The following is a 117,310-nucleotide window of genomic DNA, read 5'->3' as shown; positions in this document are numbered from 1 at the left end:
TTTCTTTACTCACAACAGTCCCCGCCAAGTGATCAGGACTGCTTAGAATAAATTGTAGAGTAACGGCCACTGTTACACACTTTTGTGCAGCAAAAGTTATCATTTCGGGTGCTTTCTCAATGTGTCTTGTTAGCAAACGCATGCCTTCACTTATTCTTCATAAAGTCTGCGATCAGATGTCAATCTGCTGCAGCTTCTCTGAAAGTATTTCAACACTCATAAGGCCCTCGTCTTGATTTATAGTCGGGACACAAGGCCAACCTGATGCTCACTTACGGTTGGCCTCATTTTACAGATGATACAAAGGCAACCACGTCTGGTAAAAGGTCTGTGACCTACCAGACGGCCACAAAGGCCTTCTCCTCCCTCCTGTCCCGTAAGCATGGGCTCCTTCTCCGGCCCTTCGTGGCGTCCCTGTCCCCCTTCCTTTATCAGTCCTACCAGGCCTGAATGGGCTCTGTGGTTGGTCAATAAATTCAGCGATTCAGGGGGTGGACAGATGCAGCCGTGTTAACGTTTGTTCACAGGCTTGTTGGAGGGACGGGCCCCACCCCGCAGCTCTTTGTCCCCCGTGGTCCCTCAACAGGTTAGAAGTCAATGGAGGGCCTTGTGTTGAGGTGGCAGGGGCATGGATGGAGCCGCCTCTCACATGGCGTTCACACAGGGGGAGGACCGGCCCGGATCACTGTGACACTTGTTAGTGTGGGGCCACACAACATTGCTGGGTTGCCTCTCTCGCTCTCCCTCGAGGGCCCGTGCGATATTCAGCACTTTAAACAAACTAATGGTTGAGGCTGCCGGGTTGCGTCGACGTAAGATGATCTGCACTCAGAGGCCTGGAGTGACCACACTGAAAAGAAGTGCACAAGTGTATCTTACAATCTCAGTTTACAGATCAGACTCGCAATAGAAATGAGGTCAGGCCTTCATTTGGTCCACAATCTGTAGTTTAAATTTAAACTATGCACTTTTGTGGCTCCTGAAAGTGTCACAATGTTGCTGAGTTATAGTCTGTTTCTCAGACTCGGCATGGGAACAGCCACACTGGGAGAAAAGAGACACAGAGAGCCATAGTTGGAGCAACACACAGACAGAGGACGGCTTTAGGAGACACAGAGCAGCGGACAGAAAAAGGCGTACAGAGACTGAAGAGGGACTTAGAGCCATGGCTCTAACTGTCATGAGAAGATGAGAGTTGCCATGGCCACCCAGGAGCCACCCAGCAAGCATGTGAGCAGGGGAGGCTCGGGGGCCTGGGCCCGGGCCTGTGGATCACATGCACTAACCAGGGATTATGTGCATAAGTGATGAGCACTAAGCCGGCAGGTGAAGAAGGGAGGCCCTGGGACAAGGAGCGCGCCATCCCTCAGGACAGCTCCCCCTGTAAAGAGCAGGGACTTTTTCCCAAGTGAGGCTGATCTCCCGTGTGAAGGGGACTCAGCCAGAGGTCCTCGAGTGCTGAAAGGGCATCCCCCGGGCTGCTTTCACAGCGTAAGTGGCCAAAAACGCTGGTCTTGTGAGTCATCTTGAGTGGCAAGAATGGGCCATCTTCACATTCATAAATCCTAATGCAAACACACTCATGGTTATGGACTAAGCTTGGATCAGGATAAGCACCACATGGCAGTGCATCAGCAGGGCTCTTGTTGAAGCTTTTCGGCTTGGCGCTGGTATAAAACAACCGATTTCTTCGGACTTTTATCCATCAGAAAGGAAAAAAGAATCTAATTTAAGCTGGAGCTAAGTTAAATTTACAGTATATTCATGGACAGGAGCTTCACTTTATAGCCAGGATCAACAGGTTGTTTTGATGCAAGGAATCGATGCTCATAATATGCATGGCCTTACAGGAATGTGTTTGAACCCTGATGGCACAAAGAAATCACATTCCCATGGTCCACAGAGGAAAAATACACAGTTAACCAACCTTCCCCCAACACCTTTTCAAGACGATAGTATCCCTGAACATATTAACATGTAAATACACTTAGATACTTTGACAATACACTGAAATGCATATAATCTACATGCTAACTAGTCCTTTAAAGACTTCTCCACTGCTGAATGTGGTTTGGGAACACTTTCATGTCTGGGTTTTAAAAATTAAATGTGAGGCCTCTCTTAGAATCTCAAAAAGCGTTTTTCAATTTGATGAGGGATAAGGCGATGACTGGGCTCCCTTTTCAAAGGGGGAGACCCAGAGTTCAATAAGACTTCAGTCTCATTGCCTTTGCCTCCAAGTTGAAGATCTAAATGCTGGCATCTTTTAGAGAAAGAACCCACCACGTTAAGGTGACAGATGGCAGGTTGTTGTGCTGAAATACCAGTTGCTATGGTCCCCTTTTCCTCCGCAGCTTCACTTGCCATATAGCTCAGCATCCTCTCTGCTGGTGTACTGACTTGGAATAAGCTGACTTGAAACTACTCAGGTTGTTGTTGACAAACATGAGCCTAGATGAGTCTCCTAATCTCCCGCTCCTTTATCCGCTCTTTATTGCCGTATAAACAGGGCTGAATGCGCTAAAAGAAACTAAACCTCTGTTTTCAGCCTTCTCTTATCTCACGCGGGGTTTAATCTAATGCCCTCTACCCTTTTTACATCTCTGTCTTCGCTAAATACGACCATATTTTTGATTCAGCGGGTCGCCATGACGACCAGTTATTTCCCATCCTTGAGCCCCCCCCCCCCCCCTTCAGCTTCTCTTCTCCATTGATACTGCTACCTCCCCCTTTCCCTTCTTTTTTTTTTTTGTCCAAATAAAACAAAGCTCGGAGTGAATGCGCTCTGAGGTAGGTAAATGTATTCAGTGACATCAGCCAGGACGAGTCTATTCTGCCGGATTCCTGTACCACTTGTTTCCAGCCTTGTCTGGGGGCCGGACACTCTGTTGGGCCCATTGTCCCACGTGTATTCCACACAGGCCCGCAATTAATGGAGGCCTTGTCTAAGGCTTCTGGAGCAGAAACTGCTGTTGGGGAGGGGGACAAAAGGCAGGCAGAGCCGGGGGGCTGGGAGTTGCTATGGGAGGGCCCCCCCCCCCCTTCCCCCTTTAAGGGGGAATTCAAAGGGAGAAGAAGGGACGGAGAGCGAGCGGAGCGCTGGATGAGATGTTTAAGTGATCCCCTCTGTCTGTGCCCTCCCCTCCTGGCCTGAGATGTTTTCATACCAGCAGTTGAAAGGAAAACCTTCGCAGTATTTGATGATGAGGATGGTCATTTCACTGCCCACATCGCGGTGGTGGCTTGGTGGAGGAGAAAGCATGCCGGGGGCCACAGCCTTCAGACCAGGTGAACATTGACAGGAGGTTGGCAACTGTGTAGAGACTGCAAAGAGGTTTATCCAATGCACTCTTTTTAAAAATATTTTACCTTGCAATCTGTGAAATTTGTCTCCACTACATGAGAAGTAATTCCCAGGTTTAAAGTCATTTGATCCACAATAAAATGACTGACATGAGAAAACTGCTCAAGCTCTGTTTGCAGACGATTCAGCTATCCTGTTGTCTCATAGGGATAATAAAAAAATACATCATTTATAGATATTAAAAATGACAACATCATATTAGTTGATTAGTTAAATAGAATAAGGACTTGGCTGTCTGAGAATAGGCTTCATTTTTCTGAGTCTGTCTTGTTTGGATCAAAGTCTAAGGAAGGACTCTGACCTGGTTATTCAGATTAAAACCAAAAATGATTTACATCTTTCGGCTCCTGTTTTCCTGAACTTGTGGCTATCACTCACCATGCTAGGCCTTGATATCTTCCTCACCCTTCCTTGGCTCCCTGGAGCCTCCCACCCTAGGGTTCCCACACTGATACACATCAGGTCTGCGCTATAAACTTCATGTCAACATCACCATCGGCACAATAAAAGGGTTGTTTGTGGCGGAGCAGCAGGCTCACTGAAAAACAGGACTGATAGGATGTGATTTATTGTTGTGTGGCCTCTTCTCCAGAAACCCTCTCATCTGCTGTGAGCAGGACCTCGGGCTATTTCAAAGGAGCATCTTGTTAAAACATCCAGCTAGGAGATTAACTTTACATAGATAGAATCACATTTCTCATTACATTTTGGCTCCTCTTTTCCTGCTAAAATCTTTACTTTGTTCATTCAATAAGCTGTTTTGTTTTGTGTCTTGTGAGTTCAACCTAAAAAACAGTCTGTCTTCATGTTCTATTGCAAATGAGAGCAACCGTCCTCGTATCCTGAATGAGTTATTTTAGCAAAGAAAACATCAACACTGATGGACATTTATCTTTTGATTTATAACGCATAAAACCCATTTCGACTGGGAGTTGATTTCATTTAACTTCATTTGATATTGACTCAGGTAAAGAAGCCAGTGGTGCTTGAAGTTGTCACGCTCGCACACAGAGAAGAAACTGTGGATGCAAACACTGACCTGGCTTTTGGGGTCATTTCACTTCTGAGGATTTAGGCGCTTTAAGGAGAGCGTTTGAAGTCTATCAGGGGGGATAGAGGCATCTGATGGTAAACCTGGTGAGACAGAGATGTCTGTCAATAAAAGTATCTGCCAACATGCAGCACATGTTCTGTTTTTACATTCAATTCTCCCACTACTACAGCTAATAATTATTATAGTGGATTTTATTCTTTACAAAAAAACAATGAGCTTCAAATAAGAATAAAACATTTTAAATTAGCAAGATAAATGATTTAAACAAGGAAAAGACTTGTTCCATAACCGTTATCTATAAAATCAGAGTAAAAAAACTGCATGAGCATCATTTGTTTTGTATAATTCCACTATCTTGCGAATGAACAGAAAGCAGCCTCATTTTAAGTTGTTTTTTTTCCTTCTACCTCAACAAATTCAGTGTTTGAAATAAATATTTTGAATGTTGATGAAAAAACCCCCATGAAAAGCATTTTCTATACATACATTTATTAGCTATTAAAATGGATTTATTAGTAACTTTACTTCGACAAAAGAGAAGGAATCTACATGAAAATTAAAATAAAGGTTTTATGTGCAAAACAACTGGGCTCTTGAAAATATCTGCTAGGATTTTGTACACATAACCTTCCATACAGTACAATAAAAAGTAGCTCATAAATGTATGTTTGACACATCTGGAGGCTGTTTTTGTAAAGTAACCAGTGATCAAAAAAAGAGCAATTAAAGTATAAAATCAGAGTTGAAATAGCGCCATCTAAAAATGAATAGATAATAATACTAATTTTATATTAGACACAGACAATATAATTTAGGCCCTAATTCTGAACTCTATCCCAGAGAATATGCACTGTAGATTTGTCTTTGTATCATAATCAATATGTCCTTTAAGTTTGAATTAAAGCAGTGACATTATTGATATAAAAACATAACAGTTTTAACTGCTTTTTTAAAAGTTAATGAGCAATTCAGTCATTTATGGACAAAAGAATAAACTTTACAAGCAAACGACAATTCAGGTTTTGATTTTTTTACAAAACAAATGCGGTCCTCTCAAGGTTTTTGGAAGTAAACACAAATATAATATATCACTAACTTAATTATTGTTATAAGTCTTCAGATGGTTTGAAATATACCTCTTTATCTTTCCTGCCCTTAACCTGTGATGAGAGACCGGAGGTGTCAGAGTTCCCGGCAGCGAGAGGACAGATGAGTGTGTCAGAGATTTTCTACTTCACTGGACATCAGGCCTGGAGTGTGTCAGAGGATGAGGTCTTCACCTCAAAGTCTGAAGCACTCAATGACCCCCGAAAAAGTGTGTGTGTGTGTGTTAGACATACACACGGATAAAGAACCTGTACAATTGGAAGTGGATAAGTAGCCTACTCTGGACAGTTAAAAAAAAAAAAAAAAAAAAGATGTCCTGTTGCAGAAGCTGCATAACTGAACTTTCAGACTGTTAAACCACATAATGTAATTGTTAACTTATGGTATTAGGTAACCAATAATGTACTCGATAAATAATTATCTTGTCCATCACAAGGTACAATAGCCCAAAGTGACCTGTCAAAGCAATGCAATCGGAAATAATATAAAGCTAAAACCAAGAATGTAATTCAAACAAGTAATGCATTAGCAAATGTATTATTAGAACAGGTTAAACCACCAAATCGACTAATGTATTTAACATTAATTACAGTTTAATCTGTTGTTGCAGCTGCTGAGCGACGTTTTATTTTAATTTTTTTATTCAAGCAAAACAGTTGTGCAAACACGCATATTTGTTTCAGCTAAGGCGTCATGATCAGATTAAATAAATCCACTTTGATAACATTTCTACAACAGTAACATGAGGCAGTAAACCCATTTAAGAGGAAACACACCTGACTCGCTGCAGGAGAAGCAGTTTTCCTCATAAACCTGCTTAAACAGAGTAACTCTTCTTTGTAAAACAGTCTCTCAGCATCCTGACAGGTAGCCAATGAGAGCGCCTTGTCGCACGAGCCCGCCGCCTCCCCGGCACCGTGTCCCGCGCGCCCATTGGACGGAATGATGAAACCCGGGGAACTCTCACACGAGCCGCTCGCGTGCAGGCTCGCGGGCTCTATAAATAAACCCCATGCGCTGGAAAGAGGAGCGGACTGGATGTCAGTTTGGCGAGGAGACAGAAGTCACTTGTGACATTTGTCATCAGTAAACTGCTCTGTGGTGCGCCACGAGAAAGCGGGACGCACTGCACGAGACTGACTTTTTATTGCTGCGCATCATTCTGTTAAAGATCAAATATTATTTTGGACGACTTTTATTTGTGAACCTGAAGATGCCAGCCGGTACTTTAGAGAGAACCTCTCCCAGCGCCGTGGCTGCCACACCGGCAAGTGGGGACCCCACACCCGAAAAACCCCGGAGTCTGTCAGAGAACAGAAAGGTAGGCTATCGGAACAGTTTGTTTTGTAAACATGCTTCTGTTTCACATCTATCGTTTTATTTTGAAACTGTCATATGAACTGTTTTTCTTTTCTATTTCAAGTCCTCCAAACCAATCATGGAAAAGCGGAGACGTGCGCGCATCAACGAGAGTCTGGGCCAGCTGAAGACTCTCATCCTGGACGCACTCAAGAAAGATGTAAGGATCTCCACACTAAATCTTTATTCCAAGATTAAGATGGATTGAAATTAGGAACCACATTCAGCATTTAATGGTCACTTTCGTCCGTTTAGAGCTCCAGACACTCCAAACTGGAGAAGGCGGATATCCTTGAGATGACTGTGAAGCACCTCAGGAACTTGCAGCGACTTCAGATGACTGGTATGTAGCTGCCGTTTCTGGATTTATGTTGATGTGTGCGCAATAATTCTTGGATGTCTAACTTTAGATGGTAAACATGTACCCAGGGTCGCCAAGATTTATTGCTCACACACAGCTGGTGTGCTTGCCCTTAAGGCTTGATTACACAAAGCCCCAACCAAGTGAATAAAATATTATTTTCATTATTCAAGTGAGCCAATTTGCCAATTATTTAATGATATTCTTTTTATTCATAATATCTTAATTTCTTATTATTCCCTTTAAAGTATAGAACACAATCTTATCTATTTGTGTATTCATTTGTATATATTTGTATTTCGTCTCCAGCTGCTGTGAACACAGACCCATCCGTCCTGGGTAAATACAGAGCCGGGTTCAGCGAGTGTGTAGGAGAGGTCACCCGTTTCCTCTCTACATGTGAAGGGGTGAACACAGATGTGAGGACTCGTCTCCTCAGCCACCTGGCATCCTGCGTGACCCAGATCAACACCGTGAACTTCTACACACCTCACCCGGTTGCCCTGAGCCTCGGACAGACAGGTACACAGATTCCAGCGGCCTCCGCTCCACAGATGCCGTCCAAAAGTGGCTCATCAATGCACACTTCCCCAGAAGCGATAAAACTGTACGGTGGCTTCCAGGTGGTGCCAACACCGGATGGACAGTTTGCTTTTCTTGTTCCCAGCGCAGCTCTTATGCCTCTCGGAGCACAAAACAATCATCACATGTCACCTGTCGCACCTCGGGTCACCTTAGACTCAGATGTGTGGAGACCATGGTAGGATATCAGCTCAACTGATTTTTTGAGGAAAAGGACTATCACACACTAGAACGTATTTTTGTACATTTTGTAAATGTTTTAAAAACCTACTTGAGAGGGATGTTTACACACACATTTGTGTTTTTTATATGGACATTAGGAGATATTCCTGGCCTCTTGCTTGCTGTGATTTTCCCTGTTTTTGATACGACACATTTGCCCCAGCAGGTCAGGAACATTTTTGAAAAGCACTGTATTTTTTGAGATCAATAAAAATATTTCTATGATAGAATACTTGCTGCTATGGCGTCTTTGTCATCTCTCCTCCCTCAAAAACCCCATCAGGTTGTCATGCTGATGTCTACTCATTTAGAGGCAGATGAGCCTGTGCTACTTTTGAAAAATGCTATATAGGTTACACTTTGACTTTATCTCAAAGCTGTACAAATCTTTTCAATTACCATCCCGTGTACAGCAGCCCTTTAATTATAGCCCCCCTCCTAGGTGCCTGGTCCACACCTGACCGTCCCCTTTGCAGTGACAGTGACACCTGCTTTCTGGCTGAAAGTAAATACCTCTCTAATGAGGTAAGGAAACTGAGAGGAAACGAGAGGCGTGCTTTCAGTGCTGGGAGGAGGGTGGGGCAGGGTCTGTTGCATGCAGGTCTGTCTGAGCTCCTGCCAGATTGGAAATCCCGCTGAAATAGATTAGGGCACGATCGTAAAGATAATGACGGGGCTAAATGAAGACCAGACTAAATCAATTCCCGGGATTACTCAGGGATTAAGTGTATGTTGTTACTTTTTGAGGTGTCTTCCCTGCATTATCAGAAGAGCGATATTTAGAGAATGATTCAAACTTTTGATAAAGCCGACAAGGAATCTGATTTGATTTGATGTTAAATGTGTTTGCGTGCACACTAGTTTATCAGCAGCAGACCTGCAGAGCCCGTCCGATCATTGCCCATTTAGTGGACGGTTGAAGAGCTGACAGTCCCAGCGTGTGTCCTGAGCGTGGTGCTCACTCAGCGGGCCACAAGCAGAGCGTGAACCAGAGGTCACAGGTGCCCCTCATTCACACTCCAAAGACGACGCAGCTCCATCAGCATGTTGTCCTAAATCTCGCAACCCATCAACAGACATGGCAGCCCATCACCAGAAGACAGGGCCTCCCTTTGACAGCATCAAAAGGTGGCACCTCCGGAGGCAAACACGCACACAATCCATGACCATTGGGTTGTTCCTGATTTAATATTCTGGGAATTTAAGGGTCATAACAGAAATAAATGCAGGAGTAACCACTTCGTTTCTCTGTCGTTCTTGTTTCTCAAAGAACTGAGAAACGGGTGCACAATATTCTGCACTCATGAGTAAATGTTAATCTGTGGCTAGGAGCAAATATTAAAAATAATTTTGAATTCTGCATTTCAACATAAGGAGCCATGTAAATGTGAAAGAAATCATCAATCGGACACTCAAACAGTTGTTAAAACTCCTCACTTTGTGCAAATGATACAGTCAATTAAGTTTACATCTTTGTTTTGGCACAGCTGAGAGAAGACTGGCAGTAAGGAGCTCTAAAAGACAAAAATAAGAGCTCCCCCTCCTATCAGAGTATCCTTTGAGAAGACCCTGAACACAAAAACAAAGACGGGCCCCTCAGTGGCTCAATGGCTCCTCTCTTTGTGAGCCTCTCCATCTTCATAAAGGGCCTTCCCCTTGTTTATCCAGGAAGAGGTTTAATGGCTGTGAGGGGGGAGAGGACCATGCTGTCACTTTCACCGTGATAAAGAAGGCTTATTGTTGGCCGCTCTCAAAGGTCCTGGTCTTAAAGGCTTTTTGAGAACTCGTCAGGCCAGGCTGTTCAGATAACAGGAGCAGTGAAGTGCTGACAGGTCGCTCCTATCCATACCATATATGATGCAGAACCTGGAGTGGTTTTGATGGAGGAGCTTCAATAGATGACAGCCACTCTTGAAGAAATGTGCGCTGTTTACTGGTGTTGGTCCCCTACTTCCATCCTTTGTCTAATTGTTTCTTATCCCCTCTCCCTGCCCCCCCCCTCCCCCCCCCAATCAAAACCCCACTTTGATGCAGTATTTTCCCAAACGTTGTAACGCAGGGACTAGTTAATGTGAAGCAGGGTTCGCTGTGGTCCATGATTGATGGCCTCCCCTCACAAACAAAGTGACAACAGTGACAGGTTCCCTGCTTGTAGAGACGGTCTCCCCCTGACACTCACCGGAAACCCTCACTGCCTCCGCCTCTGTGCGTGAATCGGGGTAGTATTGTTCTTAGCGTTGTTATGGTGTTTGATGGGGGTCGAAGTATTCAGCGATGGTTCACATCAATGCTAATGAATAGATTATGCAGTCGATATAAATAGTGAATGAACAATGCTCTTTGTCCCTTCACTCCAATTCATCCCTTTTTGATTTAGCTGGTTGTTTTTGAAAATCTCAACAACATACTGATGGAAGTGGAGCTTCCGGGGGGGAATTCTAGTATCAGCGTGACACAATAAGTGGAACATTTATCACTTTGGACCCACACAGAGTGATAATGGTGTGACTATTGAAAACCAAGTAACTCTGCATCACAACAAGTCATTACATCTTCAAAGGAGATGTTGTGTTGAATGTCGGGGTGAGGGAGTGGAGGTCTTGTTTTCTTCGCCAACGAAGACCGATGAAGAAGACCGTGAAGATACATTGTCACTGCAGGTGTCCTTTTGAAGTGAGAACTTCCCATAGTGCAAATGCTCCAAGTTCAGCCTTAACCTTTGGGCCTGGCTACCCTGACACACAATGTGTGAGGCATGAGCCAACCTGACAGAGTTTATAAGAAATAAAGGGAAGCCGACAAAATGCATGGACGAATGATAGAAATGAAAAAAGGTGTGTGGGATCATCGTTTATAGGTAATTTTTGGTAGTATCATCATCTTCACAGTAGAGATTTGATCCATGATGGATAGTGGTAACGTCATCCAGCGGATTAAGTCATCTTCTCTTGTTTCTACAAACAACATTTTAAAGGTTTCATTGAGAAATGTCCAGTTTACTCTATTGAACGTCCTTTCTGCATCTGCAGACGGGATAAGTGTTTTGGTTTTGTTACAATAGGATGTGTTCCTCAAATTAAAAAGGCGGCGTGTATTATTGGAGGAATGATTGAATAAATCCTGTCTGATCTGGATGAATAAGAGATGAAATTATTGATTTGATTTGATTGTTGATACGTTACTAAAGATTTTGTAATCTGAATCGATTAATGATAGGGGCGATAGCTTGCGCAGAGAGTTGTGTTTTTTTAGGCTTAAGTTGCACTGAGATGAGTGCTGTATTCATACGTTATGGGATGGATTTTGATCATTTTATCTTGTTTACCATTTGAGAGAAAAGTGTTCAGAATTCAGAAGGAAACCGTTCATTCAGGTATTTTATGGTTTGACTTTTTCTTTGAGTGTGTTTTCATATTCTGTTAGTGGAGTGTCCAAGATGTCAGCCGGGTGTCCGTTGAGTATAACGTGATTTTATAAAAAACAAACCTATATTTCGGATTTTTTCTTCTTAATTTTTATAAATTTTACAGTATATTTTGAACCAAAATGCAATGTTTCAGATAATGGTTTTGAGGAGTACTGGAGAGGATGCCTAGTTTTGACACTTAAACAAGTCAAGGCTTTTCTCTTCAAACTTAGAACCAAAACATGACAAGCTTTAGACCTGATGGTACTGTATTCATGATATGTTAAATCAAGGATGCTTAGCAGGGCTTTTGCTAAACCATAATTTGTCAAGAGCACTCAAGCAACATTTTAGTATGTCGTTCCATTGTGGAATTACTCTGGATTACTTCTGCTGCTGGTAGTTGGAGTGTGGGAGGTATTTTTTCAATTGTTTTGCAGCAACAAACTGCTAGGTTTGGCAGTGACCCTGCAATACAGGCTGCATGCATGCATAATAAAACATCTCTAACTGAGGGGCTGAAGACAAAACAAGTGTAGGCGTATAAGAGCAGGGTTTCGCAGGGCCATAGTTCCTGATTCCTCCTCCATAATTGTAATGGGATGATAAGGAGCTTATAGCCTCTTGTTGTCCTCCAATAAGGACGGACAAGACAAAAGCCAGCGTATCATGCAAAAGATTACCATTCTGGTTAACACCTCCACATCCACTTAACACCCACATCAGGTCAGCTGTTCTTAATTTGGTCAGCAAAACCAATTTAGCCTTCACCCAGGGGCCTGGGTGCACTGAGGGGTAAATATTGACCCTTGTTTGTAAGCAAGGCTCCCATTTTGAGTGTGCAAAATGGCCTATTTGTGTCCTTGAGATGTTTAGGTCATCGTGTCATGGAGGATGTGTATCACAATCTCATAGGCTGAGAGAGAGAATCTAATAGACACCTGCCCTCATAATAGCAACTGGTGATGGTTATCATTTCACGGATGACTGAGCTCATTTAAGAGAAGCTGAAACCCTTCCAAAACAATGAGCATCATGATCAAAGTAGAGATAAATGTACTATTAGCGTCTATAATTGTTGTCCTCCAGACATATGCACAGCTCTTAATACAGTATGATATCATCAATGATAATATTGATGATACACCTGATCTGAAATTAGTTTACATTTTCAGATCAAAAACTCTCCTCTTGGATTCTTGCCCCAGGCATTGAGTCTGAGATGACCTCTACTCTTTGTCCCGAAGACTCTGCCCAGCCCTTGCCACCTCCCTCCTCACAGACCGGTCTAAACTCTGTGGGAAACCCCCCCAGCGCTTTGTGTTTTTTCGGACATTGTGCGTCTCACCAGATAATGTCTCCACCCCTCTGTTTCTTTCCTTTCCCATCTAAAGAGGTGCTGTATGCAGCGTGGTGTCCGGCACTAACTGCCCACTAAGCAGGACAGAGAGATGGGATCTAACCATGGGGGTCAGTGCTGCTTTTCATCGGGCCTCAGGACGGCACTCAGACCCCGCTGCTGTGAGTTTGCAAGGCCAATGAGAGTAATTGTCAGTGACGGATGCTGACAGGTGTTCTGGTTTTGAAGACAACTCTATCAACCTCTAAATCTATGCTGTACCGAACAGTAGTTTAATCTGTACAAATATGTTGTGCGACAAGTCGTTGCTCAAACCCACAGAACTTTTAAATTCTACTGGCGATGGCAAATTTATCAAAAAAGCAAAATATATCAACCACAGTTTGTGTGGTAAAATGTAACTTAAGATACAGAATATCCTGAATGCAATATTATCATAAATTCCAGAAAAGCTTGTCGCTGAGCTTTGTCACCTTGTCGCCGTTTGGCGCTTGGCAGGTGACGTACAGTGGGTTTGTCAGAGCCTTTCAAAAACATGTTTTTAATGAAAGCAGTGCTGTGCCTGACTGTGATTACTCTTCTTTAAGCTGTTCTATATTATCAATACAAACCCCGGCACCCTCACTGAATAAAGATATGCATTTAAAGACTTGCACATGTCTTGTTGCTCATTAGCTAACAACCCAGTGCTTTACATGTTAAATGTCCTGTTTAGGCCATAGTTTTGCTCAAGTGTAGATTACCTCCAATTTCATGCCATCACTCCAAACTTTGGAAGTAAGACAGTCACCTCTTTTTGTCATGTGAATTGTGATGTCATTCAACTCGGACCGAGGACCCAATCGACCCCTGGCCTTTGACCCTTATTAACCCCGGGTTAGAGTGCTGTATTCAAGGTGAAGCCATCTGTGAGCCTTGCTGTGCCGGGGCATCCCTCCTCCCTCACTCGTTATCGTCCCTCCTATTGTTCAGGAGCAGTGGAGTGATCAGAGGGTCTCGATCAACTTTTGAAAGCCCTAGATGACGGGATGGTTCACGTCTACAATCCTGTAAAAAATATAAAATAATATATAAATTAGCTTCACCTTGGCCAACTACAACATTAAAATGCTGCATACACATTATTGCATCGGTAATAATAATGAAATCACATAATATACAATAATATATATATATCACAACAAGGACAAGAGCTATTCTACTTTTAATTACATTTTGATGATGGCACTTCCACACTTTTACTCAAATAACATTTTGACTTGAATTTGAGTATTTTTACATTGTAGTATGGAAACATTCAGTTAAAGGAGATATATCATGCTCTTTTCCCGGTTCTTACTTGTATTCAGGGTTTCTACCAGAACATATTTACATGCTTGAATATTAAAAAAAAACATACTTTTTGTCTTACTGGCCTAAATATACCTGTATTCACCCTCCGTCTGAAACGCTCAGTTTTAGCACCTGTCTCTTTAAGCCTTGTTTGGGAAAAAACCCAGTCTGCTCTGCTTGGTCAGCGTTTTCAGTCTTCCTCATCTGCGTTTTTGTTGTCTCCACGTACTCACAGACTTTAGGGTGCACTCCTATAAAGTCCGTGAGGGTTTAGGACTGCCCCACTGTCAAATCATCGAGTGTTTGAGGCTCTTTTGCAGACATTTTGAGCCCTTTATGATCCCTTTCCGTAAGTCCGCACTTCTGCAGACTTTGCGCAAGGGAATTACCCACAATTCATAGCAATTTGAAGTTAAACACGGGGTTACCAGTGGAAGCATGGAGACAAATTACATTTACCCAGAAACATTAATGATTAAAGATGGAACATAAAAACACATGAAATCAGAGGAATTGAAGCAGAGATTATATTACACAGATTTATTCATCAAACATTTAATTTAGTCGCTGTTTTGACAAAAACGAGTAAATAGATTATTTGAATATTAACTCTCATCTTGTGAGAAAAGAGCCTGAAAGAATCAAGGAATAAAAAGTATAAAATAAATACCCACAATTGTAAATAATATTAATATTGTTTAACGTTGTCGTGTTGCAGCAAAGTGCTGTAACATTCATATTTACACCATTTTAAGCCCTTACAGTCTCTCACACTCAACCATTTACCAGGTGACGTCAGTAAATCCCTGAGGGTTCAGGGTTCAAGGCCTTAGGAGGGACATTGGGATTGGGCCTCATTGTGTGGGTCAACCATGGATGTATAAAGTGAACTGGATGGAGCGTCGGAGGCGGCGGCCCATTCATTCCTATGATATTGCTCAGTGGTGCGTGAAGCAAAAAAAGTTTTCTAAAAAAAATCGCAGTATAAAATTCAGATGAAATGATCTGGATCTTCAGGCGAGCAAGCACACGAACATCTCCTTTAACCCCGCCTCCAAACCCCTGGTCCATCCTCGTCCTCGGGATCATTCACATGAAAGGAGGAAGGAAAATAACTCTGAACTCAGCTACTAGTGCACTTTCCTACTTTTAGGACTATTCAAGTGTTCCAACTGGGAAGTTGATTCACCTAAAAAAAAAAGAAAGAAAGACATCTCTTGTAAGTCTTTGGTCTTTGGTCATAGTTTGGCCACCATGTATAAAATTAGCTGCTCTTCCTGGGGGCTTGTTGTCAACTACCGGTGACTGTATTGTGACATCACAACCTTATGCAAGTCCTGATTAGTTTAAAAGCACAGTTCCTGAATGTGGGCAGTGTGCATCTCTCAGTGGATTGAGCGTCTCAATACTTGATACAGTATTTATAGCACATAGACCTGCTTTATAATGAAAGAAGACATGGAAATCTCCCTTTCTACAACTTGGGATCTTTAGGTGAAGGATCTGAATACTGAATACTTCCTCTGACACTGCCTTAAGGACAGCCTATGTTTCCTGCCTTTTCAAAGTGTTGTACATTTTCAATTCAAACAAATCCTTTTAAGAAGCAAATAATCCATTTTATTGACCTTGTACATTGGCATCTGTTCCAAAACATTCCTAAGTATTCTGTACTTGTTGTTCTGATGATGTTCCGTTTGACAATGCCAGTGTACATAAACAAGGGAGGCAGAAGCATCTACTGAGATTCAACATGTTAGCAGATGTTTACTCAAAGTTCCTTTTAGCAGTGATCTTAAAAAGCAGCGGGTTGAACTTTGAACTTCACAAGAAAAGGGTTCATCCACCCCTCTTATCATTCAGCAGCATGCTTATCAAACAGTGAGTTAGAGGTTTGTTTAGAGTATTGACTGTGACAGTCAGAACATATGATGCGACCCTTTGTATGAAGAAAGGCTGAATGCATGACAATGTATTTGCACAGAGAACAAGTCTGAATAAGAAGAAAAGCTACTGAACAGGGATCTCGATTATTGTCTCATTGCTACATTGACGCTCACTTTTCAAAATATGCTCCATAATGCTGCCGTCATCCTCCTGAAACTGTACCTTCACTGTCAGTGGAGAGCATTTATCCACTTTACATTTGATAATTACAGTGTCACCGGTAGCTTGAAGGCTACAGCTCCTGAGATCAGGCATGTCATCTTTAGACACCGGACACACCAGCTGGTCCTTTTCGATGGAGACGACTGGCCGTCTTCTCAAATAATCGGGGCTCGCGCAGAGCATTCTGTCCAGCATCTCTATATCACTGCTGTTTTCCAGCATCCAGTCGTGCAGATATGACATGTGGCAGTCACATTTCCAGGGGTTCCCGTGCAGTCTCACTGTGTACTGGATGACAAAAGGGTCGAAAAGGCCCAGTGGGAGAGTTTCCAGCTGGTTGTCAGACAGGTAGAGCTGCTGAAGGAGAATCTGGTCCTCAAACAGTTTACTGTCCACCTTGCTCAGGTTGTTCTTGTGAAGATATATTCCATTGATGCTAAATAGATGATGAAAAATCATTTCAGGCAGCAGGGTGAGCTGGTTTTCAGACAGATCAAGGTTCTCAAGGGCTGTAACATTTCTAAAAATGTCCTCAGGAAGGTCAGAGAGCTGGTTAGAGGACAAGATGAGGTCAGTAAGAGACGTCAAACTGCCCAGAGAGGACAGCTCAGTCAATCTGTTCCCTTTTAGATTCAGCTCCTTCAAATTTGTTGTCTCGAATCCAAACACTGTATCGCTGAAAATTGTAAGTAGGTTTCCGCGGAGGTTCAGCACCTTCAGTTTGGTTAACACAAAGAAGATATCGTCAGCGAGTTCTGATATCTTATTCCCCTCAAAGTGCAGCTCTATCAGCTGAGACATATTGTGGAACATGTCAGATGTCAGATTGCTGATGAGGTTGTTGTTCATTCTCAGGATCTCCAGTCTTGCCAGACCAGAAAAGGTTTCCCTTTTTACGTCTTTAAGCATATTTTGGGACAAATCCAGGACACGCAGATTATGGAGGTTCAGGAAAGGGAATGGAGGCAGATCTGATATGATGTTGCCCTTCATCTGCAGAGTTTCGAGCTGTCTAAGAGAGTCAAACGTGCCAGGAAGCAAGGTCTTGAACCGGTTGAAGTTAAGCAACAGTTTAGTCAAGTTTCCCTGCTTTGAGAAAGTCCCCAAATATAAATGCTCCAGCCAGGGGTTCCCACTGATTTCCAGCTCCTGCAGCTCAGTCAGATACTCAAAAGCCTGAGAGTGAACACTTCGTAGTCCATTACTTAGGAAGATAAGCTTGGTGAGTTGGGGGCTCTCCTCTAAAGTGTGGGAGAACAGGTACGATACGGCTGAATTGATCAGGATAAAGCCTTTGACCTGCCTGGACATGTTCCTGGGTAAAGAGGTCATCTGTTCATGAGAACACAGTATTTGGACTGAAGTGAAACACTGGCAATTGTATGGACAAGAGGGTTGTGACTGTGTGTGGCCTCTGTGGCAGAGAAGCAGTGCCAGGAACAGAATCAGGCCCAATTCTTTGTCCATTTTTCACTGTCAAAACATGAAGAAAGTTTCTATAAATTAACAGGAAACTAAAGTCGACTTTACTTTGATATGAGAGTAGAATAAAGGTACTGAAGCTGTTTGTTCCAATGAGAGAAGAATGAGTATTTTTCTATTTAAAAAAAGAAAAGAAATCCAACATACCTGTGTGTTACAGGGATCCCGTAGCATTGAAACAAATCCCCCTGTCAATCCGCAGGCCAGCTGACACAAAGTGCAAACGACACGTTTGAATTAGGCAAGACAAAAACCTTTGGTCAGCGGCCAGCTCCTGCTATGCTTTCATTTGCTCACAAAAAAAAGGGGACATTCCTTTTGTCCAGCAATTCAACTCACAGAGCAGAAAATAGGAAACTTTTATTTGATACTTTAATATTAATATACAACATGTCAAAAAAATACGGTCTTCTGGGTGACTGAGGCTTCTGTCTTTTTTATTAGTATTAGTTTCAGCAGAAGTCTGTCAGAGATGTGTCACTATTTACCAAAACAAAGCAAATAGATACGAGCGGGAATGTGCTGTCACGAGAAAAGTTACTCTTTCCAGTAATTATTTTTGTCCACCAGAAATAATTCTACAACCAGTGCGACTTCTACTTCTATTTATTTAACCTGGAGGTCTTTGAAGACACATCATTTCTTTAATGAGAGACCCTGGCTAAAAACAGCCAGGGTCTCATATAGAGTAATAACACAGAGAGGCATCAATTGGAGAGCTTGAGCATTGTAAATGATCCATTCAAATTAGTTTCAATTGCTTTTGAAAGCACAACCTCAGCTGTAGTGTAAATACAAAATGTGAATTGTGTTTGAGTCCTGTGAGGTTTCAGTCGTCGAAGGAGACCATCTCCTCCACTAGGTGTCAGCCTGCTCCTCCTAACTTTGAAGTCAGAGTTGATGACATTCTTGGATCCTCCCTCTCCTCTGGGATGTTCCTTGAGGATGCACAGGTAATTTTACACTGTTTTGGATCAGCTCCACCACCCCAAGCCTCCGGGAACTACATCAAGACAAATTTAGGATCCTTTTTATCTTTTTGAACTTTTTCCACTTTCATCATTTACATTTTCTGAAATCAAACGATGGCCAATGCAGGTATACAGCTCCTTGGGTTCACGTTGGCCTTCCTGGGCTTCATTGGCTCAATAGCATCCACAATCATGGTGGAATGGAAAGCTTCGTCGTACGCGGGAGACAACATCATCACGGCTCAGGCGATGTATGAAGGGCTGTGGAAGAGCTGTGTATCACAGAGCACTGGTCAGGTTCAGTGTAAAGTGTATGATTCACTTCTGCAACTACCAGGTAATGTTGTTATACATATCATGTTTTCATTATACTGTACTACTGATCATATCATCAGGCCCAGCACAGTGAGCGTATAACAATCACAGTATATTGTGTCCTAAATCATTTCCCTTCATCATCATTTCTTCTTCTACAGAAATATGGATGTGGGAAGAAAATGAGAAATGGGATAGTGAAACATTGTTAGATTTTTTTCAATATTTTATGAATTCAGGAAATGTATAAATTTTAAAAGAAAGATTTGTGGGCCTGTATGCTGTAAAAGAGGAATGTGTGGATCTCTCTGGGCATTCAAACCTTCCTAAAAATGGTTTGCAAGCTGAGACATGTCCGTCAAATACCAGCAGCTGGCTGAAAAACACCTATTCTTTTTTTAAATCAATTTAAGAGAGATAGAAGTTATGGATTGTGTTGGATTTCAAATGTAAATGTAGCCTTTGTAAATAGATTTTTAACTTCTATATGATAAAAGGTTGATATGTGCTTCATCAGATAGGAATGCTTCGAGTACACATCAGCTGGATGTGACTCATGTCCTCTGCACTCCCCCCTGTTTTGTGCCTGTTGTAAACAAGAAGAACAATGAGATTTAATAAAGAACTTTCTTAAGCTTAGGTTTTGTTTAAGCTATCATTTAAGATACATTAGAAATAGGGGCAAGTAGTCACAAGTAATCACTGTTTGCAATTAATATGTATTTGAAGTCAGAACAGGAATGACCCAGACGGAAATTAATAAAAAAATTAGAAAGCTGGGAAATTGCATGAAACCTGCTCCAATCTCTGATTCTGTGCCGTGTCTTTGTTTCTAGGGATTGTACAGGGCACACGTGGGCTGATGCTGAGCTCCATCATGCTGTGCTTTATTTCTATCTTGGTGGACATGGTGGGCATGAGGTGCACCACCTGTATGGCAGATCAACCGGAGCAGAAGGACAAAGTGGCTCTAGCTGGAGGGGTTATCTTCATTATCGCTGGTCAGAGTCCATTCACTTCACACATGCAGGATGTTGCACCACACCACTGTGTGTTTTGTTTTGACCACTGTATTGCAACACATCTTTGACATGATTTGGCTTGAGGTGAATTCATGGGTTCATAGAAATGTTGGTACATGACAGATGACACAGTCTTGCATTTTTTTAACCTGCAAATCTATAAAATGTTTTTCCGTTCATGGTTTTCAGGTGTGCTTGCTCTGGCGGGAACATCTTGGTATGGCCACAGAATAGCCACGGACTTCTACGACCCATTCACTCCGACTAATTCTAGGTGAGGTCGTCCTTCTCTGCACATTCGGTCAGGAATCCACACTAATTATCACTGTGTCTGTGTGTAATGACACAGAGGATAGACTCATGCCAACTAAACTATCTTTTGTACTGTACTGTTGTAATCAGGTAGTATTACACACCTAAAGAAAAGGTTTGATATTTTCAGTGGCGTAGAAGTTTTTACTTAAGTACAAGTATCAATACCATTCTGTAAAGATTTATACAAGTAAAAGTCCTTCCCTCAAGGTATTTCTCAAGTAAAAGTACAAAAGTAATATCAGTAAAATGTACTTTAAGTATCAAAAGTGGAATCCCTTGCTGGCCAGGAACTATTTTCTACACTATATTTTGTAAATGGATCGTATATATTGTTTGGCAAATCTTGATCTGCAAACTAACTGGTAATTATGTGTCACATAAATGTAGTGGAGTAAAAAGTACAAAAGTAAGCATGTAAAGTACAATAAAATTGAAACACTCAACATAAAGTAGGCTACAAGTACCTCAGAATTGTAGCCGAGTCAAGTAAAGTACTCGACTAAATATACATGGTGACTGGATAATTTGGAAAATACTAGTAAATATGAAGCTTAGCATAAAAACTGAAAAAAGGGGAAACAGTTGACCTGGAGCCGTGTTGTGATCTTTGAATTGTACTGCTGTAAATCAGATCCAGCACAATTAAATATAATACATTCAGCTTGTATTTAGACTTGATGACTTGTAATGCTTGCCCTTTCCAAATGCAAGCATAAGTATCAATGTGATGTGTGAATAATTCGCAGGTATGAATTCGGAAGTGCCTTGTTTGTTGGATGGGGAGCGGCCAGTCTCATCATCATAGGAGGGAGCTTCCTCTGCTGCAACTGCTCCAGCAAGGACTCTGGGAAATCTCCCCGCTACCCAGCGTCCCGCTCTGCAGGCCAGCCAGGCAAGGACTACGTCTGAGGGAGAACGTGGTCTTTGCAGGCAATTGTCTTCTGTTACTCAGATTTCTGTTTCTTAATATTTTACAATGTGTATATTTGCAGGTGTTGTTTTTGGTGTATGTTTATATTTGTTTGGAAATACACTCCATTCTTTGGTAGTGTATATAGCTCATAGACAGCAAAAATTTGAAAAAATGAAAAACATATTGTACTGCAGGGAACTTCCACATATTCACAATGGAAATCAATATTACAGATGACCACAACTATAACCCATTTAATATAAATCTGCTCAGTGTGTGCGTTTTACTTTTGTTAATTGCTTTGTTTGGATTCTTACCACTATTCTATCAAATCATGTAAAATAAAATCCTCATTGTTTTTGTAGTATTGTATGTTTTTATAGCATTCAGGTTTGGTTTGATGTGTAACATATGGCTGGTGTTCAAATCCTATATAAACCCCTGCAAGCCAACAATGTTCTTGCATCTCTCAGTACTTTTGAATTTTCTTAACTCTGTGTGTGTCACTCATCCACATGCCCACTCGTTCTTTTCATGCTGTTGGAATGGCCACTTAGCGGCCGGACTTCAAGAGCAGCATGCTTGACACAGAGGTTAGGTGCAAACCAACCAGATATTTATTTCACCAACAATTATCACAAAACATGACAGTCATCTTAAGCGTGGTCCTGGCAGCGACAGCACTTGATTGAATCTGGCAGCTTTACTGGCGAGGACTTCGAACCCCACTACAGTATAGGTCACCTGACAACACAATGACTGACACCACAACAAATACATTCAAATACATTAGTATCAGCCTAATAGTATACCAATCATCTGCATGATCTCTATTAGTGTTACACATCCCAACAGAGATCACATAAAGCCCGAACAGGAAATTCAACTTCCCTAACGCCCTCTACTCATTAATACGTGGTACCTCCCGGAACTAAAAATTGGTGCTCAGGTACTCTTTTAACCCGAGCACCCTGCAGAGGAAACACAACAGAGGTAAGTCACTTGAACATAATATACACTACATGCTATTTGATTGCATAAACAAACAACAGATTGTACCCTCAATCATCATTTTGGCAAAGACAGCCAAATGAATCATATGGTTGTCTTTACAGGCCCAGCCTTCAAACAATTCTACCGGAGGCTACTACATCTACCAGAACGATTGAATGATCAACACAGTTCAATAACACATTCAACCCTTTGAGTGTGTGTCTTATTCCTTGAAGCAGTCCATACAAAGTGCTACAAATGCTTGTAATGGAGATGTCCTTCATTACACATGCTGTATCTTTAAAACAGGGTTACAGATATTTCAAGGGAATTATGATTTCAAAGGTGTGTGTGTGTGTGTGTGTGTGTGCGTGCGTGCGTGCGTGCGTGCGAGCGAGTGATACTCCTAACCAAGGTTCGGTACCTTTGTCGTCGCCATCTTGTTTTTTTGGCCGCAACCAGAATTGACACAAAAGAATGAAATTATAAGACGTCTGAACGCTGAGTACATTTGTAGACATTTGTAGTCGACCAGTGTTCATTTTAACGTAAAGTTGTCAAACAAAAACACGGACAACTTACAGACTAGACTACGCAGTGGTTGCAACATGTCAATCACAAGGTAGCCACGCCCTAAAGCGTACCTTGCTTTATCGTCTATTTTACACCCTGTTGGCTATTACAAAGAATGCAAGTTTAAGGCACTTTTGCATTGGCTTCATTTATCAGAACGAGAGGTTGCTGCCTGAGTGTACACTAATGAGCACTAATGCACTTTGCTTCAGTATGGTACCGTTCCATTCCATCTGAGAAGGATGTTAATCATGACATGATTTTTATATTTGAATGATAATGTCTCTGTAATGTGTTTTTTTGCACCTCTAATTTATGTCAAAAAGGTCCTGAATAAGTAATGTTATAGTATGTTGAAAGAAATTAAAAACAGTAATAATATAAAAAAACAGTCTAGAATTTCAGAAAAAGTGTAGTATAGTATAGTACTCGAAAAGTACAAAATAGTCTTAATTTAGTACTAGTAGTGACATGACTTTTTATGACTTTTTTCAACATGCTATACAATGAGTTTTTTCGACATGTCGTACTATGACGTTTTTATGACTTTTTTTCGACAAAGTCTGTGCAAGAATGTGCGTGTGTGTGTGTGTGTGTGTGTGTGTGTGTGTGCGTGTGTGTGTGTGTGTGTGTCTCCCAAAGTGATGCATTACAGCACATCCCTCCAATGCAATGGCCAAGATATACCGTGCATCTTCTAAGAAAGATAGGGATCTATAAATAAAATGTAGGCCTATCTATAGACTAATGTTTCGGAGTAACTAAAAGAAATACTAGCAAACAAATAAACACTGTAGAAAAGTGACAGTAACATTCAACCTAACCATTTAACATAACTTTAAAGCAAAATAAAGACTTTAGAGTGAGCAATATTATGTTTAAGATAATTAAATGAGTCACAATAATCGGTAAAACGTTTTTAAAAAGGAGAGTTTTCATTGTCCAACATGTGGCGGCAACTGCTGCAGAAATGTGTTGCCTCAGGGACAACAAAACCAATCCAGTCAAAGAGAAAGGAGGCTGGGGAGCGACTCCTGACAAGCATACCTCAAGCCAATGGCTCTTGTCCCAACATGCCTTTTCACAGCGAAAGGCATCACAGTTTATGAAAACCTGATTCCAAATAATTTACACCCATCTATGTGTTGTACATAATCTCACACTGTGTGATCCTCTATATGGAGGGGTGATGTAGAATTGCAACCCCCCCCCCCCCCCTCATCCAACCAGCACGCTCACAACAATACTGTATATGTTTTAGTATACTGTATGAACAGAGAGTTGTCTTCATTGTACCTCGCACAACACACAGTGTGCAATGATTCTGCAGCAGCAAGCGCCACCATCTGGTAACCCGTGAGTCTGCTGCTCAAATAACAGAAATAACAGAAATCAAAAACAGAGAGAAAATGCAATGGTTTAAGTATTGTTTGAAATGCTGGATGTCTGACAATAAAGTTCAAATTGATGTTGAACTCGTTTATCCAAAAGAAAAAACAGCCTACACAAAATACACAAAGAAGAAGAGGGACGACATGCAACAAAGGTCCCCATCTGGACTCAAACCAGGTTTTGTAACATCAGCATCTTAAAAGCCCGGACCACCAGGAGGATGACCCTCCATATCACATTCTTTGCAAAACACTATTTCAAATTAAAATAGGTTATTAGAAAAAAAAGATTGTATTCCTTCATAAGCAACAAGCAGACGGTGGTCATTATATATGGCTCCCTCTCCAGAGACACAACTACTGCAATAGAAACTCACTGTGCAGCAAACAGCAAGAGGAAGTTGATAAGATCCAAATGGAGAAAACTAAAGTATTTCTTTAAGATATGAGTAGTCTTCATCATAACATTCCTTCATTAATTCATAATTCCTTCATTAATGATATCTGAAGATGTCATTCAATCATGGCTTGAAAACATCAATGCCATAACTGACTCATCATTTTGTTAAGAATTCCTGTTGTTGGGGTGCCCTCATATTTTAGGGGTTGCGATGCTGACCATTAACTGCATCGTAAAGAAGCTGAAAAAAAAAATCGTTAAAGTACACAGAAACAACTTTTTCTGCGTTTTCATCATTTATTTTTGTGGTATTTTAGCTCATGCAGCTGATCCCAATGACGCTCTATTGACACATTAATGAATCTTCAATGTCGCTTCCCGAGAAGTCACAGAAAAATACAGAATGAATCATGAAGACCCTTCTACTCAAATGTCACGGACGTCCTTTTCAAGTTCCTGAATTTGAAACAGCGAAAGTGCACTCAAAGTTCAGGTCCAGCGGTTGTGGTGTGGTGATGGGAAGATGATCATTTATTCTTCCCTCCTTACTTCCAGGAACTAAACTGGGCTCATGTTACTGTCAGTGACACTGCTTTGTATTGTGATGTACAACCAAAGTAAAAGTTAAAGATATACTGACGGGACATATTAATAAAAGGTATCCATAAACAGCAAACTCTGGATGCATTTAAAAGCCGTGAAAGAAGAATCACAATACTTGAAATTGCAAACTACAAAAACATTAAGATATGATTCAAAGGGCAATTTTAAACAATGTTATGCTGATATAGATTTTATCTTTCCATTCTATTAACGTTTGAGAAAATTACAAGATGAAAGTATAAAGTATCTGTTGTTAATTTAGTCAATAAGTGCATTGTGAAAATATTCTGTAGAAAATGTGTGAAAAGTGATCATGTGTGGCCACTAGAGGGCAACAGAGGCAGAGTTTTGGATCAATTTCCCAAAACCTGACACACATGAGAGGTATACACATAAAAACTGTAAACGCCATTGATCGTTAGTAAGGTTTAAAAAAATAAAGACGAATAGATAATAAGATTATGAGGTTTATTCTGATATGTTTGTATAACGGTTGTATTATTTACCACCATTTTGACCTTACACAAATCAACAAAGAGAATCGTTTGATGGGGAATGAACTAAACAATGCAATATCACAACTACCAAATATTTTCAAATCATAGAAAAATATTATCAATCAACATAAATCATGGATACTACTAGTTTGATAATAATCACAGAAGACACAAAGGAGGACAAACAGGAACGCACGTCTAGTGATCTTATAAGCACCATGACTTTAAAAGGTAAACGTATCATTAGCATCGTTAGCAAATAAACTAAAGTTGTATTCTTATTTTTCTTAACTATTACCCTCCTACTTTGTTAATCATTTGACTTTTCATGACACTGTTTGCACTTCTCTATGGCTCTGACTCTCACTCTAGTTAACATTAATATCTTTAGAAGTGGTATAAAATCAATAATCCTATTTCCCCAAAGTTACGATGTGCACAGCTGCTATGCAGAAGTTACTAAAGGCATGTTTGTATCCTAATCCACAGCACCAATTATTAATTTTTTTTTCTATCAGCAAATGATCCATAAAGTATGAAAGAACGCTGCAGTAAAGGTCATTCAGAGTGACATTTTTATGATCTTTCTAAAACAACTGCACACTCAGACTGAGGAAGTGCATCAACAGAGCAGCACTTCCAGTAACTCCAGGGCTTTTCCCCTCTTTAGCCTGGTATTGGATCTGGATCTGGACCAAACTCTAACTCAAACTGCTGTAATCAGCAGAGAGCAGCAGCCAGACATCACAGAAAAATCATCGAACGGATACAAAATCAAACAGCAAACTAAGCTGCTGTTGCTAAAAATCATTTCTTTCTTCTGTGGCCTCTTGAACATTACAGAACGATCCTGAAAGTACAGAATGAGGGGATGTACTTGTCTTAAAATAGTGTGTCAGCTACTGTCAACGCTAGCTACAGATCAGCTTTATCTCACGGTGCAGAAATCCAAACCTGAATTTTATGGGATGTGTAACTGACTAAAGTTACACTGACGCCCACTTAAGATACATAATTACTACTATATATAGAGCGTATATAGAAATAGCTCTGCCTGTTACCAGAGAGTGAATACGAGTGAATCAAATAATCACAAAACAGTCTTTAGAAAAGAATATAATGACTTCTTAAAGTCGTTATACAGACGGTGACGGTGAAAGAAGTGTCCCTGAAATGTAATTGACTTTTCTTTTTCTTTGCTTGCTTGCGTCATCGTTTTGTCCTCTAATTTTCGATTCTCTCTGAAAGATAGTGACCCTATCTTAATATATTCAATATATTAATGGTATATTGTCTTCTCTGCCTTTTAGGGTTTCAAATGACTGCATGAAAGCTCTTTATATTCTAACATGCTGTACATTTATGGTTCAGGCTCTGATAGAAACACTGGAAATCTATCTCCTTTAATGCCCTTTACAGTATGAATCATCAGTTAGATCCATTTTTTGCTCAGTTGTTATATAGTCTTATTAGCAGGTGGTGAAGGTATCGCAGTACATACACTCAAGAACTGAGGTACATTTTTGAGTTTAACTTGAGGGCATCCATTCACATTCTAGACCACTATATATATATATATATATATATATATATATATGTATATATGTATATATGTATATATATATATATATATATATACATATATATATATGTATATATGTATATATATATATATACAGTATATATACATGTATAAATTATATTTGCTGTTAGACATGACTCTGACCTCCCTGTGAAGGTGCATTTATGTGCATTTATTGTCCTGATCCGCCTCCTGTTCTCATTGTTGCATTTGTATTTAAATGGTACTTCATAGGAATAAAAGCACTCATTGAAATTAATTGAGAAGATGCACATAAAAGCACACACACACACACACACACACACACACACACACACACACACACACACACACACACACACACAGAGGCAGTGCAAACAACGACGCAGGCAGATAATCCTTGAAGCTTACAATGAGATCACCTTGAGTTAGAGAGAAATCTTTCATATTTGTGTTTCTGTGGTTGTGTGTAGCCGTGTGTGAGTGTGTGTGTGTGCATCATATTGACTTAATCAGCTCTCATTGCGTCTCATAGCAGTGCAGCTCGCAACTCATCAACACTTATTCAACCTCCGCTGACCTCCTCAAACACCTGGATCACTTTCTGTACGAAACAGACGACCGTCTCCATGGGAACCAGGGTCTCCTCCTCCATCTTTGTCGTGAGTAAACACGAGCGGTGCTTTTTATGTAACGTCTCCATCCGCTATACCACATAGAACAGAGGGAGACGGATACATGTGTATGCGACGCATGCCTGTGATGCACATATGTGGTTGAAATTCAGCTTTTTGGAGTAATATAAAATTTAACATTTTAAATAATTTGAATCCCATCTTATGTTGAGAAGGTGGTAATACACAAAGACGGTTATAAGCTCGTAAGCAGTAGTTAACAATATGGTAAAATAAAGTACAACCTCAACGGAGATACTCACTTGCAATCGTATAACCTTCACCAGAAAGCAACAACATGAATACAAACAATTATACCAGCTGCAGTGCAATTCTCTCTGCAATTCTCTCTGCATTGAAGCTTATCAGAGTATAACATATATACAAATCTTCACCTTTTCAGCAGTCGACCCTCACTCGACTTTCACCTGCAAGATAAAACATTTTGCATGGTTCCCTCTGCTTGTATCTTAGGAATATTTCCACATTCTCTCTTGCTCTAGCAGGTGCATATTTTGGATCCCTAGCAGGAGTCTCCAAAATATCCAGAGCAGCATGACCAAGATGTGGACACGAGTGATTTAAACACGGAGACATTGCCAGGTGTTGCTGCTGTGGCTCCCTGCCTCCTCCCACCTGAAGGAGAGCGGGAGCCAATTGAATTCAAGACCCGTCACCTCTGCTTTCCTGAGTGATGCCACAGCCGACGTCAAGACACGTATTCAAGGTAGGCCGAGGGTCCCTGGAGTCATAATTTCTCAAGATATACAATGTATGAGAAAATTGGATTTATCAATTTTGTGCCTGAAAGGAAAAGACAGCACAGGATTTCTCCTTCAATGGCCCCAAACTATCTGAATATGCAATTATTTTATTTTTCACTGCTCTGTTTTTAAATACAGTTTGATTCAAACCTTCAAAACATGTAAACAGTTAAAACGTTCTCAAAAACGTGATAGGGGAGAAATAAAATGTTTCAATGGACAATTTTCCCTTTTTGAGCAGGGGACCATGATGGAAGTATAATTAAAATATCAACCAACATTATTTTTCCTGGTCTAATAAAAGCTTTGGTTTTAAGTAAACACTCACTGCCATTCATTTATCTGAATCAAGTTTTTTCTTTTACTTTAAATTTTTCTTTGCTTTTCATCCAAACTGTGTCATTAATAAAACTCCAGACGTTGACATAATCACATCCACACATCCGGTATTTCTTAAACAGTTAGGTAAATATGGTTGTACATGTGGTATCATATGAACTCATTTTGTCCTCAAAAGGCCGTGGAAATGTTTCTCCTTGAGCCTTAAACTAACACAGCACTCCACGTGGCGGACACATGGTTCTGATCACGAAACATGGAAAGCCAGAAATTATATCTCTTTTCCAAACACACACAGACTTTACCGCTGAGCTGCTGGCTTGTGGATTTATAACAATTTTTTTTTGTATTTAGTATTTGTTCAATTACAAAACTGCTTCATTACATACATTGAAGTTATTAGTCATTAAGTGTTCTAAATGTCCCTATTGGTCTGAATTTCTAAATATTGCTGTTATGCTTGGCATGAAGGAAGAAGTCAAATGATGGTGCCCAAATGTAACTTCAAACTGTCAGTTAAAAGCCCTGCCCACCATGTTCCGTTACTTTGGCTGATTACAACTCTCCAGGTTGATTTCGGGTGGTGCTTTGCTGAGAGTTGAGTAATTTGATCTGCTCTAACAGGGGCAATAAGACAAAGAGTGCCACCATGCAGGACCATGTTGTCAATCCAAATGCATCTTACTTCCATGTTAGGGGTTCACAAGGGAAATATATTAGAACGGGTGCGTGAATATCGTGCATTTTAACAACAGGCTGCAATTTCATTTACATTTACTCCGTGTCTCGCTCCTGCTGCTCTGGACAACCACGTTTCCATCAGCAACATGCAAAGGTTTTCAGCATATTGATGTTTCCTAAAATACCAGAGGGGGTTGGGAGAGAGAGGGGCCACTGAGAACACGAGGAACTAACGGAGACTTTAAGTGAGTAAAAGACACTCAAAGCTCTCTGTGAAAGGTGCCTGGCTATTGTGTGCAGAGGAGTTTTATTCCCTAACTGCTGTATGCCAACAGAGGGAGATAATAGTGACATGGATGATAGTAATCCATCATCCTAAAAATAAAATTCAGGGGAAATACATTTCTTTTCCCTATTCATCTCTTGTAGTGTTTCAAATTAAAAGGAAAAAATAAGACATTTCAAAATGATCAGTCGCAGTTCTCCAAAAAAGGCAAATGATTAGAATTATTTTTGTCTTATGCCGTCATATGAAATTTATCCATTCATCCAATTAAGTAATTTGGTCTGCGTGGGAAGCTAACTGGAAACACTAAGATAGAAGTTAACTCAGTAAGTCTCTTCATCACTGAAGGACTATTTTAGTTCTTGCCAATATTTAGTTTAATTTTCATTATTCTGTGAATGAAAAATACACATAATTTATTTGTGGGAAATCACATATTAAATATGAATGTTAAACATACGTTCATTTTGTAAGTACTGTAATTTTTCCCTTTGAATCAGCTGCAATCAGCTGACAAGTAAAGCCTAAAGTGAGATTAAGTACTGGAATGTATGTTATATGAAATATGATGATATGATAGCATGGTATTTTACATGTGTAAGTGTAGTTTATGTCAATTAATAAGCATTAAAGTGCCCTTTATTTCCCACCATAAGGATATGGCAGCCCTCCACTGAGGTTTTGAAACAGAAAAATATTAAAAAACAATTATTCCAACATCTTGGTTGTATAAAATATATTCTAATCAAAATATCTCAAAAGGTAACATATTAAGATGTATGAAAATAAATTTGACAATACTTCATTTCGTCCTGTTCAGCCAGAGCACAATCTTGACAATAAAATGATTTGTTTTTTAAATCAACAAAAACAATCTGAGAGCCATGAAATGATGACAGTTGAGGTGGTTTGACCTTTAAAAACGTGCTTTTGCATATCGGCAACCAAACACTGAAGTATATGGTGTGTGTAAGGCCTGATCAACATCGCTACCCTCTGCTATCTGACAGTCATGCAGGCAGACCCAGTAATAAACATGTGCTGAGGCATTCTGACGTTCTCACATTGAAAAGACACTACATCATTGTGTTGCATCCCGATTTAAAGGATTCCTTTGAAGTCTGAATAAAATCATTTCAGTCCTGTCAAAGAGCTGGATATCTACCCTTTGTTGAGTTTTAATTTCAACAGTTTGTGAAGGGCTTTTGCTCTGCTTTTGGCAATTTCAATTGTCATTATGCACTGAGATATGAAGGGACTGTTGAGAGAAAAAGATGAGGGTGATAGTTCATCATCAGTGGTACAATTATCTAACTGAACATTGGTGGCAAGGTGGCATAAGTAAGTGTATACATCAATCCCACTTATAGTGTCATGCATCAAAAAATGTATTATTGGTCGCCTTTGAAGGCGCAGGCTCTAACAGGGCTGCTGCTAGTGAAAAGAACATATAGACAAAACTACATCTATTGCAATTTGTTCTAAAGAGGTCATGGGAAGATCAGAGCATCCAGATTCAAGCCGGACACGGTGTGTATGTAGTGTTCCCGTCTGATTAAATTTACAAAGAACATGTGAGTGTCACTCAGAGGACAGACAGAAAATTACAGGAAGATGACAACAGGAAACTGTGAGCGCACTGCTGCTGTTATTTCAGTCTGAAAATTGGCCAAAATGTTCAATCTGTATCTGACGATTTGATTTGATTAGACTCCATCCACCCCCAGAAAGAGATGTTCAGAAGTTAGAGTTTGATATTTAAAGGAAACGTTCAACATTTTGGGAAATACTCTTATTTACTTTATTGTTATTTCCGTCTTTATTACTGGAGCACTTATGGCATTTGACATGATACACTCATCAACATCGGAGAAGGAATCGAGGGGTTTGGATGAATTAGTGGGGAGAGGACCCTGAGACGTTTCCCGACCATGGACGACCACTCAGTCAGACCTGCCGGACCAAACGACCACTTAAAGAGGAGTCGAGAGGGAGGAAAGCTGAGATGGAAGCTAAACTAATCCAGCTAAAACCTAGGGCTATTCCACCACTCAGTCAGCTCCTGGCTAATGTGGGGTCGCAGGGAAATTCAAGCTAATGCAGCAGCAGCGGTAGGGCAGTGACTGTTGTGTCTACATCTTCACAGAGACCAGGCTCCATCGTGGCGTCCTAAATCAAGCTGCACTTGAAGGGCGGGCCGACAGAGCGCAGGACTCAGGTGGGACCAGCTTGTTGACATCAATTAAGCTTGGTGCTCAAACATAGTCAAAGTCGGTGGACAGTAGTGTTTCCCTGATGTCAAATTCTTTATCTCAAGATGGCGTCCATATTTGTTTCTGCTGTTTGTATTCCTCCTGATTCCAAAAATGCACAACAGGAATGCACAACTGTTTTTGTTTTGTCTTTTTGTCTTGTTTGTCTTCGCTGTGCAACCCTGTGTTGCACAATCACAGTAAATTGTCCTTGAATCCTTGAATTATGCTACGCAAGCTAAGACGCAGCTGGTTTTAGCTTCATGTTTAGAAGAAATGAAAGCGTGTATCGATCTTCTCATCCAACTATCAACAAGAAAGAAAAATAAGCGTATTTTTCTTTTTCCCAAAATGTTGGGTTATTCCTTTAATGTCCCTTATTCGTGAGCACATCTGATTTTCCAAGTTTGTTTTGTTTACTGGTTTCTTCTTCTGTGCTGAGACTAGGACATGACGAACCAGGGGAGAGAGCTCGGGTAAACATCAGGGTGTTCAGTCCCCAGCATCGATTATGGACCCCAGACACTGTCGGTTGCTAAGGCCGATCTTGGCCTTTAAAGCCACGGGTCACTAAGTGTTCATTTAAAAGTGATTCATCCATCTATGAAAAAATCAAAGTGGCTGCTTCTCTGCACAGCCAGTGGAGATATCACATCAAGAGACCACACACATGCAGCATGACACACTGACTGGTCGGGGATTGAACTTGTGTAAATCAATACCCGCAATCATTTGGGGATACGAAGCCAATGAGGGGAGATTAATGTAAATCTGTGAGCCTGTTGAGATGTGATGGTGCTAGTGAGACTTGACACCAACACTCTACATACTAGAGCTCCTCTGACATCCAAATGCTGTCTGGATAGCTCTGTGGAAACACACATGCATAACTGCTTTGCTGATAAATGCTCACAATTTGTGGAGTCTACTTCAGTTCAATAACTTTTCATGAGTGAGGTCGTCTATGGTTAATGTTCCCCCCAAATATTTTATTTATCACCTTTTAGGGAACAGAATTAGGGATAAGAAGTTTCATGCACATTAATAATTCTAAATTTGCAGACACTACATTTTGGCTGAGTACACAAAAATACTGTTGAAAAACAATTTTTTTCCGATGTGCTGCCTCTGCAGTTAAAGCTGGTATAATTAAAAATGATATATTAAAACGGATCCACTTACTATATGTAACGTGAAAGGTGTTACTTAGACACACAATTATCACACAAATCTGCAGCTCCCCTCTGCACAATGAAGCGTTTTAACTTCTTTTTAATTGTTTTGGTTACACAGACAACAACTTTTAATGTTTTGGTTCATTCTTAATGCTCTCATCAGTGTTGCTTCCAGACGCAGCAGGCAGCTGTCTTCAGCAAGAAAGCTCTGATAAACCCACTGCACTCTACCTGCTTACCACTAAACAGCTGACAGACACCGTTAACGACTGGCTGTGAACATAGTTTAGCATTGTGCAGCTAAAGAGCAGGATATTTCCCTCAGGAGTTGGTGGAGACGAAAAAAACCGAGCAAACCACTTTAATTGAATACTAATGTTGCTCCATGTCTGCTGGATGTAAACAATCAGCTATTTGCTGACACGTATACCAATGTGATAATATATCAGTGCAGCACTCAAGTTGTCTAAGATTAGGAAAATATCATCGGAAACAACAGTGACTGCATCCAACACATCCAAGCTGCAGTCTCCAACGACTTTGCAGCCTAAAAGTGTATTTTGGTCAATTTCCTTTGTAAAAGTTTATTTTTCCCCCAAACACCTCATGTCATGTTTACTCCTTTTTGCCTTTCCTCGCCCTATCTCTCTCTATTTACCTCTCTGGTTTCACATTCTAAACTGGCAGAATTAATGGCAGTATAATAAAAGTGTGTTTTTCAACCCATCGGTCAAACGAAGCAGTGCTATTTGTGATGGTTTCCATCCTCTCCTGTGTGGAATGTGATCTCTCAATCCACCCGGATCTCCTGTGGCAGACTGACAACTTTGTGTGAACTGTTTGACCCGGACGGGGACTATCGAGCTCTGACAGGTCATGGATCAAGACTGGACCCTTAAATATAAGTTTTTGTGTACCTGTTTAGACGTACGCAAGAGATTCAAAGACTGTATTTCATCCACACCTGTTGAAAATATATATAATTAGTTTTATATATATATATATATTTATATAGCATGCAGCATTGCTGTAGGAAAATAATGTTTGCAGTTAGGAAATCATGGATTAACACTTCAGTTTCCCCAATGCCTTCTTTCCAACACATACAGTATAGTGAACAGTGTTGATTACAGCCAGGGGCTGCTGTCTCTAGCAGACGTGCAACGTTATTATGTTTCCTCCCTCTCGTTCCTTGTCCGTTGCTGCACCTCGTTGCAAACTGATCCAGGCAGCGAACACCAACTAGCCCTGGAAATCTGTCACCTGCAGGTGTCAAATGCAGAGACAGAGGGCCCACCTACAACATGGCCAGTACCCAAATAACCCCTGATGATTAGTCTCATGTACAGCGCTGGCCTCTTTCACACCTCCCTGTCACTCCCGTGTGGAGCAGTTGTTTACCTCTAGCTCGGGTTACACTTGTGGTTGTGCCTTGGCTAGTCTTTTGAAACCAAAGCGATAACCTGGAATTCTATCCTTTGACCCCTGTGTGAAAGGTGCACTTGTGACCAAGCTGTACTCACATGATTGGGTTCTTTCTTTCTTTTTTTCTTAACCCTAACCACCCCCCCCCCCCCCCCCCCCTCAAAACCATTTATGGGCAAGAAAGACTAAATCAACACAGCCTAAAAAATGAAACCATACCTAATACCTTATATGAAATACTATTAGATATTAGATACCCTCCATTCAACACTTCAGGGCAAAATACTGCTATATCATGTTTCAGGTCATACTCCTCAAACTGGATTTACCATCTCTGTGTATAGCCCAACCTTGAATGGCCAACAGAGTGCATAGCTTTCAAAAACATTGTGGCCTCTGAACAAAGGATTGTTTCGGCTACAAGAAAAGCCTGTTTACAGCATCATAAACAATCTGCGACATTACAATAAGAGAAGAGCAGAGGTATAGCAACAGGTGAAACATTTTTAGATTCTTATGACCACAACGGGAAATGTGACAAATATAGCACGTTGCTGTTACTTCACAGAGGAATAGAAATAGACTCATCACTTTCTTTGTATCCGTGTGTGCTGGAGCCACTCTGGACAGAGTGAACTGAACAAAACGTTAAAGGACACAAGGTTACGCTCCCTCACTGCCAGACAGTATTGATGCAACGATACATATTTGTTAATAATTGATAATTACACAACTCTTCAACTACAAGTACATTTTTTTGTCAGACTAAACAATAACGTAATGGGACTTGCTTCATAATCCACTACATTGGACAACAGCCTGCATGCTGCACAAGTCAAATGTTTTTGGTCAAGTTTTGCTTTGTTGAGGTTTTTGGTTCCTCAAAGTGCTGTGTTTGTTATCCATGACTTTTCAGATTTCCATGAATCTTATGGACCTCACCTACTAAATGCTGACATTGTTATTTTGTTTTTTTTTAGCAACAGTGGAATCATCACAGCAAGAGTGTTGAGTTTAAGTGCACTTCATTATACGACACGTTTGAAAATTTCAGGAAACTCACTTGTTCGCTTTCTTGTCCACATTGAGATGAGAAGATTGATACTCTTGTCGTTGGCTATTGAATATGAAGCTACAGTCAGTGCCGGCTATAGCTTAGCTTAGCTTAGCATAAAGACTTGAAATAGGGGGAAACAGCATGGGTCTATGCCAAATGTAACAAAGTCTGCCTACCAGCACATGTAAACCTCACTAATTAACTAACATTGGAGAGACACATGTAAAGAGACATAGCAACAGTAATAACAATTCATAAAAAAATGTTTAACAAATTTCTAAAAATCATAATTTTATTCAAATATTTCATTTAAGATTAAGAAGAGAATATGTACATGAAACTTGGGTTTATTCAAAAAATATATAGATACATATATAAGCAAAGCTTCAATTTCATTGATGAATCTCAGTTTGCTCTCCATTTCTTAAAAACAAGTTGGACATTGAAAACACAATGGTATTTGGTGACGAGGAAGGTTCCAAGTAAAACATCAAAAGCTTCAGCAATATGAATGATTAAAAGCACACCATCTGCTCTGCGTGTGACACTCCCCTTTTTTCCATGTTCCACCAGCATTCCTGAAACTAACAGCACATATATTTTAACTGTCAGACAAAAAACAAGCCACGTGTATCTTCCACACAACCCTGCAGAGAGGGGGAGAAGTCCACTGCTGGGGAACGTCATATTTTCTGAGCTGCAGTTAAAAAGATTAACATACCCATCTGCCCGACATTAACGCGGGTTATGCATTAACCCGCTTCTTAAATACCTCCACTGCAGAAGCAGCATAACTCTCTGTTTGTGTGTTTCTCGAGGGCAGGTGTTTCCCGTTTAGAATGTGTAATAAATCATAAGTTGTTGGATTGACTGAACAGGTTGAAACCAAACCGGATTTTGTGAGAGGATAAAGCGTCGTCTCAGGTGCTGGCACTGCAAACTGAGAGGGAGAAACAAGGACTCTAGAACCATGCAGTCAGAACCTGTGGACGTATTTGTATTAAAGTTGCCGTGAAGAAAAGGATTTACGTTTTAGGGAAGAATTCATTTCGCCCCATCACGATAGCAATGGCTCATTTTAGACCAGCTGGACTCAATGAATCACATCAGTGCCCGACACTCAGGTTACACAGTAATGACCACCATTAGCATGATCTCCTGGAGACATCCAATGACAGTCACTGCATAGCTTACATATGTAGCATGCAGGGATGTTCTGTGGTTCACGCTTCAAATGCAACCCCTGCTTTAAGGTCGAGGGCGGATCTGTGCCCTGAACATGCATGTCAGAAAAGGGGGAGGGGGACCTATGTATTTTTTTATTTTTACTGAAGGGAGGGTTGTCTAAGTTTTTTGTGGAGAGAGAAGGTTATCTCTCGAGGCAGCATGTCATTTGTTTTTCTAGTACAGCAGCTCCTTCATTTTTTCCTGCATCTTAACAGAAAGCTGAGCCACTATGTCGTAAAATATGTTTCAAACTGTAATTATGTCACATAAAGAGATAATGAAAGGACTATGGTTACACTGTTCATTGAACAGGATTCATCACTTGTTTGCCTTGATTTTGGCATTTACTTATTCCACTTCTACTGGACATCGAGACAGTTTTAAAAGAGGTCCCTGAAAAAAGACTAACATGAAGAAAACTATCTGATTGCCATTGAAAACACAATAAAAAATGCTAGAAAATATCAAAAATAATTATGATTATAAATAATGATAATAAGATTGTAAGTGCATGGTCCAAAAAAGAACAAGTGTGTTGCAGTCATTCTTTATTGGAAGCTTGGATTATTTTGAATACCAGTGTTTCTTCTTTCAGTTCAGGTTTTGCCAAATGTAAAGCCACTGTCCTGGCAATGTGACAATGATGGTACACCATCTTACATTCTTTGCACAGCTTTAGTTATGAATGCAAACAAAAGTGTTATTTTACCTGAAGATATAGGAGTGTTTCTCTTATTCACCCCAATAGCTTTCATTCAGTCCCTCAGCTTAAACTGCCTGTGGTAACATGAGCCCTTGACTGACATGAACAGCAAAAGTATCTGTTGTATAACCTTGGCAAATCTAGAATGAATGTTTGTCCTCAGAGCTCCGTGTTCCCTCTTTCCCTGCAATGTCAGTCAAATCTTCCTGCAGCCAACTCTGTTTACACCGTCTGCTTTTTCTCACGGGCTCACCAGCATGGGACGAAATGAACCTCTGGCTTCTTCACAGGTCACCGAGAATTCACACATCACATCCGGATTAGCATGCTAATCGGTGTGTTTTCTTATGACAATTCTTATGACGGCAGCTGACTAATATCGTTAGCTCTGTGCTCTCTTGTCCTAATCTTGTCCTAATCTTGTCCTAATCTCAAAGGAAAAATCAGGAACAATCAGCAATTTATTCGCCTCTTGCTAGTTTGAGTGTGTCCACTTTTGATACAAGGGATTTCAGACAAATAATGTAGCATAAAAATGGATAATAATAAAAATGTTGTCAACATAATTACTTACTATTGCATACAGTTACTCCAGATACAGCAGATAAAAATCTGGGGGGTATTTTAAAAGTGAATGTGTGCAATTACTGTCAGTTTCAAAGGAGGGCACCTGGCTACAGTTCATCTGCACTGTGCTGAACTGTTTAGAGAGCAGGCACAATAAAAACATGTCCACAACATCATGCAGGGAATACACACAATCCTCCGTGTGAAGCTTCTAACGTCTACTTTTCTGTTCTATCAGAGAGGAGCTGACTCAGCGCTTTGGGAGTTTTTGATACGATTGTTTGGTTATTGCTCAATCTGGATCACATCATATTATTAAAGTAATTCTTGTTTGCACTTAAAATATAATAAAATCCAATATAACATTACAAACTATGGCCTCATGTTATGCAGTGCCTAAAGAGTGCTAAATTAAATTATTAATTTATATTTATATTGAATTAAAGCTGCATTAACTAATGAGATTAGTTGATGTGTTCAATATCAAAATAAATCAATAACTTCATCTAGACAATGAAATTAGAACACAAATATATTTTTTGTTTTTAAGTGACCTTGATGTTTTATTTCCCACAGTCCCACGTTAGTGTTTCTCCTGCATTGTTTCCAAAATGTTGAGCAAACATGCACAAAAACAACCAGGCTGCCTTTCAACATCACCCAGAGCCATTGTTTATATTTCACTGACATTCACACAACTGCCCTCTTTGGTTTGTGTTGTGTTTTTACAGCATCTCTGGTAAGAACAGGACAAACCAAACAGGTTTTTGCCAGGTCAATGAGCAACACAACACATTGTTAGGCAAACAACTGACTGCGATGAGACATGACAGAGGGTTCTCGTTAGAAATATGAAAGTGAAATTCAGCTTTTAAAATATTGTTTTAGATGGTAAAAAAAGATGGTGATCGTTGACTGTGCGTGTGATTGGTTGTTTGACTGATGGAACTTCCTTGTTGCTACAGTATGTAGCAGATAAGGACGGTGTATACGGCTACGCTATACATACAACACAGATACACACACAGACACAAAGATGCTGCCGGCACTGTTTTTGTTACATCTTTAACATGTGAGCAAACTTTATGAAAAGAAGATGACTATAGGAGAATTATTAAATCTTAGAACGATAACAAATAACAAGCTATAGTTAAGTGGGACAACCTGATCTCCATGTTTATTTTAGAAAACACATGTCATTTTTAATTGCATCTTAATAAATGTACTGCAATGTGTGCTTATTTGTGAAGAAACCATATTTAGAGTTTTCTCAACTTAAATATTGACTCGATAAAGAATAATTAATAAAACTGGAAAATGTTGTCATTGTTACTTAAAAATGCTGAGTTGAAGAGTCAAGCGATACGTTGATTTTACTGCAAACTTTAATTAAGTACAAACAATTTGGCTTTCATTTTAGTTTCTCTCAATCTATTAGATGTTGAGGTGAAAGATGTCATTCCTCATGCAGTTTTCTCATTGAAATATTCCCAGCTGTTCTATTGTGGAGGTAAATTTCCATCCACAATCACATCAATAACTTTCTTGACTCTCTCTCTCTCTCTCTCTCTCTCTCTCTCTCACACTCACACACTCACACACACACACACACAAACCTCTTGTGTCTGTGCAGCCCCCCCCCATCGTCCTCCCTGGGGTTTAGCTGTAAAACAACAGGGGAATCAGCCGTGTTGACGCGGCGTCCCCTGGTACTTTTCCACAGATAACATGAAGTGAGAGGTAGAGTGTTGCAATATGTGTTTATATTGACTTTGCACATGTATTGCCTCACATTCCCCATATCCAAGGTAAACCATGCTCAAGTATTCCTTCAGGGCTTTAAAAGTGGGCCGGGTTAGGCCACTTCTGTCGGACGATGCTTATGGTGACACGTGTTTGTCTGTCCATTAACCTATTTTCAATAAACTCTGATTGTGAACTGTGTGTTGTCCAGACAAGCCACAGGCAGACACATGGCACCTTACATATGTCTTGTCTGCATGTATAATCCAACTGAGGATGCTTTCTTTGAAGAGCAACAAAGCCACCATTCATGTATCCTCTCTGAACATTATATTTGAGATTAGACCACGAGGACGAGTTTCCGTCCCCAAGCGACCTAAAACCAACAGGATGATCCAAATAATGTGATTTATTTTTTGGTCTGTGTTGATTAACACTGCAAACTGGCCTGTTGTTGATTCCAGAAGACACTCTAAGGAACTCATTGTACAGTGGAATGGTTGAATCTAAAAGAGTGTTTTAAATGTTATATAATTGTCACTGTTATTAAGCATGCTTGATGTAAAATGATTCAACTTTAACTCTTGTTCATTTATTGCTGCTATGATCTCAAGGAAACAGCAATGCCCTGGATTCCTTCCTATGCAAAAGGAATCTGCGCCTTAACAACAAAACAGCTTTGACAAAAATAAAATGTGTGGACCCTTTTAGCAATAAAAAAAAGTAGGAATATTAAATACAGAATTTATATACAAATTTTACAAATTTCCCCCTGGGGATGAATAAAGTATATATCTATCTATCTATATTATTTGTATCATAAGTACTAAGAGGAAACTCAATGGCCAAATATGAAACTTAGCAGAAGATAGACCCGGATGTTAGCAGATAAAATGTGCTCAGAAATATTGATAGATAGCAACCCAGTCACCATAACAAATTTTTATAATACGTTGAATGTCGACATTTCTAAAAAATCTTAAATACATTTCATCGTATCACGGTTTTAGAAACGTACAATGCCACGAGGTTAAAGATGTGAAACGATTTATTAGGTTCAGGCAACAAAACTACTTGAAGTTGACGTTGAAGTTGAACAAAACGTAACAACGTAACTAACATAATAAATACATAACAACCGCCCTTTGCAGACTTTCTTGCGAACAAGCGTCAAAGTCAAAGTTTAGTTTTGGTTTTCGTTATACTCATTATTTTATCACGTAACTTTCAGTTGCTCAATATATTATGTCACTTGCTCTGTGTGTTGCCTGTTGTACTGCATCTAAATTTAATGTATCTGTGTTTTTGTAAAAAACAACATTTGTTTCTTGTGACAAAGCGTGAACCATGTTTCACTTGACAAAAGTGTCTTAGAGGCAGCAAGTAACATTATTTTTTAATGACCCAATTATTTCCTTAATTCATCAATCAATTTTTGGTTGTCGAAATATCAGGAAGTATTTAAAACGACAATTTCACAATTTTACATGTTCGCACAGTTGATGTTTTCACATTTTGGCTTATTTTAATTTAAGGGAATTTTGTTTGAAAAATACTTCAACTATTAATCCATGATTAAAACTCTTGCCAATTAATTTTCTGTAGATCGACTTATTCTTTCTACGGTCTTGTGTTTCCCGTCTGGTTAATTACAATATAGATTACAACACTTCAGGTTATTCACACTTATGGTAACATATCATCTCAGCACTTTAGTAGCAGTTTCACACCACAGTATTTGATGCATCCAGTCACCCGAAGTTCAACGGTTATATTGTAAAAACTGCATACCACCAGAAATTAAAATATGTACTTCTAACTACGTCCCGTGCAAGCGGCATGAAGGCAGTTCAAAGTTCACTTTGTTTAGCTCACATGGACGTTCCATATTCAATGTTTCAAGGGTTGTGTGCAGTGTTGATAAACAGCCGCTGAAAAATGACACTGAACTTTGTGCTATAAATAAGTGAGTCAGGTATTTCCATGCATCTTCTTTTAACTTTATACATGTTGATCACAAACAAGCTTCACATTTTTGTTATTCATTTTGTTCTGTGGAACCTTTGTGCCATGCAAATCTACTGACTCATTATGTTGCAAATTAGTTTTTCTCTCATCCATGCTGCTCTCCAAATTCAAGTGCACAGTCCTGCTTCAACAGACCTCCCTCTATCCCCCCTTTGGCTATGTGTCTGTGAAGACTGAGCTAGTTTTAGAGTCATATTTTACTGATATGACCTTTGATCCCTGTCAGACAACCATGTACCTGGGTCATGTTTTGGGACAGGCACGTTGATATCCGTCTGCGTCTAGGTCCCGGGTCAGCGGAGTTCATGAGAGGGGGGGGGGGGGGGGGGGGGAGTGGGGGAGCGCTCGTTAACACATAGCACAGCCTCTTTCACTTGCCGAGAAGGAGACGGGAATGGCAACAAATTCGTTCCAGAGCTGGCTGGAAAAATCCCATGCCGTGTTGTTTTCACGACATGCATTCTTCAGATGGGCCCCGCGGAAAATGAAAAAAGACGGCTGTTGATGTATGACACGCAGGCACAAATGTTTAGAAAGGAATTACAAGTTTTTTTCTGTTGATCTTTAGTGTTTTTAAAAAGTAATTTTAAAGTGGCACTCCATTTCACTGATATCAGTTTACTTATCATGGCTACTGCTTGTCAGTCGGTAAAAACAATAAAACAATATGTAAAATATCTTCTGTCTTTGGAGGAGCCTTCTAACGAAAATGACCCTGAAGATGTCATCGTGATGTCATCAGGGTTATTTTCAAGTGGGGTCAGAGACACGACACATTTGGAAGAAAAGTTTGGATTTTGAAAGAAGTGAGACTTTACACTATTGAGTATCTTTGATAACTTGATTAAAAATCTGAATACATCAGATTCTGCAGCATTGACTTTTAATTTGTCTTTTGTAAGCCTCACAACATCAAACACATTGTGGAGGTGCAACAATAAATCACTGCAGTGCCCCTTGACCCTTTAACCCATCTCTGTGTCCAACAGCAAAAGCAGACAGACTTTTTACATTTTCAGCAGATGAGGGGAAATATTTATTTTTGTGGTGCAGAAAGAATCAGAACCTGTAAGAAATTTATTCTGCAAATCAAACCAGAAGGAGCATGTTTGTGTGATTATGGACTCTTAAATGAACGACACACAGCAGTTTGTATGTTTAACATTTGCTCTTATCTGCTATTGCACTGCAGCTAACTACTAATGTGACGTTAAAGATGCTGCAGCGATATGAGCAAGAAAAAGGCTGACTGACCAAATCTATGCATTATTGTCTGCAAATAAACAACTTTTAACCAGGAAATCAGATGTATATTTCCAGCCAAGGCTCTCACTGAACAAGTTGTGCCTCATCTCATTCAGACCAGAAAGTATTACTTCTTTCAAAGGATGTGAAGATGATCAACCCACAGGAACTTGGGCCACTAAAGATAACCGCAGGGGAAAAACATCTCGAGTGAAAACATTAACTAGAAATAGACCTCTTCGTTGCCATAGCCACCTGAACAGCTGTAATTTAGATCTGTTGAGCTGCACTGTTCATGTATCTCAGGAAAATTCAGTCAGTTTTTCTTTTCTGCAACAGATAAGCACAAAGGAAGGTCTAAACGCTTATTTTGCACTGTTTTATGTGTGGTAATTCAAGCAGTGATATAATATTCATACAAGACTTCTCTGAGCAATTATTAAGTATCATTTTTACTGTTCCTTGTATTTAATGTTGCTAAATATGACCTACACATTTTAAAGTGTTACTAATGATGTTCCATGCAAGACTGAAATTTTCATTGACACTTATTGGAAGCTAGTTTATTACTGGTTAAAAACAAAGGTGTTTGCAATACTAATATGAGCATGTTGTAAGCATGCACACCACGGTTAATAATGGGCATAAGGTAATATTGACATAATGTACGCTAAATAAAACTGGATCAGTGAAGTCTAAATGTTTTACTTCAGTGACGAACATGGTCCTTGTTAAGTCTACAGTTAACTACTGGCTCTAGTTCTCAATTACTGTGGTTGTGTTCCCCCCACACTGAATCCTCCAACCTGCCTGAAGTGTTTGTTCAGCAAAGCCTCGCTGCAGCTCTCCATGTGAGAGTGCAAGGTGATGCCAACGGATGGTAACTCTATATATTCCAAAACACAGAAAACCCTTTTGTTCATCATTAGCTTTGACTAAATCAGGAAAGTGAAATAGGGAAAAGTTATCATGTTACAAGTGGTTCCTTATAATGTGTCATAATTCAACAAGAATGTAATTTAATTTACAGAATAGAATGTTGTCATTAAACAAAACTAATTTGAAAACGTGAGCTATACGTCATATTTTGTTAGTATGATCACCTGCAAAAGAAAAGAAGCCTGCCACTCGTATTCTCAGATAATGTTTAACATACTGTGCATATACTGTGCAGGGGAGCTGAGGTTATATACATATGAATAGGTTACAGATTAGAACACTTTGCACAAGGCAAACACAAATCTGCGCAGTTATCAAGGAACAAGTAGGAACACAGCCCTTGTCTTAAAGGGACACAAAATAGTAACAAAGATGTAAGAAGTACTTTAGAGTAGTAGAGTTAATCAGGAACGAGTCATTGAAAAGCGGTCGGATATCTAGAAAATGTGATTACACACTGGTTCTTTTACACAGTGTATGTAACAGTCTGGTTTTTATAATCTTATCATTATATACTTTTATTGACATTATTTATACATATTACATACAGTGGAGTTATTCGGGAACTTCTTGTAAAGAACAGTTAGTTCCTGATTTGTTGACTAATTCATTGGTAGCAGTTAGGATTTTATGTTACCCAGATGAATATACAGCTGTGACGGTGAGACAGGAAGTGGTGGGAACACAGACGAGCGCAAGTGAGCCTTTTGGAGAGTTGAAAACTTTACACAGTCACAAACGTTACTTTCTATACCCCACGTGTGACATTAAAAACCCCACGCAGTCGCAGCACACACTGCATGCAGGAAGGGCTGCACATACTCTAAGATGCCAGACCAATTATCAGTATTGCAGAATTCCCCAGGAAGCTAATCAAATGCTCAGTGCCAAGTTTTACAAAACATACTTTAAGAGGAAGTATTCATATACAAATATTGCCAGAAATCAAACACAAGACAGAAAACTCTGGTGGGGAGATGTTAGAGGAACAAAAACAAAACAAAAACGGGGGCATTTTATTGCTACGCTATTTATTGCTATTAGAAAATAAGACGACTGACTTTTCTCAACTCTCCGTGGCACCTCAGGCAGGTTAACTCACATGCTCTCATATTCCCCACGGTATTTATAACTCGGTCAGCTGACCTTGCACTCGGACCCGTCCACTACACAGGGAGCTAACCCCACTAGGAAACACAGCTATTAACTGCTGAAGCTACTCACACAATACTAACCCTACAAAAGTGATTAATAAAGACTTGTGACTGAGCGCAAATGTAATAGCGTACGGTATTGAGGGTAGAGGGTGGAAATGACGCAGATGGGGGTGAGCAGCTCCCCCGTCTCACAGATAATGGTACGGTCCTCTGTTGAAATTCCGAGAATTGAGCTGTTGTGTTTCTTAGAACTGGATTCTCAGAACTGGTGATGCACAGAGTTTCGAGGAAACTTTTACAAGGTGACTTTTTTTCCTTCCTATTCTCCCAGCATTAGGTCAGAAGTGTAGCGAAGTAACAGATGCTCATGTGACTGCTCCGGGGCTGGACTCTTTTCAATATTTTGAATATTTAAGTTATTCCGTTTAGCTACAAGTGAATTCACAGATTTGAAGTTTGATCGTTGACTTTGATGGCTGTACCGTCTTTGATTGTGTTCTTTAAAGTTCGACGGAAGTGCGACTTTCTAGGCTGTGTGCGGATTTAATTTGACCATCTGTACTTTTAACAGCTGCCTGAAAACAAGTAGATGTTTTTTTTTTTTTTTTTGCGGCGTTAACCTTTAGCTAAGGCAGCATTCTTTATTAATAGCGAGCTCAGTATGAGTTAGACCGTTTTGTAGTTGTATTTGTTGCAGCATCTGGCAAGTTACAGGCGCAAGAAGTGGCGCAACAGGACAAGTCGATCTGGTTCAGTCACCCGAATTTTCTCTGCGTATTTCTTATGTCGAGAAACAATCTTCACTTCACTAAACGTCTAGCAGAGCGGGTGACTTTCCTGTAGTTCGAATGAATAAAACAACACACAATTATTCTGCAGGACAATCCGCAGACTTGACAGTTCAACACCGTTTTCTGAACTTGAACCGACTTGTGCTGGCCTGCTCGCTCGTTCACAGACGAAGTTACGCAGCAACAACTCAACCACTCCTTGGAAATAAAATCCCACGAAATCATGCCGTCTCCGTGTAGCCGAATACGACTTGAGATAACTGGATATGTGTGTAGCAGGAGGCGAGTGGATGTTAATGTGCTAAATGAGATGAGTGAGTTCTACTTCGGGGGAACAGGAAACCTCTCTGTAACGTTTCTGGCAACTTAATCTGAGCAGCCAGGACGGAATGTGCTCAACGTCAAACACGTTTACAACCTCCAGGCTGCAGGCTGCCAGCGCTGTACTCTGCCCCGTTACACGCTGTGGAACTGCACGAGGGGAAACAAAAAGCATGCAACCTACAGCTACATCATGTGTCCTTAGAAATGCGATGTAGGATTGTGTTTGCGATACATGTCCTGTTCGCTGTACATTTACTCTCTGAACGTTGCGAAGATTTGTTGTCGCCTCGAGAAATAGTCTCAGCGTTGATCTATAACAACTGACAGAGATCACGATTTTCAAAAGTACCACGTTGAAATATCACAATATGTCATAATAACACCGTCATAACGGCCAAGTGAGAAGCAAGGCATGGCTGAGAGGGTTTAGTGAAACTCCCTTTTGACTTTTCTGCTTGCAATGGCGCCGCTCATTGATGAAACGCTGTCAAGACACTTGTCGGGTTCAATGTTTTGATCTCTGACGGCAGGTGGCTTGTGGTAGAGAAGGATGAGTCAGAGGTGATCAAATGAGAGTGTTTATTATCTTATAAGTCTTCGTTGATCTACAATTTACTCATTATAAATCATTACAAGTCCAACTGTTTGTCTTACAGTGTGATTTTGTTCGAAATTCAATTTTTAATGCCGCCATTGTTTATGTAGTGCACATATTATTATTATTATTGAGTAGTGAAGCAATATTTTTTTCTGAAAACTGCTTATGCTCATATTGGTGCCAATACATTTCCCCCAGCCTGCAGTGTGTCACTCCTGACTATCTCTTTGTTGCTTTTAGAGTCACCAATAATGATCAAAGTATTTGTTATTTCTTGCTCTTGCTCAGATTGCGACAGCATGGCCACGACTGCAGATGGCTGCATTCAATTCACACGCCACGCAGGCGACGTCCTGCTCAACTTCAACCGCCTCCGCAGCAGGAACATCCTGACTGATGTCACCATACAGGTGGACGGACAGCAATTTCATGCTCACAAAGCCATCTTGGTGGCCTGCAGGTATTCACCATCATGAGTTCATCAGCATGAGTACTTTGAAGTACTATTTCTGGGACCATATTTTATATGTTTTAGTTCTAATCGCTGCCCCCGACACGACCTCATCCCAAATCAACAATTTTCAATAACATCGTGTCTCCCTCTCTCTTGTTCTCTCGCAGTGGTTTCTTCTATTCTGTGTTCATGGACCCCAAGAATGCAAACCTTGGTGCCATCAGCTTAGACCCCAAAGTGGACCCCAAGGGTTTCTCCATCCTGCTGGACTTCATGTACACATCCTGTCTGGATCTTAAAGACTGTCTGGTCCTGGCCACCATGAACACAGCCATCTACCTCCAGATGGAACACGTGGCCGACACCTGTCACAGGTTCATCAAGTCCAGGTAAAGGGAAAAATAAAATGTTCACACTCTATTGTCTTGGTAAAAATGGATGAGATGTGAGTCGGAGTTAATAACCTCTCATTAATTATGTTTGTGCAGGAATCAGATTGAAGAGGGACAGATCAACTCCTCACATCTGGCTGAGGAGATCCCTGCTTTGATGCCTGTTGATAAGAAAGAGCCAGACTATAGAAACAACCACATTTTAACATCAGGCCCTCTCCAGGAGTGCAGAGGCGTCATCCCTAATGTTTTCAGGGGGATCAACACCTCTGGTTCCTATCACGTCTACGGGGACCTTCCCGTCCCTGCTGGGACGCTGGAAGGTAACCATAAGGTCAGCGACCTTCCCAGAGGAGGGGCGTTGTCCCAGAAACAATGCTTGCAGGTGCCCAGTGCCAACATGGCTCACAACGAGTCCACCACCACCTCCCACACTAGTTTCCCCACCCCTATCATCCGACCTGCAGGAGCCCACGGGAGCCTTCAAAGGCCCGTCTCTCCCGTGGAGGAAGACGGCATTCAGCATCCCCAAACCAGCTGCCTAAGATTGTCTCCAGGTTTTAGCAAAGGTGTGATTTGCAGCCCTCTAAGCCCCCTCAGATCTGACTGCCAGCCCAACTCGCCCACTGAGTCCAACAGCAGCAGAAACGCCACGCTGAGCCTCAGACAGACCCCAGACTGCCCCAAAGACGCCAAGGCCCGCAACTGGAAGAAGTATAAGTTGATCGTTATGAACCGATCTCCTGATGAGAACGAAAAGGAGGCTCAGGGAGGCAGTGCTGAAGCTGTAGCCACGTCCCCTACGCTGAGCCACTGTAGGAGCGGTGCATCTGGTGGACACAATGAGGTCCAGGCAGAAGACGGAGCCAGCAATCACAGAGAGGAAATCATCATGTCTCAGAGTGTGGACAGCTGCAGCAGCAGCACTTGTAGCAGCATTAGGTAAAACTCAGAATCATTGTGAGAACTTAGTAAGTTGGAACTTAATGCACATTTTTAAGAGAAGAACTCAACTTTATTTGAACTCTGTGGTCGTCTTCCTCTGTTCAGCTACCGCAGATGCTCCTCCTGTGGCTGTGACAGCCCCCAGTGCATGGAACTGGGTCACCTTTCTCCTGACTCATACAGCCGAGATGACGCCACCAAACTGCACTCCGAGTATTCCTCCTCCAGCTGTGGTAAGTGGACTCCACAGGTGCCAGACCATCAACACAATTATTTCAAACAAAACCACAGAGGTGTGTTGTATTCACATTGATTTTGTTGCTTCTTTGTACAGAAAGCAACGTCTACTTCTGCAACGGGTGTGACTCCAAGTTCACAGAAGAAGATTCCCTGAAAGAACACATGGCCCAGGTTCACAGTGACAAGCCATACAAGTGTGACTGCTGCCAGGCGGCCTTCCGCTACAAGGGCAACCTGGCCAGCCACAAGACCGTTCACAGCGGTAAGAATAACAATTCCTTTTTAAAGTACCATCAAGCTGACTTCATGGATGTGACAGCTTCATTCATTGCACAATCTGCTGATCTTTTCTTCCAGGTTCAAAGCCCTACCACTGCAACATCTGCGGCGCTCAGTTCAACCGGCCAGCCAACCTCAAGACCCATACCCGCATCCACTCTGGAGAAAAGCCATACAAGTGCGAGACATGCGGTTCCAGATTTGTCCAGGTGAGAGAATTTTTTTCTTTTTACTTCTTCTCATTTGCAGATATCAAACCACTGTCTTTAACTGTACGTATTTTAATGTATGTTTTATTGTCCTCCAGGTGGCCCATCTTCGCGCCCATGTGTTAATCCACACAGGGGAGAAGCCGTACCCCTGCGAGATCTGTGGGACTCACTTCCGCCACCTTCAGACGCTTAAGAGCCACATGCGCATTCATACTGGAGAGAAGCCTTACCATGTAAGCCTCCTCGTCAGTTCCTTCCTCCTTATCCAATGTGTCTGCTGGCTAAAAAGAGAGTAATCCTTTCTCCCCCATGATCCATGTGCCTATCAATAGTTATAAGTCCTGAGTGGTAATCCTAGAGAGCTATGAACTGTAGCTGTGGGGGTTGGGGGATGAAACTATCCTTTCTTTAAAAAAAAAGAGTGATTATAAATGATTTCTCTCTTTTCTTCAGTGTGAGAAATGTGACCTCCACTTCAGACACAAGAGTCAGCTGAGGCTTCATCTGCGACAGAAGCACGGCGCGGTCACTAACACCAAGGCTCAGTACCGCAGGACTCCGAGCAACATCATCACAGGCCGAGTGAAGTCCTGCTGAGCCCGCTACAGTCCCCATGTGTGTCATTTTTGTTTTCCTTTTGCATCGCCCGCCATGTTGTTAAATGTCTTTTATTTTTACAAACAGAACTATAAATATATATATATATTTGTCCTTTATGCATTTATAAATGATGCACATACTTAAGCTCTTTGGTATTTCAAAGATTGTAGAAGTTTATGCTTTCGTTGTGAATGTCTAACAACAGAATGTACATTTTGAGCGTAAATTTGAGCAAATCATTGAAGGACAGTCCTCTTTCTCATTCAGACAGAGAATCACTGTTACAGCTTTTCTGTAGATATTGGTATGAATTTGCCTGGTAATGTGGTCACAGTTCATGGAGTTATTTTCCATTAGGTTTATTTTTTGTAAATAAGATAATATATATTTTCAGATTGCCATCTGCTGGCAGAGTACAAATATATTTACGTTAAGTTTGTCGTTAACAAAAGGGCTTGTTACTTTTGCCATCTCTGTTTGTGGTACGTATTGTCATTGTATAAATTGCTATGTACATATTTCTTTTTTTCAATAATTTCTAGCCTGTTGGTATTTTGCACATACTGATAATGCTGTAATTCATATATTTTCATAAAAATATTTCTACTTAAAATGACAGGTTTGAATTGTTTCGACCCCGTGCCCAGCGCTTGCTTTTTTTCTTATTTATATTCAAAGTTTTATTTGATGTATTCTATTACATGTTGGTGCTGCAATGATCCATGTTCCTCAGCAGTATGATTTAAATCTGATTGTATTTCATCCGACGATATGTATTATAGTGCACTCGTACGAACCAGTTCAAATAGTGCCTTACATTCACACTTATATATTTGCTACCTACCCAGACTAACCATCAATGTGTTAAAACTTTGACTATAGAAAAGCCCCGGTAGTTGTAAACTGCTGTTGTGAAGCATTTTACATTTGGTACATTGTCCTGTTGTCATGTGTGTGCACGTCTGGTACTGTTGTTTTGTAAGTGTTATCTGTTGAGTGTTGCTCTTACAGATGCACCAGGCCTCAAGCTAAAAAACGCTCAGGAATATTCAATATATGTAAGCAAATTTCTTTGTAACTGCAGATTATATATATATATATATATGACATATGATACAAATAAAAATGTATTGTGTAGCACTTGTTGCAATAATTATGTTCATTATTTTCAAGTAAGTGGTTTGAGCAAAGATGTAATTAAACCTTTAAGTACTTAATACCATTTTCGAGTGTAGTTTTGTAGGTATAAGTAAAGTATACTTGTTTCTCTGTGGCTCACCCTGGTGTTCACTCTTAAGAACCATCATTTATTCTCCTACAGTTTAAAAAAAAAAAAAAAGAAAAAAAAAGAGACTTGCAGGGAGCATTTGGAGGAGCACAGATGGTTTAGTTAGCCAATCAATTAGCCTCTATTTGTGTTTGGGTAAAGTGGTGAAACCACAGAGGCCAAAAGATTACTTATCAATAACAACATGAATAAATGAACAGTGAAATTTGAAGAATTGCCCATTTTAATTAGTAAATAACTTTCTAAATATATGAATGAATGCTGAAATAAATCCAGAAATGCTTTACTATTATATATGTATATATGTAAATATTAAAATACTGATATTTACTCTTTAATGATGAATGAGTCTTTCTTCTTCCTTTGTAAAGATCCAACTGACAGTTAATTGAAAAAAATTAGCCTGGTCAAAATATACAGTGTGGTCTAGCGCCCCCTGCTGGCTAAAAGGGCTTGAAAGCTATTAAGTGCATTAGGTATTGTGAGTTTGTAAAACCTTATGCAGCAGTTAATAAGTTAAGTACTGGACTACAGCAAAATACACACATACACACACATATATATATACACACATATACGTATATATATATATACACAGAGAGAGAGAAAGCAAAACTACAACAAAAAAATCACTGCTGTATAAATGTACAACCCTCACTTAGTATTTGCTAAATAATCTAAATGAATTGAGCAAAACAAGGGAAAAAAGCAATTGTTTTTATAAAAAGTACTGTTTATAAAGTACAGATTTAACAAAAAGTTAATTTTCATCTTCACGTTTCCTCTATGATTAGACCCAAGCGTCATAGCTGTGATGAAGCACATCGAGGCGTTGTGGTACAAAGTCAAATATTCATTGAAGAATTGGCCATCTACCACAGAAACATCGACCGGATGCAATACTGCCCATTAAACACGAGACCGATGCTTCGCATATTTTATTTGGAGGCTGTTGGATGTTCGGTCAGTCTTAAATCAATCCCAGTCTGTCGTCATCAGGTCAAACTATTCGGTCTGAAGCGTTATCGCTGCTTCCAACAACATGATACTCTTGAGGATGACATGCTGGGAGAGAGTTTCACTACTAGATGCATCTTTGAAAGAGAAACATGTCTATCCAAGCTAATGATACACTTTGTTCCAATGCAAAGGCCTCAAACTATGATGAGCACGCTCTTCTGAGCAGGAACTAGTTGATCATAAGGAGCTGCTCGGCAACTCTACTCCTCATTCATACCAATACATATTGTACACACACTCACAAACAAACAGTGCAGCGTTTTACAAAACAGATGGCAATATGTAACCACAATTATGTTACTAAAAGTGGAAAAAGGGTAATATGAATGGACATATGAACTTATTATAGTGTACGTGTAATTGATTCAAAGAAAACTAAAAAAATAAAAGTAGATAAGTGAATGTTGTTGGCAGCTGGGGAAACTCAGCCCTCTTTGTCTAGGATGGCTTTCACATCAGCAAACACCTGAAAGAGAAGAAACAGGTGAGAGTTCCTACATAAAGAGACTGAACTGCTCAAGTCATTACGAAACACAAACTAACAAGAGTAGCCTGAAGTGCCGTCCGTATTCAGAACTCACACCACAAGTAAAACACAGAGGAAAGCATTTAAACATTTCAGATTTGGGGATGAGGTGACACGGCTTCAGTGGTCAGATCATCAGACAGGTTTTAACAAATTCCCTCAGAAGGATTTGATCTGATTTAGAGCTGCAACTAAGGATTATTTTTACAATTCATTATTGAGGTAGAGCAGTTTGTCTTAGAATCAGTTAGATTCAACAGCTCCCCCAGTCCATGTCGAAGCGTCCATGGGCAAGACACCTAACAAATTCAAATTCAGGTATTGAAAAATTCAAATACCCAAAATGTCCCAATCATCCATTATCATACATCCCATGTCACACCCCAATAAAGGTGTGTACGGTTAATGTTCAACCAGATTGTTTTTCTGCTAAATCTGATGGATGTTTACAACTATTCATTTGGGGAATCATTTTGGTTTTCACTTACAACAAAATTCAAATGTGGATTTGTTTCCCTCTTCAGCAGACAAATGTGAAAACAGCCTTCAGTGTCAGACTTAAGCATCCAAGTCATGAAAGAATAAGCAAAACATACTTTTGAGTGGAGGGGGACTTGTTGTTGTTTCCCACATTAGCCAGAGGCACTCAATCCCCAGATGTTAGCAATTAATGCCAAATTAAATAACACATAAACTAAACCAAACTGTTTCTATTGCCCCGTTGAGGTTATGCAACATCTTGGACTTGACATGATGTCAGCCTGTATGTGCAACAGTGACGCCCCTAAGCCTGAATTAAGTGTCAGTCCTCTGCTTCCCCTGAATCTTTCTCGAAAGCCTTTGCCGGACTTTTTTGACAAATAGAACAAACTACTTGACAACTATTTGGCCACTAATGTGAGACTGAACTCAATCTGGCAAATGCTGCTACCTGACATCTTATTTTTTGTATTATATTATTTGGTACAACCTCATAAACATGTCTAACACCGCGATGTGCAAGCTATTGTCGAACTCCCTTTAAGCTGAATTTCTTCAAATTACCACAACAAGCTGGAATTAAAAGAAATGCGTTAGACTGAGGATATTGGTGGGAAACCCCTCTCGTGTCTTTTTAAGGACTTCTTTGCACTGAGTGACACCTCCTCCTTGGCTCCACCCAGAAAATGTCTCTTCAGAAACAAATGGATGGCGCTCATGGATGCCTTTTACTCACCTTATCCAGAGAGTGAGAGGCGTCTACAGTGCGCACCTTGCCTTGTTTCTCATACAGTTCAATAATTGGTCGTGTAGACTGCAGGTAGGTTTGGATTCTGCATGAAAAATATGCCTGGTTATTGGGGCCAGATGACACAGGGGACTCAAAAGAGACACAAATTAGGTCAAAAACAGACATGCAGGTATCCGACACTCAGCTAAATGGGTCAGACAAATCTATACCAATCATATGCTTGATGTACTTTGTTACAGACAGAAAGAAATCTGTTCATGAAATCAATTAGTGGTTAAAGGCAGCAGTACAAACTTCTGGGGTTCCGTACTATTATAGTCTGAAGTGATGCATCTTGTTTATGTTGCACGATTATACCTTTTCTCCAAGCTTTCTCTGTTGTCGTCTGTGCGTCCACTGCTCTTCCCTCTTTCTAGACATCTGTCCATGCAAACCTGTGGACGAAACAGAAATAAATCTAGTGCTCAGTGTAAGAGGATTTCTGAGGATTTCACCTCAGTTCTCTGCATTTATCTGAAAAAAAAAAGCTGAAAGAGTTTTAGCTTTCAAGTTTCCATGACGCACCTCGTTGCTGCAGTCAAAGAAAAGCACAAATTTGACATCTGCTTCGTCAACCATAACGGTATTCCACCCCGTAAGGTTGTCCTCGTTGCGGGGGAAACCGTCTATGAGGAAACGGAACTGTTTATCGTCTTTGTGCATGGTCTCTTCCATTGCCTTAGAAAACAGAAAACAACAATGTGAATTCATTAAACAGCCGTTTATTCAACTGACCAATCAAAATAAACATTGACGCACAAATTCTACTCAATGTTCTCTGTATACGTCTACATTAAAAAAACAACTAGTCTTGGATTGGAAACCGTATTATTTTATCAGGAACAAAAATAGAGCTGCAACTACTGATCATTTTCTTTAATTATTCTTAATTTCATGTCAAAAATAATAACAGCAAATCACAATTTACCTTTTTTACCATTACCTTTTGCACTAGCCTCATTCCCACTAAACCAAAGTCTCTCAAGGACCATAGTATAGTGTGTATACAAGTAGCTATATATATTATTCTGTGTGTAGAGCATGAAGGGGCTACAACTTACATTTCATTGTGTCATTGTGTAAATGCCAAATACAGTAAATGAACCATGTAACATAAACAATGTCTTCAAATTATGCGTTATGTCTCACCAACAGACCAAAAACATAATCCTAATGATATGAAACCAGAAGAAACACTGAATCCTCACATTCCTGAGGATAGGAGAGGGAAATGTTTTGTGTATTTACTTACAGTCGCTATATATACGAGACTGGGAGTATCTTTTGCCTTGTAACAGCTCTCAACATGGCGACAGCTGAGCCGGCGGCTTGTTGCTAACGGTGCTAAGAATGAAACTACAGCAGAAGTACTGACAGAGCCAACAGTGTTTATCTGAGGGGGAACCGGAGGGCGGGAGCTATGCTGACACCATGGCGCTGTCAGTCGGCACGGCGTTATTAGCTGTAACCTGCATATGAGAGCAGTGCAGAGCGGGCTGCAGCTAACCAGCAGGGCTCGCTCACATGCACGAGCAGAGGTAGAGCTGCTTCCCCTGCTCAGGTAGACATTACTACACTATATCTTTAATAGCAAACTGTTGTTTGCTGTTATATTAATGCTCTGAATCCCGTATATTGCACCTTAAATAATTGACTACATGTATAAATGTAATCAATGTATCGATTGTCACTGTTAAACAGCCTATAAATTGAGTGATTGGCTTGGTTTCAGCACTAAATAAGATAAATTCTGCCCGGATACTGGCATGATTAGCCAAGAGAGTAGAATCAAATTAAAATATTTTTTTTGTATAAGTCTGTGTCAGAGTTCAGTTGAGTTGTGCTAAATTACAAACAGGTCCTAAATAAAAGTGTCTGCGCGCAGGCAGACTGGTTAGGATTTGTGTCTTGCTAGGCGAACACAAACCTGATCTACAGCATGTTTTTGGTGCATACCTTTCTGAGTAAATTGATGGTGATCTCCACAGGGACAATGCTGCCCTCCTTGATGTAGCTGTCAATGAGCTGTCCACACTCTGATCCCTCTCGGCCTTGCTCTGCCCGCAGCAAGTCCCCAGCCGACAAATGGGTGTAGCTGTAATTCTGGGAGAAAGTGGCAGATGGTCATTTAAAAAAAAAAAAAAAAAAGAAAGGTTTGTAGATTTCTATTAACACTAAAGATCTGTATTTGACAAGACGGCTTTTACTGACGGATTAAAGTCGTCTCACTCACAGGCCAGGAATACGTGTACTGAATGAAAGGAGCCTCTATGCATAGCTTCCATTCAGGCCTAACCACCATACATGAAGCACAACGGCCAACGCCCAATAACATCCGTGAGCAGAAATAGTTATACAGCCTCTTCAAGAAGCGCTCTCTCTCTCTCTCAGTCAAACACACACGTCAAATAATCCACAGTGGGCGGAGTGAGTGCATAACAACTTCAAAACAGACTAGATCAAATACAATTTTTCATGAATGGAAACTGTAATAATTTCTTGAATTTACAGTCCGCGTTGAGGTGGATTACATATGTTGAAGTATGACTCGTCATCCCTTACACCTGTATGGGTGTAAGTTACTGAGCCAGTAAATGTCTATGTCACCAACTGCTTCTGTTTGTTCAAAGTCGATGGTGGAGTGACCAAGCCCAGTCCAGACTCATACTGACCATGACATAACTTCATAGATGAGTCAATGTCAATAGAGTATCTCTCCGACTCTATCAGGTATGTGTGAAGCTCCTTAATTGAGCTTATTCATTAAGGCGTTTGACTGCACAACAGCGGGACACATTTTATTTTCACTGCTTTGACTCGCATATGAGAAATTAATACATGGAGTTTCCGAAGAATGAAGAATATTAAAACTGTACTTTGTAGCTCCTGTAATCCTGCACAGGGTTGTATATGGGCGCATAAACTGAAGGCTATAACCTGTGTGGCTAACTAGCTAGCTGGCTAACGCACTGGTTCATTTTAGAGGACAACCGGAAGTCAATGAAATCTAGATATTACCTTATTAAAAAGGCCCAACCACCCTGAAATCATCTTAATAACATTCTCGTCACGGCATGCTAAATATTAACCATCAAAGCAGGTAGTTCTTATTGTCCTTTCTCTCGCCAGCTCTCGTAAATTACCTCCACGATTTTGGAGCATTGGGTCCCTTTGCCGGCACCAGGCCCGCCCAGCACGAACACAACCTGCGGCTTCATCATCAGCGACACCCGGTACAACAAGCTGTGCGCCCTCTGAGACACGTTACCGAGCAAAGAGCTGATCATAAACCAGCGCCAGCAGCAACAGAAGTGAACCGGCTGGGGTGGGGACAAATATAACGAGCCAAGCTGACCGATGAATGCGTGTCAGTTTTGGTGAGTAGGAAGTCGACGGGCCAAACGACACCACTTCCGGTGTTGACTTCAGCGACCAATGGGGGTTTCACACAGGAGTGATGCAGCACTTTAGCCACGCCCACTTGCACTTGTTATTTTTTTTTTTCAATGCAGAGGTCGGGTGACGCCCCTCCCCTGCCTCTCTAGCATCAGCACCTCCAAATTGAACAAGACGGCTGGAAAAAGGATGCTCTCCGGTCCGCGATGCTCACCAGCTCGAGGAGACGTAACGATGAGGCGACACACCGCGAGACGCTCGAGCGGCTGGGTATAGTCACTGTTTCTGCACGTTTATGCTGCCTCGCTGCCCCCATTCATGATGCACCATTCATGCATCCCCAAGAATGGAAGCACACTGCGAGGAAAACATTAAAATAGCCTTTTACAGCCCTGTTTTCTCGCCTTTATAATACATATTATCGCTTCCTTTTTATGAAGCTTCTTTTCATGTAGGTCAAGGTGATGAAGAGCCCGATTTTGTATTTTGAGGGCGCCGCGCGAATGTAGGGCTAATACAGGAAAGCCAAGCAAACAAAAGGCATCCAGCCCCCCTCCTCTGACGCACCTGGCTGCCCCGTCGCCACTTGACATGACAGCGCAGAGCCGGGAGCAGAGCAGCAGGATCAAGGGGCACCGACGTGCAGCCGGACGTGTGGACTCGACGAGGAATAGAGGAGCATCCGGACGCACGGCGGAGAAGCAGCAGCTGCCCAGGGGAGGCCGGATTGCAGTTTCTGGGGACGAGCGCCAAGGGCAGTGCGGCAGTCAGCACGCAGGCCGGGGGGAGGAGGCTGCGGAGATCTGTGATACTTCCCCCCCAGGCCCCACCGCGCTCTCACCTCCGTATCATCCTGCAAATACGATGGTGGACGCTTTTATGTTTGATCTATGGTGACTCTGATACTCCCCGTAATTTTCTTTCCTTTTTTTCTTCTCCTCCTTCCCAACCAATCAGTGGTGATGGGCAATTAAAATATTTAGATCTGCTCTTCAGGCAAGGGTGGACCCCGGAGGGGACTGATGTGCATACTGGCCAGGTATCATTTGCTCCCCACTTCTCTGGTTTTACTCATTTTGCTAGTCGCCTGCACTATGGGCTGTATTCAGAGCATTGCATGCAAGCCCCGCATCAGACGGGAGAACATTGTGGTGTATGAGGTATCCGCCTCTATCGACCAGTGTCCCACCATCATTGAGGAGAACTCACCGATTGTGCTCCGTTACAAGACGCCTTACTTCAGGGCCTCAGCAGGGGTTGTGATGCCACCAGTGCCCCGCAATGAAACCTGGGTGGTTGGCTGGATCCAGGCTTGCACCCAGATGGAGTTCTACAACACCTATGGTGATATTGGCATGTAAGTGTAAAGCAGACCCTGATCAGACAAACCTTTTGCCACTGAATGTGCTCAGCGCATGTGTTTAGGTGTGTTTAGTGTTTGGATGTGCACACCTGTCTCCAGTAATATTACACACTCAGAACATCTAGACCACAACCCTGCACCTGCAAAACACTTTGTCCTCTTCCGTCCACTGCCGCAGGTCCAGCTGGGAGTTACCAGAGCTGCGAGAGTGTCGGGTCAAGGCCATCAGCGACTCAGATGGCGTCAGCTACCCCTGGTACGGCAACACCACAGAGACAGTCACCCTGACCGGACCCACGTCCAAACCGTCACGCCTGACGGTCAGCATGAACGACAACTTCTACCCCAGCGTGACCTGGGCTGTGCCCATCAGCAACAGCAACACGCCCATGCTGACCCACATCACCAGGGACCAGAGCTTCATCACCTGGCTGGTGGCCATGAACTCCATCACCAAGGTAGGACAAAAACATGGAGAGCAGCTCGACATTGGAGATATATCAGTTTGCTCCCACTTGCATCAAACTCGTATCTTCATAATGCTGCCTTATTTCTCCAGCGTTTTCACAGTTGTTTTGCAGATTTGTCCTGTGCAGTTTAAATGAAGAACGCTGGCTATGCATCTTCAGAGACTGCTCTTGCATTACACACACAGACTGACTGTGATGTAATCATCTCCCCCTGCACTTTCTCTTTCTGGTGTAAAGTTACAAAGTACCTCCTCATTGCCTTCAACTCTGCTGAACAAAGCCTCCGTAATGGCCCAATAGGAGACAGTCTAGCTTAAAGTGTGTATCAAAACACTTCCAGTATTCATGTATTGGCTTTGTGGAAGAGTTGTATTCTTTTTATGATGTTACAGAGAAGGTTGTCAGGCTTGTTTGCTTCATTGTTGGTCAATAAGTTAAGAGCAGAAGAAGAGTATGTATTCAGGGACAGAAAACTGGTGTTAAAATTCTGCATTTTAGCCAATTTTTCTTTTGTGTAATTTAAGATAAAATTATATTTAACAAAGCTGAAGTAATACATTAGGGTGTACAATAACTACATATCTATTAGCAGTAGAAGACATGATGCACAATCAACTTAAGCTTTAACAAAACACTTTTCATGTACTTAATATAGAATGTACCATGCACAAATAAATGTATACAGTACTGACCAATATAACATTCCCCTCCTCCAGGAGCGTATCGTGTTGCAGACGGTGCGTTGGCGGATGCGGGTGGACATTGCTGTGGACCCTGACATGCCTCTGGGCTCTCGGGCCTCGTTGGTGGGTCGTCCCTACCAGGAACAACCGCACATCCTCAACTACCAGGAGCCCATCCCTCCCAACGCGCTGGGGAGGCCGAATGCCAACGACGCCCAAGTGCTTATGTGGAGGCCACGGAGAGGAGCGCCACTAGTGGTCATACCGCCAAAATAAGAGGGTGAAATGGTTGCACAGACAAAAGAATAATTGTTCCCTCCTGCAGAAAAGCCGGCACGATGAAGGTGATGAAGTCATGAAGCCTATGTGAGAAGAGAGAAGTGACGGTTTCACTGCGCTCGAGATGCCAGTTGCTCATTGTCCCTGAAAGATTTAAGTGGGCCATTATAACAAGCCAGAGTGGATATTACATCGGCTTGGTGTCAGAATGGAAGTCTACAACAAACTAATGTCAAGGGCCTGGGGTTGCATCAAGGCTTTTTTGGCCCCCAACAAGTTTTGGACTGCATTAAAGAGTTCTGCCTGCTTTTTAGTGAAGAAGGAACGCTGTTTTTAGACGTACCACAAAGGTATTGCTACACAACGAGAACTGCACCCTGCATCCTTATGTAGATCGTATTGCATGAGAGAGTGAGCGTGACAAGAAAAACTGTCCTTGAGAAGTTTAAGAATAGCATTTGTTTTGTATAACTTGATACCTGAAGACATTTTGATTGAAAAGTCAGCCAAAAAAAAAAAACCCTGTGGGCTGGTTAAACCTCGTCAGTGCCAACAACGGCCTTCAGCACACTCAGCACAGAGTTAAAGGATGTATTCAGAGAATTTAAAAGAGACAAAGTATTATATGAATCTTTTTAGGTTAAGATTAACTCATGCATCAATCAGATTGTATTAAGAGCACCCACCTCGCATAAAAGTCTGGAAGAAAAACAAATATGCTGTAGTTTTCACTGGAGCTTTTCTAACACACCAAACTTATGCACCAATTTATCAACTCCCTCGCCTCTGTCCTGCAGCTGATATTTTATTCAGATGGGTGACAAACTATCAGAGAGGGGAGTTGGACCTCTTACCACACTAGATACATAATGTCAGCTATGCTTTCAATAAGTGCAGTGTAAATGACTTGGATTAGTGCCATACAACGAATTTAAAACAAGAGGGTGATAGCTGGAATGGGGCCGAATTGTACTCAGGCCTGAGGTAGATTTGATGTGGCACTAATCAAGCCATGTTGCACTACCAAGTTACATAACTCTTCCTATCAGGGAATCTAAATGTACTCTTAATAGTTTCCTTGGTGTTGAATTAAACCAGACTGAATTTTGAAAATGATTCATTTGAATTAGTGCCATTATTTAACATTGGTTTGTATGAGGTCATATCTCAGTTTCTCCTCACGTCATTTAATGAATATTATTTGCAGTAGTTCTGCAGATAATCCTAGACGAAGGTTTCCTGTGTCATGGAATGTCCAGTGGCTCATCCTGGGCTCAGTCCAAGTTCCTGCCTGCCACTCCACACAGGAGTCACATGACTCATCCTCCATCTGTGCTTCTCTCCAGGTTCACGCCTCACCTTCCCAGTTTGCCTGTTCGTTTTTTCTCCCGTCTGTCCACCTCACCACACTCACTATCTCCATCCAAATACACTCATTCGCTCTGAAATCCACAACTATGCAAAGATTATCTGTGTCTGTAAACAAAACCAGAAAGAGAAAGATGTGTATTTTTGTGCATCTGCCTCAATGTCTTTCTTATTTGTCAGGGTCATTGTTGAACAAAAATGGCTGTTGTAAATGTAAAATACTCAGATATTAAAATAGGTTATATTAAATCAGTGTGTCTACATGTGTCGCCGCGCCGCTGCTCATTCAGCCATCTGTTGCTATAGAGACTGGTTTGGTTTTGCAGAATGCACTGCAACTGGAACTGAAAGAACAACAGTTCAAAATATTCCTGGGTGTGCCCAGCTCTGTGTACGCATTCGTGTGTGTTGGAGAGAGTGTGCACACATACACACTCACAGCTCCAACGTATCCATTCATTTCACTTTGAAGTAAGAAAAAAGATCAAGGCAGAGCTGGTTGCTTGAACATGGAAATATGCCTTCATTTATTCATTTGTTCTCACACAAAGACCCCTTTTTTTTGCATTTAAATAACAGCAGAATGAGAGATTCTGATATGAATACTCAGACTGTGAGCAGCAAGGTCAAAGCAGTCATACCCCATCTCATCTCATATGAAAAAGGACATTCAGCATCTCTGACCAAATGTAACCCCTCCTCTTTGCAGCAAGTTTGCTCCTCATTCCACCACTAGATGGAAGCTCTGTCGAGGAGTTTCCTCTCTCTGAGGAAGCCGCTGTCAGCAACATCAATAGACTGCCCTTTTTGTTCAGTAAATACATTTCCCCATATCCCATCACACATAATTACACATACAGTATATTGAACTATAAAATAATGGCTTCCAAATATCCACTCGGCCATGGTTTCATCACAATCTCCTCCTGGTCCCTGTAAATTGCACTTGTAGAAAGCTACGTTTCCATGGGATCATTCTGTCATACAGTATGTGAGTTTTACTGCAACAGTCTCTGTTGGAATGGAAAGTTAGCTCCACTGTGAGAAGAAACTTAAATAAATACATCGACAAAGGACTAGTACATATTGTTGACCCCCATCTTTTGTGTGTAACAGCATTTCCCCAGGAGGGATGGGCAACCTTCAGCTGTAATTGTTTGGCAGTAACAGGTTTTTATCACTGACACTTTTCATATATTCTTAATTTCCGCGTGCCAAACTCTCTGTCACAGTGCATTGAGTCCTGCTCTGGGTTTCTGTCGTGTGTGTGTCGTCCCTTCTGTCGGGTAGCACGCTTCACAGAGCGTCTCTGTTTATACTTTGATGGCGCTGCCACTGGCCGGTTTGCGCTCTTTGCTGTAGAGAAATGTGGCAGCAATAACCAGCACTGCCCCAAGGAAAAATACACTGAGAAAGGCGGGAACAGGGAACAAAAGAGAGAAAATAAAGAGGCATTAAAAAGTGAATTCAGTAAACAAACAGCTGTGTACTCGGCTCATGTCATGTAAACAAGTCAACAGTTTGGACACTGAACTTAATGCTACTGACAGCATGCTAACATGTTCACAATGACAATGCTTACATGATGTACATTTCCTGATGTTTAGCAGGTGTTGTGTTTGCCATGTTGACCATCTTAGTTTGGCATGTTACCTAGCTGAGGCTAATTGGTTTAGCAGCGATCTAGCATAAACCAAAGTATTGGAAAACTTGAAACTTTGACCTCCTGTTGCATTAGATTAAAAGTCAGAGCATCATAAAGCCATGCAGCTCACTAGCATTGTAAAAAAAATAGTGAGCTAATTATTAGTCAGGAATTCATTTCAAACCGAAATTAAGCCTTGTGGGGGTGTTCGTGAGCATTTATATGTTTACCATGTAGGGTTAAAGTCCTCCAACAGGAAATATGAAATAAGTGAGGACATGATGATGGACAGAGAGGCGGCGAATCCCTTGAGGATGTTGTCTGCATATTTAATGACCACTGCTACGACCAACCCGCCCAGAGCCTGCAGACAGTTAGAAAGTAGTAGTAGTTTCAATGACAATTTGACAAATGTGAGATTGAAGAGAAACTTAATGATCAAACCTGCAAGGCAATGACTGTGCAGGTGACGGTGTTGTAGCCCTGAAACATTCCAAACTCTCTCACCATCTGGCCGTCATACACTATCATTCCTACCAAGCCAAACACAAAGCTGAATAAACCTGGAGGAGACAAGGATAGACACAGAGGTCAGGTTTGGGTTGAAACTGCAAGGTATAGTGATGTTTCAACTGATCTTAGACAGGAAACATTAATAAACCACTCATTAACTCTTAATAGGTCAGTAATAAAACATTGATAAGACCAACTTTTGGGATGCCAGGTTGCGCAAAATCCCTTTCCCCAGCCAAAACTTTTCAGTTGAAATTTGTTTCTTTCAGAAACTATTTTTATTTAGGATACAATTAAGAAATAATTTGGAAAATGATGACACCTTATTCCAGTTTATGTTTGTGACACACAGAATATAAATTTCTGTGAGTGTGAGATGAGGATGGGTTAGTTTAAACATCTTATTCTAGTTTATCTATATCTAACACACCATTATTGACTCAACACATATTGTCTCGAAGTCATCTAACCAAGCAAACGGAGGTCATAGTTACCCACCCAGCTGTATGTTACGGACCCACACACTCTGTTTAGTCCCCTTGAGGATTTTCTCAAAATAAACTCCAGCGAAGCCACTGGACACACAGGCCATCAGCACAGCCATCAGTCCCACAAACCGGGAGCCTGCCGACAGGATCTTCTGCTCAGTGTCACCTTCAGACTTTGTGGGCCACTGTGGAGGTTACAACACTGATCATAACATGCAGGGACAGGCTCAGACGGGAAATCTGTCAATTAGAGTAATACTCATTTCGGACTAAAACATCTGATGAGTCAATATAGTCATATTCCACATTCATGCAGCAGATAAAACGGTGCAGATGTAAATTGCTCAGGGACTTTGCAGGCTCAGTGTCAGCTGGTACCTGCACTAGAGTGACTCCTGCCATGAGGAAGAGCAGGGACAGCCACTGGTAGAAGCCCAACCTCTTCCCCAGCATGGAGATAGAAAACAGTGCTGTTGTGAGGATCTTCAGCTGGTATGTGACCTGTGTGGAGCACAACACAAACACACCACTAAGCAATAGTTGGGTATGTGAATATGACAGAACACTTATACATCATCCTGAGCAAACTTAGAAAAGTCAGCTGGTTAGCTTAGCTTCCAGTCAAGGTAAATGAACCAGCTGTTGGCCGTAACATTAATTGAAGACAGATATGAGAGTGGTATAAATCTTCTAACTTTCGCTTATTGCTACTTATAGAGTTATGAATATGGTACCAATCGTTGGGTCAGCCACTTTTCACCAAAAACTTTCTATGGTGTAAGTATTTGATTCTCAAAAGGGGATTTTGCATATATGTCTTTATGTTATTTGAGGTTACAAACTGATGGAACAAAAAAAGTATAATTAACACATTTAATGGAAATTTTAGGATATTATGCATTCTCTTTAAAGAGAGACTTTATGTCTCTCCAAACAGCAAGCTTTAGTGCCTTATGCAATGACCAAGGACAGAACATGATAAGATGGCCTTCATTGTTCTGTGAGATGCTGTTTTTATACCACGAAGGTAATGTGTACTCGACAGTCTCCAGTATATAAAACTCCTCTGTCCTTTGCTCATTTGCACATTTTTATTAATTTGACTGTACTGTGAATCCGACTGCAGGCGCTTGAATTACACTTACAGAAAGGCAAAAGTTGACTTTGTTCTTTATTCAACAGAAATTGCCACCATACACAAAAATAATGGAGAATATATTTTAAAGGATTTATGCAAAACTATAAAAATTATTTAAAAAAACATTTCCCCCTGACACATACCAAGCTCTGTAAATTCATGGCTACACAGTAAGGCAAATACCAAACCATATGGAAATCAATAACACACACACACACACAGTGAACTTCAACCAGTACATTCATGTGCTACCTGATAGGTGGCTGCGTCCAGGTTGGATAAGGCAACATAGAGCAAATTGTTCTGCAGAGTGTAGATCCCTGCAGGAATAGCCAACTTCATTGTCTCCACAGGCTTGTTAACAATCTCCTCCTTCAGCAGCCGCACGCTGAAATCTGGCAGAGACAGAGAGGGTGTTGTCAGTAATTTAATCAAGGGACCACCCAAGGACTGAAGAGGCATTGAGCAGAGACAGAGAGGATCTGACAGCCAGGAAGATTTGAGGACATTTATATGAGATATTGTGCCCTGTAGAGCCTTCAAATAGACTACTAAGAGAATGAAAAACAGAAACTGCTTACTGTCACCCTTCTAACTCACTGTTCTCCTTGAAGACGAGGAGGGTGCAGACGAGGATCTTGAGCAGCTCGGCCGACACCACGGCGGATGAGGCCAGGTAGCGGGGGCCGTCTTCCTTCAGGGTGCGGGAGTAGCGCATGGTGAGCACCAGCGAGGTGGTCTGCAACACCAGCACCCCCAGAGACAGATACTTCAGCCTGACGGAGTGTGGCGGTGACACCACCATCGTGGACGACTCTGTGCCAGCAGACAACTGAGGAGTCTTTGGGATGGACAAAAAAAAAGAGGAAGATTGAGTGAGCCTGGTTCAGTCAGAGAAATGAGGGATTCCCCTGCAGCTATATAATATAATAATATTAAGAAAAACCTATAGAGGGAGCATGAAAGTGAAAAGCAAAGGAGAACAGTGGAGGTCTCAGAAGAGTCTGAGAGAGGAGAGAGAGTAAGTGTGGAACAATCAGGAATGCTGGTCAGTAGTTAGACAGAAAGTGGAGCCTGGGGCTGTGCAGGGCATTCCTGCAGACCTGGAGCCCATTAAACAAGCATCAGACAAGAAATAAGAATTATGGGGTCAAGGGGAAAAATATGGTATTTTACAGTACAACTCAAAGTACAAAACAGCTGTTATCTTCTGTATACTTAGTAAAGAAGACTGTCCTCCACCAACAGAAACAAACTGCTTATTCAGGAAGGAGGGACTGGTGAATTATGAATGAAGCTTCAAGTGACCAGTTTGTTATCAAAAAACACAGCCTTCTTTTTCTTTTCACACCAAATTTTTATTAAACTTTTAAAATTAAAATGTGTCTGTTATATTCCATTTATCATCTGGTTGATGATATACCTACTGTGAGTTAGTTCTGCCTGTTATAATGTTCTGTTCTAAGAGAGGAAACGTTTTGTGTGCTTGTGTTTGTGATTCTGACATCCACAAGGCAAATGTGTCCTCTGAGGCAATACAGGTAAACTATATTTAAGTATCTCATAAAAATCAAATTAGAGCAAAAACTGTCTGTGATCAGTAGAAGTACTCTCCAGAGTATTCATACTGTTTTACATGGGTCTTCTTAATAACATTTGATAATGCTATCACTGGTGTAACAGTCAGGGGGTAGAATATGTACTCAGATCCTTTAGTTAAATACAATTACCAATACAGCAGTGTAAAATACTACAATACTCCAAGTCCTACATTAACAATCCTACCCAATAAAAGTACATAAGTATTATATAGCCTATATTTTAGATATAAAATAATCCAATATTATAATATAAAAAAAGCAAAGAGATAGATGAGATAAAAGTACAACAAACAAATAAAATTTTTTGTAGCAGAACACATTGTTACATCTGCATCAATAATCTAATAATATTAGTAATAATAGCTGATATCACTCACTTGGGCTACTTCTGCAGAACAAATGTGCTTTAAATACTTTTTACTGATAATACTTAAACCTTTTTACCTAAGTAGGATGATGAACGAGGGAATTTACACTGTTGTATTTGTACTTTTACTTAACTAAAGGGTCTGAATACTTCTTTTATCACTGACACACACACACACACGCACACACACACACGCACATGCTGTATCACAAGATGTCAGGCTTCGGTAGTCTACAAGTTTGATGTAATTTTCACTAAAACGTTTTGTTTCTCCACACAGCACGCTGTTCAGTCTAGTTGTTATTCATAACCTGTCATGCATTAAAGGTTAGGTTGAGAGAAATGAGGTAATTATTACCAGTCTTACTATGGTGTCCTGGAGGCTTGAAGACGGACATTCTTCACTCTTTTGCCTTACATGAAAACTTGACTGAAGCATCTTTTCATCATCCAAATGCTCCTAAATTAAAAAGAAATTGAAGGCAGAACATGAGGCAAACCATACTCAACTTCTGCAGCGATGTCACTTCTAGAGTAGGTCTGCTACAGCCCCCTTCAAGAGGTGAGAGGAACTGAGGGACCGTTGCTGGGTTTTCTGAGGTAAAACTGAAGCGTGTGAATGGCTCAGGCGGATTGTTCACTCTAGCTAATGTGTACCTGGATCTGACAGACCATAACACTGGTTGTTCCTTCCCGCAGTTAAATCATTATTTTCTTTTTTCAAGCACACAAACTGTAAAAGTTATTTGGTGAAAGTACCGCAGGAGGGACTGTGTAAATCTGTGTGCTCTTTTACTGAGAGATGAAGTCCACTGAGCCATGTCATAAAATGGTTGTATATATATTCTACTATGGTTTGTATCTTTTGGTAGAAAGAGGCTGTACAGCAAGCCACGAGGGCCAAAGAAGTGTTGACAGTACAAGAGGTGTGGTTCAGCACACTGACCTCCCTATGTAGCAGCTCTGCTTAGCTGAGGGCCACGGCTACACAATCCCTCTCTGTTGGTGTGTGTCAATGTGTGTGTGTCCTTCTACACACACCTAAAACAAACTCTCCTCTCTCTCTTTCTAAGAACATTTTCAGAACACTATCAGCTTTCATTTGCAGTTGCCACACTCTAAACAATTTCACCGTAAAATAACGGTAACTTACTGGCAGCAGGGACGACAGTAATTTACAGTTTTTTTACGGTGAAACTACCGTAATTTACTTTTACGGTATCTTACCGTATACTGGATTTCGTTATGTGACAGTAGGATAACTGGGTTTTACGGTGATTTTACGGCATATGCCAGAATGTTACCGTTTATTTACAAAGGGTAATACAACCCAATACTTTTGCATTTAATTCCCAACAAATAAAAGAATAACAATAAACATTCAACACATAATTATTGCAGTTTAATACATGTTCTCAAGACAAATAATAAAGGGACATTTGTATTTCATCACAAAACTCACAATGTACTGCATGTTTAGAAGAAAACAAATAAAACCATGAAATCTTTTAATGACCGGCTTAACTGAACTCATGAGGAACTCAGACAAGGAGCGCCGAGATCGAAAAGTGGCCGATGGTATGCTACTGTTGTTCAGCGGTAGGTACCTATCCCAAGAGTGGTATGCTATTGATCAGCGGTAGGTACCTATCCCGGGAGTGGAATGCTATTGATCAGTGGTAGGTACCTATCCCTGGAGTGGTATGCTATTGTTCAGTGGTAGGTACCTATCCCTGGAGTGGTATGCTATTGATCAGCGGTAGGTACCTATCCCTGGAGTGGTATGCTATTGATCAGCGGTAGGTACCTATCCCTGGAGTGGTATGCTATTGTTCAGCGGTAGGTACCCATCCCTGGAGTGGTAGTTCACTGTCAGACAGGCACACCAGTGCCATCTCTTGATGCATATGCACATTTAATGTAAATTGGTTTGATTCACGAACAGTGATGCCGTAAATGTATTTTTTTGACTTTATTGATAAAGTAGCGCAACATAGCGTCATAAATTAAGGAATGTATCTATTTTATCTCGTCCATTTTCTTGTTCGGATATATGAAATGACAATAAAGTGATTTAGTATTTACTGATATGCCCTGAAACTGATATTATAGCCAATTTATGTATGTATATACATATATGTATATATACATACCACTGATATAAATGGCATACCACTCTAGGGATAGGTACCTGTGGTGGCTGGGCGTGGTTGCGCGCAGCTGCAGAGGGGACAGAGTGGGGTGGAGTGGTTCAGGGAACGGTGCTGTGAAGAGGTTTGATTAGCCACAGCTGAAACTGGTCCTTGATTGTCTCTCTCCCTATATAAACAGTAGTAGGGACGGAGGAGTAAGCAGGAGACAAGAGCTGACAGGACGACGGGCAGGACGAGACACGATCCTGACAAACGCCTGTATGGCGGTGCGCTCGGGGGCACGGCAGGAGAGCGCACGGCCGAGACTATCCTGAACTGCATGAATAAATAAAGAACATTACGAAACGCTATTTGAGTGTGTGCTGACGTCTTTGTGCTGACAGGACCCACGGCGGAAACAAGAACCTGTTACAGTACCTAACCCTGAACAACAGTGGCACACCCCAGGGATAGGTACATACCTCTGAACAATAGTGGCATACCATCGGCCACTTTTCGATCTCGGCGTCACTCCCTCAGACACTGATTTAAAATAGCATTAGGAAATACTGTAAGATACCGTTTTGAATCCACTGTAAATTTACAGCAATTCATTACAGTGCAGCTATGCAAGGATCTTCACATTTTTTTATAAAATCGTTTGCTAAAGTTTACTTGTCAGCTGCAGGAATATTTAAACTCCTAATAAGCAGCACCCCATTGGTGGCTCGGTCATTACAAACTCATCCTGCGCAGCCTACAGAGTTTTTTAAGTTCTTGTGGAGATCCCAAAATCTCCAAAGATACCAAACATGTCAGGCTTCTTTTGTGAGACGACAATATTTACCTGCTGTTGGATGAGAAAAGAGTCCAGTTGTTGATCGCTGGACAACACACTCATATCTTTCAAAAGTCCTGCATCCATGTCATGTTGCCAAAGGAAGTTACTAAAGCTATAGTGTAAAGTAGATTTGAAGCAGGAGACGGTGTGCAGTGATATGAATTAAATGAAGTTGAAAAAAAGTTCTAAGCTCATCGTAGGAAGATGCAAATAGGCTCTGTGTCATACCTGTTGGCAGGTGAAACAGACGTTACGCAAAGATTTCTTCCGCATGTGTCAGCTGGCTTAGCTCAAATACGCTCTTCCTCTTCCCTTGGAGGACAACCGGTTATAAAATGACTCAACTGAGGTCATAATCATGAATGCCACGGTACAGTCATTTCCTGAAACAAGAGAACAATACAATCCTCTGATAGGCTGGAGCTTTGATCACATTGAAGCTCTGGCAGCCTCAGGACCAATCAGTTATTGTGAGCAGCTGAGCAGAGAGCATGGGAACCCCATCAGAAGAGAACTGATGGATGCTCTATAAGCAAGATGTCATTCGCTAAAAACCTTTGTTCTGATATATTGTGTCTGCCGTCACAAATTAATTGCATGGCATTGATATCTGAATATCCAAAGTGGTTTATTTGTATCGCTGCTTCTTCACAAACCAGGTTCCCTGTAAGTGTCAGTACATTATCCATTACATTACAGTCATTTAGCAGACGCTTTTATCCAAAGCGACTTACAATTCAGAGTCTATCACATTTCTACACCGTAGGCACAACTACGGGAGCAATTTTGTGGTTAAGTGTCTTGCTCAAGGACACATCGACATGCGACTAGCAGAGCCGGAGCAGGGGATTGAACCGCCGACGCTCTGATTGAAAGACAGCCCTGCTATCCACTTAGCCACAGTCGCCCAGCCACAGTCCCCTTTTTCAAAGCAGATGTGGCATCAGATAACATGGAAAACAGATACGTGGTGGACTCAGGTCAAAGAAAGCAGTGTCCCAGATGGCTCTGGGTGGGGCGTCCACCAAGGTGTGCTCCATCTTTGGGACATTTGAGACAACTACGAGCACAGCTCTTATTCTGATAATTCAGCCTGCAGGATATAAGGTAACACAACACTACTGAGATAAACAGGTCAAACTGCTGTAGATACAATAGGAGTGTATTGAGTCAAAAAGCCATCCCTGGCAAACAATCACTCATGTGTTTGACTTGAACAAATATTGAACATCACAGATTCATCAGGATGTGGATCCGGCAGAAGGAAAAGTGGTAAGGAGAGAAGTGAGTGAGTGAGTGAATGAATCCAAGCAACCTCTAATTAATTAAAGGCTCATCCTATGGCTATTATAAGTTGCTTTCTATTTCTGATGAGTAGCGTTTGATCAAACTGTCCCTGAAGGGATCTTGACAGATTGAAAGAGGCTAAACTAAAGACAAAAAGAGACCCCTCTCAAACTCTCCATCATACAATAATTTACCTGTTGGACTGGAGCTCAGCAAAGGACGTGGATGAAAGTGTCCGGACACTCACTCGCTGGATAGTCTTCTCCTTTTTGCTCCACTTATTCTAACACTCAAAACGTTAATCCGACCCCTATGTAGGGCAAACCATGGCCAAGACACAGACTATCTCACAGCTGTAAACTGGAAAATGTTGCGGTAAACGCTGAGTCCATACAGTCCCGACTAACTACAGTATATCCCTCTGTTCGCATGTAGGCTACTGACTATACACCAAACGTTTAGCGACTCCTGCTGGAGTAAAAACTTACTTTTTTATTTTTTTAAACCAAGTACAAAAAAAAAAAGTAAAACCATATAACAGCTAATTAAAGCAATCCTTATCGAAACAAAATGAAAATAGATCAAATATCATCACCGAAAATTAATATTTACACAAGCCAACCAGTAAATAAAAGTAGCAGTCTCGCGAAGTGTAACCTCAGAGGTTGTATCAACATACCAACAGGTTTCTGTGCGGGGGTACATTACTTTTTTTAGGTAACATTGAGCACTAACGTGCAGTTTGATGTGTTGGGAGTGATATCGTTGATGTTATCGAGGTTATGAGGTGAACAATTCATCATTTAATACAGCTGCAGATCAGTCTGGGGTTAATTACGCATCCACGAATCTATATGGACAGGCTCCCATTCATGCTGTCAAACTTTTATCGTCTGGCACCTTAATAACAATTTAAAATTTTTAAAAAGAGTAATGTGGCTTTATGAAATATTTGAACGTAAATGGACTTTGATTTGCTCCTATGCCTTTTTTGTTGTAGATAAAATAAGTGGATAAAGACTGAACACGCTGTGAATATGTAGCTGTATTGTTTTAATTAAAAGGAGAAACGTGTAGTTTAATATCAGGGTTTGAGATGTTAAATGTTGAGCCCTGTGGCTGAGCCGCGGTAGATGGCGCTGCAGCTCACGTGGACTCGACGCACGACGTTAAACGGTCGCCGAAGAAGAAGAAGAAGAAGAAGAACACGTGTTTCCTCTTCATGGGAGCGAGCATCTTGTAAATACATTATATTGAGCCAGAGAACGTTTTAAAAATGGTTCGTAAATTAAAGCACCATGAACAGAAGTTGCTGAAGAAGGTTGACTTCATCAACTGGGAAGTGGACAACAACCTGCACGAGGTCAAAGTGTTGCGGAGGTTTCACATCGAAAAGAGGGAGGACTACACCAAGTAAGACGTGTTATCTATAATAGTGCTGCTGGCTACTGTCAGTAAACATAATGCTGTGTGAAGACTGGAAAATCAAGCCAAGCTACCATAACAACACGATAAACGGTTTCATTTTGAGTTTAAGTAAAACAAAATGTAGCCGAAATAGCTAAATTGAAACTCAAAACACAAATATTCATCTTCTTATTTGACCTGATTAGCTACACCACGTGAAATACCAGATATCGGAGCTTATAACCCTCAGAGACTGTTTTAAACAGTGCGTCAATATTTCCAAACCTTTAATTGTGTAATTTGAGTGGAAACATTACATTTTTTTTTTAAGGGAAGCAGCTGACAAGTGAATAGTACAGACGTATAAACCCAAATTCATATTTATAGTAGTGTACAGTACCGGTGTTTATCTCTCCTGTGTCTCAGGTACAACAAGCTGAGTCGTAACATCAGGGATCTCGCCAAGAAAATCCGAGACCTGGATGAGAAAGATGGCTTCAGAGCTCAGAGCACACATCAACTACTGGAGAAACTGTGAGTGTCTCCGTGTGATGTTGTGTCTTATAACTGTCAGTTGGCACCTGAATCACAAAGACATAAAGTGGCCTTTGTTTTCCATTGCTGCTTTAGAGCAGTCTTGGTTCATCTGTTTTAAAATCACAATAACAAACTGATAATCTTCTTGTTTCTTCACACAAGGTACTGCATTGGTCTCTTGCCCACCAGACAGAATCTGGCCCTCACAGATAAAGTCACAGCTTCTTCATTCTGCAGGTAAATCGCAACACAAACATTTTAATCGAGTCCTTTTTGACGTGAACACTCAAAACGTTAATCCGACCCCTATGTAGGGCAAACCATGGCCAAGACACAGACTATCTCACAGCTGTAAACTGGAAAATGTTGCGGTAAACGCTGAGTCCATACAGTCCCGACTAACTACAGTATATCCCTCTGTTCGCATGTAGGCTACTGACTATACACCAAACGTTTAGCGACTCCTGCTGGAGTAAAAACTTACTTTTTTATTTTTTTAAACCAAGTACAAAAAAAAAAAGTAAAACCATATAACAGCTAATTATAGCAATCCTTATCGAAACAAAATGAAAATAGATCAAATATCATCACCGAAAATTAATATTTACACAAGCCAACCAGTAAATAAAAGTAGCAGTCTCGCGAAGTGTAACCTCAGAGGTTGTATCAACATACCAACAGGTTTCTGTGCGGGGGTACATTACTTTTTTTAGGTAACATTGAGCACTAACGTGAACACAAACATTTTAATCGAGTCCTTTTTGACGTGAACATGTATCACGGCTCTTGTTTTCCGTCATTCATTTCACCTTTGTGGCTCCTGCAGGAGGAGGCTGCCGAGCATCATGGTGAGCCTCCGTATGGCTCAGAACCTGAAGACCGCCATCACCTTCATCGAACAAGGACGTATCCTTCACTACTTCCTTATTGCAAGAGTTTATATTTTGGGAGTAAAGTTTTACGCCTTGAGTTTCCTTTGAGTGATTGGTTAGTTTTGTCTACGTCCAAGTGTAGGAACTGTTTAGACCTTGACTCAGTCTCAGATGTGCGTGTTGGCACAGACATCGTCAAAGACCCAGCGTTCCTCGTCACAAGGTTAGTGTTCACATTTTGTTTCGTCTTCTCATAAATTGTGTTGAACCACTTTATGCAGCCGGGTGTCTTTCGGACAAAACCGTCCGTTCTGCAGAAATGGCAGTATAGATGCATGTGAAAAAGCATCTCAAGTGATCAAATACTAACTCAACACGGCCACTTTCTCCAGAAATATGGAAGATTTTGTCACATGGGTGGACTCCTCCAAGATCAAGCAGCATGTCATGAATTATAATGATGAGGTGAGTTTGAAGTGAATCGTTTCATCGGCCATTTTTTCTGGACTAAAGCATGATGCTGATGTCATACAACCACTGTTTCTTTTGCAGAGGGACGACTTTGATCTGGTGGCATAAGCCTGTTGTCTATCATCCATTCATCACCCTGGATAATCACTCGACAAGAGGATGGACCATGTGTGCGCACATCCAGGGACAGATACTCGGGTGCAGGACCAAAAACTTAGCTGCAGGGCACAGAGGAGGTCTGCACACTGTCAGGCTCCAGGCTTTTTGGAGTTTTACAGTTTGAATAACTCAACAGTTCAAATTTTCTATCAACTGGGAAATTGTGAGAAGAAAATAAGTGTCAATAACTTAAGTTTCATCTGAGCAAGGGCAGAAGAAACACCCAGGCTTTACTTTGTGCACCAAACACCTAAAACCTGACTGACCTGATCTATTAACCATCCAAAATATGTGGATTCATCAGAGACTGTATTTGTGACTGACAATATTAACTGCACCTTCAGCTGCATAGATTCTCAGTTGTTTTTTTCCCCTCATGTCTCAATGTTTACTTGATTAGCAGTCATCACCCTGTGTCCAGAGCAGCTTTTAGCTTTGTGTAGGTCACACACACTCACTCTCTCGCTCTCTCTCTCTATTGTTCTTTGTGTGACTATGAGCTGGCTTAACAGGATATGTATGTGATCATGGAAATGCTGGTTTGTAGGTGTGTGTATACACCATAAAGAGGACTGTCGCTCTCTGTTCATGATATTAACATAGCATGTGTCATAAATACAGCTGTGAAATAGAAAATACAGTTTGATAAATATTTAATATTTTCAAAAAGACTTTGTTACAATGTAAACTCTGTGAACAATAAACATTCTTTTATCACAGTATTAAGACCTTTTCACAACACTTCTGCATATTCATACTATGTTTCTCCTCAATGCTGAAACCCCTATTTCCAGTTAGTTAATTTATCAACACCCTGCTCTTAATATTCCAGTAAACATAAACTCACCTCGCATTTGCTCCAATACATAAAGATGTCCTGTCACAGACCTATGGCTCAGTTTATACTCTATACATGGCATAAATCAAAGCTGGATAAAGCATAGCAATAGTTTTAACCTTCAATAAGGAAAGACTACGATCCCTTTAAGGCACCCGGGTATATAACAAATGTAACCGGATCAGTTAAAGTGCTTGTTTTTCCAAAATGAAGCACCCTCAGAGTCCTTGTTGTCCCATCAGAGCCACCAGAAACGCACATAGATGAGGAGTGTGATGAAGAACACAGACACAGCAGCCACCTTGGCATACGTGGAGCGGGTATTGAGATATTTGGCGTCGCTGCGGTACTTCTTCGACAGGCTGGACAGATTGCTGGCTTTTGTGTCAAGAGCTGAGGGAAATAAAGTATCGCCATGAGATGAACTGGATATTTACCAAGCAATCGATGAACATTACATCGAGTTGTGCAACAGTACTGACGTATTACTGCGAGAACATTCTTCCCAAAGGCAGAAGTAACAGCAAAATAGTGATTGATTTCTGTGTTCTTGGTCATTTGTGTTTTGTGCAGGTACTCTGTGCTTTTTATTACAGTACTCACCAGTAAGAGATTCTCCTCTTTGCAGAACTTCCTCAATATTTGCCACCATAATTCTCTGGACATCCTGCAGCTCTGTGTTGATACTGCCAAAGTTCCTCCTGGCCCTACTGTCAACGAATGATTTCTTGGTTTTCTGGATGTACGTGTCTGAAACAATGCATGTATGACATCAGCTTAGTTCAAGATGTTGTTCTTTTTGCATAAACATTTTCTTGAAAGTACCGGATCACGAATTCTCTTACCAAACTCGATGAAAGAGTACGGCCTTGTTACTGTGGGTACTTTCTTTCCGTACTGCTGATTGAACTCACTGTGGAGGTCTTCAAGGTATGCAAAGACCATCTTTTTGGGAAATGAAGCCTCACAGAGGAACAGGTAGCACACACCCTGCGCTATTAAGTAGCTGAGAACATAAAACAGTTCAGTCCGAATCAGTGGTTGTGTATCTACGGCAATACCAATGTATGCAATATCAGAAAAGCAACGTGGGTTTTCCCTTTGGGACTACAGGCAATGAACCAGAGTACTTTGAGCTTCTGGTGACTTACTGGAAGTTCATGTCCCCAGCCTCCAGGGTGCAGCGGTCCGGACTCTGAGCGTTCAGTTTACGGCACAGCTGCTTGGCTTGGCTCTGGTAATGCTGGAGGTCTCTTCCTGACTGACACAGATAAGCAACAAACATAGGTAAAGTTGTAAATGATGTTTTAAATCAGCCTGAAACATCTTTTCGGCATTCAAACCGACGACAAACATTCATATACATTTTATTTAGCTTACGTTTGAAATGGTTCTTTTTACTTCTACAGTTTTCAGTAAAATAACGTCCTGTTACATAGATGGGCAGTAGGAATGTTACTACGTCTGTTGTTAGCTGACCTTAACATAAACAAAATAGGTTATAGATTTATTATTGCGTCATCGATTACCAGGTTACATGCCAACTTTCCCAATATATTAACGTTACCAAGAATCACATCAAAGTCTTGATTCTTGTTTGGGTAGATCTAAATCTCAGCGGATAAGCTAGCAGTCGTCACACATGATATTTTTGAATGGAGTTAGTCGTAGTTCTCTTCACACAGAGAGGCTACATGGTGGGAATGCTAGCTTTCATTCAGACCTGTTCATCCTCCTGAATGGACGCAGTGAGCGGAAGTCCGTCCGTTAAACGAGTGATTATCGTCAGTGAAGTCATAACGACGCAGGTCAACGATCGGCCACGTCAACTGTCAGTTTTTTGTCTGAGACAGTTGAAACTTTAAAAAAAAAAACTTCTCGTCTGTTTTTGCTGTCAACTTTGATGACGCGTAGGAATGAGCTGGACGAAGTTCCTGGTGCGCCGGTAAATTAGGTCCGAGTGGCAACGGGGTGCAATTTCAACTTCGTAGTCGAATTTCCATCGCATGAAGAGGTAGGATGCTTCCAAAAAATCGTATGGAAATCGTGCTTAGCGATGAAAAATAATAGCAATTAAAAAAATATAAATATTTTGGAAATATTTGACTCGCTTCTTTATTTTCTAATAGGTCGCCACTATCTTATCACTTTAACAGAGTGTCGGGCCATGAGCTCCGACCAGACAGCTGGCAGACGTACTGACTGCATCTCGACTGCTGATGCCTGTATTGAGCCGAGAGGTGCGGATGCGGTCTGGGTCCTGCTTCAGGAGTGAAGCCTCTCTGAATTTAAACCAGAGGAACCATGGACAAACCGGAGAGGTAATACTGCCCCCATTGTTGTACCTTTATTTTGCTATTGTTCGTTTACTTGGTTTCCTTTTTGCCATGTCGCCTCGGCGTTTCCTGCTGGCCGTAGAATGGCTGCTCTTTTCGCACCTTCCTTTTGTTATTACTTGTTTAAGGAACCCTGATCGTTGTCCCCTCTCTCCGATGTTGTGAAACGAGACGATGGTTGAAATTGTGCAGCTCAAAGGGAATGCATTTCCCCCTCACCTCTTGTTTCTTATTGGCTTGCCTAGAATTGTACAAGATAGCCCAGCAATGCACCGCTCATAGGCTGCAGCTTTTAATCTATATACATGTACAAATGTGAGCTAATTGTGGGGAGGATAGCGATGTGTGCGGTTCAGCTGATCCTGCAGCTGAGGAGTAAGTGCGTTTAAGATCATTTATACCACAAGGATTTCAATCACTCTGCGTTTTCCTAGAGCTGACGCAAAACACTGGTCAAAGATAGCGTTATGTTAGCCATTGCTGCGGGTCTCCCAAGTCAATATGACGGTGGAGATGGGAGCACTTGTGCACGACCACACTTTAATCCTGTGAGCGCCACAGAAAAACCCCCCCATTCACTAATAGAAATGAGCCGGTGGCTCGCTTGGCACAGTGGTGTCCTCACAGCTTGAAAGGCCTTATTGTTGCGGTGCAGCTGGCACAACCACGCGCATGTTCTGATTGGTGTTTTCCCAGACCGGCGTGTGCATGATTCACACCAGGCTAGACCGTCTATTTTACGGTCTTTTCCAGAGTCGGTTGGGATACCCGCGTGTTTTAATGCTAGGGTGGGGCTCTTCATAACTAATTGATTGTGGAAAAAAAGAGTGATTCCCAAGCTGGAGTTCAGGGGAATCCTGCGAAAGGAAGACTAGTTTACTTCCTGTAATGATAATTACAGAGACCACACTCTCCACTGGATGTCTCTAATCATCTCCCCCCCCAGGGACCGAACCTTAATCAAGGGGCCTGTTTGTGTTCTGAGGCTTTTCTGCTCGTGGGGTCTTGCTTAAAAGAATACGTTTGTGAACTCCTGTATCCAACCATACTGCCCTCATACCTGCGCCCCCAGGTGTGGCTGTGATGCTCAGGGGTGAGAAGGAGAGCAGCTGAGGAGGAGGAGATGGGCTGCACCTCCACCAAGCAGGTGTCTGCGGTGCCCAACGGCGAAGAGGGCCAGAATAAAGCCTACAGCAACGGGGACCTGCTCTCTGGTCAGTCTGTTTACTTTTGATCACATTTCCAATGCGCCTCTATTATCAGGTGGCTTTCCACTTGCTTGATACTCTTGCTTTATATTTGGGGCCAGACTGACCTTTTGATAAATATGAGGTATATTTTTCTGATCATTTTTGGAGTATTAAATAATGTTGATGCTCTCAATATAATGAAGGAACCATTGATTAGTGCTTTATTAAAGGGTGTGGATTAAAGGTCAGTTAGAGCTATATGTCACTTTGTAACTGAATCTTGTCTGGGGCTGCAACCAACTATTTAATTCACTATCAATTCGTGCAGCAATATCATTTTGATATTTTTCTATTCTATGAAATGGTAAAAAAAAAATCCTGAGTCCAAGATGTCGTTTTACAATTTCTTGTTTAATCAAGTTTACAATTATGTTAAAAAGCTACAAATTCTCACATTGTAGAAGCTGGAACAGGTAATTGCGGTTTACACTTTCTGTTGGTTTTTAGTTTATTAAGCAAATCAAATTATTTCAGCTCTCTTTGTAATCATATTACTATATAAACACAGTATATATTTTGTATGTCTTGGTAAAACAGGTAGTTAAAAAAACTACATGTAGCTCACATTCTGCTCATTAACTCTAACCCATGAACAGAAAAGTTGTGATTTAAAAAATCAAATACTACAACTTATAATGCATATATCAATAATAATGGTAATAATAAAACACTTTAAGTTTAAAATGTTTAGCCATGATTCAAAGTGCTGGAATGAGCTTTTAAACTCAAGCTGTCTTTCTCTGAGCTAAAATAACAATGTGTTATCACTATCAGTCCATCAGGCCCTCATTACTATGCATCGTTACTGTATTTTCATTTCCTTCTTTCTGAATGCGTGGGAGTGAGATAGAGGAGGGGGCCGTGCATGTGTGACGGGAAAAGATGGAGAGGCAGAGAAAAGAGGAGAATCAGGCCGACAGCTCATGTGTTCGCAGATTGCCAACCATTGTTAAGAGAGGATTTAGTCTGGAGCGTGAGAACTCGAGCACATAATTACTTTGCCAAGTACTGAACTGTGAGAACTATTAGCCCGGAGGATTGTGCTGCGAGCGGCTCGTCCTCTGCTGTCGTGAATTAATAAGAGGAGATGTGCCCCTCTCTGTCACAGATGAATACAAGATGAAAGGAGTGGAGAAAGTCAAGTTCATCAGTGGAGAAGAGGGAGTCATGGACGGCCAGGACAGCACAGTGCGTGATTCTATTCTGTTCTTTTTTTGTCTTTTATCGAGTCTGTAGCGGGACATTCACGATATAGTATGATGGATTCTGTGCATCTGTAAAAATAGTCAATTTCATAATCAGACATTTGTTTTCAGGATTTTGGTGCTCCGTGCTGCATATATCTGCATGTTAATGAGGAAAAACTGAATGCTTTTTGTATTAATACCACACATTTGTTATGTTAATATTTTTTGATAGCTAATTTGGAAGTGTAATTAGTTCATTGTGTGCCGTGTCTCATGCTGTTTCCCATTCTGCTGAATGATGGGACATAAGACAACTTTTGGATCAGATGGTTGATTGTGTGTGTGTGTGTGTGTGTGTGTGTGTGTGCGTGTGCGTACGCTCGGATGTCCTGCAGGAGAAAAGTGCTCTCCTTGGTAAAGGTCAACACATGGATGAAACGGGGTCAAATGGAAAGATTCTGTAAGTGTCACCGACTGACGATGCTGTTTCAATATCATTTCAAATGTTTGTACGATGTGTATTAGTAGTGTGTTTGTCTGGGTTGTTCATCTAAACTCCTCGTCATGCCTTACGTAATACTGCAAGGCTCTAACCCGCTGTACCATTTTCCTTTTGCAGGAGCATCCACTCCTCAGAGAGTCAGCAAGAGTTCTTCAGGATGTTGGATGAGAAAATTGAAAAAGTAAGAAATGACAACCCATCATTGGAGTCACTGTTTCTTTCTATATTTTTGCAAAAAGCTCCTGCTAAGTGATATAATGGAGGTTAATCCTGTCACTGCATCAAATCTCTAGCAAGTGGGGTCACAGCAGATGCCATACTTAAAAAATAAAATAAAATAAAAAAAGCCTCAATCTGTCGTGTCCTGTGCTTTCCACTGTTGTGCTGAGTGCTGCAGTGCGATTGGATCTGATCAAGCAGAGGAGCGGTTTAGACAAACTGGGCCTCTTAATGAGTCGTAGGGCTTTGTGGCATAAAGGTCAAGTGATAAATGATATCATGTGTATCAGAGTATAAGGCCTCCACTGTTATTATTAACAGTTTGCTCACTGTAATTGTTTTGTAAGGTGTGTAAGCCTTAGGAATATGAAATACATATCATCAAATAAGACTAAAACTGTAACGTAGACTAACATCTCTGTTTTGTCTACAGGGCCAGGACTACAGCTCAGAGTAGGAAGATGTGATGTAGCACTGTGGTTGAGTATCCATCGGCCCCCGATATGAAAGACCCGTCATCGCAGTGTTACGGACGGATCGTACCATGTGTCACCATGAAGGAGGACTGTCCCTTGTATGTACACGCCTGAGAAAAATGGAGTACTGACTTGAATCAAGCACCTTTTTGCCCTCCTGCTTACAGCATTAGTTCCTGCTTCGTATATCAACCAAGAGGGAAAGGGCCACAAATATCAAAGATGGTTTAATATTTTTATGTTATTGAGGTTTTTCTTCCTTAACGAAGCCATTACAGGACGACGACATACATGGCTTTTACCGAGACTTCCTATAAACATTTGAAACGTTCAGACTGTTGCACATACACATTTCCAACAACAGAGGCACCCTGCGGACTCTCAAAGTGAAGATTATGTCTCCATCTGCATCATTTTGAACATTTCACTCTTGAATGCCTCCCTGAAAAGTCAACAGGTTGGACACTTCCTGCATTCCAAGACACAGTATGAACCTCTTTTCTACAGTACAGTGTCCGTCTGTCCATGTCTGTTTCTGCTACGATGTAGAGTATTTATGTTGAATAAGGCTCAGGGTTGAAGTGTTGTAATCTCTGTCTCATGTATTCAAGTCTCTCCTTTCATTAGGACACTGTTGCACCATTAACACTACACACTCATGCACTCAGACAGCAGGGTTATCGATGGCCACTGCTTCAGTATCTGTCCCGTGTTGAACCTACAGCGTGGACTCTGCTACGTCACATAATAAGTCTGACTATGTATTGCGCTCACCAGTGTTATGTTGTTGTGTTCGGTTTCTTTGTTGACTTTTTGGTTTTCTAGAAAAATAAAGTGTTTTCAGTAACTTATTCACACGGCTGACAACATCGTGTTCCTGTAAATAAGAGCCAACAGAACAACACACGTCGCATGAATCATTTGGTCGGCAAAATCGGCTACTTATTGAAGCTTGACTCAAATGAATACACCGTTGCTGCATTAACAAATGGGATTAAATATGCTGCACCATATCATACGAAGTTGTCTCACCATAAGGCACTGGAGCTCGTAAAAAATACCCATTAACACCCAATAATTTGGGTGATAAGATTATTATTGGACAGCTCAATGCGGTTGGTAATGAGAGCCCAGTTGATGGCTGATATCATGATATTAAGAAACAAGAATTTTAAGTACAGAAAATCATTCCGAATGTAGCATTTTCCGATTAAGATGTGAGATACGCTGACGACATTCTGGTTTCAAGAGAAATCTATGAACAAAAATGACATTCGAATATAAGTTACATCAGTTTGCGACACACACGGACTCTTGCCTGTTTACAGTCAGCTCTTTTGTAAACAAACTATGTACACAAACCAACATGAATCTAACCAGCCAAAAGTTTGCAAGGCTGGAGCAGAGATGCATGCTGAAGATAAAAGTCCACATTTCTGGTCGGAAGGGCAAACAAACATTATGAAAGGGCGTTTTAAATGCACCACTGCATGCAATCAGGAAAACTATAGTGGAATATTCATGTCCATGAGCATGTAAACTTAGTAGGAATATAGTCTTTTGTGCACGGGAACATAACGTTAGTCAGAGCGTCACCATTACATAGTGTGTCACTATAGCACTGTACCAAGAGCTAAAAAGAAGAGAACAAAACTTAACACATTAAAATAAACTTCTTTTGCAAACACATGAATTCATTCAACATACCTTGTTGACACTTTCGCCTGAAGCCTAAATTACACTCTTTTTGTTAGCTTTATTTATTGTTTACTTTTCCGGTGTCTGTAGATAACAATATTTCCGTTTTTCACATTGGTCAATGGTCCTTTCAAAATAAGATACTTCTGTTTTTGAGAAAGTAACTAAATAAAAACCAAAAAAAATGACACAAACGTTACATTAATTAGGCATAAAAAACCCTTTGTTTGTTGAATTGTATGTCTTTACAATAATAGGAAATATGTCTTGATAATTAATTCAACTTTAAAATATCAATATCTGTCAAATATCAGTCAGGCTCTAGTACTAATGTATCCGAAATGTTTTGTGGATCCCCCGGGATCCAACTCATCAGGTCCCGCAGGAATGTTTTGCGGAAGGCAGGTCACCTCATACTGTCAAGTGCAGGGTTGTGTGAACACATCCCTGACTGCATTGAGGGAGTACCTCCTCAACAAATCTCTCAAACATGGCAGGTTTGCGTCAAAAGATTGAACGAATCACAAGCCAAAAAAGTTGCAAACCCCTGAACTAGACTTCGCAGGTTGAATATAGCTAGTCCTTTCTCACCGACAGCACCTGTATGGGCCCTGTGGTTTGGTCCATTTGCACCTGCTGCCATGTTCTCTGTGCACCTTTAACTTTTTTTAGGAGCAGCTTAGACAGACAGACAGACAGACCAACCAACTGACCGACTGACTCTTCTATGTTTCACCAACAACACCAAGATGACGCCACACTCCAGCTGTGTCAGGGCTTCTGCCGTCTCTTCCGGTGCTGCCGACGTCCCAAATCCTGGAAGGGGCCAGCAGGAGGGTCCGGTGTCACCAACCCATCGGTCATCCTCTGGTAGACCAGGGTGGAGTCACAAGCCACGGCACACAACAGCATGGGGAAGCCTCTGTCCAGCACGTGACGTATGCTGCACAGCAGAGAGGAGGAAGCTGTAAGTTTGGCGAATACATTTTGTGATGGTAAAAAAAGTGTTTAAACCAAAAGAAGGAAGGGGCGGTACGTCTGAGAGCTGCAGCGTCTTATTACCTCTTGTGGCTCAGAGATCGGTGAACAGGCAGTGGAAGAACTGTCTGGACGGGTGCTCCTTCTTTCTCCCTCCCTTCCAGCAAAATCACCTGCAGCTCAGGACTCTTGACACAGGACACCTCTTTCCACTGACGCACTGCGGAGAACAAGAAACACAGAGTACAGTGAGAGCGGCAGCTACCATCAAAGACACCACGCTCATGTCCTCAGTACTGTTTTAGTGAAATGATGGACCTGAGGAGGAACTCACAATCTACTACACACAATCTACTACACACATTGAGGGATTGAAAGGCTGAATCTATTACTTCTTTCCCCTCAAGATATTTAACTTTGAAAATGTAAAGACAAAATAAATAAATTAAATGAAAATTGTATTAATGGATTTCTCATTTCTTCATCGTAATCATAGTTAGGGCTGAAGCAGCATTTTGACCATAATGGGGGGGGGGGATACAATTTACAGTAAACACAACTGATCCTTGTTAAAGCACAATTGATTCATGTGAAAATAAATAATATTCAAGAAATAATATCACCCTGTTAGATGACCCCCCCCCCCCCCCCCCCATATCTCTGCATGACACACAAAAAGACACAACAGTAATAGTTGAACAGGAATAATAATCCTGCTAAACTCTTCGTAAATCTTGTCAAACTGACCCTCAGTAAGATCCATGAACACGAGGAAAGCTGCGTGCACTTGCGCACTGTCCTCAATCTCCAGACTCTTCATTTGTTGATACTAAAAAGAAGAAAAAACATTTGTGTTTTTGTTGCACGGTTTAGCAACAGAACTCTGAATGCATCGCGGAGGTCCACCAACACTCACTGCAGGGTGGTGAAGGATCCAGTTCGGAGGTGGAGGTTTCTCTGCGCTGTTTGACGCGTCCGACATTTTATTTACTGAACGAAATGACTCAAACTACTCTCTTAAACGAGTGCTAATGCCAGGACACACCGCTGCTGTCACGAACATGTGAGAGTTGTGTTTTAAGGTTTGCCGGTGTGCTACAGTGTAAATCGTCCGGGTGGAAAATCGTAGTCATTCATTTCAGCAATGCAGCCTTACAGACTGAACAAAGGGCACAAAAACCCAGGCAGTTTCAATTTATGGTAAATTGATTCAAATTTACTCCTTTTTTTTGAATAATTTTATTTTAATATTATTATAGATTACTATATCATAGTGTGTATTGTGTGTGTGCTTGTACACAAAATAAAAGCAAGATTAAAAAATATGTAAATATAAATTGTGATTAGACATAAACAAATACAAAAGCAATTATATGATGAAATTATAAAAGATTATACATTGTTATATGTTTTACACTACATTTGAAATTAGAGAATATAATTTCTCTCTCTATCTCTCTCTCTCTATCTCTCTCTCTCTATCTCCTTCTCTCTCCCTGTGTGTGTGTGTGTGTGTGTGTGTGTGTGTGTGTGTGTGTGTGTGTGTGTGTGTGTGTGTCTGGTAAAAGAAACATTTTTTTATTGCATTTGATCAAAAAACTGTCACTTTGCCTTGTAGAAGTTTTTTTTGTTACCAATGAAAAGGTTTGATTTAGCAAACTGACACAAAAAAATAAGTAAGTGTTAATTTGTCTAAACTGACCAATTTTGGCAAGATTAACAGCAATGTGTAAATTTCATTCTTCACATTTTACAATAATGTTTATCCTTAAACTCAGACAAATGAAAAAAACAACACAAAGATGGGAAAGAAAAACAGAAAGAAAGAAAGAGAAACAGAAAGAAAGACAGCACAGAGAAGTGAAAACAAAGGGCTGAAGTCAGTAATGTCCCTTGTGATCTCAGGGCAGCCTCTGACCAGTGTGGACAACAGCACGGCCATGCTTCTGGAGTGGCACAAAGGAGTTCAACACTTTTACCACTCGGTGGAGTGGAGGCCCATGGAGCAACTGAGGTGAATCATCGGAGGCAGCAACTTCATTTATAATCCACCATCCTGATACTGTTTAATCGTAGATTTGATAGAGTGGCAGTAAACCTAAAATATCCATATCATTATTCTGTCCATCTTTCTTTCAGCTCTTATGCAGACGAGCAGGGTCCCTGACAATGGCCCAATTCTCGGTTCACCCACGTGACGACAACTTTGGACTGACGACATACTGGTGAGACAGAAAAATACCATGAGGCACAGAGAATTAAGTGTCCTATTGTTCAGAGGAATGATCCATTATCACAGTATCTGGTTAATCACTATCACCACTCTGTCATCTATTCATGTTTCTTCTCTGTCCCTCAGTTTGTGGACAGTGGAAACCTGCAAAAAAATCAAAAAGCCTTTATTTCAACTTCTGAGACGTGATCCGTCTGCTCTGCTGCAGGGGCTCAGATGTGTGTGTGCAACAAGGACCACTGTCGATATTTACCAGTGCCCCTCAAACAAGACCAGCCACTGGAAGGAGAAGAGGGAAGTTTACCCAAACAGTGACAGAGGCTCTCAGTAAGCACTTCCTCTAAATGTGCATATCATGTAGTTGACTATAAAATTGACAATTCGTAGTAACAGGAGGAATTTCGAGGCTCTTTTTCTTCAGTCTTTGCTCTCTTTGTTTCTTGTTCCTATATGAGCATTTGCTCCTTTTGGCTCTCACAGTCCTGACACATGCCTCACTCCTCTGTTAAAGCTCACTGCCTCTCATTTCCTGTTCTTCCCCTCTTATTTGACTGTTTCACATCAGTTAGATGTTGAGCTGATCTTACAAATCCCCTTGAAACCAACAGACTGTGCAAGAAAAGACAAATTTGCTAAACCTCATGTGAAATGAGTTGCCTAAACCCTGGAGTCTTCACAGTATAATGTATGCACACTATAAGCCTAAAGAACCAGGAAAGGTGGGATTTAACGAGGTACAAATGCAAGTGTTATAGCTAAAGAGACATCTTCCAGTTATTGCAAGTTATCAAAAATAGTGATATTACTTTGAAATAAGTTTTTTATATCATATTAATGGATTATATTAACACTGAAGGGTCTGTGTTGTAATTGAGGTGAATCTAACTTTAACCAGCACACAAAGCAACTGTAACTCAAGGCCCACTTACTTGCTTGCTCTGTAGCTTTTTGACCATATTAAATGGTCCTCATCTGCAGACTATAGGCCACGTTTTATATCAACTTGAATGATGAGTGCACAGAAACGTGGAACGTCCATGGCATTTCCACTCAATCTGCTGAGGAGGACCTGGTGGTATGGTTGAAAGCTCCAGAAGCAAGTGAGTTGACAGTAAGTTAAGATGGTTTTGCTGACTGCTGCTTCCACACGTGGTGAAGCTCTGATTTTGTTTACTTTATATGCTATTGGGTAGTATATATCACATTTTATATATTCATCTTATGTTTTACAGTGAGTGAGTAAACGTATATAGCCTAAAATGGATCTAGTAGTACCTCAAAATTGTCTTTTTAGCACAGTATTTTACCACTCATATAATGCTCTCTCTCTTTGATAAATAACTGCTCTTGTATACTGGGATATACAGATTTAATAGTAGCCTGAATTAGAAAACACACAAAAAGAATATTAAAAGTACCTTTAATGCTGACATTTGAATGGGTGTATTTAGGATTATTGTTGTAGAAATTGACAGTCGAAATGAACATTTTAAAGGTCTGATAGCTGACTGTGATTCTGAGGAAATGTGTTTCTTTGGGTTGTCCACAGAGCCTTGAACTCCTCCAGGCTGCAGGCCATGTGTATCGCCATGCTGCCCGGGTACAGAGACCCATATTCAGACCGCGTGCCGACTAGAGGGGAGATCGGCTGCTTCCTCAGCCACTACAACATCTGGAAACAGGTAGCTCTGTATAGATGTGTCAAGCAAGACTCAGCTACGTGCAGTGCAGCTGGTGTGGCAGTTTGATGAAGAGCGACAGTATGAAGAGGTTTAGGTCCTCCAGAGTTGACCGCTGTTACGTGTCTCCCCCTAGGTGGTGCAGCAGGAACTGCTGCAAGTGATTGTGCTGGAGGATGATGTGAGACTTGAGCCCAGGTTTTGCAGCATGCTGGTGACTATCATGGGAAATGTACAGAGGGTGGGCCTTGAATGGGACCCCATGTTAGTGACTTTGTGCAGTTTTATACACATTTTCCATCGCTTGTACCTTGCATACTCATATTCAAAGCACCACAGACCTGTCACTCACATTTCTGTGCTCATAAAGTTATGTAGGCCGTGAGCGGCTGCAGGTGAAGAAGCCAGAGCGCTGGGTGAAGGGAGTCAGTAACCTCGTGTACCCAGGTTACTCCTACTGGACCTTGGCTTACGTCCTGTCACTGAACGGGGGCCCAGAAGCTCCTGCAAGCGAAACCCCCTGAACAAAATGCTGCCTGTTGATGAGTTCCTATACCTCTACGTCAGAGACACAGACACCTCCACCATCGACGGCGAGCGAGGCCGTGGAAACAGACTGGAACAGAGACGGTGAAACCTGCGGCTCCTCTCTCTGTCAGTGGAAACAGAGATGAACTCTGAGGGGACGTATGTCATATTACCCAGCATGGCCAGTTTAACATCCTCAGGGGGGCCCAGGGGCACAAATTAGCAACTGGGCCCCTAAACGCTCCTGCTCCTCCTCCTCCTCCTCCTCCTCCTCCTCCTCGTCTCTATGCCATGTGAGCAGTTGTTCTAAGATGGAGCAGATTTTACGTGTATAAAAGTGAAATGACGATATAAAAACTACCTATTAGTTAAAGAAGACTTTCTCCAAGCCCTACACTAATCATCTCGGTTGATATTGGGCTCTGGTGGTTTATTATGTGGTGGCATATTTCAACCAATCTTCATTCAAATTGGTTTGGAGCTTTTGGGGCCCCTAGAGCTGTGCGGCCCCAGAGCAGCTGCTTCCACACATCAAGAACACGTCGAGATCAAGACTGGCACATTATAGTGCGTCCTTCCAAAAGTAAAATGTCTTCAGGGTGAATAGATTCCATGTAATAACTATTCAACATCAAACTCAGTTTAAAAGATACAAGCCCATAAATACACCTGTTTCTTAACTGCATTTTTGTATCTACAGTTTCTAGTTAAGAAAGTTTCTCATTTTAACTTTTCCACATGATGTTTTTCACGTTATTATGACATTCTCTTGCTGACATACTAACAAGATGGAAGTTGTCATAAAACATTATAATGAGAAATGTTTTATGTTTTAATAAGTCCACAGTATGAATACAAACTTTGGACTTGGATAAAATAGTACAACCCTGCTGCCACTAATATTGCCTTACATGCATTACTGGGACAAGATGTCACGTCTTTCAACGATGGTGACGCCACGTTTCCTTTATTTAGGAAATATGACCTTTCACTCATCAAATAAAGTCATTTCTGTTTAGATCTTATCTAGGCTGATTATTATTTGTAACTGCCTGTAAGTGCAACTTCAATGAGCCGAAGAAAAAGACAAAAATCAACTTAAATGTTTTACTTTTAATTCCTTAAAAAAAGCACAAACAGCAAACAATGGAACCATTGTATATTAGCACTGTTCCATATCACAAAATGAGTAATGAAAAGAATATTTAAACCACACTTTCTTGGAATAAATTAATCAGCACAACAAAAGAAGAAGAACATGCTTGTACTTAGGTGTTGCACAGGAGATATTGAAACTCCAATGCTCAAAATGTAAGACACCTGAGAATATAAATATCAAAACGACTTGCTGCAGCAGTTATTTAGTTCCACAGTTCCTCTTTACCTTAACTAAAGCGTTGACAAGAGTTTTCCAAAAATTACATTAATGTAAAAATTAGGCATCAATTTAAAAAACTTTTTGTACAATGTGCATATCTGAATTAGTGTGGTGACGAGCAAAATCATCGCATCTTCTTTCTCAGCAAGGCAGCAAATAATCGAATCCAAAGTGGACAACGCTCGTCTGCCATCAAGCCACATTCAGTGATATGAACCGAAGGATTTGGACTGAGCTCTTTCAATTGAAATCTGCAGTGAAGTGACAGTTTACAGATATTTGTTCTTTACATTTTTAATAACCCTTTTAAGCCTCTGCCCGAGGCAGCAGAGAGCCTCTCCCTCCACAACGAAGACTCCTGCTGGGCTTTAATGACAGGGGCTTGATTTATCCCAGAGATTCATTTGCTACTGACTATTAACAACAGAAGTTCATTGAGGCAGGAAGAATGAAATTCTGCTGCTATACAGGTAGTAGTGATGTTGCATATAAAGACAAGATAAGGGCAAGGGTACATAGCAGACCATCTAGCTGATTAAAAACTCATTTCTGAAATCCAAAGTTCGATGGCTATTGAGGACTTTCTGAAAGACAGTTTGGATGGATTTTGTAAAGAAAAAATAATCAGTGAGGTATGTTGTTATTGTGATATTATAGCTTTGAGACACAGACAGAGTCTGTGTGTGAAGACACTCATCTGTGAGAGGAGATGAGAGCAAATATTTCCATTTGAAGACGTAAAAAAACAACAACATTGTGTGTTCCTTAGTTATTAAACATTCCATGTGTTCGTGGTTACTGCCAGCAGCAACCAAGAACAGTCAACAGATCAAACTTCTGAAGAAGAAATGTGTACAAAATTTCAAAGCATCGCATTCACTCCAATGAGCACAACTCCCATGAAAATGAGATCAACAGTGAAGTGGTGACGGTGGTTTGACACATGGATGAGGAAGACGTCTGAAGTCTGAATGTGGAGGAGACAAAGCTGAAAGATCTATATAGAAAATAAAAATACATATTCCATAACGAGAGATGGTCTGGATGACTACGCCACACACACGCACACAAAAAAAACACGAACCAAAAAAAACTACCACCAACTTATTGTATCACGTTTTCTAAAGCACTTGGACAAAAAAGGCGTTTTTACAAACCATCGGTTAGCAACACATTAGTTCCACAGTGCAAGCCATCACACTATTCAGCCAAACACACCTGTGAGAAAAAGTGCCATATTGCATAATGAGCATCTGTGATGAGCCCACATGAGGGCATGTATACCTGTACAAGCATCCAACTGTAAACATGGTGCGAAGTAGTTATGACATAGTTTAAGGCTTTAAGTGTTGTTCACTGAGATAAAGGAATATGTCCATGCGCTGGACAAACAGTGTGGAAACATCGAAAACTAATTTAAAAAAAGATTCTCTCTATAATCAGACCTGCCAGGTCATTGAATAGATTTTAAATCTCTAAATTACTTGAGGTTTGCTGATGAATGTTGTTTTTCCTGAAATACATGGCTGATTATTGACTTGTGTATGGTATGTAGGAATATTTAGGTGTCAGTTTTCCTAGAATGGACTGAACAGGTTCTTCACACATCTTCATCTGTTTCGCCAACATGTCATTGGATATTTTGACATGTCAAACACAGGTGTAACCAATAATAACACTGTATCCTGTTCACACGTGCCTGCTGGTTCAATGACACGCCTTCATAGAATAGTCATCATTAACTTATTATTTATATTAGTTGCACCTGTGCTTTTGCGGCTTTGACAAGTCAAAATGTGCGCCTCACCAAATGGGAGCATAGTAGTAGTTTTTGAGCGTTTTTGTTTGTTTGTTTTCCCAACGCCATGTGTTAGACTTCTGGTTATTTTGCTGCTGAAACTCAAACCATACAGAAACACCTGGTACATCTGGCTTCACACCCCTGATGAGCGGGATGAAGACTTTTACTTTGAAGGCAGCAGGCTGAAAGTCAAGCTCAACTGGTGTCATCTTTTTTCCCCCCAAAAAATATTTTTGACATCATAGCATACACTTTTCCCAGTTCTGTCGCTAACAAAAATGTAAATAAAAACACACACACCGACGCTCACAGGCAATGCCATCCTATCAAGAGTATACCATTACCCCTAATATAAGGACTACAATTCATCACACGTATTAATTCTGCTGCTAGTAGCATTACCATTTATCTACATTAAAAGCTTAAAGCTTATATACATTTGCATCAGTATTAGACACAATACTACTGTGTATTATGTGCCAGCATTTCACGAGTGATAACTGATCTTAAGGATGGCGTGCAAACAGCTCCGATACAATTTGATCATTAGTTAAACTGGATGTAAAGAAAATATTACAAAATTGACTCAATGATGGTTACCAAAGCAATAAAAAAAATGAAGGAATATGTCACGACTAAAACTTTTATATGGAATGAGCAAAGCTAAAAACAAATACATCTAAAAGGCTTCTCGTCACCGCCTCGCTACCTAACATCACAAGGTTGTGTTACTCGTGGTAAATAAATGGTGCTGAAGAGCACAACAACAATCTACAAATGAACCACAAGAAAACAAGAGGTTTGGCTTCTGATGAATGCGAAGACTTTTACAGAAAATGTGAAAAATCCCTGCAAGTTGTGCGAGTTATTGTTAGGGTTGGGTTTATCGATTCAAATCTGCTTAATGATTCCTTTTCTAATCGAATCCTGAGTAAGAAAAGAGACCAAAGTATGTCGAAAGTAAAAAAACACATTTATTTTCATAAGGTTTAGGCTGCCATATACAAGTAATACATGACAACGTATTTAGCGATTTGTTTTTGGTTAAAACCAGAAAAATATATAAATAATCTCTGTTGGGCCAAGTTGAATGGTTTTGATTTTGCTCTCTGAGGCATTCATATTGTTGTTTTAGGCAACGTGAGGCAACCAATGAGCATGACTGCTTTATGGTATAATTAGTTTTACAATTTTGCATCAATGTGATGAAGTACCTTGATTTGCCCTGTATTAAATTGACTGGATTAAAAACAAAAAAAGTAACATTCTCATCTGGTCATGTGATCTATAAAAATGTTTCATTTGATTTAATTGTCATGATACAGGACATCTAAAATGTTTAATTCTTAAACCATTCTGTAGTAAATGTGTCGTCATATTAGGCACTTTGAGCCTTGCATGTATGTATTTTCATGCAGTGATTACATTTCAGTGCCTCACTGCGGTCTTGTCTGAAGCGCACTTTTAAAAGCGAGCTCCAGTCCGTCATATTGTAAACATTATACACTTACTTTGATACACGCGTAACCGGCAATGCAAATTAAGTGCATAGGTCCAAACTTAGATTTCAGGAAACGATACGTGGAATCGAAAAGCACATTTCTTAACGAATCCCCACCTCTTATGGATTTGGAGCATCCTAGATACCCAACCCTAGTTATGTTGATCCGGTGGATAGTGGTCACATGACTCGTCTATGTTGATGGAGGGATGAAGCTGCTTCAACCTCGCATCCAGCTCTGTGTCTGTGTGTGTGTTGTGTACGTGTGTTATGTGCATTTTTTGAGTCCAACACAGCAATGCTAAACCCTAATCAGTGGATCTGATTGTAGCTGGTTAACTTGAAACCACTGTGATCTTCTGTGCTCCTGCTAGGACACACCCCCCAAACCCAAACCATTCTAATGGTGCATGACTGGGCTGGGAGAGGAGGAGGCGCCCTTGTTGCGGCCCAACATGGAGGGCTGGAAGTCAGGATGGCGACGGGCGTGCTTGATCAGGTGGTCGCTGCGCATGAAGCGCTTGTCACATAGTGGGCACAGAAAGCGTTTTTCCCCCGTGTGGGTGCGGGTGTGGCGGGCGAGCTCGTCGGAGCGGGCAAACTTCTTTTCGCAGTCAGGCCAGGTGCACGGGAAAGGCCTCTCACCTGCAGCGCGGAGGCAGAGAAGAGAGGGGAGAACCATTTACCACCATGTACTTTATCACACCTTTGACTTTGCAAAACAAGCACGCATTACATTTTTTTTGACATTTTTGATGACTAAAATATGTTGCTGACACATGGGATGGGAGACAGTCACTTATTCCTCACTTATTCCCATTCTGCACGACTATTAAGAACTAACAAATGTTGCACCAATGCAGTACATCGGTGAACTAGCAGCCGGTATGTATGACTTCCATTATCGATAATCTGCAGAATACTAGAGACATTGATTAATCATTGGGTCTTTAGCACAAAGTGATGTCTTCAAATAGCTGATTTTACATTCAGTTCAAACCCTCAAATTATGTGATTTACTATCACAGAACACAAAGAAAAGCAACAAATTCTCACAATTGATACTAAAATTAGGGAAATATTGCAAATAATTGTAATTAAATAATTGTAATAACCAATTATCAAACTAAGATTTGATTCATTTTCTTCTCATTTTCATTTAATTTTTGATTAATTTATCGATTGTGCATTTATTTAGGTTTGTTTACTATGTTTTAATTGAACAAATGTCCTCCTGGATAAAATAATAGTAAGAAATGTCGTGTGATTACATCCCTGGAGCAAACATTGAATAGCAATTAGGGTCACAAATCTACTGCCTGCATTACTTCTATGAAATATAGTGTGTAGACAAATACTCTCTACATTGTTAAATACGTGACAAAACATATCTGGGTTTTGGATTCTCCAGATTAGTTTTGCTAAGCCACTACTAGCCTTAATCTCCTGCAGGCAACACGAGCAAAACCGGGATAAGCGAGTAGGATGCTCGGTGCCATTTTCAAGATCACAAAGCCAGACCACGTTGTTGTTGCAGAGTTCTTTGTGGGCGTTCCCATCACCGTTTCTTTGAGCCGTTTCCTGTCGTTAATCCGTTTGCGCCTGCTCACTGACCCTGAACACACCGATTTATTTTAGCGAACATTCACGTGCACGTTTCAGCTCCGTTTTCATTCTGACAGGTGAATCTACTCCCAACCACATCTGGCTCTTACATCGTGGCAATGCACGGTGGAAGAGGTGAGGTGCAGCTACACATTCGGTGATTTTCCTCAGCGAAACACACAAAAAATAAATGAAAACGTGTTCATTCGGAGCATCGGGGTAACGCATCCATTATCGGACGCACCCTCCGCAGCTCTCCCTCCAACGTTTTATCAATAATTTACACATCGCAGAGAATAAAATCGATTTAAACTCGTTAGCAGACGCCAACAAGGAGTTGATGCCCAGAGGGGGAAACAAAACTTCAGTCAAAACATCAAGCACTTGCTGCTTCTGCTGCCGTCAACAGGACCAACTTTGCCCGACAATAAACTCTCTGCTCTCGACGTTAAGGTTTCGTCTTACGTTCATTTCATATGCAAATGCAGGCAGGAGGAAGACCATCGTCACCGATTTTAACGTCCAGCCCAGTTCTTTTGTTAGTTTACTTCTTTGTCAGAGTCTCTGAGGGGAGAGTTTTTCTGTCTTTCCCTCTTTGTTTGGCCACGTTATTGGACCAAGCGGGGGGTAAATTGGGAAGCATTTTCCACCACCACACCACTATTAGACAATTCTAAAAAAAACACACAAAGAAGAGCACAACACTTCCCATATTCCCCATGATTAGTCCCGTAATAACAATACGGGTTTGCATGTCACCGACACAGCAGAAGTCGGGGACCATGTTTATATATTTGGGGGTTAGCTAAGCAGCTACGCAACATGTGAACCGCTGATGCAACCAAACTGTTATTGTGTCTCCGTACCTGTGTGTGTCCGGATGTGTGCCTTCAGGTGGGACGATTTCCCGTAAACTCTGTCGCATCCGTCAAAAGTGCACTGGTGTCGCTTCACCGGGGACCGCGGGGCCCCCACGCCTCCTCCCCCCCTAAACTGTCCGGGGACAGGGGTAGCAGAGGGGGTCATGGTAGGGGTGGTGGGGTCGGACAACGTGGTGTAACCGCTCTCTCCACCACACGAGGAGTTGCTGCTCTCCGAGTAGGCCGACATGGGGCGGAACTTGCCGTGTAGGTCGGTGAGGATACCGGCCACCGCCATCATGTTGGCCCCCTCCAGCCTCAGCGCCTCCCGCACTTCCCTGTCCTCGCACGACACCTCGGGCTCCCCGGGGAGCAGGCCCACGGTGGTCGGCAGACCGGCGGGGGCGACCGGGATGGGTCTGTGCAGGACGGGACCGCTGGATATCGACACGAGACACTCGGCAGCAAAATAATCAGACGAAGCAGTCAACGACATTGTTATCTGCTTTGTTTGGGTGGAGTTATCTTTAAAAAAAAGAAACTAAAAAGATTCCGCCAGGAGGGGCTAACGGTAGTCTGAGCCTGACCTCGTTTTCATCAAACTCGACGAACCAACCGTTTCCAGCTGAGCCTCGTTACAGCCATACAGCGTATCGGTAGTTTATAAAAAAGACTAAAGTTTATCAAAAAAATGATACAAATTACAATAATAATGTGCTAAAACCGTGCCAATGCCTCCGGGCCAACACGCGTGTCCCTCACCGTCTGACGGTTCATTGTGTCTGAGCCGCGGAGAAGCCGGTCAAACCTACGCCCCCTGGTCCGGACTGAAGATGCGTTCAAACCTGTCAGATAAAATAGGATGGAGATTTAATGAGATTACATTTATATAAATTCCGTACTGGTACGGCTATTTTATTATTTCACTACACTTGCTCCAATATCGATTTGATTTATACATTTACGTCACCGTCATATAGCAAATCACAAATCCCAACATTAAACTCAAACGGTGAATGTAACATCTAGTTGTGTTCTGGTTGCGTAATTTTATATATTACCTCTAAAATACGTGTGTAATTGTTTTAGTTTTAGCATAATACATAATATTTGGCATACTTACTGTAACTAATTGTCCTACTATTTCATGACCTACACGTTGGGGATGAAAGCACAGTATTTTAAGCGAAAGGTCTAAACTTCCATTTTTTCTAGGTTTTGAACGCAGCCTCAAGCAGCAGCACGCAGAGACTGACGTCGCAGCTCGGGCGTGGACCGCGGCGGTGGGTGCATCCTGGAAAGTAGGTGGCAGGCAGCTTGGGTAATGATGGGGGAAGGAGATGGGGTTTGAAGGGGAGGCGTGATGGGTTATTTAGTTTGAGCCCAACTACGTGGCTGAGCGGCGCATGGCTTTTATAATTCATATTTCTGGCAAATAAAGTTATATGAAGAGCCTTTATAGTCCCTAACTATCTACTTTAAAACGTTTTTTATTACAGACACAGACACAGACACGCTCGTAGCCTACCTCTCTCCACTAGTTTGCTTTGTCTTCAGAGAAGTTGGTTGTGTGGCTTATTGATATAGACTGTATGTGTATAGGAGTGTGTATCTGAAAATAATCTCCAAGCAAATCTATTCTATTGTTAAAGATGTACAACAGAAAAAAAACTTTTTGTTTTGTTTTGTAGTGCTATTCTATTGTTCTGCATAAGGTGTTGTTGTTATTTTGTCCTAGTCTATCCCTGCAGATAACTATGTCATTATGCTGCCGGCCTGCCAGCGTTCAAACGGTTTAACTTCCCTGCAATAAGCTGAATTTTCTCTTTGTGGCTCATGTCGTATGTATGTCCAGGTTAATGGGAGGAATAACAAAACTTTTTTTTGTGAGGCCCAGTACTGTGTTGAGTGATTGGCTCAGAGAGTTTTTGTAGCCCCAGCTTGGTAGGTATTTCCTGATTGGTCGCTGTGAGCACCATGGGTCACCGAGGGAGCCCACATACAAGTGTGGTCTTTCAGTGGCTGCGAACAGTGCTTGGTTTTCATCTCGCTTACATGTGGAGGCTTAGATGCAGCCAGACCTGCCGTGACTTAGGGTTGCTATGGCTATGTCCTTGTTACTTCTCATCTGTCGAAATGTTACACTCATTTTTCTCCTGCTACATGGTGAGTTTTATGGCTTTTGTTGTTTTTCTTGTGTGCTCTTTTCATTCCTGTTGTGCAATTTCATTTTCCATTGAATTTAGAGTTGACTAGAGTCAAGATGAAATTACTTTGAGTGTTCAGTATAATATGTTTATAGCAGGCCATGTTTGAGAAAAGTTGATATTTTTTGTCATTATGTCTGAGATTTTTTACTTGATATTCTCTGCAGAAGTTGATGGATTTCAGACCGAACCAAATCTCTGTGATTCAAGTTGTGCTGGTGAGAATCCAGTTTGTGCTTATGTTGAATATGATGCATGTTCACTGACAAATACTTAAATAACATGTTTTTTTCATTCAAGACAGTAAATTATTTGTACTACAATATTTGCCTTAGTGACACATTTCTTTTTTTGAATCTCATGGTTATTGTTTCTTGTCTGTAGGGTTTCCTACCCTTGACTTGGCCTATCAGAGAGGGGTGAGGTACACTTACAGATATAGCACGACAATTACCACAACCCTTCATGGCTCCAATGCTGGCAGGAATGGACTGGCGTTGGACTGTGTGGTTGATATTGACGTGGTTTCAAAGTGTCACCTAATGATGCAGGTCAGCTTTAATCAGCTTTAATTATTTTTTAAAGAAAAAAAAAGTAGGCTACTGCAAAAAGTCAATGATCTATGCACATGCTTGTCCAACAGATTAGGAATCCACAGATAAAGCGTCTTTCCACTCAAAAAGAACATTCTGTGCAACGTTTGAAGAGCTTGAGGTATTATTCTTTTGATTTCACACAATTTGATGTGTTTTTATAAAGTATAGTGAATGAATGAATGTTGGATTGAATGCATGTGGTTCTGTCTTTTCTCGGCCTGCCGCAATCAAAGTGTAAGTCCAGATCATTTTGGAATGCTACAACTGTTTTTCCTCTGAATGTGATACTCTGTTCAGACGCTCCACTTGTCTGTGTTCTCGGGTCTCGGGGGGGGCTCATCTGGTGTTTTTGTTTCCCAGGGAGTCACTGGAGAGAAAGCGCCTCAAGTTCTCCCTCCAGGAGGGAAAGGTCACGGCCCTCTGTCTCCAGGAGGGGGAGCAGGTGTGGGCCCTCAACATTAAAAGGGCCCTACTGAGCATGCTCCAGACCTCCCGCATGGCCTCCAAACAGGAATTGGAAAAGGAGGTGAGGGTTAATGAGGGCTATGTTCTATCTACATGCCCAATTTGCAAGATATATACACACACCGGCTCTTAAGTCTTTATCGTCTAGTCTGACAAATACCACCTCTACTCCTACTACAAACAATAACCACCATTAACACCATCTTGCCTCAATATAGTGCATTCACGTGGCGATTATCTGACTTTTCTTAAACTCCTCTTTCTCAGACCGATGTGTACGGAACGTGCACCAGCAGGTATGAAAGGAGAGGACCTGTGCTGCTGAAGAGCAGAGATCTAAAAGAGTGCCATCAGTCCAGGCTGGCAAACTTCTGGCCCCATTCAGTCTCTTTAACTGAAGATACAGTGAGTTTACCTCTCTTCTGTGTTTGTTAAAAAAGTGGTTACCACTGTGGACACAGAGTTTACATTCTATTCAATTAAAAAATGTACACATGGTAGTTGTGTTATAGGCTGATTCCAATGTTATTCGACTTTTTAGGTCAAATTAATTTATAAATGATTCCATTTTTCTCCAGTTGAATTTTATCAGCTGTGTAGAGCTTAGAAACATCAGTTAGATCATCATTTTAGCTAATAAAAAAAGTAATTAAACACAACATAGTTATTGTTGGACTTCGTCCCAGGATCTAAGTACTTCTAAAATGGTGGTATATGCTTCTAGATTCATTTTTTCTAGTCTGATGAGTTCAAGAGAAGTGGAAGTTGAAAGTGGACAATGACGTTGGTTGTCACTTGTCTGCACCACAGAATAAGAGGATGTCCTTTTTAGCCAACTTTAAAAAAAAATCAATATTACATCAGTCATTTGGTTCGACAGTTGGTTTCGATTCATGCTTTTTTGATGGGAGGTTTGTTGTCTTTTTTGCTAGTCAGTGCAGTCAGAGCTGCACTGTGTTCAGAGGCATGGATCTACAGTGATGGAGGAGGTCAACTGTACTGAAGCCGTTTCAATGGCAACGTGGTCCAGGGCTGCAGGGCTGGTGAAGACCCAAACAGTGTCTACTTTGCTCCTGCTCAGGGCCCAACCGGGCACTCCTTCGGGAGCAGGTCAGGAGTAGTACCAACACCTTAGCAACTGTGCGGTTTTACAGACATGGACCCTAATGCTTGCTCTTCTCAATGCTCATGCAGATTCCTTACGTCTTGGCATGCTAACTGACCTGCAGTTTGAGGATGAAGGGGCTGCAAGGCCAGGAAAAGCCAGAGCATCAACACCTCAGCAAGCCAGTCAAACTGTCAGGATGTTATGTAGCCTCACCTCAGACCCACAACTGGTAGGACTCAACAGGTTGCAGTCATCTTTAAACTGTATCTTTCTGTAAAGAACACATATTGTTTTCATCAAATTAATATAAATCCCTTATAAGTAGCTGTACCCTGCCAGACCACTGTTGGCTTGTTTGTGTTTGTATTTGCGGCTTGACTTCCCCTTGGGCTTTGCTGTGTATCATTTTAATGTGTCCCATACACAGGAGGCCAATCAAATCTAATCTGGCAACCTTCATTGTAGTCTATTTACATGGGATGTGTTTAAAAGAGGCCATCAGATCCACACACTCTGGGCTTTATTACTGTGTTAGGATCAGGTGATTGGTGTGTTGAAAAAGTGTGTTCACAGAAAAGGAATCGTTTTGAAGAACTGGAGTGTAAATTTCACTTGTTTATGATGCATATAATGTAAGTCCTTGTATGTGTTTGGATTTTCTCCCAAGGTATCACAAAAGTTCCTTCAACTGGCTTTCCAGCTGAGAGATCTGACTCTTTCTCAACTCCAGACACTTTGGCAAGAAGCGTCTTTCAAGTGTCGCAATGACTGGTCAGTATCTCCCCAGTGTTTTATAATGGAGCATCTTATGTCTAGTCCTTCAGGTTTCCATCAATGTCTCTACATGATGGTTTAAGTTGGGCATTTCCACACTTGTTACAGTTAATAAAAAGTCTTCTACTACCAGTAAATTGGGTTAAAGCCGATAGGACTCTTGTTCATGAGTTACAATTCTAAAACGCTCAGCCTCTGGCCAAGTCAACAAGCACAGAAAGAACAGTCTGTGTGGGACAGTAGCCAACCTAATGAGAAACTACTCTGAGACACAGATTACGTACAGTAGAGCGTCCCCCCTCCTAAGTCCTTAGCATCGCAGTATATCGTAAATACACCTTTATCATAGAGGACGTTCTGACTTGTTAAACACAGGTGTAACTGATAACAAAATTAACAATGACCTCCTTTCAGTGAGGTGTGGCAGTACCTCATGTTGTGTACTATTGTGCATTGCATGACTCACTGGCCCAACTAAATGAGATCGAGATTAAATAACCACCTCATGTCAATCGGAACATTTTTACAGCACCACATTATAATGTGCGACACAGGTTACAGCAGAGGTTCATATTGATGCTGATTAACTGCTTGGACAGGCAGCCTTTGTTGGATGCTTTACCGGCCTGTGGATCTGAGAACTGCATCATACTACTGACCGAACTCATGAGGAACAAAGAGCTGGAGGAGGAGCAGACTCACGCTTTTCTCACCACCATAGCCCTCATCCCTCATCCATCGCCACAGATCATCGACTCCATCAATGTAGGAACATCTATGCGACATTAATGATGTCCTAAACCTCTCGTCAATGCTACTCTCTGTATTCACTCCTGATATATAAGTCAAATTGAAGCCAGAGATATAGAAATGCAAGTAGCTTCTCCATCCATCTATACAAGTAAATATCCTCATGTTGTATACTGTGTCTCTGCTGCCTGTGTTAGGCCTTACTGGAGGTCCCTGAGGTGCGGTCCAAGGCGCTGTTAGCTGGATCATCTCTGGTCTATCAACTGTGCCAAAGGTCTCAAGGCTCCTGTAGTGAACTTCCTCAGGTACAGTCATTCATAGAGACGCTTGAGGAAACCCTGAAGGACGGCTGCGAGGGAGAACAACCCACTCGAGTTAAGGTGCTTGTATTTTCAGACAAAGACACATTAAAAGCTGGCACTAAAACTGGTGCTTTGAACAATGTTACATAAACAATGCCTAATATGCATATATTTTGTCAACCCTACAGCTTTTATATGCACTGAAATCGGTGGGAAACACCGGTCTGTCTGCTCCAACCTTCATTCCTCTGCTTAAGTGCTTCATGCTCGGCCACTCAACTGCACTGGAGCTGAGACTTGCTGCCGTCCAAGCCTTCAGACGCTTTCCCTGCTCAGCTGATGTGAGTTGATTCTGAAACTAATTCTTAAATGGACATATCATGAGAAAAAAAATCACTTTTTCAGTGCATGTGCGCATCAATGTCTCTACATTTTGGTATCTGGAGTGACTACCAACCCACAAACTGTTAAATAAGACAACCCTGTCAGTTTTTGTGGGCTGCCTAAATCATAAAACAAGTGATGTGAGCCATTCGGCATTGGCTCCCCTTCCTATGTCACATGCAAGCTCATCAAAATATACAGCCCCCCATTTCCACAGCTTGAGAACTACCTTTGCAAAGGTGCACCATGTTATTCTTGCATGCCAATCAGAGCAGACTGGGCTTTTTCTGTAGAGGTCTTAAAGAGACAGGCGCTAAAACGAAGCGTTCCAGAGGGTGAATACAGGTATATTAAGACAGACAGTATGATAAATACTATGTGTTTATTTGACATTAAAGCAGTGAAACATGTTCCAGTAGAAACCCAAAATACAAGTATGAAGCTGGAATTAGCATTTTATGTCCCCTTTAAGTCAATAATGAAATGATCATTTGCAACAGTGACATCATGATATTTCTTTTACATATTCCTTCAGAAAATAATTTGACAAGATAGGGATGCTGGACCTTTTAATTGATTATAAGCCAATGTTCACTTTTAAGGGGAGGTTTGTCCCTCAAATGTAAATATGATAAGTCTAATTGATTCATGATGAGTTGAGGTGGAGGTGAAGAGGTGATCGGCAGTCTAACATCAGTGACTGACAGCAGTTTCCTTTCTTCAGAGATCTGTGCTGTTGCAGCTGTACCGGTCCTCCCAGGAGGATCCCGAGGTCAGAATCGCTGCATACCAGCAGCTCATGCACTGCTCCGATCAGAACGTGTTTGAAGTGGTGAAGATGACGCTGAAGAACGAAACATCCAGCCAAGGTCTGATTTAAACCAGTTAATATGTTTAGCAAATGAAAATGTTGATGAACTAAGTCCACTGCTTCTCATGATCATATTTCTGCTTAATTGTCAAACAGGTGAACTATTCTTTGTTGCAGCCACTTTATCATATATTTTCAGTTGTTTATATGTTGTGTTGCTGTACCACAATACTTAAAATTGATTGCATTTGTTTCTTTATACAAAGCTGATGATCCATGTTCTTACAATAATAATTTATCTAATGTCCAAGCAGCTAAAAATAATAATTATTGACGAGAACTTGAGCTTGACATTGATGTGTGTAAAAAATAACCAAATCTATTGATATAATTTTGCAGGTATTTTGTAGACAAACAATCTCTTCATACCCTTTATTATTCTTTGTATATCCTTCTCATATTGTAATATAGTCTGGGCAAGTATATTTATTACAACTCTTTTTCAACTCACTCAAATATTTATAATATCCTGTGAATCTCTGAGCTGCGCTGTAGTAGTACTGAATGAGGTGAATGGGTTGGTGGGGGGGGGGGGGGGGGGGGGGGGGGGGTCATTTTCTTGTTCTGTTTGACATTCATACGCCTTTCCTCTTCTTCTTCTCTAGTGGGATCATATGTGTGGAGTCACCTGACTAATGTCCTGAGGAGCGAGGACCCCATTAAGCAGGCCCTAATCGAGTCACTGCCTGACGACATTATCAGCAGAGACTTTGAGGCTGAGTTTTTGAAATACTCCTCCTATTCAGACTACACAGTTTCATCAGGTAATGACGGCTTCACTTCAGCTTCATATAAAGCAAAATTGCAATCAGGATTAATGTCTGAATTTTTCTGCTTCTTTGTTTGTTTCAGGCATGGGAATTACAAATGTGGAAACATCTTTGGTTTTCTCTCCCAAATCATTTCTACCAAGATCTGCCACTGCCAGTCTGACTCTATATTTTCACGGCAGAGCCCACAACCTTCTGGAAGTGAGTTTGGTATCCATTTGATACCTATATTAGTATATTATATACTTATATTAGTATATTATAATCTTACAAAATGATGTTGAAGGCATGCATTTTGTTTCCCAACTAAGGTGGACCTTCACGTTGAAAATGCTGAACCCCTTTTGAAGAATGTTTTCGGTCACCAAAACTTTGACTCCAATGGAGAGTCTGTGGCTCAAAGTCGAAAGACGCAGCCTAAAGAGACTAAGAGGACAAGAAGAAAAACAGATGAGGACCATAGAGAAGAAAAAGAAAAGTGTTTATCTGGCACCAACAGTTATCTGAGCCAGGCCAGGGCCATGGTGAGGTCACCGCGATTGTTGTAAGACAATCATCTCTACTGGGGATGGGGAGGAGCATTGTGAAGCAGATTACGTTGCATTTTAGATTTATGACTTTTAGTCAATGCTGCTGTCTTGACAGTGCATTCAAAAAAAGAGTTTTTCTATGAGCAACAGTCCAAAACCCCAAAATATTCAGTTTACAATAACTGAAATACATGTAAAAGCAGCTAATTCTTACATTTGAGCAGCCGGAATTATCAAATGTTTGTAATTTTTGCCTAAAAATGACTTAACCGATTCAAAGACAGAGTGCCATGAATATAGATAACAAGAAAGACAATTGCTAAGATAAAGGATAATGATTTACAATACAAGGATGGTTTTTATTTCAAATTATTCAATTTATAGAGAGGAGTAAAACATTTTCTTTACACTTTTAATACCCTGGAATTGCAAAAAAACAATACCTGAAGTTTTATACTTTCAAAAGACAGATAAGGATAATGTAAGAGGATCGTAAGCAAGATTGTGAATGCCTCAGCACATGTACTAAATCCCCCTAATTACTCACAAACATGTATATATAGATAAACCTTTAAGGATACACATGGGAAAATAGCAACATTATCGAGTAAAAAAAGGGGTTTTCATTGCAGGGGCTTAAGATTTCTTATTTTGTAAAGTTTTCCATTGAGTGAAGGTAAATTTCATGACAACATGTTTTGGCTTTGTCTTTTGCAGTTGTTTGGGAGGAGGAGAACAGAGGATAACAGGCTGAAGTGTTGGGTCGGTGTGAAGGTTTTTGGCAACGAGCTCAGCGTGTTTACGTGTGAAGATCTCTACAATCAGATTGACCAGCTGTCGCTGAGCATGGCAGGACTGGCTGTCAAACTTCTCAAGGTATGCTGGAGGTAGATTGTTCTCACAGTCGCTGGTCTCTTCTCTGGCTGTTAACCCCCCCCCCCCCCTCATTTTCATTCTCGCTGCTGTTTTCACTCTCAATCTGCCTTCCTTCTTCTTTGTCCTCCAGGGTCAGGAGGTTCAGCTGAACCACAGGGCCGTGATGATGACAGACGAACTGGTTTTACCGTCTCTGTCTGGTTTGCCCGTCAAACTGAGCATCAACACGACCTCCCTCCTGTCGCTGCATCTGAAGGGCAACGTCAACTACAGGGATACTTCTCACTTCTCCCTGACTGGATACATCAAACCCAAGTACTTCCATATTAACACACGTAAAAGGGGCTACAACCCTGACCTTTGGTTTCAAACTGCGCCCTTCACTAGAGTGTAACTGCTGTCTTTATTCTCAGTGCCTATGTGGGGCTGTCTGCCATGATGGGGGTTGACGGTGCTTTGGGTCAAGCTGCAGTGGACTGGGTCTCTGAGCTGAGGAGCTCCACCAGTCTGGATGGCAGCATTCAGCTGCAGGAGGGGCGGGATGTCAGGGTGACACTCAACACGCCGGAGGACGTCATGGACATCATCTCTCTAAGGTTAGTGAGGGCATGTATTACAAGGATTTACATGTATTATGAAGGCGATAAACTTAAAAAAAATTATAGATGGCGAAGGTTGAATGTTTTATCCTCTTCCTATCACGTAGTCTTATCAACTGCATTACCATACAAAAGTATAAACATATGCATTAAAACGTCCAGTACTTTTTATATTGTTATTATGTTTAGCAGGTTGCATTATCTTGGAGTATAGCAAAAAAAAAACTAAACGTAGTGTTTGTTGGTCGGTGTTTATGATATTGCAAAATATTTGAAGACGTTTTGAGAATGATGGTTTCCTAAAGAGCACGTGTTTTGTTTGTGTTCACCATGCAGCTCCAGAGTGTTTCAGATCAGTGGAGACCACCGAGAAGAGATAAAGGGGCCAAAGAGTCAAGTTCAGAAGACCACCTGCACACCAAAGACATGTAAGTCCTCAAACACTGTTTGTATGGCGTCATACATGACCCTTTTAAATTGTTACTATTGACTTTTTAAAAACACCACAGCACATTGTCTATTTTTCTGTGTGTGCATGTTTGTATGTACATTCTGGCTGGATGTTGAAAGTGTGATTCAGAAAGTAATTTTCTTTTCTGTTTTTATGCATCGGAACATTTATCTAAAATAGTGAATGTTGGCCATAATTGTTTGATTAATCAGATGACTTCCTGCAATGGTCACATGATAGTAGTACAGTTCTTTAACAATCCCTGATGTCTGTTTCCTCGCAGTGTCCAAGATGGTTGGCTGGCAGCTGTGCTCCAATGCCTCCTACCCATTACCTGCCACAGGTGTTTCTCTTCCTGCTCCAGGACCGGTCCACCTCTCCCTCAGGCTGCTGAAGCTGGACAGAGGCCTCCATTACTACCTGCTGGAGGCTGCCTACTCACTGCTCCCTCAGGTGCGAAGATCCACAGATGAGTTTCATCTTTGAGATGATTTTCTTGTCTTAATTCCCTGTGTGAGATCTCTTCATCTACTCTCACAGGGACTAACGCACAAAGCTGTCCCAATTTATGTTTCAGAGAGGCACCTGGCTCCCCAGAGAGGCCTCCATCCACCTCCTCCTGGCCACACCTCAGTCCTCCATCCCCAGGGACATGTCTGTGGACCTCACCTTCAACCCTCACAGACTGTTGCTGAGGATCACCCATCCGCTGAAAATCATCCAAATACAGGGTTGGTCACAAAGGAACACCATAACAAATCCCCTCTGTCAGGGTTCAATGCTGATACTGTGTTGTTTTCTCAGGGCAACTTGAACAGGAGAGGAACATAAGGTCAGGAAAGCTGGAGCTGTTGATTGATGGGTTTCATTATTATGTCATGGTAGGCATTTAGATTTACTATAACAGGATTTTTCTCTAGGAAAGATACAAACCTGAAATGATTTTCCAGTGATAAAAAATGTTAATGATTGTGTCATCTTTAGGGTTTGGTCGACACTCAGACCGTCCTGTCAGAGCAGAGAACGCGCTACCATCTTGAAGCCAAAATGGCCGCTGATGGACATCCCATGATCCTCTCCGCTAATGTTACTCGTGGACTGGGCAGGAAGACCAGGTTCTCTGCCACTGTGAAGAACGTGTTCAGAGAAACAGCATCACTGTCAGGTATCCAACTGACACGACCAAACAGTACACGTTTATTATCTCTCACTAGTTTTATATTGAACGTTTACATTTTACAAGTCATTTTGCTGTGTTCAGTGGCCCTGGAGCAAAGGCGGGACGGCAGCAGTAGGCAGTACTCTGTGGAGGCCGAGCTCCTGTTACCCGATGTGGTCGGCACCAGGATGCTGGGACTGATGGAGCGGAAGGGCTCACTGTGGAGCTCCGCGCTCAGGCTCAAATATGGTCTGGGAGGTGAGTGACTGAAAAACACATATACATGGTAAAGTTTTGAAAGTTTCAGCTGCCGCTCATAGGAGTATTACAAATATTTCACCATCAGTTGGTCCTGACCGTTGACCCCTATACAGGTGATGCGAGGCACCTGCGTCGGGAGTGCTACACGTCTCAGAGACTGAAGAGCGAGAGGTACTCAAACCTCACCTACATCATGAGAGCAGATCATGAATTCTACTGCTCCAACACAGCTCCTATCAACCACAAGGTACCTGGAGACATGTTAACATGAATCTTAATGTAAAGCTTTTTGTGTGGTTCTGTCTTCCATGCATGCTTATGCTTCTGGTTTGCAGCTTCTGAGACTGATTCATTCCTGGGTGGGTGAAACAGGCAACTGAGCAGCTTTTATGTGCGTCCGCAGATCCACCTTAGGCATGAGGAAAGCCGCGACCACCTCAAATCATCCCTGGACATCAGCTACGGTAGACACTGGGATGAGATCAACAACAAGCGTACAATTCTCCTGAGCCAGTCATTCAAAAACCAATCCACACAAAATCACACCAGCTACACACTAGAGGTAAGCAGACCTCAGTGAGGGCTCAAAACGCTTCTTTTTTTTCAAACCAACACAAATATACGTTTTTAAATGCATTGCCTGTTGGGGCATAATCCTTTTCTAAGCATTAAATGCATATTTTCTTTGTCTCATGATATTCTAGTTCAGTCTCCAGGTGCCAGAGAAGAATTTAAACTACAGGACTCAGCTTCTGCACTCTCACTTGAGACAGCTCGGGTCTGAGAGCAGCACTCACCTAAAGATCAACTACAACAACGTGACGCCACTGGTGGCCGGATTACACTGGAAAAGCCCTCCCAAAGACGTGCCGCAGAAAAAATGGGAAGGTAAAAGCGGCTCATATGAAATTATTTTTAGAGTCTATAAAGGCAGTGAGGCAGAACTCAGCATCATGTCTCTCTGATCATTGTCCAGGCACATTTAACATGGACACGCCGTGGCTGTACATCTATACGGCCCACAAACTGAGCCAGCACCAGCGCCACACGCTCCAGCTCACCTCAGAGCTGACAGCCAGCAAGTGGCTGGTCATCCGTAACCTCAGGCTAGAGGGTTTCTACAGAGACAGGGGCAGAGAGAGGGAGGCCCGTCTGGAGCTCTACACACAAGCTGCCACCTACATCCAAGTAAGGAAGGAAGAGGCTGCTCCATCTAAGAATCAGTTCATATTTTACACTTTTTTTTTTTCATGATGGTCATTTTATTTGTTTGCACCGACTAAGAAAATGATGCAACAAAATGTTTACATGTGCATTGCCTGCTTCTCCTCCGACTCCTTCGTCGTCCCTCCCCAGGCAGGAGGGTGGGGCGTGGTGGGAAAGCGAAGTGTGAAGGCCTCCGGCTCGTTGAGCTCCTTGTGGACTCCACCCTTGAGAGGAGATGTCTCTCTGGAGACTTCTAAACTCAGCCACACCCTGCAGATGGCCTCCACCTATGGCAAGCACAACGTCAGCCTCACTGCTGCCCTCAACACTTTGGATAAGGTGGGTGGCGACACTGGGCCTCGTAGAATGGATGTGTTCAGTTAAGTGCTTTTAACTCTTCATAGATTGACTTTACTAACCTCTTTAAGAATTTGAAAAAGAGGCAAGCGATACTGAAGGTGACCTTCTCAAAGCCGAAGAGTCCGTCCACAGAACTGCAGTTTGAGGGAGTAGTAGAGGAGCTGAGGAAGGAATTGAAGATGTATCAGAAAACAGCAATGCTCCAGCTCAGGTCTGTGCCTCAATCTGATTGACTTGGAATTAATCTGTTGATGTATTTTAGGACGGTTGTGATTTTATTACGAAAAACAATGGCAGCGAGAACACTGCTGACTTTAACAGCGATCCCATATCGCACAGACAGCCCTTCCAGACCTTTCCTCAGACTCTCCTCCTGCGGGAGACTTTTACCGTCGACCTCCTCAAAGGCCTTTACATCCTGGAATCGAAAGCTGGTTTCCACAGCAACAGAGAGGTCATCCACACCCTCACCCTCGGCTACCGACCACCGAGTCCTTTTGTAAGTGTAGCACAAGTGGATTTAATAATTCAACGCATGATACTTAAACAGAAAGCGAGGGGGTATTCATTACTGTATTCAGAGATGTTTTGTTTTTTTGTTTAGGTTTGTTCTGCGCTCGTCCATTCTTTCAGCTCCGACACTATTCCATCAGACTCAGAAGCCTGTGTGATAATAACCAGCAACCAGGTAAACTGCCAGCCTTCAAAACCCAAAACACTAACGTAAAAGAGACAAAAGTTAATAAAAATCTAATTCAACATCCTTACAGAGATTTATTTTCTCATACATACTTCCTTTCTTACCCGTGTCCCAATGTTTCTAAAGATATTATACATTTAAATTACAAGCTTTATTGCAGAGAAATATAAAATTATACAAAAATGAGAAATGAATGTACTGTCAGAGTCATTAATACGGTGCTTTGGATTTATATGATCGATGATGAGTATGGCCTAGCTTCAGGAAAATACTTGATGTTGATTTCAAAACATTTGTGTATTCAACATATGTTTTATATATGGCGCATTCCTTCTCAGACCCAGAAAGACGTACAAGGGAGGTTACGGGTTGGCAGCAAGGAGAGGCTGACTTTCTTCGGACGAGTTCAGTTGAACCCTTTACACTCAAGTCACCACGTGGTAACAGTTAAAGCCAACTTCACTCATCAGCTCCAGGTAAGTCTGCCTCTCCACTCAGGAAATCAGCATTTTACTGATAAGACGAGATAAGTGTTGATTTGTATGATGTCTGGTGATTGCAGTTAGCATTGTAACAAGCCATGTTCGTCCACCTCCAACAGCATACAGTATAGTATACGGTAGGAAAGGCCAAACTTGTGACCAGTTTGCTCGGTATTGCTGTTACAGCTGCAGTTCCCCTCCTCCGCTATCGTGGAGGGAAATGTATGTTGGAACCCCAAAAACAACAGTGACTTTGATTATCAGGCCACAGGGAAACTGAGAATAGAGCGCCAGGAGTGCCAAGTGAGTAAAACCAAACCAGCATTTTAATTGTTGCTTGTTTAATTGGCTGCATTTCTGATTAATGTGTGGTGTTCTTGTCTTATTAGTTTTCTGTACAGCTAAATGGAACTTCAGGAAGAGTCGGTCTTTATTCCTCTCTCAGCCACCCTTTCAAATCAAAGATTCCCAAAACATTAGAGGTGGGTCGCTTCTATGTTTTGTCATTCATTGGTCCAAAATTAGTAGTCTGAATTTAGTTCATGAAAACAAACGATTTTGATTTTCATGTTTTTCATGTTAAGGTAAAGGCCACTGCAGACATTTCTGCAATGGCTGGTATAGGAAGTAGCTCAGTACAGGTGAGGGCGGATGGGAAGGACCGGGTGAAGCTGAACGCCCAGATATCCCACACCTTCCAGGGGGGAGACAGAGCTGTGGGACTGAAGCTGAACGTATCCCAAAGTCTGCTGCCTTCTGCCTCTGACATGCATGTAAACATGGCTGCCAACATGTCCTCAGACAGGTGTGTGCATCCACCTGTATTTTATCACACTGTCTAAATGTATCCTTTTGTCTTTATCAGATATACAAAGACAATCATATATGTAATAAACAATGTTCAATGTCTCTTTATGGACTTTTGGACTTACTGTGCCTGTCTCCTCCAGTGTGTCTCTACATGGATCCTACACACAGGGGCATGAGGCTTTGCTGGCTCAAGTCAAAGGGTCTCTAAAAGACACCCGTGGTCTCCAGCTGGCTGTGTCGGGGGACCTGAGGCACTCCATGGCCAATCTCGCTATTTTGCCTTCAGTGCTGGGGTTGGACGGTGTGCTGGGACAGTCTGACACCCTCACTGAAGGTAGAAGTTCATTTGAAAATATCTTTAATAGTACTTTAATATTTCATGATTTGGTTTGGATATTGTCTTTAGATGAAACCCATCCTGACTTTTTTAAAACTTAATATTATTGTAGGACAGCTGAGAGTTAGAGTGATGGACACCTTGTACGTTGTGGAGCTGAGACATCAGGAGGCACCTGGAGATACTTCGGACAGAGAAGATGAAGAGGGCACGATGGGAACGAAATTCCACGTGGCCCGTGATTGGCTGTGTGTTTGGATAGGGGCGGAGCATTTTTGTGTGAATGCGAGCCGTCGACTGGGGGCTCAAGGGACGGGTGAGGTCACCACCAGTCTATCTCATTCCCTCCGCCTGCTCAATGCAACAGGTAAATCATCTAAGCAATAGCTTCCTGACAGGCCGTGTTATGTTTCCGTACTGTTGTGTTCACTTAACAGCAGCAGTTGTGTGCATCTGTCAACAGATTCGTCACACGTACACAAAAATGTTACGATTTTCAACCTGCATCTTTTATAAACTGCAGCGAATATGATTGAATAAGTGAGAACTAAATCACAACCACCTACGAAAAAATAAATGAAGAATATGGATTTTTACAAGATTGCGTCGAACTGGATTCGATATCCTAAAACTAAACAGTACTGAGGCTGTGGGGTACCGGATGTGCTCGGCTTGCCAGATCGGCACCCCTGAATATGGAGCCTGACATGCCTCTCCTCTCAGCCGCTATGACTGCCTCATCAACTCCGGTAAATCCTCCAGACTAGAGATTTACAAACAAATAATATAAAGCTATATGAAGAGTATACTGTATATCAAACACAATACTAATAATAATAATAATAATAATACAAGTGTCTGATAGATAAATCTAAAACAAAATTGTCAAATGTTTTGCTTGTATAAATCTGGAGTCTGTACTGGGAGACATGGAGGAGCAGTCATAGCGGTTGACAGGAAGGCCAGGGCTTGCAGAGCATGTTGGAGGGCAGGCTCTTAATCCAGGGGTGCGTGCTCACTGAAGGACAGCCGATAGGGGACACTCTGTCCTGGACACTGCCCCCCCCCCCCCCCGTGACCCTGTCGCTAACCAACCATGACAATAGTCTAACGGCTTTTTCTTTGACCGGAGTGATACTAAAAAAGACAAGACATCATAGTAGTGGTATGAGAGTATTATAACACAAATATAAGCCAATCAGACTGCTTATTTTACCCGTATCCTCCTTAACACATGACATATTTTATATTTTAAGCATTATAATCTCTCCTGCATGCAGGTATATATGCCAACAGTAATGCCCAGGTGAGGTGGGCCCAGGATGGCAGACGACTTTCGGTCCTTGCAGAGCTGCAGGCTGGACCAGAACATCTAAAAGCTGAGTTTAATGGAGGCAAGACAGACAAGGTTCCCCTCCGATGGGAGTATTTCTCCAGGCTGCAGCATCAAGTCAAGGCTCTGCTGGAAAGCGGTGTATCAAGCTCCATACAAGCCAAAGCACATTACCAGGTGCAGGTCTATCTTGTGTTTTTCTATCCCTAGCATGTTCACATTTTATTGACGACCTTAGAAGCATCAATGTGTCATGTTTGTTTTTCCTGAATTTTCACATTTGTCTTTCCTCTGTTAGTTAGAAGCAGATGTTCTGGACACAAGCTTGGTCCTTCACATGGAGGACGAGAGAATGGTTGACATCCTTTTTAACGTTAGATCGAAAAACAGCACAGCTATATTAGTAGTGGCTCTATGGCAACAGATAAAGCTGCTCCAGGGACTCATACCCACCTCTTTACAGGTAAATGGTTTAATAATTTATACATGTTCACTAGCAGATTTCTATCTGTGACTGAAAATATGTCTTCGACTGTGTTTTTATTCATCTTTACCCATGATCTTTACCTAGTTTAGGAGCATTGTGTTCAAACCACCTAAAGGAATAGTGCCACATTGTAACATTTGTAAATACAGCTAATCGGACGTGCTTGTATTTTGTTTCCTTTGAAGCAAGTCAGGGTTTCTAGCGCAACTTCATCTAATTCCAAGATGCATGGAGAAGGGGAAAAGTCTGAGGGGGTCAAAAGTCAAGCAACTTTTGTAGTATATAGAGCAACTTATTGTTACACCAATGCATTTCGGCTTCTTGCCTTCATCAGGTCCATCAGGTCCGTTTTGTTTTCTTTGTACAGAGCCAGGCTAGATGTTCCTTCCTGCTCAGTCTTTATGCTGATGGCTATAGCTTCATATTTACCATACAGACAAGAGAGTGCAATAAATCACAACTCACGGCAGAGAATGATCATATTTCCCAAAATATTCCTTCAAAGAAGTTGACCCACTAATCCAGCTTTTCCAACAGCACAACATGATCAGTAGTATTAAATGAACCACTAAGAATAAAACAGAAATACTGTTCTAACATTAAACATGTATTGTTTCATAAAAAAGGCTCATATAAGCATGTTGGTGTACGACAACATTTCATGTGGCTGGTCTAAAGTTCAGTTATTCCTCAGAAATTCTTACGTCTCCTTCTTCAGTTTCGTCTTTGAAAAACAAACTTTGCCAACAGGGGTTTTGTTTTCACAGATGAACTGCACAGGGGACGCCACCGCGGACCGACTCTCAGCCCAGTGTTATGGAAATGTGGCAGGTCGCCCTGTGGAGGTACGAATCTTTCGCTCCTATAGACCACACAACAGGCTCTGCTATGGCCTGTCGCTCGCTCACTTCAGCCTCAGTGCTCAAGTTAAAGGCTGTCACAGTTCCAGTGGCCAGAAGGAGCTTAGAGCTAACCTCACTCATTCATCCGTGCTACTGCTGACTTATCTGGGCGTGCCCACTAAATCTAGTCTCAGGCTCCTGCTCCGGCCTGGGCCTCAGAGGTGGGCCCTGGGGATCGGGTTGATTGTTGACCCCTGGAGAATGGACTTGAATGTGGGACTGAGGTTGGAGAGGCCTGGGCTATATGGGTGGCATGGGCTGCTTGAGTTTGGGGTCCCGCAGTGTTACACACAGGGCAGAGGTGACAGGTCGGATGATGTTGGAGAGTTGGTGTCACATCTGGGCAGATGTCATTGTAGCATGGGACTCAATCACTTCAAGTCTGTTGCTGTCTTTCCAGTGTAAACGGCTGGGGAGGCTGGCATGGGTGCAGGTTAGTAGAGCTGACGGGGGCGTATCACATAAAACATCTTTAACCATACATGGACTAGTAGGGAAAGATGGACTCAAAGGTTCTTTGGATTTAGAAAATGAGCAGGACTCCTGTCAGTGCCTCGTGTCTGCACTGCTGAAAGACCAAAAGGCTGAAGTAGACTGGACCCTCCAGCATCACTGGGCCTCTCTTGCCTCCATCATCCCAACCAGAGTAGACCTCCAGGGTTCAGGTGAGCTCAGTGACACCTCCCTCTCTGGAAGCGCTCGGGTCTCTTTCAGCACTCGCTCCGCTCTGATCAACCTGACTGCTGCCTGGGAGCCCTCCACCTCCTTGAGGGTCATGCTTCACCAAAACCTGGCCACCACTAGTGTACCAGGGGAGCTCACTGTTAGCATGTCGACCACGGCTAGTCAAGCTGAATTGGAGTTGGAAAGTGACGTGTGCTCCATGCTTCTCCTGGCAAACCAACACAGGGGAGGAGAGGACAGGAGGACCAGCTGGAACCTTTTTGTCCACCAGCGGTCTGTCTCACTGAAGGTTAGAGAGGAAACAAGAAAAAGAGCCAGGAAACTTGTTTCCCAAGAGATTAAAAGCAAAAGAAACATCTTCACCTTGGAGATGACTCTTTCCATTACAGAATGAAATGCATAGATAACACCAATACTATACTACTAAGTACCAACAAGATCATGGTTGAAATGAGGGTTAACCTACTAATGGATTTTAGCTACGCTTGTGACATGGCTTTAGGAATGCCAACGTCTGTCTATGTCCACCACTTTGGTCCAGACTGAAACATCTCAACAACTATTGGATGGAATGCCATGAACTTTGCTAACAACAGTCACGTCCCCCTCAAGTGACGTTGTGAATATCTATATTAAACACCTTTTGCACAAAAAAAAAGTAATGCAATGAATCCTTTCAGCAATGGTCTTGTTTGTGTATTTCAGTATATTTGTGCACTGTGCATGTTTAACTTGTGTCATTTGTTTGGAAGGAGTGAAGAAAAGTCCCGTTTCTAATCTTTCCTTTTTAATTTTTCTCTTATACGTAGACTCTCCTGCTGTCGCAGACTTCAGCCAACATCTCCATCACCCGTTCTGGCTGCTCCACTAATCTCAGTACCATTATCCAGACTGAGGGGAAACAGAGAGGCAGCCTTAGTCTGCATTTAACTTGTCACCCTCACCTTGGTCTGAAAGCATCTGCACAGCACTCTATAGAGGCATTACAGATGCTGGGATTTCCTGCCCATGGAGCATTAATCCTTAATGTTTCAACTGCACATCTGCCTGGTGTGGAGGTTGGCCTGGAGCTGGGACGTTGTTATTTTAGGGGTAATTTGGGGAAAAGAGAGACTTCAAACATGAAGGAGCAGTCTTCTTATGCTGTGAACGTGACAAACTACTGTCCTGCTCTACAGGTCAGACAATCAATCAATTACTTTGGATGGTGCTTGTGGAAACCTGAATAAGCAAGTTGTGATTACTGTTACGTCTAACTGTGAAAATATATTGTCATTTCTTTCATCACTGTTGGAAGAACTAGGATTTCCTAGTGATTCGCACATGT

General features: G+C 41.4%; 12 protein-coding genes and 1 long non-coding RNA gene across 16 annotated transcripts; 6 read left to right on the top strand and 7 right to left on the bottom strand.

Annotated features, from left to right (window-relative positions):
• The first annotated feature begins 6,738 nt into the window (after positions 1-6,738).
• LOC142956631 (transcription factor HES-1-A-like) lies at positions 6,739-8,009 on the top strand. Its single transcript, XM_076098296.1, has 4 exons — positions 6,739-6,846; positions 6,949-7,044; positions 7,140-7,227; positions 7,555-8,009. The coding sequence occupies exons 1-4, from the start codon at positions 6,739-6,741 to the stop codon at positions 8,007-8,009; spliced, it is 747 nt and encodes a 248-aa protein (XP_075954411.1).
• A 6,847-nt stretch (positions 8,010-14,856) lies between these two features.
• On the bottom strand, positions 14,857-18,853 carry LOC142956890 (uncharacterized). The gene is made up of 2 exons (XM_076098665.1): positions 17,886-18,853; positions 14,857-17,729 (listed from the first exon to the last, which is right to left on the bottom strand). The coding sequence occupies exon 2, from the start codon at positions 17,721-17,723 to the stop codon at positions 16,158-16,160; it is 1,566 nt and encodes a 521-aa protein (XP_075954780.1). The 5' UTR covers positions 17,724-17,729; positions 17,886-18,853; the 3' UTR covers positions 14,857-16,157.
• cldn1 (claudin 1) lies at positions 18,735-21,270 on the top strand. Its single transcript, XM_076098666.1, has 4 exons — positions 18,735-19,046; positions 19,861-20,025; positions 20,236-20,320; positions 21,108-21,270. The coding sequence occupies exons 1-4, from the start codon at positions 18,824-18,826 to the stop codon at positions 21,268-21,270; spliced, it is 636 nt and encodes a 211-aa protein (XP_075954781.1). The 5' UTR covers positions 18,735-18,823.
• Positions 21,271-41,215: 19,945 nt separating this feature from the next.
• Positions 41,216-45,485, bottom strand: LOC142955922 (uncharacterized). Its single transcript, XR_012955979.1, has 2 exons — positions 44,269-45,485; positions 41,216-43,788 (listed from the first exon to the last, which is right to left on the bottom strand). It is a non-coding gene; the product is annotated as an uncharacterized LOC142955922 (long non-coding RNA).
• A 316-nt stretch (positions 45,486-45,801) lies between these two features.
• bcl6ab (BCL6A transcription repressor b) lies at positions 45,802-51,542 on the top strand. Of its 4 annotated transcripts, none has more exons than XM_076097182.1 (9): positions 45,802-45,856; positions 47,556-47,727; positions 47,889-48,110; positions 48,210-49,055; positions 49,164-49,291; positions 49,393-49,560; positions 49,656-49,786; positions 49,885-50,022; positions 50,243-51,542. In XM_076097182.1, the coding sequence occupies exons 1-9, from the start codon at positions 45,826-45,828 to the stop codon at positions 50,384-50,386; spliced, it is 1,980 nt and encodes a 659-aa protein (XP_075953297.1). In that variant the 5' UTR covers positions 45,802-45,825; the 3' UTR covers positions 50,387-51,542. The 4 variants fall into 4 exon arrangements, with proteins under 4 accessions (XP_075953297.1, XP_075953298.1, XP_075953299.1 ...); XM_076097183.1 differs by lacking the exon at positions 45,802-45,856 and adding an exon at positions 45,889-46,880; XM_076097184.1 differs by lacking the exon at positions 45,802-45,856 and adding an exon at positions 45,889-47,230.
• An 838-nt stretch (positions 51,543-52,380) lies between these two features.
• On the bottom strand, positions 52,381-57,901 carry cmpk (cytidylate kinase). The gene is made up of 6 exons (XM_076097185.1): positions 57,637-57,901; positions 56,450-56,596; positions 55,019-55,171; positions 54,812-54,888; positions 54,440-54,536; positions 52,381-53,163 (listed from the first exon to the last, which is right to left on the bottom strand). The coding sequence occupies exons 1-6, from the start codon at positions 57,778-57,780 to the stop codon at positions 53,122-53,124; spliced, it is 660 nt and encodes a 219-aa protein (XP_075953300.1). The 5' UTR covers positions 57,781-57,901; the 3' UTR covers positions 52,381-53,121.
• Positions 57,902-58,562: 661 nt separating this feature from the next.
• fam78ba (family with sequence similarity 78 member Ba) lies at positions 58,563-61,161 on the top strand. Its single transcript, XM_076098285.1, has 3 exons — positions 58,563-59,246; positions 59,431-59,710; positions 60,439-61,161. Exons 1-3 carry the CDS (start codon positions 58,912-58,914, stop codon positions 60,679-60,681), a joined length of 858 nt encoding a protein of 285 aa, XP_075954400.1. The 5' UTR covers positions 58,563-58,911; the 3' UTR covers positions 60,682-61,161.
• Positions 61,162-63,365: 2,204 nt separating this feature from the next.
• On the bottom strand, positions 63,366-68,243 carry slc35a3b (solute carrier family 35 member A3b). The gene is made up of 8 exons (XM_076098397.1): positions 68,163-68,243; positions 66,437-66,677; positions 66,089-66,231; positions 65,077-65,199; positions 64,709-64,883; positions 64,142-64,260; positions 63,928-64,061; positions 63,366-63,459 (listed from the first exon to the last, which is right to left on the bottom strand). The coding sequence occupies exons 1-8, from the start codon at positions 68,241-68,243 to the stop codon at positions 63,366-63,368; spliced, it is 1,110 nt and encodes a 369-aa protein (XP_075954512.1).
• A 5,009-nt stretch (positions 68,244-73,252) lies between these two features.
• On the top strand, positions 73,253-76,232 carry imp3 (IMP U3 small nucleolar ribonucleoprotein 3). The gene is made up of 7 exons (XM_076097571.1): positions 73,253-73,477; positions 73,898-74,005; positions 74,171-74,245; positions 74,835-74,914; positions 75,052-75,103; positions 75,273-75,345; positions 75,433-76,232. The coding sequence occupies exons 1-7, from the start codon at positions 73,341-73,343 to the stop codon at positions 75,457-75,459; spliced, it is 552 nt and encodes a 183-aa protein (XP_075953686.1). The 5' UTR covers positions 73,253-73,340; the 3' UTR covers positions 75,460-76,232.
• sec22ba (SEC22 homolog B, vesicle trafficking protein a) lies at positions 76,147-78,280 on the bottom strand. Its single transcript, XM_076097570.1, has 5 exons — positions 78,072-78,280; positions 77,500-77,609; positions 77,194-77,354; positions 76,952-77,098; positions 76,147-76,741 (listed from the first exon to the last, which is right to left on the bottom strand). The coding sequence occupies exons 1-5, from the start codon at positions 78,144-78,146 to the stop codon at positions 76,587-76,589; spliced, it is 648 nt and encodes a 215-aa protein (XP_075953685.1). The 5' UTR covers positions 78,147-78,280; the 3' UTR covers positions 76,147-76,586.
• Positions 78,263-83,169, top strand: LOC142956175 (uncharacterized protein C1orf21 homolog). The gene is made up of 7 exons (XM_076097573.1): positions 78,263-78,362; positions 78,478-78,669; positions 79,757-79,898; positions 81,043-81,122; positions 81,517-81,581; positions 81,741-81,804; positions 82,276-83,169. The coding sequence occupies exons 3-7, from the start codon at positions 79,808-79,810 to the stop codon at positions 82,297-82,299; spliced, it is 324 nt and encodes a 107-aa protein (XP_075953688.1). The 5' UTR covers positions 78,263-78,362; positions 78,478-78,669; positions 79,757-79,807; the 3' UTR covers positions 82,300-83,169.
• Positions 80,270-86,078, bottom strand: tsen15 (TSEN15 tRNA splicing endonuclease subunit). Its single transcript, XM_076097572.1, has 4 exons — positions 85,911-86,078; positions 85,742-85,823; positions 85,079-85,214; positions 80,270-84,959 (listed from the first exon to the last, which is right to left on the bottom strand). The coding sequence occupies exons 1-4, from the start codon at positions 85,974-85,976 to the stop codon at positions 84,788-84,790; spliced, it is 456 nt and encodes a 151-aa protein (XP_075953687.1). The 5' UTR covers positions 85,977-86,078; the 3' UTR covers positions 80,270-84,787.
• A 4,449-nt stretch (positions 86,079-90,527) lies between these two features.
• LOC142956609 (Krueppel-like factor 9) lies at positions 90,528-97,339 on the bottom strand. Its single transcript, XM_076098268.1, has 2 exons — positions 96,586-97,339; positions 90,528-94,759 (listed from the first exon to the last, which is right to left on the bottom strand). Exons 1-2 carry the CDS (start codon positions 97,073-97,075, stop codon positions 94,515-94,517), a joined length of 735 nt encoding a protein of 244 aa, XP_075954383.1. The 5' UTR covers positions 97,076-97,339; the 3' UTR covers positions 90,528-94,514.
• Positions 97,340-117,310: the final 19,971 nt, after the last annotated feature.

Source organism: Anarhichas minor, unplaced genomic scaffold (genome assembly GCF_050575085.1).
Source record: "Anarhichas minor isolate MPS153535 unplaced genomic scaffold, ASM5057508v1 ptg000024l, whole genome shotgun sequence".
NCBI lineage: Eukaryota > Metazoa > Chordata > Actinopteri > Perciformes > Anarhichadidae > Anarhichas > Anarhichas minor.
The sequence above is the reverse complement of the archived record's forward strand: the minus strand, read 5'-3'. Positions and strand labels throughout refer to the sequence as shown.

Coding starts and splice junctions, on each gene's coding strand:
- LOC142956631 (XM_076098296.1), top strand. CDS start 6,739: ATGCCAGCCGGTACTTTAGAGAGAACCTCTCCCAGCGCCGTGGCTGCC. Junction 7,045..7,139: donor TGGACGCACTCAAGAAAGAT/GTAAGGATCTCC, acceptor TCGTCCGTTTAG/AGCTCCAGACACTCCAAACT. Junction 7,228..7,554: donor GCAGCGACTTCAGATGACTG/GTATGTAGCTGC, acceptor TTTCGTCTCCAG/CTGCTGTGAACACAGACCCA.
- LOC142956890 (XM_076098665.1), bottom strand. CDS start 17,723: ATGGACAAAGAATTGGGCCTGATTCTGTTCCTGGCACTGCTTCTCTGC.
- cldn1 (XM_076098666.1), top strand. CDS start 18,824: ATGGCCAATGCAGGTATACAGCTCCTTGGGTTCACGTTGGCCTTCCTG. Junction 20,026..20,235: donor GGTTATCTTCATTATCGCTG/GTCAGAGTCCAT, acceptor CATGGTTTTCAG/GTGTGCTTGCTCTGGCGGGA. Junction 20,321..21,107: donor TTCACTCCGACTAATTCTAG/GTGAGGTCGTCC, acceptor AATAATTCGCAG/GTATGAATTCGGAAGTGCCT.
- bcl6ab (XM_076097181.1), top strand. CDS start 47,519: ATGATCAAAGTATTTGTTATTTCTTGCTCTTGCTCAGATTGCGACAGC. Junction 48,111..48,209: donor CACAGGTTCATCAAGTCCAG/GTAAAGGGAAAA, acceptor ATGTTTGTGCAG/GAATCAGATTGAAGAGGGAC. Junction 49,056..49,163: donor AGCACTTGTAGCAGCATTAG/GTAAAACTCAGA, acceptor TCCTCTGTTCAG/CTACCGCAGATGCTCCTCCT.
- cmpk (XM_076097185.1), bottom strand. CDS start 57,780: ATGATCAGCTCTTTGCTCGGTAACGTGTCTCAGAGGGCGCACAGCTTG. Junction 56,597..57,636: donor AATGCTCCAAAATCGTGGAG/GTAATTTACGAG, acceptor ACTTTCTCCCAG/AATTACAGCTACACCCATTT. Junction 55,172..56,449: donor CCATCAATTTACTCAGAAAG/GTATGCACCAAA, acceptor CTGTTTTCTAAG/GCAATGGAAGAGACCATGCA.
- fam78ba (XM_076098285.1), top strand. CDS start 58,912: ATGTGCATACTGGCCAGGTATCATTTGCTCCCCACTTCTCTGGTTTTA. Junction 59,247..59,430: donor ACCTATGGTGATATTGGCAT/GTAAGTGTAAAG, acceptor CCACTGCCGCAG/GTCCAGCTGGGAGTTACCAG. Junction 59,711..60,438: donor CCATGAACTCCATCACCAAG/GTAGGACAAAAA, acceptor CCCCTCCTCCAG/GAGCGTATCGTGTTGCAGAC.
- slc35a3b (XM_076098397.1), bottom strand. CDS start 68,243: ATGCTTCAGTCAAGTTTTCATGTAAGGCAAAAGAGTGAAGAATGTCCG. Junction 65,200..66,088: donor TGGACGCAGCCACCTATCAG/GTAGCACATGAA, acceptor TGCTCCACACAG/GTCACATACCAGCTGAAGAT. Junction 64,261..64,708: donor GGTCCGTAACATACAGCTGG/GTGGGTAACTAT, acceptor TGTCTCCTCCAG/GTTTATTCAGCTTTGTGTTT.
- imp3 (XM_076097571.1), top strand. CDS start 73,341: ATGGTTCGTAAATTAAAGCACCATGAACAGAAGTTGCTGAAGAAGGTT. Junction 74,006..74,170: donor CATCAACTACTGGAGAAACT/GTGAGTGTCTCC, acceptor TCTTCACACAAG/GTACTGCATTGGTCTCTTGC. Junction 75,104..75,272: donor CCAGCGTTCCTCGTCACAAG/GTTAGTGTTCAC, acceptor CACTTTCTCCAG/AAATATGGAAGATTTTGTCA.
- sec22ba (XM_076097570.1), bottom strand. CDS start 78,146: ATGACTTCACTGACGATAATCACTCGTTTAACGGACGGACTTCCGCTC. Junction 77,610..78,071: donor CCATTCAGGAGGATGAACAG/GTCTGAATGAAA, acceptor TATCTGTGTCAG/TCAGGAAGAGACCTCCAGCA. Junction 77,099..77,193: donor GTACTCTTTCATCGAGTTTG/GTAAGAGAATTC, acceptor GCATTGTTTCAG/ACACGTACATCCAGAAAACC.
- LOC142956175 (XM_076097573.1), top strand. CDS start 79,808: ATGGGCTGCACCTCCACCAAGCAGGTGTCTGCGGTGCCCAACGGCGAA. Junction 81,123..81,516: donor TGGACGGCCAGGACAGCACA/GTGCGTGATTCT, acceptor GATGTCCTGCAG/GAGAAAAGTGCTCTCCTTGG. Junction 81,582..81,740: donor GGGTCAAATGGAAAGATTCT/GTAAGTGTCACC, acceptor TTCCTTTTGCAG/GAGCATCCACTCCTCAGAGA.
- tsen15 (XM_076097572.1), bottom strand. CDS start 85,976: ATGTCGGACGCGTCAAACAGCGCAGAGAAACCTCCACCTCCGAACTGG. Junction 85,824..85,910: donor GGATCCTTCACCACCCTGCA/GTGAGTGTTGGT, acceptor TCTTCTTTTTAG/TATCAACAAATGAAGAGTCT. Junction 85,215..85,741: donor GTTCATGGATCTTACTGAGG/GTCAGTTTGACA, acceptor TGTTCTCCGCAG/TGCGTCAGTGGAAAGAGGTG.
- LOC142956609 (XM_076098268.1), bottom strand. CDS start 97,075: ATGTCGTTGACTGCTTCGTCTGATTATTTTGCTGCCGAGTGTCTCGTG. Junction 94,760..96,585: donor ACACATCCGGACACACACAG/GTACGGAGACAC, acceptor TCCGCGCTGCAG/GTGAGAGGCCTTTCCCGTGC.